Source organism: Ursus americanus, chromosome 9, assembly GCF_024610735.1.
Source record: "Ursus americanus isolate L20-20 chromosome 9, mUrsAme1.1.p, whole genome shotgun sequence".
Taxonomy (NCBI): domain Eukaryota; kingdom Metazoa; phylum Chordata; class Mammalia; order Carnivora; family Ursidae; genus Ursus; species Ursus americanus.
Genome location: NC_142135.1, coordinates 75,414,338 through 75,536,233, shown reverse-complemented (window position 1 = coordinate 75,536,233; position 121,896 = coordinate 75,414,338). Strand labels below are relative to the sequence as shown.

The 121,896-nt window shown below is 37.0% G+C and overlaps 1 protein-coding gene and 1 long non-coding RNA gene across 7 annotated transcripts; one reads left to right on the top strand and one right to left on the bottom strand.

Moving 5' to 3' along the window:
* Positions 1-1,726: 1,726 nt before the first annotated feature.
* PCMTD1 (protein-L-isoaspartate (D-aspartate) O-methyltransferase domain containing 1) lies at positions 1,727-62,797 on the bottom strand. Of its 6 annotated transcripts, none has more exons than XM_045789100.2 (6): positions 62,588-62,726; positions 22,898-23,000; positions 16,843-17,034; positions 11,212-11,383; positions 9,277-9,400; positions 1,727-2,783 (listed from the first exon to the last, which is right to left on the bottom strand). In XM_045789100.2, exons 4-6 carry the CDS (start codon positions 11,263-11,265, stop codon positions 2,419-2,421), a joined length of 543 nt encoding a protein of 180 aa, XP_045645056.1. In that variant the 5' UTR covers positions 11,266-11,383; positions 16,843-17,034; positions 22,898-23,000; positions 62,588-62,726; the 3' UTR covers positions 1,727-2,418. The 6 variants fall into 6 exon arrangements, with proteins under 6 accessions (XP_045645056.1, XP_045645052.1, XP_087721007.1 ...); XM_045789096.2 differs by lacking the exon at positions 16,843-17,034 and adding an exon at positions 35,351-35,781 and having other exon boundaries at positions 62,588-62,724; XM_087864881.1 differs by lacking the exons at positions 16,843-17,034; positions 62,588-62,726 and adding exons at positions 35,351-35,781; positions 61,697-61,849.
* An 83-nt stretch (positions 62,798-62,880) lies between these two features.
* Positions 62,881-97,977, top strand: LOC148109499 (uncharacterized). The gene is made up of 2 exons (XR_015725846.1): positions 62,881-63,169; positions 97,730-97,977. It is a non-coding gene; the product is annotated as an uncharacterized LOC148109499 (long non-coding RNA).
* Positions 97,978-121,896: the final 23,919 nt, after the last annotated feature.

Genomic DNA, 121,896 nt, shown 5'->3' with positions numbered 1-121,896 from the left:
CATGAATATATTCCCCATCATTTTCAATTAATTTTACTTAAACTTTATTTGCTACTTCTTCGCCTATAAAGCATAATTAACCATACTCAAGTAACCGTGAATTCATTAAAAAATAAAAACAAACCCAAAATATTCTTAATTATTCTAATATATTCCCATTAATAGATAAAAGGGTTTTTCACTTAAATTTTCATTTTTTATTTCTACGTCTTTATTTAAAGTCAGTAATAAAGTCACAACTGTAAAATAAATGAATGCATTTAAAAACACAAAAGATACAAAATATGTAATGATCATGAAAATCTACTGTACACTTTGCTAGGGTCAACAGAATAAGAGACCGTATGAAAAAGCCAATCTTCAAATATATCCTTAAAAAAACCCTCTTTCAAATAGTAAGATCATCATTTAAGAATATGTATGTTTACATAACTGGACACTAGCTCCAAAACCAACAAAGTGTGTAGAGGGCAGCCAAGGGAAGGGTGCTAGCTAAAAATATGTGGGCACTGGGCACTCGATATTAAACCTCTAAAACTAACACTTAATTTAAAATAAAATGAACATTCCTAACAGATGACAATTGTATAAAACTATTTTTTTTTCCTTGACAGAAATGAGATGGGACATTTCTTAACAGTATCAGCTTAGTAATCATGTAAAAAAAAAAAATTGTGGAGATACAAGCAACTCCAAACCCAAACCTCTAACCCCGGTCATTGGTATAAAACAAATACCTTCCGTGAAATTATCTTTCCCATTACTAAAATAACCTCATTTACTTAGGAGAATTCATACTTAGAATATTTCAAATACTTGTTTTTAAATATGTAGAATTACCAGAGCTGAGATTTTTGAAATCATCTATGTATTACTAATAGTTGAATCTTTCAAGAGATAATAATCCTTTTACTATATACATCAATTGGGTTTCCTTAAACATATTTGATCAACTACTTGGAACAGTGATGCTGGTGGCAGTGATACTCTCAAATTTTTCCTTTTAAAAAATACGTAATCCACGTGACACTAAGTAGTAAATATGTTACATTGTGTACTTTCTTAACAAGGAATGACTGTTTTCAGGTCCTAGTAGGAAGAAAAGAAACCAACAATGGCATCTACTACCTGTTTTAACACTGATAAGCTATAACTAATAGTCAAATGATGGATAAAGTATGTGATATTAAGAAAAAAGTGAAAATCATTATAATTTTACCAAAAAAAACCCAAAAAAACAAAAAAAAAACCCTACACACACCAAGAAGTTAAAAGAGCACAACATAGGTCCCGAAGATTATACTACGATTCTGAAAACAATTTTCAAAGCAAAAAGGCATCTAAATATAATTCCTGTGAATATCTCATAGACTACACAAAGATGAATTTCAAAGCAAATGTAGGCTAGCTCAGTCCCACCTTGTCAAAGACAAATATTTAAATGAACTAGGAGTTCCATTTGTTAAAGTGCACCTGCTGACCAAATCTGCTCTGGTCCTGCCTCCGAGTGCAACTCAAGAAAGAGGCTGTTACCCATGTTTACTCCCTACCTATCTGTGCTGTCAACAGTCATTCTGAACAATGGATTTTCTTTTTTAAACCAAATACTTTATACAGTGGATAATAGAAAAACCAATCCTAAATATACTATCTTCTAAAATTCCAGCAAGTAGATAACCTCATTATCTTTAAATACTGAAAATGTAAAGGGTCCACACAAATTAAGAACTGTATTAGGTATATACTTTTTATTTAATACTCACTTGATGTGCTCTTAAAATCTCTATGAGAGAAGCAGATAGTTTCCCGTGTCTTTTGGCAATAGATTCAAAAGCAAAAGTAGCAGTGCTGTTGAATTCCACGAAACTTTTTTTTAAAGCTAAATTATTCAATATCTGTATTGTTATTGCACTCATATACTGCCCGGAATACTACAGCAACTCAGCAATAGTGATTGCAACAAAGTAAGGTAAGTGGGTCTACACAGCATTTGATTTTCTAATTAGGTAAGAAAGTTTTCATAGAGGAAATGCAAACAACTACAATTCAAAAATCAGTATATGCTTAACAATTATTTAACCTTATACAAAATTAAATGTAAGCCTCACCACTACAAATCTGTAAGGAATCAGAAAAGGATTTACAGTACACAAATCTTGAGTATTGTTGCATTCCACTCTTGAAGTCACTCTGAGTTAAAACAGCATTTTTTCCAAGATTTAAAGAAAAATATATTTTATAAAAGGGATTCTTTTTAATTACTGAATACATCATTTTTTTATTACTAAGACAGAAACAAGTTATACTTCTTCCACTATAATTCACTCTGATGAAAGAATTCTCTTTTAACTCCTAACAAATGCTACATTTTCAAGACTAAAGGAATAATCAGTAGGCATTCTTTCTTCTTGATCTAAGTTATTTCTCTCTAAAATATGTCAAGTAAGCCTTTAAAGATTCAGGGAGGGGTAGTTTCATGATTTTTTCTCTCAGTAAATTCTGAGGTGGCTCCTCGGGCTTCATGGCTTCGTGATCTTTCTCTTCCTCTTCTTTGTTATCTTCTTCCATTTTTTCATCTTCCTCACTGTCTAGAGGCTGAGGAATAAGCTGATTACCCACAAATACATAGGTATTAATTCTCTGTTTAACCCTCTTTCTTTTCCTTTTTGGTGGAGCCCTCTGAGGAATCCCCTTGGCCTGCATCTCATCATTTATGAAATTTCTAAGTGTACGTCGAATATAAATACGAGCCAAGTCCTGGAGATTCCTGACAGCACAGGGGGCTAAAAAAAATAAAAACAAAAACAAAACACATACACATAAAACATAAAAAAGTAAAACATTATATATTGTTCATTTCTTCACAGAACAAGTATTTCTTAGCAAACGTTAGAAAACACAGAAAGTATAAAAACTCTGATTCTCATCTAACAAAGATTTCAGATGCTTACAATTTGCCAAGCCACCATTCTAAATTCTGTGGAAAGTGGAAAGGTTTCTATGTACAGATATGTGTGTCCCCATATATATATATGCATAAAAATTCTTTGAAAGAACAAGTAAGAGTTTAGAAACAGGCTACATGAGAATGAAGTAGTTAGGGAACAAGAATAAAAGAGAAATTTTACACTACATATTTCTCATACTTTTTGATTTTGAAAACCATATGAGAACGATCTATTTCCAAAAACGCAAATAAAGGCACTTTGAACAGCTGCCTCAGTCTGAGCTTTAAAGCTATTACTCGTGCACGTACACACACACATACACACACACACACACAGTTTTTCCTCTGTAAATCAGTAAGTAGAACTGGTTCATAGGCAAAGGGCCACCATAAACCATGTTGTCAATAATCTAGTAACTCTAACACACACCACAGATTTCCTTAAGTTACTGATGTTTACTTCTATCAAACACATCACAGTTGGACCCTACCCTGTCTGTCGTTTCACTCCCATCTCCCACAGACTTATAAATGCATAAGCCCTAGAACACACACTCTTCTTTGTAGCCTGTTCCAAGACTTTATACATAGAGAAATTAATCCTCTAGTCCCACTAAGTTTCCATCCCTGTGGAAATAAAACTATCATCAAGGATCCCTCTCAAATGGCTTTTCTTCAAACTTTTTTCAACTCCCTACTGAAGACAGAAATAGAAAAGAATTCCAAAGAGCCAGGCTGGGTATGTTTAGTTAGAAACTATTTGTTCTACTGCCTGGGCCTGCCCCCAAGTATATGAGATGGAAACTGAAACAACATGCAACAATTTGAGTTCAAGTCCTGCTTCTGCCAATGATGGAGTTTTGTGAACATTGGTAATTAAAAACATGTGAAATCTCATCCCTTATGTGTTAAAATGTGTAAAATACCACCTGCTCTGCCTACCTCCCAAAACTGTTTTAAGCTGTTTAACAGTCACTCAACACCTATGTGTTAAACTATATGCTACCTACTATTAAAGAACTCACTTACATATAGTGGATGCTTCACACTAAGTCCTTCCTTTTATGGAGATTATATATTGGGGGGAGGGGTAGATAAAAAATAATTACAAAAAAAAGGATATGAGAAAAAACACCAAAGACACAGAAAGTAACACGGGGGCACAGCTACTTCTGATTGGGTTGTCCAAACCGTCTCCCTGAGAAAGTCATGCCTGGCTAAGATCTAAATGATGAGGAAACAGACATGTAAATATCTTAGGGCAGAGGGAAAAGCAAAGCCCTAAGAAGTAAATGAGCTTAGCATGTTCAAGGAGCTGAAAGAAGGCTAGTGTAGATGAAATTCAGAGCAGGAAGATAATGGTAACAGGTATGATTACGGGTGATCTTGCAGGCCTTGGTAAAAAAATGTGCCTTGTGTTGGCCATGTCGCTACTCAAGGGTTTCTAGAGAGCAGGGTCATAATGCAATGAAAATAGCACTCAGGCTCCTTTGTGGAGTATGGATCCTAAAGAGAGGGAGCAGGAGATCAGCTGGAATACTCCAGTAACCCACCTGAGATCTGACCACACTCTCATGCAGATGGGAGTAAGGGAGGGTGGCAGTAAAGTTGTAGAGAAGTGGACAAATTTGCAGCACATTTTGAAGACAGAATGGACGGGGATTGGATGTAGAATTTTTGGCCCAAGCAATTAGGTAGGTGTTAATAGTCAATTATTGACATGACAAAGAGGAAGAGTAGTTTGGGGAGAAGAAAATCACAATTTTGTTCTGTGTGAAACCTGAAATGTCTGTTACATTTCCTGAATGGAGATTTCAGGAAGAAAAACAACAGTGACATACTGATCACCATTTCAGCACGTTATAGGCAATAACACACTTCACACTAAGTGAGGAAAAGGAAGTAGACAGAGGTGAAATACCTTGCTCCCGGTCACAGAGGTCATAATAAGTGACATGAGTTGGGACCTGAACATGGGCGTTTAACGGCACAGTCTATATTCCTGCCTAACCACAAGCAGCTGAATCATGTCTCTGGGACTCAGGGGCAAGGTCAGGGCTGCAGACAGAAACTGGGAGCCATTAGCCTCTCCCTAAGCACCTGAGAGGGAGTGTAGACACAGAAGAAAGGCCTATGCCTGAGTAAGCTCTGAAAAGGCCAGGGCGGGGAAAGCTGGTGGAGAATAAATCTATAAAAGAGTTTTGGGAATTATAAAAGAGCTAAGAAATAGAGCTATAATTAGTCTTTTCGGCTGGTCTTTATTCTTGAACCTCTCTTACATTTTTGGTACTCTCTTTTCACACCTTAATTATGTTCCTCCTCTCCCAACACTGCTCTTCCAAGGACATATTGGAATGATGAACCTTTCAATCCAAAACTGTCAGAATACCTGAACTTCATAAAGAACCAACCAGATCCACAATGGAAAAGATTCAGACTTTCCGTAAGTCCTAAAATAGTATTCACATGAGCTGCATTAAGTTTTTCTGAACGATACAAAAACTTTTAGATAATTCTCAGCCCTAGCTATTCAAAAGTCCCCCATATTTTCTATTCTTTAACACCCCCTTGTTTCTAATGTTTCCAGTTATGAGATAAGAATTTAATGGACCAGACAATGCTAATCCTGACTGCTATTAAAATTTTATTTTGAATTAAAGCTTTCATTCCAAAATTATAATTAAGGTTATCTCTAACACACACACACACATAAGCTCTATTTGTTTTCCAAAAGGTAGTCTCTATAAAGATTTCATAGGAACCTAGCAGTCAGCACTTTCATTTTTATTTATTAACAAAGATTGAAAAGGGCATTATATTTAGGGCAAACTCACAAAAGTGATGATTTGGGGCCATTTTTTAGCCTACAAAAACAGCAACTTCATATAGCTCAGGGTGGTTTAGTGTCACAATTTCTGAAGTTTCTTTTGTCCCTTGTGATTTGTAACAATATACATTTGGTTTCCCATTCCTGACACAGAACTCTGAAAATGCTCGAATTATATAAGTGATAAGAGCATAACAAGGTTCCTTCCAACCACACCTGAGTTTATGTTAATGAGGTGACTTTTGGTAAGCCCCTGAGGATGCTGGGCTGGTTGCCAGGGAACCAACCATGAGCTTGGAGGACTGGGATTTTCATTAGCACCCTGGGGGGGGGGGGGCGGGGAGGAGCTGGAGGCTGAGTTAATCATGAATGGCCGATGATTTCACCTATCAAACCTCCATAAAAAGCCTTAACTGAAAGGGTTCAGAGAGCTTCTGGGCTGATGAACATAAACCCTCCACGCATCAATTCCATCTGGTTGTTTCTGTGTTGGATCCTTTGATAATAAACCTGGTATCTAGTAAGTAAACTGTTTTCCTGGGTTCTGTGAGCCGCTCCAACAAATTATCAAACTCTAGAAAGAGGTCATGGGAGTTTCTGATTTATAGCCAGGCGATCAGAAACACAGATGAAAACCTGTACTTGTGATTGATGTCTCCAGCTGGAGGAGGAGGGGGCAGCCTTGTGGGGCAGAGTCCTTTAACCTTTAGAGTCTATGCCAACACCAGTTAGTGTCAGAATGGAGTTAGAGCATAGGACACCTAGTTGGTGTCCACAAAGAATTGGAGAATTGCTTGGTGTGGAAAAACCCACACACCTAGAATACAGAAAGAAGTATTTGATGGGTGGTGTATAGAGCTTTTTCCTTTTTCCTGTCACCCCTTTCTAAATGGCCTGCCCTGAACTTAAAGCAGTCTGTATATCCCCCAAAAAAGAAAGAGGACTTTAAGCTGAATCCAAAGTAGAGATAAGTAAACCTGAGGAAAAATGATAATTACATTTACTAACTGTTTATATGGGCAATTTCATAGCTACAAAATACAGTTGGCAAAAGATCTGCATGTGTTATTTTTTTTTATTTTTTTGCTAACATGCTTTCTTATTTTAACCGCCTATAATTAATGAAATAATGTTCTCTAAACAGAAAGCAATTTTAACAGAAGAGGAAACTTGTTCTTATTCTCCAAACATCCTATTAAATTTTGACAAATAATATTTTCAGACCATTTTTCATTCTGCAAACATTATTCAGAGTGAAGCTTTTATTTTTTTACAAAATCACAATTCCTGACTCATTTTTATAAATTGCTATTGGGAGCTGATAATTTTTTTCTTTTCTTTTTTTTAAAGATTTTATTTATTTATTCGACAGAGATAGAGACAGCCAGCGAGAGAGGGAACACAAGCAGGGGGAGTGGGAGAGGAAGAAGCAGACTCATAGCAGAGGAGCCTGATGTGGGGCTCGATCCCATAATGCCGGGATCACGCTCTGAGCCGAAGGCAGACGCTTAACCTCTGTGCCACCCAGGCACCCCAGTTTTTTTCTTTTTATTATAGTAACTTTCAAGTATACACAAGGGAGTTAATAGTGTAAGGAACCCCATGTGCCAGACACTCAGCTTCAACAACAATCCCTTCTAGCTAATCTTCATTCATCAACACTGCCATTTCCTATTTTCATCCCCATCACATTATTCTGATGAAAATTTTTAGAGATCATTTCACCTGTAAATACTTTAGAGGCATGATATTTTTTTTAATTTAGGCTTGTCTTCTATTTTATCCTTTTAAACCAAATTTATCCCTACTTTACATTCACAGTCATGTCGATCAACCCAATCAAGGACAGTCTTATCAACCACCTAGAACTATCTGTACTGACATCCTTAAACTGAGAGAGAATGAAAATTGCCCATTTATAACATACCATCATCCATGCCATTCATAACTGTGTCACTGTAAAACCACATTTACAACCTACACTCTTCTAAAGGACACTAAAGTAGGAAAGATGTCAGATAAAGAGGAATGCTCAGGCTACAACAGTGTCCATTAGAAAGAAAAACACCTAAATGGCTGACGCACAGAAATCTACAGGGGCCTCTGTAAAGACACTCTGTACCCTTACAGGTACACATCATGCTAATGGTTAAGTTAGGCCATTGTCAAGACCAAACAGTGTCACAGAACTGTTTTCATCACTTCTCTTTATGACTCTCTAACCAGTTATGACAGGTTAAAGAAAATTGTCATAAATAACCTGTAATTCTAACATTTGGAAAACAGGAGAAAATAGTTGAACATGCAGACCTAAGCCATTTTCCCCTACCAACTTTGGTAAGTGATAAAACTGGCATTTCAATTCCTAGCTATCTCCCTGCCAAATCCATCTCTCCATTGGTTAAGAACCTGAACAGGGAAAAAGAGGTCACAAAAATCACAAAGCTCAAAAGAGGGTAAAATGAAATGAAAATAAAATTAACTATAAAGCCAGGTTCTTTTGAAATAAATTCATTTAAAAAGCAAATTAAAGGAAGAAGTCTACCATGGTAAAGTTCATTTTTGGTACAGAACTTTATTTACTGATTTCCAAAATCATGATACATCACAAACCAATTAATACTACCCTTACCTCTTTTTCATCTTTTAGCTGCAGTAAGTGAATCACTGTCTTCTCCTTGAAATACTGCTTTTTTCTTGGTTTCCAACACAAACACCTCATCTCTCTCCTCACTATCCCCCAAGTGCGCTCATGTATTCTTATACCTTAAAATGACATTTTTACATTGAGGATTCTTAATTTATACCTCCCTCACTCAGTAGATTTATACCTACTCGGCTACATGACCTGCGCATGCCAACAGAGAACTCAAACATGGCCAGAATAAAATATCTACTGTTCCTACACCTATTTCCAAACTATTTCACTGCCAGTCTTGCCAACAACAATAAATGGTACCATCACTCAGCTAGCTATTCAAGGCAAAACTTTACATACCCTTTCTTCCTCTACCACCATCTTCCATGTAGTCTATTTTTCTACCTTCAAACAACTCTGTCCACACCAACACGGACTTTTCCCTTTGAGTGTAAGAAAAGTCTTGTATAATCTATCTTCTACACTCTAGCCAACTACCCTGAAACTTATTACTGGTCTTGGAACAACCAAGCTCTTTTCAGCCCAAATAAAGGCTTTTGTGTTTGCTGTCCTTCTGTATAGAAATGCCAACAAATTTAATATAATTAATAAGCTCACAACTATAATTAATAAATTCATGTTTTCTTTGACCTGCCCCTCCTTTTCCTATGTCCATGAAGGTAGCTAACAGCGTCTGGTACAAGGTAGGGGCTTTAACCCACCTCCATAAAAAAGTTGAATAAATCTACTCAATACATTACTGCCTATTTATTTAATTCTTAATAATTATGTAGTCCATTAAATCCCAAGCATAAGAGTTAATCTAAGTCACATTTCAATCAGAAAGGACCAACAGTTACTTACGGAGTCCTACAGAATCTGGTTTGCCATTATCATTCTTACTTGGTTGTACAAGTGGAGCAAATGAAACAGCAAGGATGTTTTTACTTTCCCAAGTGTTTTGTCCAGTTCGCATAATTTGTGTTAACTATTTAGAAGGAAAAACAGAAACAAAATCTTAATCCTGGAAATATGATCGCCTGACAGTCACAATTTTATTTTAGCGGAATAAATGCCAGCGGTTGCTATAATCACTTGTATTTGAATGCAACCACATTACTTTCGTTTAAATACTTACCATAAAATAATACAGAAAGAATGACAAATATTTGCAGCTCAAGAAAGATTATTCCGTGTAAATAAAATATCCAAATATGGCCAAGTGACTCATCATGTTATATTTGGGCTGATAGCTTCTTGGGTCTTATTTCAATTCACACCTGCCAGTGGCTCCCAAAATATATGTCTCACATAGGTTCAGTTGCTTGGTTAAAGCACTAAATTAGTAAAACCATGTTCTGATTTCTGTACCAAAGAGTCAACTTCATGGTCTTCTATGATGGTAATAAAATGCAGATTCTAATTCTAATCCCAAATTAGTATTTCACAAATAAATGTAATTAATCACAAGTGGATTAGAAATTTTACCTACCCGGCAAAAACCCATCCCCAGTCCTTGGGAAAAAAATATTAGCTCAGTACATGGCTTGATCAAGTTAAATTCATATCTTCAATTTCTATTATAAAAATCAGCACATTATATTTGACATTAGCATAATAGTATATAATTAATATTTAATAAAATACCAATGGGCAGCCATATCTTAAATGTTTGAAAATGTATCTAAACAGAAGATTGCTCATCTGGGAGTCTCAACTGTGGAAGCATTCAAGTAACAGCATTTTTCTAGGAATGTTTTTTAATGACTGTTTTTATATTATGTCTTTTTAATAACTGACAAACAATTTGCCACAGAGCACAGTGCATGGTAATGGTGAAATCTACTGAGCTGCAAATAACATGCTGTGATGTTAAGGGACCCCCTAGGATTACAAACTCCAAAATGATCAGGCAAGGTCCCAGTTGTCTTATACAATTTATCTTCTACTGTATAAAACACAAGGCATCTTAAACATCTCAAACTTAGGCTAATATGAATATTAAAGATTTTTTTTGAAATGCATTTTTATACATTTTTAAAGTAATTTCCTTTTGAAAGATCCACCCATTTTCTGAATACATCAGTATTTCATGTATTTATTATACCTAATAATTCTAAACGAGGGCAGGCAAATTGCTGGAAAACATTTTCAAATGAGTCTATGTAGAACTAAATGAAGATTTAAAAATTTACTTGTTTCTTTAATGGATTTAAACAGAAATCCCAAATTTTCTTTTTTATATGTTCAAAGAACTAAAGAATGTTGGAAATCGAGCAGCTAGAAGATCATCACATTCAATTAAAAAGCTCCAGGTAGGGGCGCCTGGGTGGCACAGCGGTTAAGCATCTGCCTTTGGCTCAGTGCGTGATCCCGGAGTTCTGGGATCGAGCCCCACATCAGGCTCCTCCACTATGAGCCTGCTTCTTCCTCTCCCACTCCCCCTGCTTGTGTTCCCTCTCTCACTGGCTGTCTCTATCTCTGTCAAATAAATAAATAAAATCTTTAAAAAAAAAAAAAAAAGCTCCAGGTAAAGAAACTGTAGTAAGGAAACAACTTGGCAAACACCACACAGGTAGTAGCTAAGCTCTGGTGAAAGACCAAATCTCTTCAAATCTTAAAAAGGATTTCTTCTATATTTCCTTCTGTTTGATAATTAAGAATCCATTTCAAGTTTTGTTTTTTTTTAATATAGATAGATCCATAAAGCGTACTTCTCTAAAAATTACAACCTACTTCTCACCGATTATATTTCCCACCCTAAATTACTGTGTTTAAGCAAAGGACAGGAGAAGTTACCTGATCTTCTATAGGCATGACTAGGATGCCTCCAACTTTCAGTAATATTTTCATGTAGTTTTCATGGTCTTTCTGGACACCAGCTCCACAATAAATTCGATCATACTGATGACTGTCAGATGCTATCTGGAGGCAATTACCAACCACAAATGCAGGTTCACAGAACTCAAATCTGCATGAAAAATAAATATATTTTAATTCATTTAAACAAAAGATTAGATCTAAAAATTTACATAATTCAGTTCTTTGAAATAGTGAAGTTACCAAAATTAATTTTAGGATAAAATATCATGATATTTGATTTAAATATCATATTTATGAAGTTTAACTGATCAAATATATTGTTTTATCATCAATGATATAGCTTACATGTTTTCAAAACTTTAACCTATTTTTTGCCATACTGAAACCTCACTTAGGGCTTTAAAAATGAACATAATGAAAAGCCCCTCATGATACCAATCTTGTGATGCCCCACAAATGATACACAGTAAGGATAAGAATCACAAGGGTCAAGCAAACAAGAAAAGGTTCACCTTCCACTGCCCTTTCCAAAAGGAGCTGATGGGCCAGTGACAATGGGAAGGGCTCATGCAGTATTCGTCTCTGTTTGATATTTTTGCTATGGCTAACAGTGGAAAGCTTTGTCAGGAAAAAACACCAGTGTCCTGATCACATACCTTAGCAACCACTAAGATTAGGGAGACTTTCCTAGTAGATTTTAGCAGGGCTGTGTTACAGGACTGTTACAGGATGTTACTGCTGCTTTGGCCCCTGTGATCTCCCTATGCAACAAAAGGAGATATGGTTTCAAAGCAAAGGTATCTATCTTATCCAGGCCGCTTGTTCCTGGTTACAGTGTTGGTTCATGGTATATAGTTATGTTTTTACAAACTACCCTATTTAGACTTCTACTTTATTCCTTAAGCTTTAACAAATCGGAAAACAGTTTCTAACATATAACATTAATTAAAACCCCAATGTACTAATAAAACATGTAATCTTTTAAAAAACTAATTCATGGAATATCCTTTTACTTTTAAGTTGATTGAAGTTAATATGACCACACAGCAAAATCACGCTATTATTTGAGGATGAAATAATTTATCTTGAAAGTTTCAGCATGCAGTGAAAAATGACACTGATTGAATGAATTACAACCATTTCTACTTTGTAAAACATATCCTGTCCTTAGTAATTAAGAGACTTATTACATAACAAGTTTCCATTAAAATTCATTGAAACACAAGACACATTATCTTCATTAATATTTAAAGAAGAGTTTACCAGAATTATTCCCTGTCTTCAGTATCCTGTCTTCTTAGTGGAGGGGCCAGGGGTAGGGTGGGAAGGGTTAAGGGGTTGGGGTGGGGTGAGTCATCAGCTTATACTCTCTTTTCCGCACCCCCACACTAAGGTAGTCCATGTCCCATTATTTCTTTCACTGTAACTGCCTCCTTGCTGCTCACACTTTGCAGGACTCTCTTCCATCATTTTGTTCCCTACTGCACAGGATAGGGTGAAGTTCCCCTAGAGTAGTACCACATGGGGCTCTTTATGACCCTACCATCAAGTTGTTCTGCCAGATTCATTTCCTGGCTCTTCCTCTCCCGCATCCCCCATACTATGCTGTAGCCAGATTGAATTACAGTTGACCCTTGAACAAGGCAGAGGTTAAGGGTGCTGACCTCCTCCCTCGAACATCTGAGTATAACCTATGACTCCCCAAAAACTTAACTAATAACCTACTGTTGACCTTACTGATAACTAAACAGTTCACTAACACATACTTTGTATATTACATGTATCATATACATACTGTAATCTTACAATAAAGTAAGCTAAAGAAAATATTTTTAAAAATAAGAGAAAACATATTTATAGTACTGTACCATAAAAAAAATCTGCATTTAAGCTGTCCTGCACAAGTTTAAACCCATGCTGTTCAAGGGTCAACTGTGTGTGCTTCTAGTTGCTTAGTGGAACTATTACAAAATGTTTTGGAACTCTGTATCTGTGTATATGTTGTTCCTTTGACTGAAATACCCTTCCCTCTCTTCTTCCCTTGATAAATGCCTACTATCACTTCAAGATACAGTTCAAATATCAGCTTTGGTAAGGAAAACCTACCCAACTCTATTTTAACAGTATCTCATTCTACTTGGATAGTACACAGGAAGTGTAAACTTACCTAGGTTGGGGACCATGCTTAAATTCCTTTTAAACTCAAGACTATGGTACAACCTATGATTGTCTAAAATATGGCTAAAATATAACTTCTTGAGGTTTTAACTAATAAGATAATATGGATCATGTTGTTTAATCATTCCACCAAATTCACAGTAAGCATTCTCTGAAATGAAAAAGTTAGACTATTTTCAATGAAGTCTATCTAAAAATATTTATTCTTATAAAAATTTATCTTAAATAATTTAATTTTATAATAATTTAAGTCAGTCTTATTTTCAGGATGAATATGAGCAAGTAATTTATATTTTAAAAATTAAATTATTAAAACCTCTTTTATCAAGCCTGTTAAATCAACTCAAAAATTCGCTTATGGTTTTAAAAGCTTTCTTCTTGTTAAAAATAAATGACAGCCTACAGAACTATTACCTAGGACAACACCACTGCAAGTAAACAACTTACAATTAAAACCACTTCACAGATTAGTGATATTTTATACATCCTCGTCCCCGCAAAATTAATTAGAAAGAATTTACTGCCTGATTTTAAAATTAAATGTGTGATTCTGGTCAAATTTCTTTCTACTACTACTAAGCACAATTCACTCAGTGAAATATTATTTACTGAACACCAACTGTGTATTAAGATTGAAAATACAATGGGAAACACTCACGCCTGCATCTAGCAGAAGCGAGGCGCATCGAAGAACCGCAGCAGTAAGGATTTGTAACTACGATAAATGCTCTAGAGGAAAGGAACAGGACTCCGTAAGACCGAGGGTGAAAGGAAATGGACAGATCTAGGAAATCAGAGAAAGGCTCCCTGAGAAAAGTCAAGCTGTGATCTGAAAGATGAGACAGAACAATGTAGAGCCACATGGTAGCCAAGATGGTAGTCACTAGCCACGTGTGGATTCTGAGCCTTTAAAACGCAGCCAGTCCAAATCGAAATGTACTGTAAGGATAAAATTCACATGGGACTTCAAAGATTTAGTCCAAAATAAAAGATAGCCCCATATTTCTTTTATATTTATGTGTGCAGGGGTGGGTGAGTGTGTGTGTGTGTGTGTGTGTGTCTGTGTGTGTGTGTGTGTGTGTGTGTTTCAAAAGCCACATAAACTGAAGATACTAAACAAATACCTTTCTACTTATCACCTGTAACTAAGTGCTGCAAATACTTTCTCCTTAACACAATATCCCCTTTGAGACATTCTCCTGGTTTTCCTGCTATTTCTGTGAATATTTCTTCTGAATTTTAAATGTATCTCCATCACCTATTATAGTCCTCAAAATACATTTACTGCCTGAACCATACAAAAAACAAATGTTCTGTCAACTTTGAACATGAACCCAAAAAAATCTCAGGACTAGAAAAGAAATTTGCCCAGAACGTTAACAGAAAAAGTATGTGTCTATGACACTTTCTACATCAATATGATGGTTCTTGTTTTACTAAATTAATCACTATAAAAAGCCATAACTTCATCCTTTTAGAGAATACAGTTTTTCTCAAAATGCAGCCAAAAAAAAAAAAAAAAGCAAAACTCAAATAATTTAAAAAAATCTTTGTCTTTAGTGAATAAATCAACTGTCTTATAACTGAAAGGCACTTTTTTGGGCCTTCCCAAAGATCTTAAATAAGCCACCATAATTTTAGGAAACAACTTAATACTTTCTTTCCCCTGTAATGCAGATCAAAACAAGTATATTTTCTTCCACTCAGGGAGTAATACAAAGGATCATTATACTGAAAATCAGATCTCTAAATCTATCAATTTCTACTAACGCAAATGGAATATATATTTCTAACAAATACGTATGGGATCTTTACACTTTCATTTAACATAGTCAAATTAATTTCCTTTAACAGAACACTCAAACCTGAAAAGTTTATTGCACTTGAGATGTTCCAAAGGACTGGACTATTTCTACATACAAAATAGTAAAACTTCAAGGATGTAAGTAATATTGGGGACAACAATGTATATTTTTAAATGTCGGCACTAAAACATCTAGAACATAGTAGAAAATTCATATGCCAAACACATCCCAAAACACTGTAACACTACCAATTTAGTGGTTATTAAGTAAAACATCTACCAGAAATAGTATCCTATCTGGGGATTCCTCATTGTAACTATGGCTTGATCTTTTCTACCAGTAATACATGAATCCTTCACATTAGTAAGGAACACAGAACAATTCTCAAATTGCATATTATTTTATATATATGTTTTATACACACACACACACACACACACACACACACACACACATAAATAAATGGGTAATGGATTATCTTTCCTAATAAAGGACTTAGAGATGAGCTTTAGGATTTCTAACTAGGTACACTGTTGAGGATCTTACTTAGACATTTTGTTTTCTAATATTAAAACTATGGCTTATTTTTATAATAACATTTCACATACCAATTCCAGGGCTAACAATATTTTTTGAGAAAGTCTATGATTAAAAATGTTTAGGCCAATGTTTATGGACATGCTCTCCTACCTGTGTCAGATCACGCTCATGCCAATATTTACAATGAACTAAACAACTGACTGGAGACATGGATGATGGCTGCCGTGTTATCAGAGTAAATTACAATTCCTACTCAGTCTTCCAATTAGACAGGTAAATAAAGAAAACATTTTGTTCCATAGGCTTTCACTATCTTCTGAAAGCTGCATCTCACCTAGGTTTCCACAAACCTCTACAGAGGCAAAGGACATATTTTAAACCACAAATACAACTTGTATATAATCTGGAAGACTTTGGCAATAAACTACCCAGAAGTTTTCAGTTTATTACAAAATAGTACTACACTATTTATATATCTGTACATAATATCTAGGTTAAAAATAGTGAAAAAGAAAATCCAAATTCCATTTTTTCACATCAACCACATACTATACAAAACCTGAGGGGGAGGGGAAGGCAAGAGGTATACCAAAATGGCATTTCCTATGTGGTTATCATTTTATTCATAGAAGTATGATTCACGTGTGCTTGTCCTAATTTTTATTCTTAATTTTAGGAAAGTTCATTAAAATTTTATGTCTGTTAGCAAAATGAAAACTAGCAATCATTTTTATTCTTTGAAGGAAATTTCCAAAACACAATTTCCCAGATGGAGATAACTCACACTCCTAAATTACACTGAATTATACCTAACAATATAAGTTATTTGTATATAAAACAAACAGTTCTGAAATGTGTGTAATAACTACAAATTGATTCACGTTAGACTTATATAATCGTTTGTTGATTTAAATCTGAAAATCTAGTAACTGTTTTTAGACTCTCATGCAGAGGGAAAAATACTTGGCACACTCTTACTAAAATGTATACTGGAAATCACTTGTGGAAAAATATAGAGCACATATTATCTTGGTTTACAACATGAACACTTGCCCAAAATAACACTGGGATTCTCATCACTTACCTTAGCAGTGGTTTTCTTTATAGGTGCATGTTGGAATATCTTCGTCTGGAGACGGACAGATGATTTCCTTCACAGCAGGGACCTTGCCAACTTGCCCATATAATTCTTTTGATAAGCTGCTAGGAGATCAGGGTGACCTAGCCTTGCCCTGCAGCTTCCCTCTTAGACGGATAGTCTAGGTCTAGGAGCTGACTGAGAGTAGAAAAAACAACATTCCCCTTCAATAGACTGTTGAAGTGGGGGCTGACAATTTGCACACCTAGTTTATCATGTGCCACAGGATGCTGTCATTGAAAATTTAGACAATTATTCCAATGGAATAAAGGATTTCAAGGTCATAGGAGAGAATCCTACCTTGTTCTCATATCTCATCCAAAACAATCTGCCAAATGAATCACAGAAACCTCTTTTTCTTAAAACACTTTGTCAAAATACACATTTTGGGTTTTAAGAGCTATGACTACTTAGTTAAAACAAGACAAAACTTCAAAACTTTTCACTGGGAAGAAAATCCAGGGAAACATTATCTCTTGATCTCCAAATGCAGTTATACCATTCAAAAACTCTTACAATCAATAATTAAGCTATTGAATAAAGTAAAATTCAAAAAATCGAAGACTTTACCTTTTCAAGTGTTTTCCCTTCCACTGCACCAAACTCATCTCAGAATAATTCAAGCATTATTTAAAGCAAAGTGTTAAGAGTAAGTACATAGTGTTCTTCCATTGAATGAAGCTTTAGGAAAATCCACAGGATCAGAAACAATCTCTAAATACTTTATAGGAAATGTGCAGGTACATCACATAGAAGTGAGCCTTCAGTACTTCAACAATAATTTCTTCTCCTAACAATACGTTTGAAGCCATCCAACTTTGCCCCATGCTATTTCTCACTGATGTTAAAATATGTAACTGATAGATAGCCATGATAGCTATTCTCAAGCATTTCTGTTATCACCATTTGCATGTTTGTCATGATTAAAAACTGTTCCTAACCTGTAGCAACTGTTATAAAACTGCCATCTGAACATTACTGGCGTATCAAAACAGTCAAATATCTGAGAAATATTTTGAAATAATGTTGAATATGTATTTGTAGATAGCAATTCAAGTATGCCATAATTCTCTTAAAGATGAAGCAAGATTACTCTAGTGAAAAGCTGACAGGATATAGAAGCATTTAATTTTTCCAGTGCAAATCAAATCACATGAAAAATGAACCTATAATTAAAGATAAACTTAGGCCACTAGATACTGCCATAACCCATTAAATAAATTTTCTAAAATACAAAAGACTGTATTAACTCTGCACTTAAAATTTATACCTTAACTAAAACTGAGGACTGCATTGCCTCTCCCAGTCATCTCTGCCCTCAAAGTAACTCATACCATAGGTGAGTCTCATTAATGAACACGGTAGGTATGCTTTGTAATAAAAATGCTATGGTGCATTTAACCATGTTAACGGCATTCCTTAATTCTAACCTGAAGGCAGTAAATGATGAAAAAGTAAGTGCTGCTTCAACTTTTTTAATCTGGGGCTAAGTTGTTTGACAGTAATTCATGGGTAGCAGCTTACTGCTGAGAAGAAATATTAGAATAGATCAGTGTTTACATCATTATAGCTAAATCAGAACTAAATAAAAAGGCTGGCTTAATGAGGTCACAGCCTGTCTATTCCTCAGTTTTCCCACCTGGGCAATGTGGACACAAATACGGCCTCTAGAGCTATGGACTAAGCACTTAGAAGGACGGTACATGGTACTTAATGAATAGACAATACATATTAGGTGCTATTATTTTTTATTATCTCATTACTGTTTTCAGTACTCCTATCATGACTCATTTATATGACAAACTAAATAGAAACAATAGTCCTCCCCATTCAAAAAGAATGAAAATCTTCAAGTAAATTAGACCACACTGCACTCATCTGGCTACTGATGCTAGAATATTTCCAAAGTCAGCTATGGTATCCTTGAAACGGAGGGGAAATAGGATGGACTGATCTGTTGTAAGGAAATGGCACATTCCAAAGCATGCATTCCAGAGGGCTAAGTTGACCTCATGCACATGTACACACAGAAGTACATAAATACTGCTATAAACAAACGCTATCCCAATTACCAACTCATTTGCAAAGTACTTACAGGGTAAAGGTTTACAATTCAGGCTACTTTAACTGACTTATTGTTCCAAGTTACTATAACTGGAGAGATTATTATGCTTACTGTTCAAGCACAGATGCTCATTATAATTTGACTTTCTCCAAACTTCTTCCCTCATAAAGCCAGACACCTAAGGGCCTTTAAAACCTAGGCCCAAAAACTTATCTAGATCAGAGTGGCTAAAACTAAAGTGTTGTAAAGAGTTTGTGTGAAGGGGCACCTGGGTGGCACAGCGGTTGGGCGTCTGCCTTCGGCTCAGGGCGTGATCTCGGCGTTATGGGATCGAGCCCCACATCAGGCTCTTCCACTATGAGCCTGTTTCTTCCTCTCCCACTCCCCCTGCTTGTGTTCCCTCTCTCTCTGGCTGTCTCTATCTCTGTCAAATAAATAAATAAAATCTTTAAAAAAAAAAAAAGAGTTTGTGTGAAGAGCAGAACTGGGCAGCAAACAGGCCAAATCCAGCCTGCTGTATGTTTCTGTAAATAAAGTGCTACTAGAACACCCCCTGCCCATTTCCTTTCATGGTGTCTAAGGCTGCTTCTGCAGTACAATGGCAGAGTTGAGCAGCTGCTACATAGATCATTTAGCCCAGGAAGCCCAAAACAGTTACTACTAGGTCCTTTACTGGAAAAGTTTTGCCCATGTTTAGGAGGACCTTTGAAATTAAATGTCAGTTTTATAAGGGAATTTCAGAGAATCTGGAAATACCACAGGTACAGCAGAGGGATAAACCACACAAGAGAGCATACAGTAAACAGGGAGTAGCCTCTCCAAATTATTTCCTTTGCTGATACAGGAGTAAGGCATGGAAAGAAAAGTAAAGTACATACATTATAATAAAGATTCTTCCTTCTAAAAGAAGAAATACTACTTTCAAGACTCAGGAACCAAGCTTGCTTTATAAAGCACACACAAAAACACACATCTGTATTTTTTTAAAGGTCACCTTACCTTATGTATTTTAAGGTTGAGTAGTTTATAGATTCTTTCCCACCTACTATATTTAGAGTTCATTATGATCTCCAATAGATATGTAAGATGCAATTTAAATCATAAGCAACATAACAACACTTTTGAAAAAAGAACTGACTAAAAAGATACAAACAAACAGGATAAGTAAGATTGGAAAAGTATTAGGTTTTAGCTATCCATCCTCCGTGTTACACATAATCAAGGATAACCTGGTACTATGAAATACAAAAATAGCAATCAATTTAACACAGTTACTTTATATTTTGTTAATTTAATTATGTATTTTGATAACCTGTATACAATTAAATATAATGAAACTGCTTGGAAATGGGATTTTAAAATCACTTTGTTCTGCAAGTTTTTCAAATTCAAAAAATTCACTATAAATAGAAATATCATCCACAAACATCAAGAAAAACTGCAAAGAAATCGTCAAAACACAAGATAGAAAGAAAACTATTATACCTTTAGAATTTCTATCACCAAAACCAAATAATATAAAGACCAAAAAAGGAGCCCAATGAGTTGCACATCGACTTTACTAAGCTTCCAGCTATTCACTACTTTTAATGCAAAATGAAACATTTTCCCAGGATTACTACTTTTTGTATGCAAGATACTTTTATAATCTGAAAAATTTAACTAATACTTCAGAACACTACTGAAAACCAGAACAGATAATATTTCCCAAACTAATTTTTTTCAGACTAGTTTACTAATGTCTGAATCTGTTTTAAAAATAAACACTTCAGAAACAACTATATTATAAAGACTATTTAAACTAAAATAACAAGACTGCTGAAAATTATAAAGAAACGTTTAGATCAGTCATGTCACCATACTTTATGATTCACCATTTTATGAATAATAAATCTGTATAATAGAGTAACAACAAAACTCAAGAAACACGAGGAAATCTAACCATTTTACAATTCCATGGAAACAAGTTTAGAAAATTTTTTTAAATTGAGACACAAATATGTACAGGCTTCAAACTTACTGGTTATGGATTATTTAGTATTTAAATTACATCAACATAGAAAAGGTTTGAATAATGACCTATTTTACTGTTTCCCAGGACCATGCCCACTTGTCAGCCATAAACTTGAGCTCCACAGATACTTGTATAGAGGTGCCTCAGTGATTCAAGGCTCACCCTTGAGTGTGTTCTGAATGAAATGTATTACTATCTAATATATAACAGACCTTATGATAGACCTTAAACACTGGCTTTCGCTAATAGTACTTCTATATTTTCTGTGTTCAAATGTATTCATAAAGTCTTTATGTGTACACTGTTTCAACATCAAACACATACAATAGGAATTCAATAAATTAATAAAAGTCTATAGCTCTAATAAACAATATAAAAAATATTCATTCCGTATCTTAAGCATTTAACATGCTACAAATCATCAGACAGACAGAAACACCAGACACAAAACGATGGTAAAATTGAATCCCAACTTCTTATAACGTAACTTAGGCTAGAAACTATTTTATTTCTGTCAAACAATATGTTATTCTTGGAAAGAGAATATGAACCAACACGGTAAGCACTTAAAAAATGATTCAAAATGTGAATTAAATTTTAATTATTTATAAAGACAAGCATAAATAAGATAAAGGATGGTGTTCAGCAAGTTGATGCAGAAAATTCACATAGCTTGCTCAAATACACTGAATTAATTATAGAACAAAATAAACCTGAACATTTTCCAATTCTCTCAAGCCTGCCTTACTGAGGTCTTTAATAACCAATTACAATCACACCTATACACAAGACCTCCCCCTTCCCTCTATAGCACTGAGGATTTTGCAGCAGTTTTCTGTTCTTCAACCAATCAAGTACCACTTGCCAGAGGAGAGACACACACTAGCAAAGGCAAGGGGAGTAAAAGCAAAGGCAAGGGGAGGGAGAGAAAGGGCAGAGAAGGGGAGCAAAAGGAAAATATACTCCAGCAGACGTTCACAGGGCCTTCTCTGCTTCCTTCATGGCACTGTCGCAAGCCTAAGACTCTCTGGGAAAAAGCCCTCAGCTCTGATTCAGACCCCCAAGTTTCTCACCTATATGGTCATGGCCAGGGTCTAGAGATGAGTGAGGAAGACCCACTCCCAACAAGCCAAGCTGGAACTCTGGTTTTGTACTAAAACTTCGCTATATAAGGTGACTGAGTTCTAAGCTAGTGTTCTAAGATTTTAAAACTTTCTTTAAAATATGACTAGTTCGGAGACATAAATGCCCTCAAATTTTACATAATCTCACAGAGTTCCTGAATTTTAGCATAAGACACCCCTGCCTCATAGTTCTGTCATTGCTGAATTTTAGGAACATTACATACCAAGACGACTCCCCTGCCAGGCTAAGGACCAAAGTCTGCGCAGTATTTTTTCTAAGGCAAAGTAAGAATTGTAAACAATGGTTTTCTACAGAAATTGTGCAAACACAATCCTATCACAAGGTAATTGAATGTTTTTAAGAAAGTCCTCTGTATGCTAACAGGTATCACCCTTATTTTATAAATAAAGAGGGCAGATCTATTAAATTACCACTCCAAAGGCATAAAACCAGTTCCAGAACAGAATTCTCTAATGCCAAGCATCTTTACATTCTTATTTTCAGAAAAGGTACTTGTATGATATTTAATGAAATATTACCCTAATATCACTAATAGAGTGATAGTAATACAGAATTATGTTATTTGTAATTTACTACAGACGTCCATAAAACAAAAATTATAGCACCAAATAATTTCTCTAAATTAATTTCTTCAGTCATTTTATACCACACTGATTTTTGCTGCGTTCAACTGAGCAATTCAGGATCAATAAACTAATAGCACTGAGGAACAGACATGTCATATGTATCTACTCATCAACTGCTTCCAAACCAAAACTATAGATATGAATACTTACTTATCAAAGCTATCACTATTTTTGATGAAGCTCTCCAGTTTTTCCTTGGCATATTCCACCACATCTGAATGAAGCTCAATCCCATGATTTATTCCAAAAGGACCTGCAATTGTAGCAGCAGCATTTTTATAAAATATATATATTAATAATATGTCTTCACAGAGCTCTTTTAATTTTTGCTCACTTATCTATCACAGGAGCATTTAAAGGCTTAAATATGTGCACATCTGCTAGCCGGATTTAAAAAGCTAAATGGAAATCTCACTATTTACATGGCTTTAATTAAAAAAAGAAGAAAAGAAAAACAGAAAGGCTGGAGTAGCTTATCTGTCAGTACAGTACTGACAAAGAAATAATCATAGTCCTACATAAAGTTTAAGATCTTTACCATTACATTTTCATTTATCATTTCAAAAAATGTTATAATTCTAAAATACCTGAAACCATGGGCTAATAACACAGATACTATATAAATACCACACACCACCCTACTATATGCTAAATTCCTGGAGGGCCAAGACCACATTCTATGCCTTTTGGAGCTCCCAATGTCTAGCAGAATGTGGCCATCAAGACATTTCATTGCACAGCTGATCTAACTCTGCTGTTCCAGCATACTTCATCCTTCACTTAGTATTTCTTTTTACCCGTAGCCATGGATAAGTGACATCATAGGAATGAGGAAAAGGAGAGACAGCCCAGGAGATGGTGGTCAGATCGTACCCTGGTATACTCGCTGAGAATATAACCAACAGGATTCACATTTCCTAAAGCTACTGTGCATTACTGCCTGGCCCGTGATCCACATGAAAGTAACACACCATCTCATCTAGTTACGCTAGCTGCTTTTGAACTTCCAAAACCGAGCCAAACAGCATTTTCCACACTACGTTTTTGTTATATTTTTATTTTGAAATTGGCCTCCTAGGAAAAAGTATGTGTATGTATTTATTTTCTCTATCTTACACATATTTATTTTCTCTATCTTGTATCTTAGGAAATAATTAACTCGATATGCCCCCTACTGAATGTCATTAAAAATACAATATATGGTGGAGTTCTACTGACCTCTAAGATTTTTTAAATGACAAAAAAGTCATCAATTACCATGTTTGAATGTTCAGAGGGCACATGAAAGAAAAAGTGATCTAGAACTACTTTAACTATAAAAATTAAACCAAAACGTTCAGAGACTATTTGCAAGACAAAAATCAGGTAATGCTTTAACGTACTACATTTCTATCATACTGCATTTGATTAGTATTAAAAAAAATGGTTCTACTTGAAAAATGTATTCAGATAAGAAGGTTAAATAAAAAGGTATCTGGTCCATCAAAATACAACAGAATTAACTCCCTTTGCAATGTTTTTATACTTTTAAAGTAAATTATTCTGACTGATTCAATCTTAAATGTTTTGATTTGTTTTTTGTCTCCTTACGATCAAACTGCTGGTCTTCATCTGAAAACTGGAACATCTGATAGCATTTAAGACATCTCGTAATTCCTTATTTTAACCATAAACTGAGTCAAACAAAAATTTACTATTTCCAAAAATAAAGTGGCTAAAAAATATACTTCCAGAAGAACACATGGTAACGTCTCTTTAATTTATACGCTGAGTATTTTGATAACTTGAATTTCCATAACAAAACAATGTTAGGAAACAATGAATAATGTTTTCCTCATTTAAAAAACTCAAATTAAACCACAATTATTTAACATTATGTACAAAATAAGGAAAATATTGTTCTATGAAATGAATTCCTTTTAAAGGATATCCATGTAAAGTAAAACAGAGACTTCCATATTTTCATCAACCATTGAGAATCTAGCTATACTAATCAACTATTTTTATGAAAACAAAACAAAATTAGGACTACAGGGGTAAGAGATCAATGAAAAACATCAATATTGCTGTAATTTGAAGTTTCCTGTTAAGACCAAATGCATAAGCACTGTAATAAAGGTGTCAAGTAAAGAATCTGGAAATCATGGCTTCTATTCACTCTTTCAAACTGCTTTCTTAACAGAGGGAGTTTGACCTTCATAGTTCTAGATCAAAGGGACTACATAGGTGCTCATCACTTAAAGACACCACTGGTCTCTTTTTCCTTTCCTTGCTTTATGCTTACGGTCTAAAACCAAAGTGGCAACTTCTGGAAATAAGGTTAAAGTTCATTAAGAAAACTTAACGTTTTTCATATAACTTGTTTTTCACATTATCTTGACATAAAATGAAAATAATTTCATTAACATACAAAGGATCTGACAGTATCATAGACATACAGAACAGACTATTATTAACTTCTAGTACAAAAACACCATATATGATTTGTCAGTGAATGAAATTAATTTAAATAACATGGAGAAATACCTTTATCACTAATGAACTGAATAATAATTAACATATTGAAAATAAATCTAAAGGAATGCATTACTAAAAGGCAGAACTTAAATAGCAATGTCACCAATATCTCATTTATTTAGAATGGGATATGCAACTAGAACACATCAACTGCATGATAAAAATGTAGCATGATACTTTTTATTACAACTCATATTTGACATAGAAAACTAAAAAAGCATACATAGTTGCTTTTAAGGAAAAGGGGTAAGAGATGTAGGGTGAGAAGGACACATTTCCATCATTACACCCTTTTGTCTAAAGTGTCTTGACTATACCTGTAACTTTTTCAATCAAAAAATAATGGGCTAGTCAAAGAGATGGAAAAAAACATGAATATAAGATTTTCAAATTAATAAAATAAATAACAGAAAATAATTCTGACAGAAAGGTACAATGGAAAGGTCAATGGGAAAAAATGAAACAGTATCCAAAAGACAAACTCTGTCAACACTTTCTAACACCGTCTAACAGATAAAGCATAAATGTAATTTTGTATTCAATAGTTTCCCAAACTATTTTGTATTTGCCAATGTGAATGAAATGATAAAGGCATCATTTTTGTAACACATATTAAAAAAATAAAGTACCAACAGTTGATCATTATCTTTAACAAGTAAACATTAAAGAAAAAACAGAAATATACACAGTATACAGAAGTCAAAGTTTATTAAGACAAATAGTTACTAGAAAAACCCAGGTATCCTATGCAATATTAGATGTGATTTTTAAGGCTGGCAAAGGCCTATTTATTAAAAGCAATAACAAATGTAACAGAATACCAATATAATAAAATCTATAGATTATTTTTCCTTTGTAGTAGTTGGATCTAATCTAGCTCATTTATCATCTATCAGTCAATAATCAAAGCATACGCTATATAAAGATCAGTAATTATTAGGTTTAGTTGTCTATACAATATCTAGATCTCTTTTTTACATCAATGTTGACTCTATATGACACCCAGTATTCCAGTTTGATTCTCTGAGACACCCTGAAAGGCTGTTTAGAATGTGGTATTGCAGGGTAGAGCTGGCCTGAGGCAATCCAGGGAAATCAGGGGAGCTTCACACAACATTTGAATGAAGTTTTCAGTGACTTCAGTATTTTGTGTAAAGCTAATTTACAGAACACAGCCACAGGCAAAAAAAAAAAAAAAAAATTCATGATACATAACTAGAAGAGCTCTCAAGATAAACTAATTTAAGATCCATCATTTCAACTGAGGACTCAGTTCTACATTTTATGTGGCAGTAGGAAAGAGAGTGGATTTAGGGTTAGATGTCCTGGTTTCCAACCCTGGTTCCTGCTCCTAACAGCTGCATAATCTGAGACCTTTCATTTATCTTTTGAAGTCTTTCCTATTGCATAAAATGCGTTTCTGGGAAAATCAAGCAAATTATGTACAAGTGCTTCACACACTATAAAGTACAAAATAGGTACAAATTATTAGAAATCATAACGTGCCCTCTCTTTGTATACAGAACTGATTAGCTGTAGAACCAAAACCATAACCTCTAAGTAGTTCTCAACCTCGACTGCATTCCTAGGAATTTTTAAATTATATTTAAAAGTAGATTAAATTAATTTGATTCAAAGCTGTAAATGCTTGGTTCCCAGCCCAGGCAGGCAGAGGAACTCTCCTAGGATATGGCCCAGGCCCTGCAGATAACCTTAAATGCAGCCCAGGTTGAGCACACTAGCCACAGCACCCTAATTTTTAAAATCTCTTTCGACTATCCAAATCTTTATTCTCACTGGTAAAGTGGTATCAAGAGTTGTAACTACAAATAAAAGCATTATGGATAAAACTAAGTATTTACCACAAGAGGGAGCAGGTGAATCAGTTATCTGGTTTCTATGAAACTAGTGTAGTTTCTCAATAAGAATTGAAATATATAATGTAAAAACATCTTTTAATAAGTTCCAATGATATTTTATTACTAATTTCAGTTGTATAAAATAAGGCATCTTTGGGAAGACTTATAAGTAAGTTTATAAGAATTCAGAGACAGTAACAGGTAAGCAGACAGGATCAGGTTTCACTCTTTCTGTGAACACCTTGGAGTATAACAAAGAGAAGTGCAAAAGTAGATAAAGGAAAGGGGAGTAAAAGGAATTAGCAAAAGATTAGGTAATCATTAACTAGATAAAAAGAAACAGATCTCATGTACTGACACTTAAGATACAATTAATTTCCTACGGTTTCTCCATCCCGTTATATTACACAAAAAGAGCACATTAAAGAAAAACAAACTCAAATGTTTATTGAGTCTGGCCATGTTAGTATAACCATTCTGAAGCTAGCTGGATATATCTAGAGTAGACTAGAGACTTGGTTCTCTGCTCTCTAGCTTTAGGAAAGGCCTCATGAAGCAAATCCTGAAAAAATTTCCAGAAAGTTCCTGTTCCGGCCCCTCAAGCTCCTCTCTACTGATGGATTTCTAACTGCTGTTTTACTTTATTACACTTGAATCTCAGACATATATTTACACAAAATCTGAACATACTGGTTTAAATAGTTACAGAACAGGGATCCAAGCCCCTACGTAAACTACATGTCCAAAATATAAAAAACAGACATCACAATCAGCTCATTTACATATTTCCACCCAGTAGGCTAATACTCAAGTCTAATATGTTCACAACTTATGACTATCTCACACATCTACAGTGGAACATTAAAATAGATTGTTTCTACAAAAATAAATTCAGTAAACAGAGAAAAAGTTGTGCTCATCTACAAAACAGAAAATAGTTTTAAAAGCTAATTTAAAAAACTTTAGTTCTTGATCTAAATTCTTTTTAATGCAATCATTTCCCCTGGAAGCCATTTTCAGCAGCTCTTTCATTCCACAGGATATTTATTTGTGAAATATCTGAAGATATGCTGGGGCCAGTGTAGTGACCAATTCACATAATAAATATTTAGTGAACTAAATGAAGAGAACAGCCAATGAAACTGACATAATGCTTCTACTGCTAGTTCAGAGATGATACACAAAGTTTCAAGGTTACAGGATGTGTCTTGTGCACTGCTGTGTCCTCAGCAGCCAGCGCAATGTTGGATATAATAAATATTTTTTGAAAGAATGGTGAAGTACAAAAATGTAGCTATGGTCCCAAACTTAAAAGGTTCACAACCAATACTGAGGCAAATGATATATACAAAGCCTAAAATGTGTATTTTTCATGCCTTAATTTAAATATAAAGTATACTAGCAAAAGTCATTAAGTATATGTCAGATCTATTTTGTTATTGTCACAGAATGAGGCATTCCAAAGAAGACAGAGATAAATACATTCCATTCAAAAGAAATTTCTTACTAATTTTAGCTGCTGATAGGAATCTTCTAAAATGCAATACGTGTTTTCCTTTACGTACCTACGAAAAATATGACTCCAAGTCAACTATTATCCCTATGATGTGAGTATTATGCAAAAGTAGAGGTACCCCAGGCTTTATGAAGCTATACCCGAAATGGGGAGACAACCAAATAAAATGGAAAAAAGGAAAACCTTTTAAAGTATGCCTTTCAGGGGCGCCTGGGTAGCGCAGTCGTTAAGCGTCTGCCTTCGGCTCAGGGCGTGATCCCGGCGTTCGGGGATCGAGTCCCACATCGGGCTCCTCCACTGCTTCTTCCTCTCCCACTCCCCTGCTGTGTTCCCTCTCTCGCTGGCTGTCTCTCTGTCACATAAATAAATTAAAAAAAGTATGCTTTTCAGGGCACCTGGGTGGCTCAGGTGGTTGAGCGTCTGATCTCAGGGTCATGAGATCAAGCCCTGTGATGGGCTCCACTCTGGGCATGGAGCCTGCTTGGGATTCTCTCTCTCCCCCTCTCCCGCCACCAACCCACAGGTGTTCTCTCTCTCTCAAAAAATAAAAATAAAAAATAAAGTATGTCTTTTGATTCTTTCGGATTTTTTTAACCTTACCAATTATTCCACAAAATACAGAGAGAATAATCTGATGTTCAGGTTTCCACCTGAGTAATTTTTGGTAGTAAAAAAGTACCTTTCACCAGAATGAGAAACACAACAGAAAGAAAATTTAGAGAAGGAGACAGAAGGGGACAGTGAAGCACAACCTGCTCCTTCTGGTTCTGGGGCCCATTTCTGGCCCCTCCTGGGCCATTCTCAGGCAAATCTCTTAATACTTTGGAAGCTCATTTTCTCTTTTGTAATATAAAGCAAATAAAACAACCAGGTTGACAGTTTTTGGATTTAAAATTACTAACAATTTGAGGTGTTTGTACATATTTCCCCAAGTAGCAATGGTTCATTGGTAATTTGGTGTTTGTGGACATACACACAAATGACCTCAAAAGCCACCATCTAAGGGTACAAACAAATTTTAAGAAGTAGTGAATTTGCAAACAATAGAGATCAACTGTATTTGGTACAAGGATAATCTTGAGTTGGGTAGAGCTAATCCTGAAGGTAAATAAAAACTCAAGATGCTCAGAGAACCACCTAAGATTTTTCACACCACTGAGGGGATTGCTTTATAACTTTGAAAAACAGTATGAGGAAATAGAACCACAAATTACTATGAAAACTTTAAAATTTCTAAAACCCATACTATTTCCTAATATTTGATATTTTTATTACTATGTGTTGCCCAATAATAATTAGCAGTAATATCACATAACCACAAAATCATGTCTTTTTAGAGATAGCAGCATTGAAAGAGATGTTTGAGAGTAATGACTTCTACTCCACAACCAGAAGTGAGGGGGTAAAAAACCCTAAGATATAGAAAAGTAATGGCAACTCAATACAGGGTATGTGGCCAGAAGAAAAGATGCAGAGAAGCCTAACTAGGACTAAGAAGGAACAGTTTAAAGAGTGACAAGCTTTACTGATTTCAGAAAATATGACTAGCCTAAATGAAATGGTTCTTTTCAAAACAGATTTGCTCAGAGCCCAAAATAAAGCACATACCAAGAGCCTTTGTAATTCCTAAAAAGAAAAACAAAATATCCTCTAAAAAAAAAAAAAAAGATAGAGGAAAAATTGAAGTTTGGTTTAATGCAGAAAATGTGCTCTGCTTTAAAGAGAATCCTGAGAACCTGCAGAATGTGTTTTGTCTTAGCAAAAAGAATGGGGGAGGGGAGCTGAAGACCACTCCCGATCTCCCTGTTTCTCTGGCTCACAGTGAGCCAAGATAGATTTCTAAAAGAGGTGCTTAAAGGAGCATGAAAAAAATATTTGAAAACTTTATTTCTGATAAAGGGCTTGTATCCAAAATATGTAAAGAACACTTACAACTCAATAAGAACATCCAACATCTTAATTAAAAAATGGGGGAAAAATCTGAAAAGACATTTAACTAAAGATACAGGAATGACAAGAAAACACAGGAATAGATGCTCCTCCAAATCATTACAGTGCAAGTTAAAAGCACAGCAAGAGAGTATTTTATACCTACTATAATAGCTGTTAAAAAAACTAACAAAAAACTACACAAGCATCGGTGAAGACGTGGAGAAACTAGAATCTCATTCATTGTGGGAATATAAAATATGCAGCCACTTTAGAAAATACTTTGACATTTCTTAAAAAGTTAAAGATAGGGCCGCCTGGGTGGCTCGGTCAGTTAAATGGCCAACTCTTGGTTTTGGCTCAGGTCAGGATCTCATGGGTTGTGAGACTGAGCCGCGCTCAACAGGGAGTCTGCTTGAAATATTCTCTCCCTCTGCTCCTCCCTCCACTCACACTCTCGTGCATGTTCTCTTGCTCTCAAAAGAAGCAAATCTTTAAAAAAAAAAAAAAAAGTTAAACATAAGCTTAACATAGAGCCCAGCAATTCCACTTCTAGGAATCTACCCAAGAGTTATGAAAATGGATGTCCACAGAAACATTTGTACATTTCGAATGTTCACTACAGTGTCATTCATAATTGCTGAAAAGTGGTAACCCAAATGTCCATTAAGTGGTGAATGGACAAATAAAATGTGGTATGCCCATACAAAGAAATATTATTCAACCATAAAAAGGAAAGAAATACTAATACATGCTACAGCCTTGAAAACATATTGCTAAGTGAAAGAAACCATACATAAAAGACCATGTGTTATATAATTCTATTTATATGAAATGTACAGAAAAGACAAATCTATAGAAACGGAATGTAAATAAGTGGTTGCCACAGGCTAGGGTGGAGACAGAGAGTGGATTCAGCCAGGCATGGGGGAGTATTCTTGGGGTGATGGAAATATTCTCAAACTGAACAATGGTAATGTTTGCATAACTCTGCAAATTTACTAAAACTCACTGAATTGTACACTTAAAATGGGCAAACTTTATGGTAAGTTGTATCTCATTAAAGGGAGAAGGGGGCTAAAATATGAGTATCTCAAGTCAAAGGCAATATAAGAGCAGCTGAATGAGGACCATTTAATGTCCTCTGATAAAGAGATAAAGACTACAGAGACCAAATATGATGGCAACATGTAGCTTAACTAATCAGCCTTTTGGACAACACAGCAGCACTGGACAATATAATGCTGACAGTCAGTTGCCTGTTAAGCACATAAGCCTGCTAACTGTTTTAACTTTAGAAACTAATGTTGTAGTGGTGAGGTAGTGGCAAACATAGTATTGGAATGATTCTGGCAGTTTCTCCAGTCATTTCTATTAACTCAAGAACTAAGGAAGAGACTAAGGAAGTCATTAAGTTGGATGAACCCTCATATTATAGGTTTAGAAAATGGGAGTGACCCCTAAGCAAAAAGGATCAGAATGGAAAACCATCCCTACCCAAATCAGAAAGATGATCAGACTAATTTGCCTTCATAGACCTGATATTCATAACTCAAGTCTGGGAAGCAGAGGACTTGGGAGCTCTCTTCTCTTGGACTCTATTTTTCAATGGGACTCCCTAGGTGTGGAAAGACAGTACTGAGAGGAGAATTAAATAAGTGCTTGATTCTTTGTGAAAGTCTTTCGTTCTAGGAAGAGTCTTAAGAAGAAGCAAGTGGAACAAGAACTTATCTTCAATGAGAAACTCAACAAGTTGTCTAAATGAGGCACACTGGGAGTCGGAGTTATCCATTCTCCAGATCTGGAGCAAAAATAAATTCCACTTATGAATAACTGCTTCAAGTATACTTTAATCACAAGAAATTTACTGAGGTTAAGATAAACCTAACTTTCTCTCACTGAACAAAAGCTCTCACAAGACTGCAACCCATCCTCTACAGGTGTGTTTCTGGAGAGGCGGTGGAAATTCCCCAATGAGCATCTTTCTTATCTGCATTACCAAACCACAGACACCCTGCTCTCCTTGCCTTAGCCATAACTCCTCCAGATCATGCTCAGCATGTCCTCAAATGAGAATCCCTGCCTATGGTGAGCGCCTGTCATCCCCATCTTGTGACTAGGAGAGAAACATGGCTTAGAGCCATGATGTTACAGTTACTTAACAAGGACAGAACTTCTGTCAGTAAGGTCACTGTGAAGCAATGAAGCCATATCTGATTCACCATACTCAGATAATTGTAGGGAACATGTAAGCACCTTTCTCTGGGTCTACCTCCTTGCAAACACTCACAAAGCAAACCAAAAAAAGAAGGGCAGGGGTAAAAAAATTAAGCTTCCTCAGAAGCTGAACAGATCCAAGATTTATTAGCTGTAATCACTGTTTTGCAGACTATTCTGCCTTTCCTTCTTCTTTAAAAGTTTATCTTTCTCACCAAATGACCATTTCCCATCAAAAAGAAAGGAACTTTATCTTTGGTCTTGACTGCAGGGTCACACCCAGATAAATCCTGAATAATGTCCAGTAACTATAGTCATACATGTAACTAGAGACCATGACTCCCTGGAGCCTTGTAATAGGAGGAAAATATCAACTGCATTGTGGATCACTTACACAGGGGTCTGTTTCTCCAGGCTGCCCTCTGGTATGGATTTAAACACATTCAAGATACAATAAAGTATGAGGTCAGCCTACAAATGCATATGGCATATTACAGGAATGTAATCTCTTGGAGACTGAGACTGAGTAGTAGAATTTAAGGAGGCAATCTCACTGATAGCAAGGTTGCTAATTATGACCCCCCTCTTCCCTGCAGGCCTTTCGCTAAGACTGACCTCCCTCAGCATGAGCCAGGTGACAGGGCTAGAGAGGTGGAAGACAGGGTTAACAGGTGCTCTGAGGCTAGCCAGACGTACTAGGAAGCCTGGACTCCAGCCTAAAGTTGCCAGAGCTGGTCAAGAAATGCAGTCAAGAAGGCAACTCCCATTTTTTAAAAGCAGTCCCTACTCCCTCAACTAAGTTCCTTTGATTTGGACACAGACTCAAACCCTGAGATTCCTTTTTCAAAAATTAATAGATACGTGGGTGTGGGGTTCCCAACCTACAGAGAAACTCCTGTCTCAGGAAGGGCAGGAATACCAAATTTATTTTTTTATTTTTTATTTTTTAAAGATTTTATTTATTTATTTGACAGAGATAGAGACAGCCAGAGAGAGAGGAAACACAAGCAGGGGGAGTGGGAGAGGAAGAAGCAGGCTCACAGCAGAGGAGCCCGATGTGGGGCTCGATCCCGTAACGCCGGGATCACGCCCTGAGCCGAAGGCAGACGCTTAACCGCTGTGCCACCCAGGCGCCCCAGGAATACCAAATTTAAATGTAAGCTGCTTAATTTCTTTCTTGGTAAAAATTAATACTTTGCTACTTTTTGAGCATATCATTATGAATCAGAAACTTAGTAGTGGGATGAAACAGACTGTTTTGTGTATTAGGTTGTATTAGGTATCAGGAACTGACTCAGTTGTCTTTATGAAATAGATTGCAGATCCCGTAACTAGGAAAGAAAATAAGGAGCTAGTCAGTGTGCAAGAAAGGGGAATTTCAGGTCTGAAAATGCCTTATAAGTCATTTAATGTGACTATATAATTTACTGTCAAAATTGGGACACTTTGGGAAAGAAAAGGACATTATAAATACTAATGCTAGGACAAGAGGGATAAACTGGGAGTGACCCAGCACCCTGGGAACACAGAATCATCTTACTAGAGTATACTCGTTTCTCTATTTGAAACCCTTCAATGACTCTCCATCACTGCAGACTGAATTTTAAACCACAGCCTCATCCCTAGAACTCAGGCATATGCCTCAATTTAAGGCTTGTCACAAAGTAGCACTCGGTAAATACCAAGTTGGCCTAGTAAAAATAATGGTTATTCAACTTCCACCAATATCCTAAGGTCTTAGCATATTATTCTCCTCCAACCATGCCTTTTCAACCCACATTCTGTATTTTGCAGGTTCACTTCCTAGCTTTGTGACTTGAGGCAAGTTAGTTAACCTCTCTGTGCTCAGTTTACTCACCTTTGTACACAGGAATCCTAATAGTATGTACATTACAGGATTATTAGAACATTAAACGAGTTAATCTATGTAAAGTGCTTTAAACAATGTCTCGCCCTCATAGTAAGCATTCAGTAAGCTTCTCAAAGGCAGTGACAGTTGTCCCTTTTGATCAGGGTGTATACCTACACTAGGAATAATGCCTGACAGAACAGAGAGTAAGTATGTTGAAAGCTTACTCACATATACTTCTCTTCTGTTTTTCTCCCAATCCCTTGCTTTGCCTCACCAGTGCCATATACTCTACATCACACAAACTCCTGTGTCTCCATCAAAAACCTGGCACCATTCCCTTTAAAATGGGACATCAATGACTACTGAACTCTCTATGCCAGTAGTCAGTCACAACCCTTTACCTGAAATAGATTACATGATACCCCTGAGTTTCCTGCCTACCAGCTGTTCAATTTTAAGTACAGACAATGACTGGAAAAACAGTTCCGAGGGTTTCTTAAATCTAGGATTAAATGCACAAACTAACTTTCAGGGTTAGGGCAGAGAGTAAGAAAAGATTACTACCGCCTTGTGTTTCTACATTTAAATAAGGAAGAGAACTACTTTGAGTACATACATTCAAAGATATAAAAATTTACAAACCCTGTAAATCATGAACAATAACACAAACTCCGCTTACTTTTTAAAATAAAATTTTACAAAAATAAAATTACCTAAAATTAAGCCCACCATTGTACTTAAATATCCGGTTCCACTTCCCAGGTTAAGAAAAGACAATCCTGGTTGAAGTTTCAATGCTTCCATAACTTCAGAATAAATGCAAGGTGCTGACAAGTGTATGTTCCCATGCTTCCAGGCTAAGTCTTTGTAAGCATTGTCTCGGTAGCCTTCCAAATAGTAATCTCCGCGATCAATCGCTCTGAAGGCTTGCTCCACTCTTTCAGTGCGGATATACTGAGCTTCTTTTAAGTTATCAATTAAGTCATCATTATCTTCCCCAGCACTCACAGCTCCTCCCATGATAGTATTCAAATCAAATCATAAATTTTAAAATGTAATAAAATTAGCAGAAATGGCTTCCAATAATGTAGTGTGGTTTGTTTTCCCTTTAATATTGCACTTGATTTCCAAAAATAAATTAATCCTGAAAGGGAAGAATAAAAATAAACAGGTTTAAATTAATGCTCACAGGAAAGTAATTCCAGTTTTTTAAATATATAATAGTCATTATAACTACCATTTTTCAAGGACATATTGTGTTCCAGGCATAGTTTTAAGTTCTTTAAACATATTACTTTATTTATTCTTCTAACAACAACAAAAGGTAGCTTTAGTTTGATCTCATCTGTACAGATGGGAAATTTGGGACACAGAATAGTTAAGTCACCTCATACTGTGAGGCCTAATATGATAGCCATCAGTCACACATAGCTACCAAGACCAAAATTAAAATTAAATACAATTTAAAATTCAGTCAGGCACACCAGCCACACTTCAAGTGCTTAATAGCTACATGTGGCCAGTAATGGCCACACTGAACAGAGCTGCTCTAGAAAGTGACACTGCTGGGACACAGTTCCAGGTCTTTCAGACTCCAGAAACCATGATCTTAAGCATTACGTCAGGCGGCCTTTCAAGTAGGGTGAGTCTAGTTTAATACACATGAATTACTTGATTGATTTAAAATTCCTAAACTTAAAAATCCACTAACACCTAAATGCTAAACATCTTAAATGCACCACATAAATTCAAAATGTTACTGCAAGGTAACATATTATCCAAACACTGAATACAAAATACAAAAACAAAACAAACAAAACAGATCCACATGTTTAAAATATACACACCCACACACAAGTACATATATATTAAGATTGTTTTATTTGGTAAACCCTGTGGTGATAAATAAGGAGACCACAAATTTTATTAACAACTTTAATAGTATAAGCACTAGAATATATGTCACGTGCATAAGTACAATAAACTTCTTTAAGGTCAAATTCAGCATGTTTAAATGAAAACATAAGTGCAATCTGATAAACTAAATATAAATTTCAGTACATCATAATGAACACAATTTAATCTTTATCCAACTACAGTTGGTAAATGAATTCATATAACACTTAATTTCTGAATTAATAAATCAGGAGAAGAAAAGTGAAAAATGAAATGCCTGTGGCCAAAAATAAGAGTTCTGACAGCCAATTCTGGCAAGGCTGTACCCTCACCCTTGACTTTAGAGAAGAAAAGCAACTTCAGAGAAGAAAACGCCTCAAGTATCATCAGGGTCCTCACACCTCTGGCACCAAGCTGCCCCAGCGCTACTGGGGCAGCTGCTTCACCAGGTCCTGTCCCTGTCCCCCAATGCCTGCCTATGTCCTCTTCTGTATTTTCCTATGATCTCCTTAAACTTTCTGAGTAGAGGAAATACTGTGAACTCATGTCACACTTCTATTTAACTTATTCAAACTCACTTATACAAACCTGGCTGGCTCCAGTGCCCCCCCACACCCAAAAAAAAGGATTAACTGAAAAAAATACATGGGCTCGCAGCACCATTCTCCTCAATGAGTGTATTTCACAGCACACAGTGCAATCGGAGACATTGATCCACTCTTCCTTCAACAGGTCTTAGTTTGGACATTCTTTTATAGCCCACGCATCTCAACTTGCTGAGCACAGTTCTAGCATTTAAAGTTTTGTTTGTTTTTTACTGACATGGCCTCTAAGCATAGGTTAACTTTCTACCTGGCACTCCAACGAATGCCTTCCCAAGATGAAAGAAAAAGTGGCTAAGTTAGACTAGTAGGCAGCTTCAGTCCAGTGTGGCACCTACCTTAGGACTTTATAAGCCTAATTATGACTATGCAGACATTTAATGGCTCTCCAGGAAATGCTGTATTTTACTAGTCTGAAAATTATTCCGCAATCTAATCCTTTTCAGGTCCTTCTGAACTCTAACCTGTCCAAAATTATCACAGCAAAACAAACAAATGACTTCACTACACAAAAATGCACTCTTGGTGAGAAAGGCAAAGAGGAAGAATCAAACCAACAAGAACTACTACCATTTCCTGATGGACACTGCACTATTTTCTGTATATTATCTCATTAAAAGCTACAATAAGCCTATGAGGAAGGCATTCCCATGCCTACTTTCAAGTAGAAACAATGTGTATAGGACTAGGGTAAATACAATGCATGTGACCGTTGCTAAAGGAGCCCAGAGGAAAGTGGATCCAGGGATCCAGGAAAGCTTTCTTAAAAAGGCATGGATTGTGTAATGCAATTAAAGGACTAAGGGAATTAAAGGTTGAGGATATGGCTGGTATTAAAGCGAGAGAGTAGATGACTTAAGAAACTACATGTAGTTCGATACCTTCCAGCACCATAAGACCTTTATCCTGTAGGCCAGTGATTTTTTTTTTTTTTAAAGCCTGGACCCTTCTGAGAATCTGATATTTCTGGCCCCTCTCTCTAATTAAAAAACGGATGAATGAGAAGTTTTACATCCTTCGGAAGGATCCTGAGTTCCTACAGACCCATGAGTTGAATCTAATTTAAGAAATCTATTACATGCAACAGAGACAGCCACAGACGGAGGGAGAATTACATGTCCATTTTAGAAAGTGCAGTGCAATCTGTGTTGCTGATCTACTTCAACAGACCAGAGACCAAGTACTCGGAAAGCTGGGAAACACATCACCTTGTTAACAAGGAGCAGCGCAAAAATTTGAAGCCAGATTTCCCGGACTCCTTTCTATTTTGAAAGGAAAGACAAATACATCTGAACACAAAGCCGTAAGGTATCCAGGAAGGAGATGGTCAGGAAAGGTTTTCTGGAATAGGATGTGCGATCTGCTACAATGCATCATGTTTCTTTAAAACAAATTATTAGCTCATACATTTAGTATATAAGGTAATGATGTGCAGATAATGAAGATGTGGTGGTGGTTTCCATGTTCATGTTTTGAAGTGACAGGAAGGTACAAGCTTACACATAGTAAAAAGATACCTTAGCAACTTATGAAAATTTTCAGCAAAAAGCTGAAAACAGAGAGTGCCTATCTCTAAGGCAATTCAAGTGGTCTGAGGAAGCTGTGAATGCAGATAAAAAAAAATGTTAAAACACTGTCTCTGGATTAAAGCAACAGATGAATTGACGCTATACTCAGATTCAGATTTTTAAATTTTGATAAAAATATGCATATGCAAATAAAACGACATCCATAAGCAAATTATCTTCTAGAGCCTAAATTTCAGAGGAAGATGAACCTTAGGGTTTAAGGCTATTAAGGACTGACTGACTGTGATGCTACGTGCAAATCCCAGATTTAGCTATGCTAAAAATTTTTATTAGGATTGCTATTGCTTTTGTTGGTAAACTGGTTATACGGTTGCATAGGTTTTCAGTGGTATGTTTCAAGGCTATTTTTTCCACAAGTCCTATTGTTTTGCAAAACATTAGTAGGTGTTTTCAGATGTTATAGAAAACCCAGGACTGGACTTGTTAGGGCCTTGAAGGAATCTTAAGAAACCTAAAGGACCTCAGACCACCTCTGGAGAAGAGCTGGCATGAAAACTACAAAATGGGATGAGCAGAGCAGTGGTAGAGTTATACAGGGACACAGTTATGGAACACCAGCCGAGACATGGGGGTGGAGACAAAAGATGGGAAAATTTTCCTAAATATGAAGATGTGGTAAGCACAGTGGCAGAAGGAAGGAGAGGTGTTCAAAACAAGCAGAAAAGACAAGGAGACAAGAGGCAATGCACCCACCCACTTAAGGCACTACAAATAGTACCAAGAGCTGAAGCGCAGGAATAGAAGGCAGTGCTTGGTGAGGCTAGAACAATAAAGAGGAATGAAAAATGAAGCTTGAAGGCCACACACACACGAAGCTTGGACTTCCTCCCACAGAAATGAAGCCAGCAAAGGCTTTTTAGAGAATGAGAAACATACTGGATGACTAATTTTAAAATAAGATGTAAAGGAAAAACCAAAACTGTAAAAGGAAGAGAATATAATTATACATTATTTGGTCTGGGGAAGACAATGTTTACATAGTCAGAATAGTGAAAACACAATTGCTGATTCAAGTCATTTAACCACAACAGGATGAAAGGGAAGAGGTAGAGGGGTATGGAAGTTGATACCTCATGTGTGATTATAGAAAGTAAATGCTATCTAAAATTAATGAATTTAAAAAGAGTATCGTAGTTAGCAACGTGGAGGTAACTTCCCTACTATGAAATAGCTGAATGCATTAAGTTCGCTCTGGAGTGTGAGCCTCCAGGTGGAAACAGGTAAAGCCAGGAACTGCTATACTTTGTCTTCAGGGTATCACTTGACTTTCCAAATGGTGTACATGCATTATTTGAACAAAAGTGACAAGGAAAGCTGAAAATAAAGGAGATATGTAAATGTGTGTGTGTGTGTGTGTGTGTGTGTGTGTGTGTGTGTGTGTGTTAGACCAGAATAAAAGACACACAGAATACAATTTTCTATTTTAAGGAATAAAAATACATTTAACAGGCTACAGTAGAAAAATCAAAGAATAAAAAAAGAGACAATAATATAATAACAATTTATCATATACATAGTTTCTGATAGTGGGTGGAAAACAAATTATTATAAATTAAATTACATTTTTATAACGTTGACCAATTCAATAATAGTATGTGCATTTGTAGAAAATTTGAAAACCAATAAATAAAAATTATTCATAACCCTAATATTCAAAGAGCCACTGCTAATACTTACTTTCTAAGCATCTATATGCTTTCTTTTTAATACAATATTAGTATTATACTATATATATTATTTCAAACTTTTGCTTAATATGTCTTAAGCATTTTCATGCCATCAAAAATTCTTCCAAAATCCAAAAGTGTGATATTCCACCACATGGAAGCACCAAAATGTAATCAATCCCCTGACTGCTGGACCATGAATTTTGGATTATAATTAGTGTACCTGTGAGGAATTTGCACGTTAAAATCTGTAATAAATATTGTGATAATTCAACAATAATCCCCTAACTTGAAATATACTTCATTTTTTACAAGTAAAGCAAACACTATTAAAAAGCCATCATAGCATTAAGTCATGGAAGCATTTGCCATTTGTTAATTCTGAGATAATTCCATCTCAATCATGGAAAAGTGCCAAATACAAGTCAAGAGACCAAGGTGTAGTCTTGGTCCCAATGATAACTTTTTTGTATGGCTCTGGGCAGCTCTCCAGAACATCATTGCCTCACCTGTGAAATGAAGAGGCTAAATTCTGTGATTCCTAAGGTTCTCCCAGAGCTCTAATGTCCCTGTTATTTGGCATCAAACCCATATTTGAGTACAGCTCAGGTTTAGTTATCCAGGAATGTCTGTCCATGCTTCAGAATCTCTGTTACTTCAGTCTCATTTTTTGGTGCCCCCCTCCTGCCATTTTCTCTAACACGGAAAAGACAAAAAAATTAGGAGTGTTCAAGTCCAGCATTAAAACAATAAAAGCAAAATAAGGAATCTAAGGAAAAGAAAAGGTAAAGGCAAAAAAGAGAAGCATCAGAAAATAAAAGAACAGCTTACACAGTTATGTCTGTTTGAGAAGGAAGTTGTCATATTTACTCAAACACAATTTCACTCCTTGGCATTTTCTTTCTAGTACGTGTGTTTGGGGTACATACATTCCCATAAGCTCACCTAAAATGATCTGCAAGGTGTTCCAAAAAAAGATGATTCTAGTCTTTCCAAGTAAGATATGTAGCTTTAATGTATTTGGTTTATGGGAAGATCTACTGAAGGCCCAGTTCAATATTATGGTGTCTTTCAGGCAGCTTAGGGATATTTTATGGAAGGTTAAAGACAAGTCAAAGGAGGCAGGAAGCAAACAGATGGCAGACAGATGTCACAGAGTTGGAGGACAGAATGAATGCTGACTCACTTTCTTTCCCTCCTAGCAACCAGTGGCAAGCAGCCAACTGCTGCTTGCTGCTCCTTTCTCTGCAAAGGTGAGGACAAAGCTCAACCAGCTTTGGAGTAAAGGAAACTGTGATCCACCAGTTGAGGATGGAGAACACACCATTTGAGGGCATGAACAAAGGATCTTTCTTCCTCATGCCCTCAAAGATCTTATCATGGGAGTCATGCATGAAGGCTGCTTTGAGTGTGGAGACAACTACACAGGAGAAAAAATCTTCTCAATGATGGCAAATAGATATGATGAGACATAAATACAGAATAAGAAAGAAGAAAGAAAGAAAGAAAGAGCAAGAAAAAGCTAAGGAAGGGGCAGAACAAGTCTCCCCAAAATGTGCTACTTTGACATGCGGACCATTTTGAGCTGAAGGCAATCAAGACCCAGCATACGGAAGAAAAACTTTTACCTCCCTTTAAACTACCTAAAAGAATTTAGTTAAGGAGCTTGTCCCAAAAAGAGAGCTATTACCAAGATACAACTTTTTTTTTTTTTTAATCTGAATGACCTATCCGTATAGCAGGGCAAACATCTAATTACCAAACATCTGCTGTTCTTATCGTCCTATGAATCGCCTCCTCCCCTGTGACATCCCAGGCCCCTAGCCTACTTCTTAGCGCTTGATGGCATGCATGTAAGCCTCAACTGCCCGCCCAGCTTATCCCTGTGTCTCACTGTCTTTGTGGGGCTCCCATACATATACAATTAAATTTTTCTCCTGTTAATCTGTCTTATATTAATTTGATTATCAGACCAGCCAAAGAACCTATAAGAGTAGAAGGAAAATTCTGACAGAAAATTCACTACTCATTGTGTCAATCTTTTTTTTTATTTATTTATTTACTTATTATTACTAGTGATAACATATATATGCAATTTCCTAAGTCTCTACTACATACGGGCACTGGGCTCTATTTCTTTACCAAAATTCTATGAAGAAGCACTAACTTCATTTTACTAATGAGGAGACCAAAGTTCGGAGAGACAGCGAGACAAGCTCAGAGCTCGTGAGTATCTGAGCCACAACTCAAATTCAATTTGGCAAGCCATAAAATCCTCCTGAAACAGAATAATTTGCAAAGAGGCACCTGGCCCATAATTCAAAAGTAGATTTTTCATCCCCTTGCCTGAAAAGATTCAGATCTCCCTCTCTCTCAAGCTCTCGTTTCCTCTTTTTTTCTCCCTTTTAGTAATCTGGGTTCAAAAAGAATGGAGTAGTGGAAATAAAGCATCTAATGTCAGGTACTGACTGCAGCCTCAGGCAAATTATTTAACCTGTGATCTTCAGGTTCCTTGTCTATAAAATGGGAAAAAATAATAACCATATCGTAAATTTGTAAACAGTGAACAGTGCACAGCACATAAAGCTTCTAATGTACACATGTCCAATAAGTAATTCACTTTCTTTCACATGTGGGACAAAAAAAGACACATTCAAAACGTTCATTTTTAAACCCAAAAGACCAGGAAGGGAAAACAAAAAAGGATCAGTTCTGAAATCTAGTGATCACCTAGTGACTTCCTTAAGACAGAACTGCAGAATGAAAACGTAAATCCTAAAGTTAGAGGTGTCAGGAAAAAAAAGCCAAGGAACAGTGAATACAGAAGCAAAAGGAAAATTATACCCATTCACATTAAGTTGATTGAGAGAGGTTAATATAAAAACAAAATAAAAAAGCAAAACAAAACAAAAAAACAATCCAGTGCCTCTGTCATGCTCTGGGCCACAAACTCAGCCAAGAGGCCTAAATTAGGACCAGCTGCCCTCTGCATTCACTTACACAGGCTCAGGCAGCAGTCAGGTACTGAACCTCTCTTTGGTAGCTTACTAGCTAACTTCCAGCTGTGCTAATTTTCTCTAATGGAACATTTGTTACATAAATAAGCAAAAATTAGCTGTCTTCTATAGTTTTCTTTGGTTTGACACATGTTTTCTGTAATAATAAAGATAAAATAAAATGAAGATAAAATAAAATATTTAAAATATGCATCACACTTGTAAAGGTGTTAGCAAGCATTTAATAAATGATGATTAAACATAAAACACTGTAAGAGTAACTTCTAGCATTCTACTTCAGGACATCCTTTCAAATTCTAACATACCTAACAGCTACAAAAAGTGAAAGTATATTTTTCCTTTATAGTCCCTTGTACCCTGGAATCTTCACCTGATCAGACAGTTGATAAACCACTGTCTCAAGATAATTAAAGAGTATCTGCTCCCCAACCCTTCAATTCACTACTACAAATTGTTTCCAGTAACAAAAGAAAGTTCTGTTGGAAACAAGTAGGCCCTATATTTTAATATTTGGCAAGTTTAAAGATGCCTCTATTCATAGATGTTGACTTTTCAGTCATATTCTCAATTCTATTCCAGTCTTGCATCCTATGCCTTTTCCTTCTCTCCACCTTCCTCCTCATTCTTTTAATTTTCCTATTATCCTTGCCTGGGGCAGTGAAGATCAGCATAAACTCAAACAAGATGGAGAAACAGTAGGAGATAGCTCTATAGGAGTTCAAGGAATAGGCTATAAAGGGATGGAAGAATATAAAATATTTTTGAAAGACAAGATGAGACATCTTAAGCTGAAATTTTATCATTTTGAAAGTTACAGGATTTCATATACCTCCAATGTCTCCTCCACTCCTTTTACTTAAAGATCTGAATAATGACCTCTTCAAAACTGTATTACTACACAATCAAGCATGTGTCATTATCCTAAACAGTCACACCCATATATTACAAATGCCCTCAATATGCAAAGTTCCATGTATCTTTGAGCTAACAAAACCATCAGAGATTAACTGCCTCAGATTTTAGGATTATTGCTTAACATCTTCAATTTTTCAAGAAATATAAGACGTGGGGCGCCTGGGTGGCACAGCGGTTAAGCGTCTGCCTTCGGCTCAGGGCGTGATCCCGGCGTTCTGGGATCGAGCCCCACATCAGGCTCCTCTGCTATGAGCCTGCTTCTTCCTCTCCCACTCCCCTGCTTGTGTTCCCTCTCTCGCTGGCTGTCTCTGTCTCTGTCAAATAAATAAATAAAATCTTTAAAAAAAAAAAAAAAGAAATATAAGACGTGCTCTAGTAACCATCCTTAACACTTAAAAAAAATTCCTTAAGGAAGCTACAGCCAAGAAAAACCTTTCAAACAGAGGAGTTGTTTACCTCCTGTAACTCAGGAAAAGTCTGAAGCAGAACACTGAAATGACAATTGAGCTTTCTGGTTTTAGTCCGTTAAGTGACAATGTTCTTAGGAAGTAATGAAATCAATAAGAAAGCACAACAGACAAACATACACATTTTTGGCTCCTCTTGGGTCACGCTTTTAAAGCTGGCCCTATTTTATTTGAAAAGTTTTGAGTTCACAAAGAACAATATTCAAATAAAAAATAAAACAATATTTCAAAGCAAAATTCCATACTTTGGGAATATGGATGGTCTGTATCTGTTCCCTTCCACTAGTATATCACAAACCAAAACATGAGCTCACACGAAAGATACTCTTTCTGCATATTATTGTACTGTGGAATGCAAAGACTGGCCTTGTCACACTATATGATTTTAAGCAAACTGTTATCTTTCCTGGCTTTGGTTTTTTTCACCTGGGAGATACTGTCACTAAATCAAATTTTCTTAATGGCACCTGTAAAAACTTTAAAAACATCTAAGTGTATTTGCTATACAAAGAATGTAAACAGGTTAACTAAAAGTTTTTTGGCCTTATAAAATGGCATCTTTCCAAAGTTCATGATGATCATTTTATCTATGGACAGACAGAGCAAACTATATAGAATAAAATATCTAGTTGTACATCATTCTTAATTTTTCAGTGCTTCAACAGCAACTCATATAATTTCATTAACTACCCCGAGGCATTTACACAGGACAGGTGGTATTATCTGCACCATGCAAATGGAAGAATACCAATTGAGAAAGAACAAACTATTTGTTCTAGATTTCCCACATAATACAAAGATATTTTGGTCTTATTCATAGATCTAATGGCATTCACTACCACTAATATTCACATTACCAGAAACAAGAAAACACAGCAACTAGAAATGTAAGTCTAAGACCTTTTGAAAAATACACACACACCACATTTGATATTAATACCTTCATCCCATTTATTGGGACAAATAACTCTATCCCTATTTTTACTCATGACCCAGAGAAAGTTTAAGAAGTTCTTTAAAATAAACTGTAATCAGGGATGCCTGGGTGTCTCAGACAGTTAAGTGTCTCCCTTCAGCTCAGGTCATGATCCCAGGGTCCTGGGATTGAGTCCCGTGTCATGTCGGGCTCCCTGCTCAGTGGGGAGTCTGCTTCTCCCTCTGCCCCTACCCACTGCTTATGCTCTCTCTCACTCTCTCAACTAAATAAAATCTTTAAATTAAATAAAACTGTAATCATAAGATCATCACCATAATTCCATAGGCTTTAAAATAATTGCCATGAAGCACATCTTAACTTTTAAATGATTATCTGTCATCAATAGTTCTTTGTATCAATAAAACTCATTTGGAGAACTCCATGCAAACTAAACCACCAAAATGCTGTAAAAGCTTATTAAACTATAGCCAGTACCTCCCTCCAGGCTTCATTTAACAAGTTCTTCCAGCAAGCTGAATAAGACCCAGGGACACTGAGGATAGAAGGTCAAAAAATGGCTTCAGTTCAGTTCAGTGCAATAGACAGTCTTTGTTCATGGAAATTAGTCTCTTAAACAGTCTTTGTTCATGGAAATTAGTCTCTTAAACGGTTCGTGTATTAAAAAAATATATATACTTAAAAATTACTTTCAATTTGACTACAATAAATTCATAGAACTGAAGGTTTTTAATAATGTAAGGAATTATTTCATATTAATTAGACTGATGGTCAAACTGTGTCCTGAGTATAATTATGGTTATTAACAGTACACATTAAAACACTAAACACCCTCTGGACAAAGTTACTCAAAGCAATTAGACTGCCTTACATTTGGATATTTTTAAGTTTTGCACAAAAAGACTTCCATTTGATTTCCTTATTCAATTAACAAAAACTGATCACCTATTTTTGCCTCAGGAACTATGATAAGCATGAAGGATTCAGAGACCATACTCCAGAGGCTAAACTCAAAGAGTTTTCTTGGGAGGTAAGAAAAGCAGAAGAGCTCACTTCATTTTTACAGATAAAGAATTGAGCCCCAGCAGCTGCTTTGTCCAAGATCACACAAGTTAGAAAGAAAGCCAAGTTTTATATGTCATTTTATAATAATCTAGATAAGACAAAATCTGTTCAAAACATTAGAACGTTTAAGGCCAAAAAGACCTAATTTACTCCTTTTCGATTTCTTAAAATTGAGCAGAATGCTTCTTTTAAAAAGAATTTTTTATTAATTTCAATATTTAATTACTGGTAGTAAGCAATATTACTAAAACCTGACTCTATGACAGCTCATTGGGAGACTGTAAGGGAAAAAAATGCCCAATTTAAACTATTACAGAAAACATAATAATTAAAAGTTAGATAGCTAAATCATTTTCTCTTACTTGAAGCTATTCATTGTCTTCACAGGAAAGTTTATGAATTATTATCAATCTCTAAACAATAATTATATAACAATGTATTAAATATATCTAGACTGAATCCACACAGGTTATAGTGGTGAGTTACAACATCAACCAATGTAAAATTCTGGTCTGAATTCAACAGGATTTATATCAACAGGAATATAACAATTTTACTTCACTCATTTGCTAACCTTAGATTATTTATAGATTAAATACTAGTATATCAAATTATAATGATTTCATATCAAGTTATAGATTCATTATTGAGTTACATTCTAATGGAATGTTTTCCAACATAAGCAAAAATTATACATAAAAGATCAGATAATATAGTGTTGATTCTAGATTGGAACCCTAATTCTATAAATTCTAGCTATGTTAATATTAATAATAATAATTACCTCACAGGATTCACGTGAGAAGTATCCGAGATGATGTATGTAAACTGCCTGTAGTCCCTGGTCATGTACCAAGTACTCAATAGGTGTTACCTGTTTCTATTAACACAGGCCTACTTCATCCTCTCACAAAAGAACATGTTCCCATCTCAAGAAACATTTGTTCAATGTATAAAAATCTGTATCTAGTAATAATATATAATATATATGAAATACTTCAGATTTTAGTTGCCAATTTTCATTAAGATCTCAACAGTTCTATGGTGTTTCTGAGGGAAACCAAAGCATGGAAAGATGGGGAAAGACCATGGGGACATATCTTGAGATGCTGGATGGAATTAGAGGAATCAGTATGAACTCATTATTTGACTTGGAGAGCTGTGTGTGCGTGTATATATATATATATATATATATACACGCACACACACAAATGCACGTACACAGAGAAAAATACAAAGCCATAGAAAACACATATACATACATACTTTTCCTTGTTTATGAATGCCTAAAAGATAGACAATGATTCAAAAAAAAAAAAAAAAACCCAAGCTCTTCTTGAAAAGGTGAGTAGGAAAACATGTTTTGCATTTTTATTTGCTGCATTTTCCTATCTATTAATAGTAATCTCCCCATTCCCCATTCTGCAGACACTAGGGTGTCCACCCTTTCATCAGCAGCAGGGACGCTGGCATCTCTGCTGCAGTCTTCTCTGCTCCCAGCTCTCACAAGCATCCTGGGCATCTTCGACAACTATTCAAGCCCCAAAAATACAACCATCGCAATGCCTTAAACTCCAAGGACCTATTCACTCACTGTCCAATCTCTGTATCCTTATTTAATTCCACAATCACATCTTACATCTAATTTGCCCATTCTTTTTCTACCACTACATTTAATCTTCAGTGTCACTAGTGCTACAGCAAAGGTTTTCCATAAAAGACCAAACAGTAAATACATTAGAATTTGCAGGCTTTAGTTTCTGTTAACAACTACTGAATTCTGTGCCCTATAAGAGCAAAAGCAGCCACAAACAACATGTAAATGAACGTATGGCTATGTTCCAAATTTTTTATTTATTCATGAACACTGAAACTTCAATTATATATAATTTTCACATATTACTCTTTAAATTTTTTTTCCAAACATTTAAAAATGTAAACACCATTCTTAGTTTGCAGACTATTCAAAAACAGGCAGTGGGCCAGGCTAGGCTCATGGGCCATAATTTGCTGACACCTATCAGGATCACTTTTGCAAATACTGTTAAGTATAAAGAATTACACAAAGGTTAGTAAAATGCCCAAGAGATCTTAAAAATGTGTTCAGAAAGCCAACCTAAAAGCAACCTAGGCATGTATACTACATTTTCTAAATCATTCCTGTGAGGTACAGACCTAACTAGCATAGGTTACAAGAGCTTTTTTGACCCTTCTTTTTTTTTAACGATTTATTTATTTGAGAGAGAGAGACTGAGAGTGGGAGAGAGCATGGGGGAGAAGGGTCACAGGGACAAGAAGACTCCCTGCTGACCAGGGAGCCCGTTGTGGGACTGGATCCTGGAACTCCAGGACCATGACTGGAGCTTAAGGCAGTCGCTTACCAACTGAGCCACCCAGGTGCCCCAGCATATTAATTCTTTATAGTTGAAGTACTGCGGCAGTTGCAATAAAATGAATAGAATAAAATGAGTCAAAAGCAAACTATAGCTTTCCCGGGCTATCCAAAAGTAGAGTGTTCCTATGAAAACTTTCCTAAGCCAAACTGGCATAAAGCAAAAGGTATCCCCTTGCTTTCCGATGCCACTTTGGTTTAAGAAAGACCTACATTAGTATGGTAATGGCACTTTTCCTAAAAGTAAAAATCCTCTATAGATTTCTTTCAGTTAATGAAAACAGGTACTAACACAGGTCTTTTGTAAAAGCTAAATGGCACAATGCAACCTTTCAGATAGTGGAAGATACCTATATATTGATAACATGTGAAAATGTGAAATCTCATTCTAGAACTTTAAAGTTTGTAATCCATGAGACCAAAGGCATAATCCATATAGTTTTCTGTGCATATAAAACCCAAACAAAATACACCACTTTGATATTTGTGAAAAAGTCAAGAAAAATAATAAACTGTAAAGAAGAAAACCTCTAAAATTATCCAGTTCACCCTGTCATGCATGGGGCAAACTAGTTGTTCAAGGTCATACTAACAGAATTCAAGGGTCCAGAGTCTTGGTTGGGTTTCTTTCCAATACATTGTAAAATAAAAAAAGTGACACTTTTCTGAGATAACATGTGCTTGTCTACTGTTTCTAAAACAACAAAACCCTCATATTGTTAAAATAACACAGGGAAGAAGTGTAGAGTCCTTACTAAAAGTGTAGACAGAGCTGCTAATTTTCAAGCCAGTGTAGTAAAAAGAAAGAAGCGTGTTCAAATATTTGGTCCAGGGACTAGAACTCCATTTTGATATTTAAATGTGAGAGAATACAGGAGGCCAACAAGAAATAGTCAAGATCAGTGACTGGAACAAAATATAGAAATAGCAATTGGCCTTTAACTCAAAAGGAGTCTACCATCATTTTAACTGGGAGAAAGGTTTAGAATGGCAAAGGGAGCAAAGCAATGAAGATAGGTTTTAAAAGCAGCAGCAATTCACTGCCCTGATTCTGCCAGAGACAAATTAAGTACAAATCAAAAATATTCTACTTGCAGAGAGTAAATGATGGTTAGCAGGGGATGGGGAGTGGGGGATAAGACTGATGGTGTTTAAGAGTACAAGCTTACAACGAGCAGTAAGTCATAGAGATCTAATGCACAATACAATAAAGACAATATTGTACTATAATTACATAGTATGACAAATATTGCTACAATACAATAAAGACAATATTGTACTATTACATAGTATGACAAATATTGCTACAAAGACAATAACATATGAATGTATCAAAGTAACACATCTTACACATTAAATTTATACTGTGTCATATGTCAAATATATTCCATAAAAAATAGAAAAAAAATTCTACTTCCTGTATCAATTCTTACTGGGTAACGATCAGCCACAGCATGAGCAGATGGTGCCAGAGACACTGCAGGAGAAAAGGGCTTTGCTTCTGGGTCTGGTGCACTGCTTGGCAGGCTCCTGCAGTTCTTAAGGGTTCTCCACCAACACACTCCTACAGGGCACAACAGCCAGCAGCTTCCCCCAGCGCCCTCCCTTGGATGGTTTGCAGAAGACAGCCTTCGGTAAAACACCTCTCTATGAACATCTTTCCCCTGGTACCCAAAAGCAGATTTCTGGCAATTCCATTAAGGAGTCACCACAGCAACTTCCTTGCTATCCAGTGAGCCACACATCTTCTCAACAAGGTCCAGATTTCAATACTGGGTGGGGCTCTTCCTTAGGTACTTAATCTTGGCCTTTAGGGGTAGAGGCTAATCCTTGTATCTTTTTCCATATTCTTTATTTTTTTTTAAAGATTTTATTTTGAGGGGTGCCTGGGTGGCTCAGTTGGTTAAGCATCTGCCTTCAGCTCAGGTCATGATCCTAGGGTCCTGGGATGGAGCCCCATGTCAGGCTCTCTGCTCGTCGGGTAGCCTGCTTCTCCGCCTCTCTGTCTCTCATGAATAAATAAAATCTTTAAAAAAATAAAATAAAGATTTTATTTTGAAAGAGGGCAGGCAGGAGGAAGGGGGAGGGAGGTGGAGGGAGAGAGAGAATCTCAAGGAGACTCCATGCTGAGTGCAGAGCCCAACTCAGAAGCTTGATCTCACAATCCTGAGATCATGACCTGAGCGGAAATCAAGACTAGGATGCTTACCGGACTGAGCCACCCAGGCGCCCTATTTTCATATCCTTCAGAACTCTCGTTACTTACTAGCCAATCCTATTAACACTTCTTTACATCAAACTTTCCCTGTTCATATTACCCTGTGTGGTTTCTCCTTCCTGTTTGAACTAGACTGATACAGTGCTGAAAACCATTAAGATGACACTCAGGTCAGTGAGGGAATGAAGAGCAAGCAGACAGGCAATAAAATGAACTGTGAATACAATAGATACTGATATGCTGCCAGCCAAAACATCCACAATCCCTTGGATTTGACTTAAACTGCCATGTCCTGAAAACACTCTTGGTTTTGGTGTTTTGTTTGGTTTTGTTTTTAACTTCTAAGTATTTGAGTGTGTTTTATCTTAGTTTCATGGCAAAATGTTGTCACCAGCTTTTCTGTGCTATGAGAGCTGTCCATCCTGATCACAGAGGAATGTTAGATAGCCAAGTGACTAAAAGTACTGAGGGCAGCAGCTGCCCATTCTGCCATCTTAAATTCCCGCTCAGGATATCCATCACTGTCAAACTTTTAGAAAGCAAGATGGCTTAGTGGCCTCATCTACTGGGATCAGCTTAAACATGAGCTTGTTAAGTGAAGTACATGATCCTTCTGATGCCCATTTCCCCTCTATAGACTTTAATGATTATTAGCACACCTGGAAAAGGACAAAATAAAACCACTGAAAAACTCATTAAATTTCGTGCATGCATGGTAGGCAAACTAAAAATAAAAACCCACAAAGTAATAAAGGAGCAGATTAACAGTAAAGCCAAATTCTTGAAACAAATGCCGGGGATAAGTAATGGTAAAGGTTACCTTTTCTTGTTAGTGCCATTTCAAAGTAAAAGAAGAGAGCAACAAAAAATATTTCTTGGAAAAAAGCAGTCCCAGAGTTGGAGAAACATAGAAGGAAAACTAAAGATATAAGCAGGCAACTAAAGAATTCAACAAATTTACTGTATCACTCATTTAGCAAAAAACAATTTTGGAAGAAATCAATAATAAATGACACTAAGCAAGCCACGCCTACTTTGCTACTGTACTACAAATGCAATACACTGGACACCAAAGAGAGATAATTGCCAGAAAGACAGCCTTATATATCTTTTTTTTTTTAAGATTATATTTATTTGACAGAGAGCATGAGAGCGTGCGCACAACCGGGGGGAGCAGGAGAGGGAGAAGCAGGCTCCCAGCTAAGCATGGAGCAAGCCCAATGCGGGGCTCGATCACAGCACCCTGGGATCATGACCCAAGCTGAAGGCAGATGCTTAATCGACTGAGCCACCCAGGTGCCCCAATAGCCTTATGTTTCTATACGGTATTTGTTTTATTTTAAAGTGTGATGGGTTGGAAGGTATATGTGTTTTGGAGGAACAAAAATACTTTCAAGAATAGTAACGTGTAGCAACTTCTCTTATCCCACTACCTTACTGTAATTTCTCCAAACGTGTTTTACAGCTGGTGAGCCTAGGGTAGAAATTCATTTATGTGTATTTACAGGGAATGCACAGTGAATGCACTTTCCTACTAAAAACAAAGCATACGTACAACTTCTTCAAGTACAAGATTCTTGCCTCCCAACTGGAAAGACTCCACGTGGCAAACTGACAAGGATCCCAGCTTCTTCTCTGCCAGAAAAGCAATGTCATGGCTGTTAATATTGTCCCTGCCTTTCTCCAACATAATTGCTTCCAGGATTTTAGGACAGGTCTGTATTTCTCCTTTCCCCTACTCTGCTGATTCAAAGTCATCCTCCTCTTTAGCACAGATTTCCCAGTGCATTTAATAAGTTTCTAGATTATTTTCACAGGGAAAGGGTTCCTGCCATCACTTCGAATTATATTCAAACCCAAGAACCTTCTTGAGACCCCACCTCTCAAACTAGCTACTGTATTCAATTACTCATATTCCCTCTTTAGTGAAAATCCTATTCTGTCACTATCCTTATCAACGTCAATTAGATTACTGTAACTAACTTCACTTTGGTCTTCATACCTGCAGTTTTCCCAAATTCAGTAGCATCCTATATATCACTCTGATTCACATACCCAATATAACACTTTTATCATTAAAGAAAAGAAGCAGCTCCAAAAATTCAGAGGTGCCTCCAGGCAGCTGCAAAACTGAGACGAAATCCCACCTGGCAGGAGTTCAAGGCCATTATCATTTAAACCCAGTAGTACTAGTTTTATCAGTTTTATAAATGTCATCTTAGTATTTTGTGGGGGAAAGGGATTGCTTAGCAATCATTTCCCTAAGGGATCAAATGGTCTCAATATACTTACCTATATTAGTTTTCTGTCATTGCCATAACAAATCACCACAAACACTAACAGCTTAAATCCATACAAGTTTACTATATTACAGTTCTAGGGGTCAGAAGTCTGACAAAGGTCTCACTGGGCTGAGATAAAGGTGTCTGCAGGGCTGCATTCCTTCCTGAAGGCTTTCACGGGATTTGTTCTCTTGCATTTTCAACTGTCCATCTACTTCTTTGGCTCATGATCCTTTCATCCATCTTGAAAAGCCAGCAACGTCAGGCTGAGTCCTCCTTACTCTGTCTCCTTCTTCTACTTTTAAGAAACTCTGTGATTACCGTAGGCCTATCCGGAAAATCCAGACTAGTCTTCCTAACTTAAAAGTCAGGGGATCAGCAACCTTAATTCCCCTTTGCCCTACCAGGTAACATATTCAACAGATTCCAGGGATTAAAACATGAACATCTTTGCAGGGGAAGGGGCATTACTTGTCTACTACACTACCCAAATTTTATTTGCCCTCTATCTCCAGCAGAGTAGGGAATCAAACAAACCCAACTTAAACGTGTAATGTGCAACCCAAGTCTATCCTCACCCATCCTACTTTTCCCCCCAGATACAGGAAAGGAAATAAGAGATCACAAAGATAATCAGTGCAGAGAGGTATGCTCTCATCCCTTGATAGAACTTGGAACATTTTCTCTTATATATAATTTGTGGTCACATTCTTAAGACAGCACAAAGTCCTCTAACTGAATCGATAATAACTATACCATACACTAAGTGTAAAAGAACCTTACAAAGACCCTGAAATTCAATTTGAAATACCAACTGCAAACACTGTAACATATAAAACCATCAACCTTTTGGTCTGGTTATTATCAAGCCATGTAATCATTTTCTTTCTTACAAAATATATGCCCAGTCTTAATTACACCACTGGGAAAATTATGCCTAAATTAAACTTGAAGCTTAAAAACTGATAAGGGCTTAGTACTGCTTAAGTCTTGACCTTACTTTTAGAAATGTGGAAAGTAATTATGTGGATGTATTCTGTGTGCTTACAAAAATTCAGTTCAGCATGAGTAAGACGCTGTACATGATAGTCCACACCTTTTCTTAGCTGTTGGTACCTGCCAAGATTTATAGCAGATTCAAAACTGTCAAACTTTAATGTAGTATTATTCCAGATTGGCCTCAAGAGGGAGCAGCATCCTTTTAAAAACAGACTGCCCCGCAGGTAAATGTTTTCAGTGCATCACTAAAAATGAATGGAAAGACACACTAGCCAAAAAATAGGAAGATATTTAGGAACAGGACTTGATTTTAATAAAGCTCTACATAACAGAGGGCACTAATGGATACAGAGGGAAGCAAGACACAGAAGTCTCTCAGAATTAACTACAGGATATACCACCCTTGGGTGGTAACATTCTTGATAATCCTTTGTTTCTCTATCCGTATTTTCTAGTTTTTCTATAGTGAATTCTTACTGTTATTGTATGAAGGAAAAAAAGCAAAAACAAATAACCTTTTACTTATTATTTCTTTTTTTTTTTTTTTAAAGATTTATTTATTTATTTATTTGACAGAGAGACAGACAGCCAGCGAGAGAGGGAACACAAGCAGGGGGAGTGGGAGAGGAAGAAGCAGGCTCATAGCGGAGGAGCCTGATGTGGGGCTCGATCCCAGAACGCCAGGATCACGCCCTGAGCCGAAGGCAGGCGCCTAACCGCTGTGCCACCCAGGCGCCCCTTACTTATTATTTCTATAGCAACTAGTAACATGCATGTTAAGTGACCAAAAGAGAATCATAGGTGTACAGAATCATAGGTGCAAATGATTCTAAACTACATAAATCTAAACTATATAAAGTACCATCTAAAGTATATACAGTACCACCATAAAAGGAAATGACATATCTATCAAACATATAAAAACTAATTTTTTAATGCAAATCAGAAAAATACTCAAATCGCATATTTAGGACAGAATGACTGAAAAATGACAAAGAAAACATTTGACTATTCAGTAAGCCATATGGTACCACTTAAGGGAAAAAAAAAAAAAGCACAAGTTGCACAACCTTAAATGACTTGTCAGGAGTAACCTGATAGACTGGCTACAGAACCTCAGTAGCTGCTACGCTTTACACAACAATACTCTGTATTTATAGCACCCTTGGTCTGAGAGAATCAAAAGGCATTCACTATTTACCCTGTATCCCGTCATCACCTTATTCACTTATTATTCCATTCAATTCTGACTTCCATAATTCTTACCACTTGTTACTCAAAAGGATTCCCAATGACATTCTTAAAAGGCATGAATATGTTATTTCTGTTTATATGTAAAAGTCTGAAAGGATTCACACTACACTATTAAAAAACCATTACCCAAACCACCCATGAGGAACAGATGTAGAGGGGGAGACTTGCTGAAGAAGGAAATTTTAATTTCATGCATTTTAGTAATTCAGATCTTATCTTTGAACATACAACAATAATACAATAAAAAAATTAATGACCACATAAAATATATTGCATTGTAGTCCATGATATTTCCTTCTGGATGACACAGGGAATTTAGTTCATCCTCTGAACAGCTGTATTAAATATATTGTTAGAGGCCACAGTCCCGGAGACCAGTTTCCAGATATCAAGGATTATTTCTCAGCACCAAACTTCTAAATACATCCACACACCTTTGTCCAGAGCAGACAACTGGTCATGGGAGCTACCTATCAGCACTGCCATCCCTGGTCTTCCAATTCAACAGCCAACTATGAATTTTAGCAAGCATTTTTGCGTGATTCTCCATTTCTGCCTTCTCTCCATTCACTTAGCTGTTAATCATTACAAGCCAAAAAAGATATCCATTTTATTCCCCACCATGAAACATCCATTTTAGCTTTCAAGCTTTATTTTCCCCTATAAGGAAAGAGCTGCTACTTTTTATTTCTCTTCCTTCAAAGTGTTGCTTCAATGGATATAATGGTAAAAAACTGAAACCATCTAAATGCCCACCAATAGAAAATACGGTTAAATTCCTATATATACAATCTATATATGTAAGCTATATATAGCAAATACATTGAGGCTGCAAAAATATTTTTTTAAAGAATGAAGTTTTTCACCTACTAACATGGACTATTAGTGATAAATCAAGTGAAAAATGCAAGTGAAAAACTGCAGTGTACCTCATCTTTACGTAAGCAGAAAGAGTACTTATTCATATTTATTTGCATATAATAAAAAAATAGTATCTTCTATATCACTCCAGAGATGAATGGCTATCTCCCAGTGGGGAAAGTAGGAGGCTGAGGAGGAGACATTTCCAGTTTATAAAACATTTTGTATGTTTAAAATTTGAACCATGTGACTATATTACCTAATTTTAAATCAATGAATTATTTTGAACTTCCTTAAAACTTTTATCTTCAGATTATTTGTGCCTGCTGTTAATACTTAAAAGTTGAGAGCGGGTAGACTGACAAATTAATTACCTTGAGAATCAACCTCACTCCGTTATAATCATGCATTTTAGCATTCCAAAAGAAACCCCAAATGTCTGCCCCAACATCACCAAGATATCCTACCTTGGTGTAGGATATTTCTAACAGCAAGCATTACTGTATTTAATAAAGCAATAACTACTTATTCAGTTGCTAAAATGTAACACAATATAGGATGCAAAGACAGACATAAGAGAAATATAAAATTGTAAACTCTGCAATGGTAACCACTAACACTGATGGATTCAAATATGTCTGAAATTTCACATGAACTCTTCAGGACACAAAGAGTTATGTGTAATTTGTGTGAGGGCATTTCAGCTAATCATATAGTTGGAGATTCTTGATATCACCAAAAGGCAGAAAATGACACTGCAGTATAAGGAAAGTTTCATTCTACCTTTCATATCCATATGAGCATAGAAGAAACTGAGGCCAAAGAATTATGGTACATTGCAATTCATTTGAAAATGTGTCTTATTCAACAACATGGACAAGAATTCAAATATCAAACCATTAGTTTTAAGAATTAGTAACATAGATCGGTGCATATAGAAAAGCAAAACAGCATTTTTTTAAATAAACAACTTACCATAATTACCTAGTAATCAATCTGAAAATAACTCATTTGATAGCCTACAACAAGACAATCTGGTTTTGTTACATACACACACAATTAAAAACTTCAGTGAAATACTGTGTCATCTAGCAACTAAAATCAAATACTACTTAAATGCCATTAAAGGAGTAGTTGACTACTGATCATTTTCATATTCATTCACGTTTATTTCCTGAGCATCCACTGGAAGATACAACAATAAGATATGGTTTCTGCTTTCAGGCATTTTATAATTCAATTATGGTTAGAGTAGTCAAAAAGAAATTCAGAATAGAAAGTTATCATCAAGAGGTTAGCAACTGCACAAATAAGAGCAGACCCTACCACCATGAAAACAAAAAAGAAGGGGCTCTAGGGAAATATTGTGAATGAGCTAGTCTTTTATTTGAAGGACTTCAGGAAGCAGAGATAGGAGAGGGAGAAAATTCCAAGTGGAGATGCATAAGACACCAAGAGTTTACATTCCTTCTGTTCCAGAAAGAATGTAAACACAAGTCTGAATAAAACAAGAATTAAATTTGAGAAAGAGCACTGAGGACAAATAATGGAGTTTTGAAAGGCAACACTGAGGATCAAGGACTTCGTTCTAGAGTTATCAGGAGCCACTCAGTGGAGGCATGGTGTCAAGAACACAGACTTGGAAGACATGTTTGGGATTCAAATTCCAGCTCTTCTACCCACTAGCAACCCTCCAGGCTCATGAAGTCTCAATTTCTTCATCTGTAGAGTGGGAAACTATTTTGAGGACCAAATGAGAACAAAGCATTCAGCATAAAGGCTGACATAAGAAACTATTAGTAAGTGTTTTTTGTTCCATTTGCTCTTGTCAGGCAGAGAAAATATGATCAGGACTGACTTTAGGACAATTAATTTGATAGCAGTATGCATGATGAATGGCAAAACCCAGAGATTAGGGATGTCTTATTAATGGCAGTTGAGGCAACGGGATTAAAAGTATTTTGTTTCGGGGAAAATGGAAAAGCAGCAGGAGAACCTGATTCCTGAACCATAATGCAATAAAATGACAAAGAATTTCTGAGAAAGGGGGAGAGCAACAAATCAAAGTTGACCTTTGATTTTCAGCCCAGAAGACTAAGAAAATGTTAAGATCATTAATATAAACCAAGAAAATGAGGGAAGAATTAAATTGCAGAGGAAACAGTTTAGTTCTGAATCTACGGATTCAAGATTCCAAAATGACAGTTACTTACAGAGTTTATCAAGGAGAACAACAAAAGGCAAGTCTGAAGCTTAGGAAAGACAATGAGGCTGGTGATGAAGAACTGAAGCTTCGGCAGGGGAGAGAATGAACAGTGGAAACCATGGGTGTGCGTAGGACTAGAAAGGAGAAAATACAACTCTAAAAAGAAGTGCAAACTCAATCTAAAGTGACACTTGTATATAAGTGAGATGAGAAAATGAACAAAGCCACAACAAGGTACAAGTCTGAGGTGCTGGCTTGTGGAAGTTACAAAGAAGACAAGGTCTTGCCAGCACTTGGTGCTCATAGTAACTCAGATTATAAGCAAACATGATGATGTGACTACTGTAGGTTTTTAAGAGCCTGCAAGTTACTAAAAAGTGTTAATTATTTCGACTCAACCCCGAGCAGGACACAGCTAACACAGAATAATTATAATTAGATATTTTTCAGTATCTCAAAGCTCAAAATTTAAACTACTAAGTCATCTTGCTTGACATCCATCCACACATTTGACTCTATTAGATTATCTACTATTTGAGGAGACCCCCCCCCCCTTCTACTTAAGCCAGCCAATTCTCAGGTTTTCTCCATTCTACTTTGGCTTCCCTTTCATCTCAACTAGCTTACATATATATGAATATATGTCGCCAAAAAAGACTTTCAGGCTAAACTGCAAAATAAACTTTCTATTTCTATCCATCAGATTAAAGATCTCTTACTAATTTTTGAAAATACACACACTCACTGTTGGATTCCCCACCCTTCAACAGCCGAAAACTCAATAGATCTTAAAATACTCCAAAGACTTCTTTCTGGTGCCGAAACATTTTTGTACCCAAAACTGTAAAACCCACCCACATTCAATGTTAAATCCAAGAGATAATCAAGAGTAGATATGCCACTTAGATATGAATCCAAATACCATCCTTAACAATTACCAAGAATAAAAACTCAAATATTTTCCTATATGTAGGTTTCTTCTCAAATATACATTACAACTGATACTTTATTAACTTCAGCATTTGCCCTATTTCTTTAAAATACACAGCCATCACATATGCTGGCAAACCAAAACAGATTAATATACCATAATATTAGGAATTATACTTTATTAAATTGTTATGGTGTATTTTTTTAAGAGACTACAAAATACTAAAAATGAAATAAACACACTTTAATCTCTTTAGGGCCCTCTTTGTATTCTTTTATTACATTAGTTTACTAAAGCGCAACTGGGTTCATAAAAATGTTAAATGAGATTATCCATCCAAGTTTGTAAAGAATAAAAGTGCCTGTAAGAGCTCCAATTCACTATAATATCCAAATTTACCATGGCATCAAATAGAGTGACTAACACAATCCCTCTTCTTCTTGGTTAATGGCACCAGCTCAAGAAATATTTTAATAATACAGCACAGAAACCTCATCTAAAACAATACCACAGTTTCATACTATTTATCCTTTAGGCTATTTTTCAATGCATGATTATATTCAGGTCTCTATTTTGTAAGGAATACCTCCAAGCCAAAAGAGGGAAAAACTCCAAGATCAACAATTTTATAAGACAGTTTTCATTAATGAAAGGCAGCATGGCAGAGCAGAAAACACAGGTTCTTGGCTTAAGCCTGAGTCTAATGCAGTCACCACCACTAAAAAGGTGATGAGATCTTGAGCACTTGAATTAATCTCTCAGAGTCTCTGTTTATTAATCCTTAGATTGGGGAGAATGCTACCTATGTTGTTAGAGATAAACAAGAAAAAGAATATTACTACCGACAACTACAACTAAAATGCCATAGATATCGTGGTTCCTTTTAAACATTGCTCCCCAAATAATTATACAATTGGACCTAAGATTTCAGGCTATATATATATACATATATATGCTTAGAACCAGACTTCTTTATGATTATCTCACTCGGTTCTATATTTTCTCTGGAAGCTAGCAAGAAGATGAACACACAGTACATTTTTAATAAATACATGCCAGTGATTATATCAACAAAGCCTCCAGCTCTTCTGCCCACAAAATACAAAATATAATAGGGATTTCCTAGCTTTCTGTCTTAGTTAATAGTAAGCAGTGCAATATCACCCTTTCACTTACAGCTTACTCCCTATGGTCTACTATCAAAATATTTAGCTCCTGGCTGTTTTGAAGTTTTGTTTTTTAGCCTGTCTAAAATACGAACTTCTAGGCCACTGGCTTTCTACCTTTTACCTTAGCTTCAGACATGAGCAGGTTCATGTTTAAGGAATTGAATTTGTTTTCAACCGACCATACAGAATTTAAATTTACCTTGAAAAATGCACTTACCAAAAAAACAAAAAGAAACTACTTTAGTAACTTGCTTCATGAAGTCATCCAAGCCTCCTGTAAACTACCATAAGCTCTGTGTAAACATATTACTTAACTTGCCTAATATTTAAGTATCCCAATCTGGCTTTAGACAATCTGAAAGTTTTGCCACATTATGTTTCAAAATAATAGCTTGTAGCCCTTTTTAAAAGCTATTTAATAAAAGATTATAGAAAAACTGGAGACAATGTTCAGCAATAAAAAAACACACATGGTTTATGTAGCTTTTAAAAAGAATTAAGTATTAATAAAATGGAAGAATATCTGTGAGTATCCCTGGCCAATGAAAAGTATATACTATATATGATCCCAATTTTGTTTTTAAAACATACTTACACGCATAGAAAACTCCTGAATGGCTAAATACCACACTTGTAGACAGTTACCCTGGGTACTAAGAGTGGAAAAATGGGGGGCGGAGGTAAGGATCAGACGTCTTCATTGTTTAGCTGCTTAATTTTTTTCTTAAAGAGCACGTAGTACTTTTGTAATTAAAAAAATAACTAGGAGAAAATAACATTGGTAAAAGCATACTTTCTCCTCCGTACCCAAATTCTTCTACTGTGTAACTTTAAAAACATAGTTACGATTTCTCAGTTTTAAAAAAGAAGACATACAAAAACACAGTACTGTAAGTTAAAAAAGAAAAATCTTGGATTTGCAAAATTACTCCCGCTGGTTCTACTCTTGGGTCCTCTCTATGCCAGTGTTTGAAATACCCTAAGGACGGGTACCATACTTAAACAGTAGTAAACGCTCAAACAAAAAAACAGAAAGTAAGAAAATGTTAGCTCCTGCTCTAGCCTCGTAAATCCCTTCCCAGCCTCAACCCTCAAGGCTTCCCCGAGCCTACGTAGGCTGGATTCTCTTCCTTCAAAATCAAAACAACAACAGAAAGTCACGGGGTGGAACTGAAAAGGCCCGAAGGGGCCCGTGGGTGTCTTCGGACCGCAGCGTCGGGGAGTCCTGGTCCCCGAACCCAGGTCAGAGACCAAGGACCGTCCGCCCCAACCTCCCATACGCTTCGACCCCTCCAGACTTCCTCAACCGCCCTGGACTCCCGGCCCCTTCGACCCTTCCGACCCCGGCCCCGAACCTCCTTCAAAACCCCCAGCCTCTCTCGACTCCCCAGCTACCAACCCTCTCGAACCCCCGCCTGACCCCGGCACGCTCCCCAACCCCCCCGCCCGACCCGCAAGACCCCGAGTCCACAGGCAGCGGCGTTACCTGCGGCGAGGCTGTCCGTCTGGCCCGCCGCAGCGACGCGCAGGGTCAGGCACTAGGACTCGGCGGGCTCCGCGGCAGCCCGCCGCCCCCACCGCCACAACAACACTGCCGCCAGCACCGCCGCCGCCGCAGCCTGGAGGAGGGGCGGGGCCCGGACCGGCTGCTGGGGAAGCCCGACACTCGCGGCCTCCGGAGTCGGCGGGAACCTGGGCATGCGCAGACAGCAGCGGGCGCAAAGACCGCTCTGGGAGGACGCCGGAGTCAACAAAGCTTGGGGGACGCCCCCATCGGCTCCGCCCCCACAGGAATCGCTCCGCCCCGACGCCCAAGCAACGCGAGGTCTTGAAGAGACCTGGGGACGGACCTTGTTGGGAGAGATCCCGCGAGAACAGGGCCTCAATCTCCCAGCCCCCTTCCCGGCGTTAGGACACTCAGGGACTGAATAGCTGCTGAGAGGCGGTCGCCGGTATCAGAGCTGGGATTGGGGGTGGAGGCTTCACCCGAGGAAGCTGTTCTATTCCGCGGTGTTTCGGAACAGGGCATCTAGGTGTCGGAGCATCTTCGAGGGTGCTTCCCCGCGGGGTAACTATACAGAAAATTTTGTGGAAAGTGCTCCCCGATTTAACTGAAGAGCCAACGATTTTTCGCCAGATCGTGCCACTGTAAAGTGTCCGCTCAGCATCAGGAAGTTTCCCCAGCTCCCGGTGTTAACGCGTCCGCCGTTTGGGCCCTCGCGTTTCCCTGCGTTCTCGGCCTGGCTCGGGAGTTGATCCTGTTCCCATAACTAACATGCGTGCAATACTCAACAAATTGAGTACCTAGAACCGGTGAAGATGTGTGCCAAGCAAGTTTCTCGTGGCTTGCCTACCCATCCCATAGCCCATTACCAGAAAGGGTTTTGAGGGAGAGGGATTAGCAGCTTGAGAACGGGAAAGGAGACCAGGGTCTGGAGAGCTGAGAAAATGTTGTCCCACGAACCCAGGCAGTAAACACGCTAGCCACAGTTTTCAGTGGGATTTAGTATGCCTAAATGCAGTATGTCTTCTCGTAAGTACAGTAATTTTTGTGCCAGTGTTCTACTTTCTTACTCAAATCTTTCAGTGTATGTGCCACTCCCGCCCACTAGCAGGTTTGCATTGTTTGAATTTTAGTCGGTTTTGATTTTCAGAAGTGTTAGTGGTTGTAGGCTACCTACCTTTAAAGGTACCTGTGGTAAATTAGAATTAAAACATCTTTGATGCCCAGATTACTGTTTCCCACCATAGCTGATTGTGTGCAAGAGTGGTTAAATAATATATTCTTAAAAGAACAGTCAAGGTCAAAGCTGACATTGCGAAGTAAGAGTTTTGCAAATGAGGAAAGTTGCTGCTAAGGGTGGTCTGCCAGCAATCCAACAACTTTGTGTTATTTTAATGAACTTTGTTTTATTTAATATGAATGCAAATACAGTGGACATTTTGCTCCTAACTGCAAAATCTCTATTCACTTGCCTTCTGGGTTAGAGCCCTTGGTCACAGATTGTTTGGCCCTTGGCCTGGTGCCAGGGCACTTCTCTAACTGTGGTGGGATCATATAACAGTCTTACAGGATTAGCTTTCTGCTATTCCAAGCAGAAATTTTAGCACATGAAAATACCTGACTGTAAGCAAATTAAGTAGGAATGATTAAGTTAGGAAAATAGTTAAAATCTTTAAACAACGGCTATGAATTTTGCCCAGTTTTTTCTCCACATTAGTATTTATTTTCTCCATTCTGCTGTAGGAATTTTTCAGTTAGACCTTTTTTCTCTTCTTCCTCTACTACATTAAAGTTGAACACAGCTTGTTTTTAATAAGACTACTAGTAAGTACTTTGTTAGTAAACAGGACTAGCTGCTATTCTTGTGGGTGAGTAGTTGAACAGCAAATAAGCCAGTAACGTATCTTTCTGTGGTACACACGTCTCATGGTGATGCCCCATCTCCATGATTCAGACCATTTCTGATTATCCCTCGTTTAGTACATTTCATATGTAATTTACTTCTGGTGAGTATGTGTCTTCCTACTAATTTATAATCCAAAGTCTGGACACATGCCCACTGTGTTCACTATTACTTTCCAGTGCCTAGTACAAAATCTGCTTCAATGTTGGTACTTTGCATTTGTTGAATGGGTAAATTTTGGTTTACTGTTGCAGCAAGTCTGGTCCTTGCAACAGAAAAGTAACACTTGGCTATAATAACTTAATTCTCCATACCAGGTTGTTTAAATTTTAATGTGAAGTGGAAAATAATGAAAGTGAATACTTGTGAATACAGAGTACTGGGTAGGCAGGAGCCTTGTATTGTCAGAAATGCTCTGTTACTTGAATGCATAAGACATTCAACAAGTGCTTATTAAATTAAATCAAACTCAGCGTACAAACTACTGTCACCATCCTGGGAGTTCACATTTCCCACAGGCATGGCAGAGTTGCAGTGTGTTTCATAAGCCTCAAAATTTGAGGTCTTCCTGTGTTGCCCAGATTAACAAATCATCTAGTTATTTGCAAACACCTGTGTTGCATAATAGGCCATCGTTTTGGTTTATAGTGCCAAGTGTGGCCTGTGAGGCCTGAAAACATTTCCTTATATCTTTCATTTGACCTGCAGTGTCTGGGGAAAACCCAGGACTAAATCCTGCTAAATATGGAACTGTTTTGTTTTACAATTTTATTTCCTTGTACTATTTTCAGTACAGTTACAAGTCCATCATCTCCTGCCCCCCCCAAACAATAAAAACAAATATTTGCTCTCTAAAGAAGTTTAGTTTCACAGTGCTTCTTTTTCTCTGTTTGAAAAACAAAACGTATCGACATTTCCTTACTGATTTTAAGAAACATAAATGTAGTTTGTTGGGAAAAGGATAATGTTTTCTAAAGTAGAACTAGAATTTGAAAATGAAGGAGGAATCTTAAGATCCTACATTCCAGAGAAGTAATATCTATGTAGTTTACAAATTGAGGAAATAGCAGTCTTTGAGCTGACAGATGAAAAGAAATTTCTAACTTCCAACCTTTGTCTATAGCCATTAGCACTTTTTTCTAATTACAAGATCTCTCCCTGGTATTGTATTCTGTTTTTGTGGAATTCCACTTACGATTACTTCACATATTGAGCAACATTATAGTCAAAATTAAGGATCAAGAGCTCTATGACAGCATTAAATTAGCTATTCTCTAGAGAAAAATGAAAAAGACTTTGTTTAAACCAGTGGTTCTCAAAATGTGGTCTGGGATCAGAGGTATAAAATCATAAGAGAACTTACTAGAGGTGCAAATTCATGGCCCTACCTCAATTTAACAAATCCTCTGGATGATTTTGATAAACGCTAAAATTTGAGAACCATTGGTTCAAACCACAAAATGTACATTCTTAGTACATTACTTTTTCTAAAATATGTATAATTCTTATATTACGAAATTAGGTAAAAAAAATAGGCTTCTTTGGTGAAAGTACTCCATTTCTGGTATTTCCAATGTCTGTATTATCCCCTTCTAAGGATTTTACTCAATGCTCATGGACCCACCCCAATATTTTTTCCTTTATGAGCCTTTCTCAATCCTTCGAGCCACAATAGGATGTTTTGTTGCTATCATTGTTCACATGTAAAGATGGTATTTATGATTGCAAATGTGACTGAAAAGACAACCCAAGCAATCCTTTCCATACTGGAAAGTTGCCCAGAATTGTGCACCCCTGCTGCCTTAGTGGGCCTTAATATTAATAACTGTTTATTTTCTTTACTTTCCCCTCAGGAACTACCTAGCCAGAATGCCAAGTTGAATAGTAGACTCCAATATTTTCCCAGCCTTTCCAAGCTATTCTATATTTTCTGAAATTTCTAAATGTGTTTTAAAAAGCTGCAATAAAGCTTATATAAAGTTACAATGAGACTCTTAAAAAAAAAAGTGGACTATCAAAGAATATAACTCTTAGGAGACCAAAACAAAAAATGTAAATACACATGCCTTGTCATGTCCTACCACCTCCCTCCACCAAAAATATTCAAAGCAAAATACTGAAAAGCAGAAAAGTTGCTTTTAGCATCTCAGATTCACTAAACATTAAAATACTAAAAATAAAACTGTACTTTCCCAGTCATTTGATCCTATTCTTCAAGTGGATACTTGAGGAATTCCTGCCCTATTTAATATTAAAAATGAAACCTGTTTGTTCAGACTACATCCAATTAGAAATGAGTTTTAATTACTCTCTAGTACTTACAAACCATAATATAGGTGCATGTTACATTATTTTTATGTAGAGATCTTTTATCTAATAATACATAAAAATATCAAAGACATTTAAGTAATTGACTGGTTTAGGCCTCATTTCAGGATTTACTAAATTGACTTATGATGGACAATGGATTCCTGCATCAACTCTTTTTTTCTGTTGGCTGGGGAGAAGTCATTATACTTCAAGAGCTGTACAGATAGCTCTTTTGATCACCTACGCCGAGATATCTTAAGGTTACTTATATTGCATTTGCCAAACTCTATATATTAATGTAATATTAAATTGGCCAAATGGTATCTAAAGTGATGTATAATATCCGTTCTATTACTAAGTAATTTGATACTCAGTGAATAAAAGAAAGAAAGGCAAGTACCAGTCTTATTAAAGAAAAAATTTCTCATATATAAAATGATTTGAGAGACTGAGTTATCTAACATGCTGTATTTATGTTTCGATGTCATAAGTCTAAGTTGAATTAGATAATTTATTGCTATATACATTTAAACATATGAAGTAACTATATGAAATAACTATTTGGAAGTAATAACATAAGTACCTTTTTTTTTCAATTTATTTAAACTAAAAAACAATTCACCCATTTCTTTCACCCCCCACGCACCACCTCTGGCTATCACCAATATACTCTCTATATCTATAAACTTGTTTTCTTTTAATTTATTTATCTTTTTTTAGATTCCACATATAAGAGGTCACACAGTATTTGTCTTTCTCTGTCTTATTTCACATAGTGTAATACCCGTGAGTTCCATCCATGTTGTCACAAATGGGAAGATTTCCATCTTTTTAAAGGCTGAATACTATTCCATTGTATACATATAACACTGTTACTTCATTCATCCATCAGTGGACACTTAGGTAGTTTCCATATCTTGGCTATTTTAAGTAATGCTGCAATGAACATGGGAGTGCATATATCCAGTTAGTGTTCTCACTTTCTTTGACTAAATACCCAGAAGTGGAATTGCTAAATCATATGGTACTTCTATTTTTAATTTTCTTAGGAACTTCCATATTGTTTTCCACAGTGGTGGCTTCACCAATTACATTCCCATCAACACTGCAGAGTGTTCCCTTTCCCTTTTCTTCACATCCTCGCCAACACTTACTATTTCTAGTCTTTTTTATAACAGCCATTCTAACAGGTGTGAGGTGATATCGGATTGTGATTTTGATTTGCATTTCCCTGATGATTAGTGATGTGGAGTATCTTTTCATGCATCTTTTGGCTATCTTTATGTCTTTGGGAAAATGTCTATTCAAATCTTCTGTCCATTGTTTAATTGAATTGTTTGGGTTTTTTTTTCACTATTGAGTCATATGAATTTTTAAAATATATTTTGGATATTATATTAGCCCCTTATCAGATATATGATTTGCAGATACTGTCTTTCATTCAGTAAGTTGCCTTTTCATTTTGCTGATGGTTTCCTTTGCTTTACAGAAGCTTTCTAATTTGATATAGTCCCACTAGTTTATTTTTCCTTTTGATCTCAGATTCAAATATCACTGCTAAGACCTCTGTCAAGAAGGTTACCACCTATTTTTCTTTCTAGAGTTTTTATGGTTTCAGGTCTTATGTACAAGTCTTAAAATCATTTAAGTTCAATTTGTGTATGATGGAAGATAATAGTCCAGTTTTATCTTTTCTATGTGGCTGTCCAATTTTGCCAACGCCATTTATTGAAGATACTGTCCTTTCCCCAACGTATATTCTTTCTTTTTTTGTCATAAATTCACTGACCATGTATGGGTAAGTTTATTTCAGGGCTTGCTATTCTGTTCTATTCATCTGTGTATCAGTTTTTATGCTAATACCATACTGTTTTAATTATTATAGCTTTTTAATATAGTTTAAAGTCTGAGAGTGTGATGCCTCCAGTTTTGTTCTTTATCAAATTTGCTTTGGCTATTTGGGATCTTTTCTGGTTCTACACAAATTTTCAGATTGTTTGTTCTATTTCTATGAAAAATGCTATTGGAATTTTGATAGAAGTTGCATTGAATTCATATATTGCTTTGGGTAACATGGGCATTTTAACAATATTCTTTGAATCCACAAGCATGGAATATCTTTCCATTTATTTGTATCTTTTTCAATTTATTTCATTAATGTCATATAGTTTTCAATATACAGATCTTTTGCCTCCTTGGTTAAATTTTTTCCTAGGTATTTTATTCTTCTTGATGCAATTATAAATGGATTTTTTTCTTAATTTCCCTTTTTGATAGTTCATTATCTGAATAGTTCATTAACAGAGTTTGGTGTTATACACTTTGTATCTTGCAACTGGACTGAATTAATTTATCCTAATATTTTTTGATGGAGTCCTTAGCATTTTCTGTAAATAATATGTCATTTGCAAATAGTGACAGCTTTTTTTCTTCCTTTCCATTTTGAGCACCTTTTATTTCTTTTTCTTGACTAATTGCTCTGACTAGGACTTCCAATACTGTGCTGAATAAAGCAGCAATAGTAAACATCCCTGTTTTGTTCCTGAACTTAGAGGAAAAGCTCTCAACTTTTCATTATTGAGTATGGTATTACTTGTGGGCTTGTCATAAATGGTGTTTATTATGTTCAGGTACATTCCCTTATACCTGCTTTGTTGAGAGTTTTTATCATAAATGGGCATTGACTTTGTCAAATGCTTTTTCTGCATCTATTCAGATGATCATGTGATTTTTTTTTATCCTTCATTTTGTTAATGTGGTATATCACATTGACTGATTTGTAGATGTTTAACCATCCTTGCATCCCTGGAATATATCCACTTGATCATGGTGTATGATTCTTTTAACATATTGTTGGATTCAATTTGCTAATATTTTGTAGATTTTGTATCTGTGTTCATTAGGAATATTGGCCTGTAATTTTCTTTTGTTAAGGTATCCTTGTCTGATTTTGTATCAGAGTAATGCTGGCCTTGTAAAAAGTGTTTGGAAGAGTTCCCTCCTCAACCATTTTCCGGAAGAGTTTGAGAAGGATGGGTATTCTTTTTGAAGGTTTGGTAGAATTCACCAATAAAGCTTTTGTTTGTTGGGAGGAACGGATACAATCTCCTTACTAGCAATTGATCTGTTCAAATTTTCTATTTCATCATGATTCAGTCTTGCTAGGTATATGTTTCCAGAAATGTATCCATTTCTTCTAGGTTGTTCAGTTTGTGAGCATGTAATTATTTATTATAGTCTCTTATACTTTGCGTATCTGTGATATCAGTTGTAATATCTTCTCTTTTATTTCTGATTTTATTTTATTTGAGTCTTTTCTCTTTTTTCCTTGGTGAGCTTAGCCAAATGTTTGTCAATTTTGTTTACTTTTACAAAGAACCAGCTCTTAGTTTCATTGATCTTTTCTATTATTTGTTTAGTCTTTATTCATTTATTTTTGCTCTTTGTTATTTCCTTACTTCTTACTAATTTGGGGCTTTTGTTCTTTTTGTTGTTGATAATTAGGACACGTAGGTTGTTTATTTGAGGTTTTTCTTGTTTTTTGAGGTAAGCATTTATTGCTATGAACTCCCTTCTAGAACTGCTTTTGCTATATTCTATAAATTTTGGTATGTTACATTTCCATTGTCATTTGTCTCCAGGTATTTTTTTATTTATGCTTTGACACATTGGTTGTTTGGTAGCATGTTGTTTTAATCTGCACATATTTGTGAATTTTCCTGTTTTCTTTAGGTAATTAATTTTTAGTCTCATATCATTGTGGTTAGAAAAGGTATTTGATATTATTTGAATCCTCTTAAACTTATTAAGACCTGTTTTTTGGCCTAACATATGATCTATCTTGGAAAATGTTCCATGTGCGCTTGAGAAGAATGTGTATTTTGTTGCTTTTGGATGGGACAAAAGAACTTTTATTGCTTCATCTTAAACAATTGAAATAATTGTATATTGAGTATATAGTTATCTTGCGTATTTTTTCTCTAGCCCTGGAATTTGTCTTCCCTGAACATATCAGATTTTGCCTCTCTCTGTAATAGCTTTAAAGTACAAGTTAAAACATTTCTTTATGATGAAATTTACATTGCTTCTTGAAAACAGGATGTTTTCTGGAACTCGAATATGAATATGTGGTTTTCTTTTTCATTAGAATGACAATTTAAGGAGGGGATTGCCCTAATTCGCTAACTATATAAGTATATATGTTAGGTTACTAAAATAGTAGATATAATAAGGATGTTATTTTATTGACAGACAGCATTTAAGATACTCTATATCCATGAAAACTTTTAACCTCTTCTTCTTTTTCCAAGTTTTTATTATCTCTTTTCTCAGGGGTATCCAGCACTAGTGAACAAAAAAAGTAGATTATTCAATTTTCAGAGATCATTAATATTTAAGAAAAGAGAAATGTAATTCTCATCTTGGATCTGGATTCAGATCCATTTTTAGGTTGTTGTTTGTTTGTTTTTTAATACCAAGGCTTATTCCAGAGAGCTGCGTATAAACAAACCTCTAGTAGAAACTTGAAGAGTAATGGCATATAACTTTCAAATTTGGTAAGGTCAGTTTTTTACTGAGGAATTGAAGAGAAATACTGGAAGTATATTCATTTCTATATTTCCTATTCCTTGGTACCATGAGAATTATAATCTATAAACAAAGTACTACATTTCTCCTAAGAAGGAGGATGACAGGGAAAGGAGGAGGGAAAAGAAGAGAAGAAGGAAGCAAAGAGAGGAGAGAAAGAAAATTAAAAACTGTTACTACCTCCCATTTTCTGTTTTTTTTTTAAATTGTTTTATTTATTTGAGACAGTGAGCAAGCAAGAGACAGAGCATAAGAGAGGCAGAGGGAGATGGAGAAGCAGACTCCCTGCTGAGCAGGGAGCCGGCTGCGGGACTCAATCCGAGGACCCTGGGATCATGACCTGAGCGGAAGGACCCTGGGATCATGACCTGAGCGGAAGGCAGACGCTTAACCAACTGAGCCACCCAGGTGCCCCCTTCCATTCTTTATTTAATAAAGTTCATAATAGGTCAAATTAGTTGATCTTTCTTATCCTTTTGTGTTGCCTTTTCCATATTATCTTGTTTTTAACTTCTTTTACAGTTGTGTTCATATTTAATTTATTGACAGACCTTTCCAAATAGATTGTGAGAAGGTTAATAGAGGCCCAGGGCCTAGCACAATGTCCTGTTCATGATCAGTGCTTCACAAAAAAATGTATTGAGTAGAATTTCCATAATATATAAATTTCTGGGGGAGGGAAGACAAACTCATTCATTCCACAAGTATTTATTAGAATATAAGATATGCTGGGCATGGGAGATATAGCAGGTAGTATATCAGCAAAGTTCCTTGCCTTCTTGAGCATGTATTTTAATACAGCTATATGTAAAACAAGATGAAATTATGGAATACTATTATAAAAATTTTTAGAACTGAACATTACCTTAGAAGCCATTTGGTGAACTCCTCATGTTTTGCAGATGTATTGAATATTACCTTGGCAATTATACTAGACGTACATGAATAGGATATTGGAAATTTTTCCAATAAGAGGAAATATAAAAATTATCAACAAAAGAAATTTTCTTTTAGGAAAATAAACATTTCTAATTTATTGTGTCTAGTAAATAGTGACTTTAACTTTAAAACTATTACAGTTTTTAAACTACATAGATGCTTTCCCTTCATTAAAAATTCTGATAATAAACTAAATGCATCAAAACTACAGATACAAATATTTTTAAATTTATATTTAACTAAATTTTCAATTTTTGAAGAATGTGTTAAAAAATCAACAAACTTTCTGGGAAACTATGAAGGTGCTGAAGATATACAGCAATATGTGACATAATTTCTTTCTTAATAAACTTGTACTAAAATAGTACAAGGAAGAAAATGACCCATTACATAATAAAAAGAGTACAAATAAGATGCTCTTGCATCATAGAAGTGTTCCATGGCAGAAGTCAAATTTGAATCAAGATCTAAAATTTAGATAGAATTTTTGCATTACAAAGATGATGAGAGCAGTCATTTTTAGGACAGGGAATAACATAAAGAGTAATGTTGAGGAGTGCCTGGGTGGCTAAGTCAAGCATCTGCCTTTGTCTCAGGTCATGATCCCAGAGTCCTGGGATTGAGCCCCTGCAACAGTCTCCTTGCTCTCGGGAAGTCTGCTTCTCCCTCTCCCTCAGCCCCTCCCCCTGCTTGTTCTTGCTCCCTCTCAAAAATTAATAAAATCTTAAAAAAAAAAAAAAGAGTGTAACATTGAAATAGAAAATTCATGGTGCATTTTCAAAGAGTGGAGATAAAACTCACTTAGCTAGAATATAAAGTGCAAAAGGGATAATAGGAGCCAAGTGTAGGAAAGTAGATTAAGACTTTGGTAGATTTTGGTAGTCATTAGATTTTATGCAGCAGGCAATGGGGAGCCATATTCATTTTTATTTATGTGCAATTGATTCTAGTGCCATATATCAGAGCTAAAAATCATACTATACATAGCTGTTGCTATTAGGTCAAACCATTTGAGAGTTTGCCTTTGTGATTCATAGTACATATGAAATTACTGTGTGTGTGTCTCTGTGTGTGTGTGTGTGTGTGTGTGTGTGTGTGTGTGTGTGTGTGTGTGTGTGTGTGGTGTGTGTAAGCTATGGCATTAGAATTCTGAAATGAAGATTAAGATAAATTACTTGGCCAGAAGCCTGACTTACTTGATCAGATACTGAACCACAGTAATGAGTCCAGGCACTAAAGTGATAACTAGTATTTATAGATTCTTTCTGCTCTAAATAGGTTGATAATGTTGAACACAGTAATTATGAGGAATTGGCTAGAACCAATTGGTCTTCAAATAGAGTATTTTTAAAAATCCCACTAAATGGAATAGTTTGCTAAAAATAATATTAAAAATAGGGGTTGTGACAACAAATCCATTATTAGGACAGAACAAAATCTTTTCAATGGAAAATCCTAAAGCCATCCCTTATTCTAAATAATCAACACCATTCCTTTTAGATGCTGAATAAATGCTGGATAAATCAGAATGTGCTTTAAATTCAGTGTCCTTTCAGGGAGACATTTAAAGAGTCTGATCAACACCAAACATTCTGGAAAAGTGTTCAGTGTTGCCCAATTGGAAGGTCATGGCTAAATGATAAAGGCAGTCCAAAAAGCACAAATGGTTGGATCCCACTGCTTCCACTGCTTCTGCTGCCAGGACTGGCTATAAATCAGTGTGTAACATGAGCAGAGTGTGTCACAGTTTCAGGAAACAGTGCCCTCATGCCGCCTGAGGCTGTGTGGGTATCCCTTTTTAGTCTCATCCATACTTTGCCCATCTGTATTGTCCTATGACCCAACCTTTTCTCTACTTCTCTACAGTATGTCCTATTTGACTCAGCTAGAACCATGTTGGAAAGACCATATGATAAAGGAATTCATACCAAGATGCTTCATATATAAAATCAGCTTGATTTCTCTCCAGGAATGTTTTTATTTAAACTCTTAAAATCTAAATTATTACAAAGAAATTAAATAATAATATTCTAACAATGATAGAGAATTTTTGGCCTTGGTAGTAAGCTACTGCTAGATTGTTATAGTTAAGAGGACTTTTTGTTTTCTTAGCTTCCTTCAATTTCTAATTAAAAGACTGAAAGATGAAATATGTATCTCTGAACTAATTGTTTATATTTTTGTTCTATAATTTTTCCCTTTTCTTAATCTGTTTTAGCAGGTAGCCAAGTTGTATGGTTCTATGCCTTGTTGAAGAGGTAAATTTATTGACAGGGCAGAAACCAGACTTGCTTACACAAAAATAACCCTCCAAGCCCTCCGCAGAAGGGGAATGAAAGTGATGACCCTGGATCTAAGGAACAGCAAAACAAAACAAAACAAAACAAAACAAAAACCTGTTTACCAAGCGATTCCCCAAGCAGGAGGCAAAACCTCAGAGAAAGTAGATGCACAGTATATACAGAGAGGCTAGATTTTTAGACTTGGAGTTTCCAGTTTTACCACATTTATCTCATGCTCCAAAGGTAGGATTCAATCAGTAGAACCTCCAGAACTGAAGGGTCCACACCAGCTGGGACAGTGGGCACTTTGGCAGTAACCACTATAAACTGATGGCTCATGGCCAGCAAATACTCCTCAATGATTTGACCATCTATAAGAACCCAGAGTCCTGGAGGTAAGAGACCTCAAACCATAATTCAAATTAAAAATTTCTCATCAGTTTCATAGATTATCAAAATTAATTTGAGTAGAAAAAAGTTTGACTATATTGTTTTATGATCTAAAACTTGTACAATCTCCTATGATTTTAACTATGTTCCAGTATGCCACTAGAGAATATTCTTGGAGATCTCTGGCAGTCCGTTGTTCTCAGTACCTTTGCTTTTACTTACTACATATTTAAGGTGACCATACATCCTGTTTGCTCAGGGCAGTCCCGGTCTATGACTGTTGTCCTGTTGTAATTATTAATAATGTATCCTTTTACTCTCAAAGGTGTCCAGGTTTGAATGAGGATGGCTTCCTGATATATAACTGATTCAACTGTATCAGTCTCAATAGGCCGGATTATGCATTTCTAACAAACAACACAAAATTGCAGTGGCATAGCACAACAAAAGTTTATCAGGTGACATTTCGGCAGCTGTTCTCCATGGAGAGGGTCAGTATTCCAGACACCACCATATTAACAAGTGCTGTCCACACTTGTTATAATATGAACAGAGAGCTCTTGGATTGTCTTATGCCAGCAAATAAGTAATCTACCCTGGAAGTAACACACATTTCTGCCCAGAGCTCACGGGCCAGAACTTTTCATAGGGCTCAGTCTATCTGTAAGGGGGTGGGTAATTTTCCCATTTCCACAAAGAAAAGACCAAAATATGAGTATGAAAAGTCTCACTGTTAGATATTCAAACAAAAAGACAAGTGCCAAGGGACCTGTTTATTATTGGTATTATGAAGTTGAAAAATATACTGCCACTACCTTCATGCTTAGTCATAATCTTAATAACAGTGACTCTCCGAGGGCCCTAGTCCCAGTTCTTAAAGATAAGAGAGTTTAAGATTTTGTTTGTCACTAAACAAGAGAATCAACAGTAGACAAGAAAACAATATCCCAAATATGAACAGATCCTTTTAGTCTGATAGCAGTAACAATAAAAAATAAGTCATAAAACAGAAATACACACTCTATGAATATATTTGTATTGCATAGCTCCCTAATTTAAATAGTAGTCTGGGATAAAAACCATAAGCTAATTCATATATATGCATTAATGGTCTACTAGCATATTTGTTGTGAAAATTAACCATTTGTTGTGACTGTTGAGAGAAATTTTATGTTTCAGTAGAAAAGTGTATCACACCATTTTGGATTACTGGATTCTAGTCCTGTTCATTATCTTTGAGATTATTTTGAAATAATTATAGATTCACAGGAAATTATAAATTATAAAATGCTTCCTATACTTTTCTGTGCTGCTGTTCTTGGTTTTTGTGTTCCAGTGGGTTGCTGTGGTTTCTTAAGTGTACTCTGGAACTTTCCCAAAGCTATTTTCTTCCATGGGTAGTGGTTGTTCAGCCATTGTTTTGTTGGGGAGGCAATGGGGATGGGACCTCATAATCTACCATCTTGCTGACAAAGCTTCTGTATATATAACTCTACATAATTTTATTACGTGTGTAGATTCCTGTAACCACCAGTGCAATCAAGACATAAAACTGTTCTATGATCACAAAGATCTCCCATCTTCTACCGCCTTTGTAATCACACCCACCCTCTGCCATCAGCCCTAACTTCTAACAACCACTAATCTGTTTTTCATGTCTGGTTTTGTCATATAAAGAAAATTAACAGAAATGGAATCACACAATATATAACATTTGTGATTGGCATTATTCAGTCAAGATAATATCTTTGATATTTACCCAAATTGTTGCATGTATCAATAGTTTGTCCCTTCTTATTTCTGAGTAGTATTCCGTGGTATAAATGTACCACAATTAATTGAACCATTCACCAATTGAGGGACACTTTAGTTGTTTCTTGGAGCTATTAAAAATAAAACTGCTTTGAACAATTGTGTACAGGTTTTTCTGCAAACATAAGCTTTCATTTCTTTGGGATAAATAACCAGAAGTGCAAAATTACTAGGTCATATGGTTAAAGTATATGTTTAGTTTTTTTAAGAGTCTGCCGAACTATTTTCCACAGTGGTTGTACCATTTTACATTCTCACAAGCCATATGCCAGAGAACTAGATTCTCCACATCCTCACCAGTCTTCCATATTGTTGCTATTTTTTTTATTTTAGCTGTTCTAATAATAGTGACCTTGAACATCTTTTCATGTGCTAGCTTGCCATTAGTATGCTCTCTTTACTGAAATGTCTCTTTATATCTTTTTCTCATTTCTAATGGAATTTTTTGAATTCTAATTTCTAAAATTGAATTTTAATGTCATGTTTGGGAGTTCTTAACATATTCTAAGTATGAGTCCTTTGTCAAAATTATGGTTTGCAAATATTTTTCCCAGTCTGTCACTTGTCTTTTCATCTTTTAACAGGGTGCTTTGCAGAGCAAAAGTTTTTAATTTTGACACAGTCCACTATATCAGTTTTGTCTATGATAAATTGGTATTTTAGGATCATGCCTAAGAACTACTCACCAAACTCTGGATATCAGAGTTTTTCTCTTACGTTGTCTTCTAAAAGTTTTATAGTTTTGTATTTCAAATCTATCATTCATTTCAAGTTAATGTTTTATATTAGGTATGAATTTTAGGCTGAGTTTTATTCTTTTCCTATAATATTCAATTTTTCCAGCACCATTTATTAAAAAGATTATCCTTTCTCCATTAAATTGCTTTTGCACCTTTGTCAAAAAACAGTTGGTAGTATATATATATATGGGTTTTCTATCCTTTTCATTGATTTATGAGTTCATCCCTCTGCCAAAGCCACATAGTCTTTTATGATTCTAGCTATATACTAAGTTTTGAAAACAGAGTGATTATACCCACTTTGTTCTTCAGAATTCTTTTAGCTGTTATCCTCTTGCCTTTCCATATAAATATTAAAATAATCATGTCCACCTCTACAAAAACATATTTCTGGGATTTGGGTAGGAATTATGTTAAATCTGTATCTCAGAATTTGGAGAGAATTGACATACTGTGTTGAGTTTTTCCATTCATAGATATAGACTATCTCTCAGTAGTGTTTTTTGGTTTTCAGCATACAAATCCTGTACATATTTTGTTAAATATACAACTAAGTATTTATTTCACTTTTTTGAGCAATTGTAAATGGTATTGAATTTTACATTTTGGTCTCTAAATACTCATTGCTAGTATATAAAATACAATTGATGTCTGTATGTTGTCATTTTATCTTGTGACCTTGCTGAACTCACTGATTAGTTATAGAACTTTTGTGTATGTGTGAGTAGATTTCTTGGGATTCTTATGTAGACTATCATCCATCCACAAACAGGGTCAGTGTATTTCTTCCCTTCCAAGTTGTATGCCTTTATTTCCTTTCTTGTCTTCTTGTGCTTCCTAAACTTCCAGTAGTACTAAGTTGATTGTCAGTGGTTAGAGTACATATACTTCCTTTTTTCTGATCTTAGGGGAAAAGAATTTAGGTTTTCATCATTAAGCAAAATGTTATTTGTACATATTTTGTAGATGTTTATCAAATTGAAGATGTTCCTCCTCTATTCTACTTTACTGAGAGTTTTTGCCATGAATGGATGTTGAATTTTGTCAAAGGCTTTTTCTGATTCTGTTGATACAATCATGTGGTTTTTCTTCTTTAGCCTTATAACAGGGTGGATTACATTGATCAAGTTTCAAATATTGAATCAGCATTGCATCTTGGGAAAACACCATTTAGTTGTGGTGTATAATTCTTTTTATATATTGCTGAATTCTGTTTGTTAATATTTTGTTAGGCATTTTTGCATCTATATCCATGGGAGATATTAATCTGTAGTTTTCCTTTTTTGCTGTTTTGTGTTGTTTTGATATCAGCATAATGAGTTAGAATGTACTTCTCCTTCTGATTTCTGGAAGAGATGGAATTTTCATTAAACCAAAGTTTGGTAGAATTCTTTGGTCAAACCGTCTGAGCCTAGGGATTTCTTTCTCAGGGTTTTTATAGTTAAAAATTCACTTTATCTAGTAATTACAGGCTATTCACATTGCCTATTTTATATTGGGTGAGTTGTGGTAATTTCAATTAAGTTGTCAAACTTATGTGTGCAGAGTTTTCTTTGTATGCCTTTATTACCATTCTGACGAATGCAGGATATGTTGTGATATCCTGTGTTTCGTTCCTGATACTAGTAATTTGTACTTTCTCTCTTTTGTTTCTTTTTTGGTCTTTCTAGAGGTCTGTCAGTATTAAAATCTTTACCCAAAAAATCTTTGGTTTTACTGATTTTCTCTATTGTTTTTTGCCTTCAATTTGATGCATTTCTGTTCTTATCTATAGTACTGCCTTCTGCTTACTTCAATATCAGTTCATTCTTCCTCTAGTAGTTAGAGATGAGAGCTTAGAGTATTTGGGACTTTCCTCTGATATATGCATTTTAGTGCTATAAATTTTGTTCTTAGTGCTGTTTTAGCTGTGTCCCGCAAATTTTGGTATGTTTTTATTTTCATTCAGTTTAATGTGTTTTTTTTAAATTGTCCTTCAGATTTTCTTCTTAATCTATAGGCTATGTAGAAGTATATTGTTTGATTTCTAAATTTCGAAATTTTTCTGTTATCTTTTTCTAATCCATTTCTGGTTTGATTCCATTATATTCAAAGAACATGCTCTGTATGACTTCTTTTAAACTTGCGTAATCTATCCTGGAGTGAGATTCCTGTCAATCTGTGGGCTTATGAAACTAGAAAGCAAGAAATATAATGGTGGGACAGGTATAGAATACCAGTTACTGACATTCCCATTCCAAATAAGAGGAAATGGAAGATGGAAAGTACTCACTGGCTGGGAGCAATTTAGTAATCCAACTGGGCAAATTCCATTAGGTTTTAGGGCCTGGAAATAATCACCTGTGCTCACTGATTCACCTTGATTTGTCAGCTTTGCCTTCTGGGCTTCTGGCTCCACCCCTGGAGTTATCTTCCTTTTTTCATAAAAGGAAGCAGTTATCTGCAACTGAGTAGTTCCATCAACCTCTCTCCTGTCTGAAGGATTGTGGGAGTCTGACAGCCTGGGCAGCCTTTCTTCATTTTGTTCTGTCTTTGTCCATTTCAGTTCAGCCTTTCTGCCAAGATCCTTGTGGGTCTCTCATGTATGTCTCAGCTTCACTGCATTAAGCAAGAGGCTCCTCCACAAATCATTCCTAGGTAATCCCATATCTATTCCTGGTTTTTGCTTAGATGGAGATCCATGAATCAAATTCCTGCTCTTCAGAGAGCACCCTGTGTCACTGAATACTCCAACCTTTCTATCCTGAGGCACTATGGAAAGGTTATTCATACTCTTGGCTTTCTCTCAAGAGTATGCTTTCCTGACAGTGACTCTCTTAATTTTAGCATCTTTGGCCGTCTAGATAGGATGAAAATTTCTTTTTTTTTTTTAATTTTTTTTTATTATATTATATTAGTCACCATACAGTACATCCCTGGTTTCCGATGTAAAGCTCGATGCTTCATTAGTTGCGTATAACACCCAGTGCACCATGCAATACGTGCCCTCCTTACTACCCATCACCAGTCTATCCCATTCCCCCATCCCCCTCCCCTCTGAAGCCCTCAGTTTGTTTCTCAGAGTCCATAGTCGTTCACGCTTCATTCCCCCTTCTGATTACCCCCCCTTTCTTTATCCCTTTCTTCCCCTACCGATCTTCCTAGTTCTTATGTTCCATAGATGAGAGAAATCATATGATAATTGTCTTTTTGTTCCAGTTCTTTGAAAAATGTCCTCGGTATTTTGATCGGGATAGCATTGAAAGTGTAGATTGCTCTGGGTAGCATGGACATTTTAACTATGTTAATTCTTCCGATCCATAAGCGTGGAATATTTTTCCATCTTTTTGTGTTTTCCTCAATGTCTTTCAAGAGTGATTTGTAGTTGCTGGAATATAGATCCTTTACGTCTCCGGTTAAGTTAATTCCAAGGTAACGTATGGTTTTTGGTGCTATTGTAAATGGGATGGATTCCCTAATTTCTCTTTCTTCAGTCTCATTATTCGTGTATAGAAATGCAATGATTTCTGAGCATTGATTCCTGAATCGCCAAGGAACTGTTGAAAAGGAAAAACAAAGCTGGGGGCATCACAATGCCAGATTTCGAGCTGTACTACAAAGCTGTGATCACAAAGACAGCATGGTACTGGCACACAAACAGACACATAGATCAATGGAACAGAATAGAGAACCCAGAAATGGACCCTCAGCTCTTTGGGCAACTAATCTTTGATAAAGCAGGGAAAAACATCCAGAGGATGAAAATTTCTTAAATCATCAAGCCCTAATTCCTTTTTGCTTAACACTTCTTACTTCAATTTATCTCTTTCCTCTCACATTTTATTTGCAAGCAGCAAGAAAGAACCAGGCTTCACCTTCAATACTCTGCTTGAAAATCTCAGCTAAATATTGACAAATTCTCTCTCCTTTGACCAAACTTTAGTCAGGTTCCTCTGAGTCCTCTTTTGACTAGACCTTGCCCTTGAGCTCTGTCCTTGGCCTATTTAGTTTTAGCAAGAATCCTGCTGGGTCAGTTTAGTGAAAATCCCCACCCTTGATAATCTAATCGAATTCATTATCCACAACCTTTGTTAACCTGTCTTTAGTAAAAATCCTGTCATGTTGGTTTAACCAGAATCCCCCTACCCTGATGTTTCCTCTTAGTAATGTTCCATCCGCTGACCCCAACCCTGTTCCTCAGCCATAAATCTCCACATGTCCTTGTAACAGCTCAATCTCTTGTTTAGCTCAATCTCTGACCACCCCTTCCCCATCTTTAGTGACAGCCTTACTCTCTTTAGCAAGTATCATGAAACATACTTTTCTTTAACATTGTTTAAGCCTATCATTTATAAGTTTGCTTTCCATATAAAAATAGGAAACAATTCACCTAAGCCACTATGTAATTTATGCCAGCTATGCTACTATATAACAAGGATCCCTTTTCCTCCAATTCCCAGTAGCATTTTTCTCATTTCCTTCCAACCCTCCATGTCTTTGTTTCTATTAACAGTTTGCCGATGATAATTTTTCTCTGAACCCTGCCCTTCACTTCATTCTGAGTCCTTACTAGCAGAGCCATTAACATCTGTATTTCAACTAATTTATTATTTCAACAACTGTTCAAGATAATCTAAGCTTTTTCTATCATTCTCCTTAAAATTCTTCTAGCCTTGGGACACCTGGGTGGCTCAGTCAGTTGGGCATCAGACTCCTGATCTCAGGGTCGTGAGTTTAAGCCCCACATTGGGCTCCACGCTGGGTGTGGAGCCTACTTTAAAAAAAAAAAAATCCGGGGCGCCTGGGTGGCACAGCAGTTAAGCGTCTGCCTTCGGCTCAGGGCATGATCCCGGCGTTGTGGGATCGAGCCCCACATCAGGCTCCTCCACTATGAGCCTGCTTCTTCCTCTCCCATTCCCCCTGCTTGTGTTCCCTCTCTCGCTGGCTATCTCTATCTCTGTTGAGTAAATAAATAAAAAATCTTTTTAAAAAAGTTTTTAAAAAAATAAATAAATAAATAAAATCCTTCCAACCTCTATACTTTACCCAGTTCTAAAGCAACTTCCACATTTTTAGGTATCGTTTTACAGCAGCACCCCACTCTCTGTACCAAAATCTGTATTAGTTTCCTGTTGATGCTGTAAAAAATTACCACAATCTCAGTGGCTTAAAACAACACAAATTTGTTATCTTCTAGTTCTGGAAGTCAGAATTCTGAAAATGAGGCTCATTGGACTAAAATCAAGGTGTCTGCAGGATATTCACTCTGGAGGCTCTATGGGAGAGTCCCTTCCTTGCCTTTTCTAGCTTCCAGAGGCTGCCTGAATTCCTTGGCAGGAAAGCAGTTGTTTTCTAAAAGTTCTCTGCATTGCTAGGCTGTCTCTTTCCTCATCTTTTGACTAGAGCAGGCTTAGCCTGGGATTTTTTTTTTTTTTGTCGGCACTCATTTATGATTCTAGGTTGCCAGTTTCTCCAGCACCCAGTCTTGGAGGATGAGGTAAAAACAAAACCCGGGAACTCACTGCTGGGTCGTTCCTTAGGTCCAAGGCCCCTATCCTGTTTGGCTTCTTCTATCCAACTTTGAATCTTCTTATGTTTTCTTATGTTATGCCCATGGATTTTTAGTTGTACTTAGCCCAAGTATGGGGGGAAAAAACCCTTCTCTCATCTTTTGAGACCATACTGTATCTTTTTAGGCTCTTCAAAGGCCCACCACATATGGCCAATGTGTCAAGTACTTGAGAATCCTTTTTTCTCTGGTCTCTTTTCTGTGATGCCCTTTGGAGGCAGCCTCCTATAATTGGGGCTATACTTCCTAGAATTATGTGCACCTCAGAGTCAATCTTCCTCCTTTCTTCCCTCTCTGCCAATTCTTGTTCTGTTGGTTTCTGGGATTCAGAGCCAGTAGTTGTAGAAACTACTGTAGGACTACTAAGACTGAAGACTAGATGTTTCCTCAAAGTAGAGGGCTCAGTATGAAGTAAGGGACTTAGAAACCCTCAGCTTCAGAGTCACAAGGTAAGCACTGGGGGAAGGAATAAGTTTCACTTTGCTTTGGTGACAAAACATTTATTGCTTATGATGGTACTTCCATCTATGCTTCAGCTGTTGTTTTGGGAAATTCCTTCCAAGTTATTGTGAAGTATGCTGCCAATCTTATTTTTGGTGTTGACTTGTTGTCTTTTTGTGAATCTCCTAAGTATTGGAGAGATTATGTTGTGGAAAGCCAATCAGCACATTATAAATAGGACTTCCAGATGAGTAGTTCTAACTGCCCCTTGCCTGGTTCTACCCACATGTCTTATGAACCTTGAGCTCAGTACATCCTAAATTAAAGCAAACCTGGGATCCAGCATTTCTTCTTACCTCCATCTCCTTGAGCTTTCTTTCAGTTAATGAAAACACTAATTACTCAGTTACCCAAGTCAGAAAACTAAAGGTCAAAACTCTATCCTTGTGCTCCACCTCCACATGTGTTTTATTTCTTGGATCCTCTCAATCTTCACTGGCTTTGCCTGCGTTAGGCCTGTCAGTCTCAGTCCCCTCAAACTCACTGATTCCAGTCTAAGCCATGAACATTGGATGTCTTTCCATTTATTTAGGTTTTCTTCAATTTCATTTTCATTTCAGTTATTGTATATTTCAGCTCCAGAATTTCTATTTGGTTATTTATACATCATTTTCCTGGCTACACTGGATTTTTGAGCATAATTAAGACAGTTGTTTTGAAGTCATTATTTAGTAAGTCCAAATCTATATTCCTCAGGCACAGTTTCTGTTACTTTCTTCTGTGAAGGGCCACGCTTTCCTGTTTCTTTGCATGCTTCATTCTTTGCATGTTGAAAACTAGACATTTTAAACAATGTGATGTAGTAAATCTGGAAATCAAAATTTTCCCTTAGCATTTGTTTTTGTTGTGTGCCTTGGGATGTTTTTTGTTTAGAGACCCTTTTTTTTTTTTAAGATTTTATTTATTTATTTGAGAGAGAGAGAGAGAGATCACGAGCAGGGGGGGAGGATAGAGAGAGAAGCAGACTCCCTGCTGAGCAGAGAATCCGATGCACCACTCAATCCCAGGACCCTGGGATCATGACCTGAGCCAAAGGCAGACATTTAACTGATTGATCCACCCAGTGCCCTTTAGTGACCCTTCTAAACTATTTTTGTGAAGTGTGTATTCTTTGTCATGTGTGGTCTCTGAAGCCTCTGTTCCTTTAGTTTGTATTCAGATAGTGTTTTGAGAGTAATTTCCTTGAACACTAGCAACCAGGGGGGAAAAAAAGACAAAGAAGAACAAGAAGGAGGAAGAGAAGAAATAAAAAAGCCAAATGTGGCACGCGCGCGCGCGCGCACAATCTCTCCCAGTCTTTGCAGTGTACTATCACTACTTAGCCATGTCACTGTGCTCGTTCTGCTTGCACTGGTCCCAGAAATCAGCCAAAAGCAAAAGCTTAAGACCTTCTTGATTCTTCTGTGAATATGTATCCTGTCTTGGGCATGTGCATGGCCTTCTCATTTCCATAGTGTAGATAGGTGCTTTTGTATACCCTCATTTCCTAAAGAAGCTCTCTCCCCCGCTTTCTTTCTAAGATTTTGTCACTCTGTCATATACCTCAACTATAAGCTTTTGTCCCAGGAGACTACAGGTTGCTAGTTCATCTTAGAATGATTTAAGGTATGCCTGCTGCTTTTCCAACCTGAGCTCTAAGGTGAAACAAAAACAAGTGCTTCCTGTTTGTCCTTCAGTTAGCCCCAGACAAGTTAAAACACTCAGACACAATTTCTTGCAAGTAAGTTCTGCTCTGCTCCTTCCGGAGTCGGAGACCAGAGTCCCACCTTGGGAATGTGGGTGGCCATCTTCACGACCACCGCTGAGCTGGGGAAGGGATGTGGCAATGGCTAGTAAAAATGCCACGAAACTTTTCTACTATTTTTCAGTTGTCCTTCATTCAGCATTTAGTTGTGGCTGTGTTCCAGAGCTCTGGCAAAGGTGGTTCTGTGATAGTTTCCCTTTGAATTTTTTTTATTTTTTAATGCTTCTGTGGAGGGATGAGTGCTTATAGTTGCCTACTTCCTCATTTTCACTGACCACTTACTATTTTTTAAAGTATTTTTTATTATTTTTGAAAAGGTGATTCTCATGAGCAGCCCAGATAAGAACCGTTATAGCCACAGTCTTCCTCTCCACAGTCATCTGTCACCACAGTCTCTCCAGTTCTTTCAGACTGTTTGTAGCTGCAGCCTGCTAGTGGATTCATTACATCTTTGAGCTTGCCACTCAAAGTGCACTACCATTTCTGACTTTTCTGGGGAGAGACACACCAGCTCTCCATCACTTTCATGATTGTCTACTTGTTTTCTTTCCTAAGTGAATTGAATCTTAGATGGCAAGCATTTCCTCTTCTTCATCTTTTATACTTCAATGTCAGGCACATCGTAGAGGGTCAAGAAATGTTATGTGAACCACAAACTGGGCTTACTGAGTCTTGCTAAAAATGTGTATATTGATTAAAAATATTTTCTGTATCTTGATCTAAAGAAAAACACTGGCAATTTTCTCCTTCTCCCTTTCCATCTCCTTCTCCTTCCTTTGTCATTTTCTTTCTCAGTCAACACCAGCCCCAGCAAGGGATAATCAAAGACTATAAGTGAAAAATAACTGTGGTAGGTCAAATAGTCCTTAGTCCCTGGATCTCAGCAGTTCAATAACTGGAGATCCTAGCTCATTTCAAATACACGCCTTCGCTTGGCAATGCCCCAGGATGGATGCCTGTGATGCCCACCTACTGCAGCCCTAGTGCTGCTCTGTTCTGGCATCTCTTCACCTTAACTGCTGTTCCTCTTGCTCTTACAGAGTAGAGATGTGCCACTTCTCCCGGTAACTGTGAGCATGGTGCAAAGTGCTGTGTTTCTCACTTCACTACTGATCCAGGGGTTCTGGTAGCTATCAATTCAGGTATGTAGTAGCGATGGATCCAAGCATTAACTCTAGCTCCTACACCTACATTTAAAAAAATTTGTTGATTTAAGACGTCCCATTATATCTCAAACAGAGGGGCCTTGTCACCCCAGATTGTATAGAATTTAGTGTTTAAAATACTCTAAAAGACTAAGTCTTTTGACATTTATATTCACAAAAGCCTCTTGTGTTAAAAATGCTGATTGTCACCATCCTCCCCTCTCTTAGATTCAGAGTCAGTGGTTCTGGGTGGAGCTCAAGGATTTTAATGTGTGACACAAGCCCCAGGTGATTCTGATGCAGGCTATCCTTGTGCAGCATACTGATGATCTGTGCCACAAGGGGTATTCTAAACATTAGAACAGTGTGCGCTTAGAATTCACTGCCAGGTCCGCTAATCCAAATACTTATTTATAATGATCCCTAGAAACGTTTTTTAAAAAATCTCCATGTTCAAACTGTATCAAAGTGACATGTCATGGTTAATGAAAACCAAATCTTCCTGTGGAACTTAAGAGAAAGCCAATAGTCCCTTTACCCATCCTTCCTTACCCCTGACCCACTCTCCCCATGGGACACCACCCCTAATCATTCCCTTTTAAGTTCTTCTAGTGCTCATTTCATTATTCTAAAATTACACATGAACTGCTGTTTATTGATTATCATCTAATTTAGGCTTTATCATCCTCTTCCAATAATGGATGTGGAAATTGTTCCCTTACTTCACTATTGCTGCTCTCTTAATCCTATGAAATTATTACTTCTATGGTATCTTCTCATCTTTGGAAACATGTATGTAAGCCTGTGTTTCCTGCTCTATCAATCATAAACAGTCTCTTGATTCTCCACTTTGTAAGAGAATGGCATTCACTTCCCAACTTTCTCTTCTTCCTTCCCAACTTCCGATCTCTGTGAGCTATCAAGGTCATATCATTTTTACTATTTGTAATAAAAGTATAGTTATAATTAAATTAGAAGGGTTGTTCAACCTGGGACTTGATAAATATGGACTATAAAAACGATGTAATGGAATGACTACTACAAAATGAGAATTGTGTAATTTACAGTTCAAGTATGCATAATTTTATGCAACAAATTAGGCAGAACATATATTAGTGTTCTTAAATTGGTATTCTCTTTTTTTTTTTTTTATAAATAATGATTTTTTATTATATTATGTTAGTCACCATACAGTACATCCCCGGTTTTCGATGTAAGGCTCGATGATTCATTAGTTGTGTATAACACCCAGTGCACCATGCAATATGTGCCCTCCTTACTACCCATCACCGGTCTATCCCATTCCCCCACCCCCCTCCCCTCTGTAGCCCTCAGTTTGTTTCTCATAGTCCATAGTCTCTCATGTTTCATTCCCCCTTCTGATTACCCCCCCTTTCTTTATCCCTTTCTTCCCCTACTGATCATTCTAGTTCTTATGTTCCATAGATGAGAGAAATCATATGATAGTTGTCTTTCTCTGCTTGACTTATTTCACTAAGCATTATCTCCTCCAGTGCCGTCCATGTTGTAGCAAATGTTGAGAACTCATTCTTTCTGATTGCTGAGTAATATTCCATTGTATATATGGACCACAACTTCTTAATCCAGTCATCTGTTGCAGGGCATCTCGGCTCCTTCCACGATTTAGCTATTGTGGACATTGCTGCTATGAACATTGGGGTGCATATGGCCCTTCTCTTCACTACGTCTGTATCTTTGGGGTAAACACCCAGTAGTGCAATGGCTGGATCATAGGGTAGCTCAATTTTTAACTTTTTAAGGGACCTCCACACGGTTTTCCAGAGTGGCTGTACCAACTTGCATTCCCACCAACAATGTAGGAGGGATCCCCTTTCTCCACATCCTCTCCAACAATTGTTGTTTCTTGCCTTGTCTATTTTTGCCATTCTAACTGGCATAAGGTGGTATCTCAGTGTGGTTTTGATTTGAATTTCCTTGATGGCTAATGATTTTGAACATTTTTTCATGTGTCTGTTAGCCATTTGTATGTCTTCATTGGAAAAGTGTCTGTTCATATCTTCTGCCCATTTTTTGATTTGTTTATTTGTTTCTCGTGTATTGCGTTTGAGAAGTTCTTTGTAGATCTTGGATACCAGTCCTTTATCTGTAGTGTCATTTGCAAATATATTCTCCCATTCCGTGGGCTGCCTCTTAGTTTTTCTGCCTGTTTCCTTGGATGTGCAGAAACTTTTAATCTTGATGAAGTCCCATAAATTCATTTTATCTTTTGTTTCTCTTGCCTTTGGGGATGTGTCATGAAAAAGGCTGCTTTGGCTGATGTCGTAGAGGTTGCTGCCTATGTTCTCCTCTAGAATTTTGATGGATTCCTGTCTCACATCGAGGTCTTTCATCCATTTGGAGTTTATTTTTGTGTATGGTGTGAGATAGTGGTCAAGTTTCATTCTTTTGCATGTAGCTGTCCAATTTTCCCAGCACCATTTATTGAAGAGACTGTCTTTTTCCCACTGGATGTTTTTTCCTGCTTTATCAAATATTAGTTGCCCAAAGAGCTGAGGGTCCATTTCTGGGCTCTCTATTCTGTTCCATTGGTCTATGTGTCTGTTTTTGTGCCAGTACCATGCTGTCTTTGTGATCACAGCTTTGTAGTACAGCTCGAAATCCGGCATTGTGATGCCCCCAGCTTTGTTTTTCCTTTTCAACAGTTCCTTGGAGATTCGGGGTCTTTTCTGGTTCCATACAAATTTAAGGACTATTTGTTCCAGTTCTTTGAAAAACGTTCTCGGTATTTTGATCGGGATAGCATTGAAAGTGTAGATTGCTCTGGGTAGCATGGACATTTTAACTATGTTAATTCTTCCGATCCATGAGCATGGAATATCTTTCCATCTTTTTATGTCTTCCTCAATGTCTTTTAAGAGTGATTTATAGTTTCTAGAATAAAGGTCCTTTACGTCTCTGGTTAAGTTAATTCCAAGGTAACGTATGGTTTTTGGTGCTATTGTAAATGGGATGGATTCCCTGATTTCTCTTTCTTCGTTCTCGTTATTCGTGTACAGAAATGCAACTGATTTCTGAGCATTGATTTTGTATCCCGCCACGTTACTGAATTGCTCTATAACTTCTAATAGTTTGGGAGTGGCTTCTTTTGGGTTTTCCATATAGAGTATCATGTCGTCTGCGAAGAGAGACATTTTGACTTCTTCTTTGCCGATTTGAATACCTTTGATCCCTTTTTGTTGTCTGATTGCTGTTGCAAGGACTTCTAGTACTATGTTGAATAATAGTGGCGAGAGTGGGCATCCTTGTCGTGTTCCTGATCTTAAGGGAAAGGCTTCCAGCTTTTCCCCATTGAGAATAATATTTGCAGTAGGCTTTTCATAGATGGCTTTTATGAGATTGAGAAATGTACCTTCTATTCCTACACTCTGAAGGGTTTTAATCAGGAAAGGATGCTGTATTTTGTCAAATGCTTTTTCGGCATCGATTGAGAGGATCATATGGTTCTTGAGTCTTTTCTTGTTGATATGATGTATCACGCTGATTGATTTGCGAATATTGAACCACGCTTGCATCCCAGGTATGAATCCCACTTGATCGTGGTGGATAATCCTTTTAATGAACTGTTGGATTCTATTAGCAAGTATCTTGTTGAGGATTTTGGCGTCCATATTCATTAGGGAAATCGGTCTGTAATTCTCCTTTTTGAGGGGGTCTTTGCCTGGTTTGGGGATCAAGGTAATATTGGCCTCATAGAATGAGTTTGGTAGCTTTCCTTCTGTTTCTATTTTTTGAAATAGCTTTAGGAGAATAGGTATTATTTCTTCTTTGAATGTTTGGTAGAATTCCCCAGGAAAACCGTCCGGGCCTGGAGTTTTGTTATTTGGAAGGTTGTTTATCACTGACTCAATTTCTTCATAATTAATTGGCCTGTTTAAGGAATCAATTTCTTCCTTTTTCAATCTTGGTAGTTTATAGGTTTCCAGGAAGGATTCCATCTCTTCCAGATTGCTTAGTTTATTGGCATATAGCTGTTGATAAAAATTTCTAATAATCCTTCCAATTTCAATGGTGTTCGTCGTGACCTCTCCTTTTTCATTCATAATTTTAATAATCTGGGTCCTTTCTCTTTTCTTTTGGATAAGTCTTGCCAGTGGTCTGTCAATTTTATTGATTCTCTCCAAGAACCAGCTTCTAGTCCTGTTGATCTGCTCTACTGTACTTCTGGTTTCTGCTTGATTGATTTCAGCTTTAATTTTGGTCAACTGCTTCCTTGTGCGTGGATTAGGCCTGTCCCTCTGTTGCTGTTCCAGCTTCTTGAGGTGAGAATATAAAAACTGCATTTTAGATTTTTCTATTCTTTTGAGTGAGGCTTGGATGGCTATGTATTTCCCCCTTAGGACTGCCTTTGCAGTATCCCATAGGTTTTGGACTGTTGTATTTTCTATTCTCATTGGTCTCCATAAATTGTTTAATTTGATTTTTGATTTCCTGGTTTATCGAGTCATTCCTGAGCAGGATGGTTCTTAGTCTCCAAGTGTTTGAGTTTCTTCCAAATTTTTCCTTGTGGTTGAGTTCCAATTTCAGAGCGTTGTGGTCTGAGAATATGCAGGGGATAATTTCAATCTTTTGGTATCGGTTGAGACCTGTTTTGTGTCCCAGAACATGGTCTATTCTTGAGAATGTTCCATGGGCATTAGAATAGAATGAGTATTCTTTGGTTCTGGGGTGTAGTGTTCTATATATATCTAAGAGGTCCAACTCGTCGAGTATGGCATTCAAAGCCTTTGATTCTTTGCTTAGTTTTTGCCAGGGTGTTCTGTCTATTTCTGAGAGTGGAGTGTTGAGGTCCCCTACTATTAATGTATTTTTATCTATATGTCTCTTTATTCTGGTTAAGAGTTGGCTTGTGTATCTTGCTGCTCCCCTGTTGGGGGCATATATATTTATAATTGTCATATCCACTTGTTGAATACTTCCTTTAAGAATAATATAGTGCCCTTCTGCATCTCTAACTATAGTCTGTAGTTTAAAATCCAATTTATCTGATATGAGAATTGCTACCCCAGCTTTCTTTTGAGGTCCATTTGCATGAAAGATGGTACTCCATCCCCTTACTCTCAGTCTGAATGCATCTTTGGGTTCGAAATGAGTCTCTTGTAGACAGCAAATGGATGGGTCATTTCTTTTTATCCAATCTGCAACCCTGTGGCATTTGAAACCAGAATTTAAACCATTAATGTTCAGGCTGAGTACTGAGAGATATGCTTTTAATTCTGCCATGTTGTCAGTAAAGTCTTTGTTTGTATTGGCTGTGACTTTCTGTTTTGTATCACTCTTGGGGCCTTTTTACTTTTATAGAACCCCCCGTAATACCTCCTGTAGGGCTGGTTTCGTGGTTACGAAATTGGCTAGTGACTGTCGATTCTGAAATGTCTTTATTTCTCCATCAATTCTGAATGACAGCCTTGCTGGATAAAGGATCCTTGGCTGCATGTTTTTCTCTGAAAGAGCTTTAAAAATGCTCCCCCAACCCTTTCTCTCATTCCAGGTCTGTGTAGACAGGTCTGATGTAATTCTGATGCCTTTGCCTTGGTACGTGAGAAATTTCTTTGCCCTGGCCGCTTTCAATACTGTTTCCTTGGATCTCATATTTGCGAAATGCACTATGACGTGACGTGGTGTAGGTCTGTCATGGTTGAGCTTGGGAGGGGTCCTCTCTGCCTCTTGGACACGAATTTTTGTTTCCCTTGCTAGATTAGGGAAGTTTTCAGCTACAATTTGTTCAAATATCTCTTCTAGACCTCTGTTTTTCTCCACCCCCTCGGGGATGCTGATGATTCTAACATTGGATCGTTTCGTTGAGTCAGTAATCTCCCGTAGCCAACATTCGTGGGCGTGGATTTTTTTAAGACCATCTTCTATTTTTATTTTTTCCTCTATTAACCCATCCTCCAATTCACTAACCCTTTCCTCCGCTTCCGTGACCCTGGCCGTCAGAGCCTCTAGTTTTGCCTGCATTTGGCTCATAGAATTTTTAATTTCTGTCAAATTCGCTCTCATTTCCGCCCTTAGGGATTGTATATTCTCAGTAATATTTTCCTGAATACTTTTTTCAAGTCTACTCATTATCTTGACCATTGTTACTCTGAATTCCATTTCTGATAATTTGGTTACATCCATATCCGTTACTTCTGTGGCAGAGGCCACTGACTCACTGTCTTTTCTTTGCTGGGGGGGGCTTCTCCTTCTTGTCATTCTGATGAAGAGAGGTTGCGGGGTTTCCAGAGCCCAAAATTATTGACTGGGTCCCAGGCCGTGGCCCTTGTTTTATAGGGATCTTAGAGATGTGGGCTTCTTCTTTAAAGATTTTATTTATTTACTTATCTGAGAGAGGGAGACAGACAGTCAGCAAGAACGAAACAGAAGCAGGGGAGTGAGAGAGGAAGAAGCAGGCTCCCAGCGGAGGAGCCCGATGAGGGACTCCTTTCCGGAACGCCGGGATCACGCCCTAAGCTGAAGACAGGCGCTCAATGACGGCGCCACCCAGGCGCCTCCGGTTGTGGGCTTCTTGATTTTTCAGCCTGCCTTCTGTGTTCTGGGGGAGGGGCCTGCCGCGCCGATACTCAGGCAACCCTGTTTGGTTAGAGTCTCCGTGTCCCCTGCGAGGGAGGATGGGGATGGGCACTCTCTGAGCCGGTATTTCCAGGCTTTTGTTCTCTGGCGGCTTTCCCTGGCGGCCGGCTATGCCTCTTCTGAGGGTCAGAGCAGCAGAGGCTGCATTGTCGCAGAACAGAGGGATTGCGGCCCGTTCTCCACTGATGTTCTGGCCACTTTAACTCTGTTACTGTTGGTGCTGCTCAACCCTGCAGCGTCCGGGGATGTGCGCACCAACTAGGCGACCCTGCCCTCACTTCCAGGGCCGGCGCGTCTCTGTCCTTTGTGTTTCTAATGCCGCCAGCCACCAGCCGCCCCTCGCGCTCCCGGGTCTCCCGGTCTCAGTCTGGATCCCGTGAGCACACCAGGATTCCGGAGTTCCGTGAGAAGCCTGGTGGCGCGCGCACCCGGTTCAGGGTCTCAGTCTGCTGTTTCGCGGGTGCCGACCGCGAGTCCGCCCGCTCCCCCGTGCAGGTGGCCCGCCAGCCGCCAGCCGCCCCGTGCGCGCTCCGGGAGTTCCCGGTCTCAGTCTGGATCCCATGAGCACACCGGGATTCCGGTGTTCCGGGAGATGCCTGGTGGCGCGTGCGTTCACGGCTCACCGGTCTCAGTCCGCTCTCTCGCGGGTGCCCTCTGTGAATCTGCCCGCTCCCCCATGCAGGTGGCTGCCGCTTCCCGGAGCCCAAACGCGGCGGCTCCCTCCCCCTTCCTTTTATCTTCCGATATCCGTGCACGGTTTACAGCTCCCCTCTTGGTACCTCAATACTCAGCGCTGGAGATGTTCATTTGTAGAGATCCAGATGCATCATCCTGCGTCTCAGGCTGATTCCGTGGTTATTTAGGCTGGTCTGGTACCTATCCAGCTCGACTCAGGGGATCGGCTGAAAAAGGGGTCCCCTACTCCTCCGCCATCTTAACTCCTCCCCCTTAAATTGGTATTTTCAAATTAGCTTTCAGTATTTCTTCACTTAGAACTAGTACAAAATTTAGCCAGCTGGGTTTATCTATTGCAGATTTTTCTTCTCTTGTTGTGTGGGCCCAGTTTTTGCATCATGCTCTTCTGCACCAAATCCCTGCCACTTCCTTGTACCTGAACCTCAAGTGGTCACTTAAGTCATTCTTGGTTTCTGCACCTCTTATTGCTTCAGATTTAAATTTCTCTTAATGAATTCCATTTGATCTCTAAGAATATCTAATGCTTTCCCAGTAGGGTGGGTAAAATACATGATTCTGGTTTTATATCATCCAGAAAGCCTTCTTTTTCTAATTATGTGTATATGCTCTCCTGAATCTTACTAATCACAGTTCTTATAGATATATAACAGAACTCATGCTATGCAGTTTACGTTTTACTGTCTCTCATTCAGTGTCTCTTATTTCTCATCTGAAAAGTCAATTCCTCAGAGAGGTTTTCCCTCTTGTCCCAGCCCCAGTTCCTGTGTTCTGTAGCCCAGGCCCCTGTTCTATTTTATTTGTAGCATTCATCCCCATGAGAAGTTGTGCCATTTATGCATTTGTGAGTCTTGCCCTACTAGAATGGGAACCCCCCCCCAGATGGATCCTGAGAGCCACAGCAGTGCCCAGTGCAGACGGCTTCCTGAAGATTGCTACAAATCTTCAATGCAACAACATCTATTCTTTGAGAACCACTGCTTTACACTATGCTCTCTCTCAAAAGTACTGTAACATCTCTGTGTTCTGCTTGGATTGTATTGATAAGATGAACTTATACCAGGCTTTCTATGGATGGGAAAGGGGGCAGGTGTCACCTCCAGATTGAGTCTGAGGTATAACAAAAAATATTCACTGAGGCAGTAGCTCTCAAACTACTGTGCTTAAGAATCACATGGAGAGGGATGCCTGGGTGGCTCAGTCAGTTAAGTGGCTGAGTCTCGGGTCCAGCTCCTTGATCAGCATGGAGCCTGCTTCTCCCTCTGCCTGTTTCTGCCTGCCACTCCCCCTGCTTGTGCTCTCTTTCTGACAAATAAATAAAAAAATCTTAACAACAACAACAAAAAAAGAATCACATGGAGAACTTCTTAAAACTCCAATTGGTGGGTTCTCTTCCCAGAGATTCTGACTTAGTAGATATGAATGGGGCACATGAATTTACATTTCTAACGAGCTCTCAGGATCATAGTGTGAAAACAGTGTTCTAAGACAGATCCATATGTCCTTCCTGATTAGTGCCAATACATCTCTGGCTGCAAGAACTGGGAGGTTTTGGGGTTTTTTTTTTATACTATTTAACACTTTGACATAATTTCCTCCAAAGGGAGCATGGCACATTGTATTCTCTTCTCTCAACTTATATGAAACAAGTGTACCCAGGTCAAGAGATATTTGAGTAACAAGGTCCACCTTGTCCATACCAAATCCACCTTCCCCTTTGTCTCAGAATGGAGCCTGGACGTGTCATCTTTCTCCTATCTGAGGACAAGCACTTGCCCACCTGGGGCACATGGCAAACTATTTGAGGTGGTCTCCGTATCATCTTGTAAGAGTCGTAACCCAGTTCTAAGCATGCTTGGTGAGTTAACCTCTGAGATCAAAGCCGTTTTCAGTACGAATCCTGTAAGGATCTCATTCTGTACGGATTCCTGGTTGCTCACTTTGTCCTGTGAAGACGCCAGGATAAATGCAGATTAGGAGTTGACTTTGGGACCCTAATTAAACTGGTAAGGCATGAGTAGAGAAGAAGTATTTCCCTTTTTGTACTTAAGTGAATAGGGTGAAAGAGTTTCTTTTTTTCATACAACTATAAATTTAGAATTGAGCTACAGCCTTATAAACCTTGTTAACATAGGACGATAGATATAACCTGTACTATTATCTACTTTTTGCAGAGAACTCAGAGTAAGAAGTGTAAAATATGCATCAAGTATTGTCATATTCTAAAAGTAACACTAGAACACTTCTGCAAGGAAGTTATAAGGTTGTGAAATAAGTTCTCCTGACCTTAACCCATTGCCCATCTCAGGTAGTGTGAAGGATGGTGAAGAATTCTGAGTGGGATTGCAGGGCCAATACACTTTTAGGTGAAGAGCTGGGGAGCTGTGGTCTCCCAAAACTTGGAGAAATAACAAAACTGCTGCTAGACTAATTTGTCAACATATGGATGAGGAGTCAGTGACAGAGTTTGAGTGTCAGCTCAGCTTCATACAGCCATGTGAGCTGTATCTCCGTGACTCTCTTTCCTTATCTGTAAAATGGAAATAATAGAGTACCCACTTCTCAAGATAGTTACAAGGGTTTAATGATAATAATTGTCAGGAACAATGTCTGACACATGGTAGTGATATATGTTAGAATATAACTAATTCTTAAGTGCCAGGGTTTGGTGGTTTGTTTGTTTGTTTTTAAGATTTTATTTGAAAGAGAGAGAGAGCATGAGAGGGGGAAGGGTCAGAGGGAGAAGCAGAGTTTCTGCTGAGCCAGGAGCCTGATGCAGGACTCGATCCTGGGGTTTGATCCTGGGATCCCAGGATCATGACCTGAGCTGAAGGCAGTCACTTAACCAACTGAGCCAGGTGCCCCAGGAATTGTTTTCATCTCTGGGGATGTAGCAGTGAATTATGGCCCACAGATGTTTATGATTCTGACAGTTATCAACCATGATTTAGAGGCCATCATTTAAACATCTCTGATTGTAAGATGTTTCATCTTTAAAAACATTTCCAATTCCAAAATTGTATTAAAAAGGGAACTATTACTTAAATCAACAAAGTACCTGTCAATACAATGTTGATCATTTTCCTACTGTGATAGTTAATTTTATGTGTCAACTTGGCCAGGTAGGCCATTGTACCTAGATATTTGGTCAAACACCAGTCTTGATGTTGCTGTGAAGGTATATTTTATATGGGATTAATATTTAAATCAGCAGATTTTTAGTAAAGCAGATTATCTTCCATAATGTGGGTAGGCCTTATCCAATTAGTTGAAGGTCTTAGGAGAAAAAAAAAAAAAAGATTGAGGCCCTCTGAGAAAGCGGGAACTGTGCTCCAGACTGCCTTTGGATTTGTACTGCAACATGAGTTCTGTCCGTGTCTCCAGTCTGACAGCCCACCCTGTAGAGTTTGGGCTAACTAGCCACCACAATCACTTGAGCCAATTCCTTAAAATAAATTTCTCTGTCTCTCTCTCTCTTCCAATAGATAGATAGATGATAGATAATGTTTATAGATAGGTTATATAAAGTTATATATATATATATGTGTATATATATATATATATATATATATATATATATATATATATATATATATGTTTTTACTTGTTCTGTAGTTTCTGGAGAATCCTGACTAATATACTATGTTTTATCATTTGGGGATCATAAACAAGATATTATTTAAATGTAATCTATATTAGCTGATATGAGAAGCTGTAGTGACTCATCCTTTTTAATTGCTCAAGTCATTAATGAGGGAGGTGAGTGTATAATATAATCAACTTTTAGTAGATGTTGATTCCTTTGTACACGTCAGGATCCTCTGCTTTCCTACTAAATTTGAATATTGCAAAGAGTTAAAAGAAAAAGTCCCACACAAGTTTAATTTTCAGATAAATTCTTCTATATCCATGCAGAATGGAAAAACATCACAAGTTTAGCTGCTTGAAGCTGCAACCTTCTCAGAGGGACTTTCACGTGAGCTGTGTCCTGTCCTCCCTTTGCCGGCTTGAAGTCCAGTTCTCACTCCTGCAGAATGATTTAAAGAAATATTTAAGACCATGGTTATATTTTACTATTATACAGATGAACTGTAGCTTCTGTAGGTGACCACATTGCAACATATTTCCTCTTTTATTAAAAATTAACTTCTTTCCTTTCCTGATGTTTGCCTGTCATTGGGGTTGCAGAGGGGACTAACAGCCTCCTTGAATGCAGCTTGTTCAGACTGTGTGGAGAAGGTGACAGTGCACCTATGTATTCTGTGCTCCCACCCCCAGAGATTCAGAGTGGCAAGGTCTCAAGCAGCACCCAGAGTTTTAGGGGCTTATCTAAATGTAAAGAGAGATCTCTTTTCCTCTCTTATGTCCCAAATTTATATCAGAGCTTCAAGGGATTTTTTCAGAATTTTTCGGTAGTCTTCATTTTCCACACCAAATAACACTTTGAGTAGAGAATTTTTCAAGTAGTCTTTTTTTTTTTTTTCAGTAATCTTTTTATTTCCCACACCAAATAACACTTTGAGATAATAAATTTTTGGCACCAATTTCTCCATCTTCTACTTATGCAGAACTGTTTGTTCTGTTTCGGGTTTTGGTGATGTATTTCAGAGTTCTAAGAGCTTGAGACACAATGCTGCCAGAAGAGGTGACCAGAAAAATGTTCATTCATAATATGTCATGGGGATAACAATAATATCTACCCGATGGGCTTATCTAGAGGTTTGTGTAAGTCAGTACTACTGTAAAGTATTCAGGACGTTGCCTAGCACATCATGAGTGCCATGTATCAGTTTGTTAAGAAAATCCATGGTCAAACTGTGAAGGCTATATGGTGCAGTCCTCTCTTACACCATTAATAGCATTAAATTGCAACTCTAACTTTCTTAGTTGAGGGCACTGAGGGAAGAAGTGTATCTGCTTTGTAACAAAAATATAACAAAGTTTCAAGCACACAGAAGCTCTAGAGCAAGATGTAAAGATCAAAGAACATCTCATGTTTTTGTTCTCTTTCTGTTTTGAAATGTATCTCATGAGACCAAAATAGCAGGAGCACATGTTCTTTAAGGCAGTTTATCAAGGCCAGATATGCAGAGGTAACCGAAAGGTGGTCACACGGCAGAGGAGCCCAAGCTCTGGGGTTCAGGAGTGTTCAAGTGTTTCCTGGAACATTTGGGAAATGGATTTTTTTTAAGATATTTATTTATTCATTTATTTATTTATTTGAGAGGGAGAGCACGAGCGGGGCAGGGGAGGGCAGAGGGAGAAGCAGACTCCCCGCTGAGCAGGGAACTGGACCCGGGGCTCCATCCCAAGGTCATGACCTGAACCAAGATCATGACCTGAGCTGAAGGCAGACGCATAACCAACTAAGCTACCCTGGTGCCCCTGGAAATGGTGTTTTTGGTACACATCTCAGTTAATTCTGATGCAGGTGGTTTGAGGATCACCCTTGGAGAAACACAGGTCAAGTCCTTTATTAAATTTCAGTCAAATTCATAACTTAAAATATATTGTAATTGAGTTGAATAAGCTACCTGAGGTTTCTCATTCTTTATCATTTTAAATGGAATAAAAATAAAAGACCTAGTAACAATTATTCTGGATTCTTACATGCAAAATGTATGTTCTTTGAATAGGAACAGGTTCCTTTATTTAACATTTCTGACTTAACCCTTAATCTCACATTAGAGTCCTCAATTCTTTTTCTATTTTATAAACTACTAAGAAGCAATTGAGTGGTTCAAGCAATCCAAGTGCATGTATTCTAAAAGATAATGTTATTTGTCTGGGTGTGAGCATGGGTGTCTATGCAACGACTAAAGTTTTGTACGTTGGGATTTTGTTCAGTGCTCTTGCAGTGTACCACAAAACAAAGTCCAACAATATTTTAACCAGTTATATCAAAAATTTTTAAAAATTGATGAAAGATCATGCTATTAAAATAACTATTCTTATAGCCATAGGGTTTATTAAAGTACATGAAAGTGTTTTATTTCTTTGAGTTAATAAATGTGGAAGTGTTTGTGGATGAATTTCATCTGTGGCTCAATATATATAACTCTATTCTTATGTATTAGAAAATGGCTCATGTTAATTTAAAAAAAAAGCCATAAATAAATGTCACATCTCATAGAAATCATGGTTTTCCCAAAGATGAAAATTACAGGAAATAGGACCATTGAATTCTAGAAAGTTAGTGTCTCTACCAAGGACAATGGTCTTTCAAATTTCGACATTCCTTTGAAGTCATGCCTTTTCAGATAAGCATGTGGGACAGTAGGTAGTTATATACAATGATTTTTGGTTATGTCGATGGTATTATGAAAGCTCTGGCCTTTTCAGAATGCTCAAATTTACCATGTTCGACCCCAGAACCCTACATTGGTCTTAGTTGAAAATAAGGAATTAATGAAAAAACAACGTTTGTTTTCCTGAAGTGTTCTTTTTTTCTTAAAAAAAAAAAAAAGAATGCCATTTAGTTTTTTTTTTTATTATTTATTTATTTATTTATTTATTTGAGACAGAGAGAGAGTGAGCACAGCAGGGGGGTGGTGCTGAGGCAGAGAGAGAAACAGACCCCCCAATGAGCAGCAGGCCTGACATGGGGCTTGATCCTAGGACCCTGGGATCATGACCTGAGCCAAAGGGATCATGACCTGAGCCGAAGGCAGACACTTAACTGACTCAGCTACCCAGACATCCCACCATTTAGGTGTGTTTTTTTTTAAATCATCTTTCTGTCTTCCAGTATAATATAACAGAGACTTTAAATTTTCATTTAAACTAAAGGTGAAACCACCATTTGCTAGTTAGAATCATTAATTCATGAAAGTAACAGATGGTTAGGAGTGTATATGAAATACAGGGCTCTAGAAGAACCACAGTGTCACATTGGTGGGAGAGAAAGGAGAAGTTACTACTTCTATTTAAAATAAACTCAAGGAGAAAGGGAAAAATCCCTCAGAAAATGCACAGAGGAAGTGATTAGCAGCAGTTGAACAAAGTGCGGATGTTAAATGAAACAGCGTAAGGACTAAATATATGTGAACTCAAGCCCGGAGTGATTTATTAAGGATGATATTCATGGCCTAAGTGTAAAACCAGACATTTTCAAGAACAGCCCAAAGCATTCTCAGTGGCTTTGTCATAGGTGGGGACATTGTCTTTCTTGCCTAACCTATTTTCACAACATCTTAAGTGGCCATTCTGCCCACCTTCCACATGCCCACCAGGACAAACCTTCTATGTAAATTCCTCCATAGTTTGACCATTGCTTGGAGAAAAAAAAAAAAATCCACACTTCTTAGTAATTTTAAGTTGCAAGTTAAAGTTACAAAGTTTCAACTCTTTGGAACCAAAGGATCTTGGTAAAATTGGACAAACCTTGGCAGTTTTATAGACTGTGGAAAACGAATAGCCCTAAAAGACTCATGGGATTCCAGGGCCTGTTCTGCCTCTCCACTTCTGTTTCTGCACAGGGTGCCGGGATGACAAAAAGTTGTTCCATGTGTGAAACCTAGTTCCTTTATGAGATCTCATACACACACACACACAATAATAATAATAATAATAACAATAATAATAATAATAAAGATAATCTACTCAAAAAATAAACATGGATCTGCTCAGGAATGTGCAGATTGCTGAAGGTCTGTGATCCTTGAGGAGAAACTACATACACTGTTTACAGTAGACGCAAGGGTTCTCTCCCTTGCCCTTCTCTGCTCTCTCCTCACATTCTCCCCACTGCCTTTGAGGTAAAACAAACTTCTCTCATTGCCGCCTGTGCAGGCATTAATGATGAACATTTTTAGTTGCCTGGGCATAACTTTGGGGTCTCACCATCCTTCTAAAGGTGCTCTATGAAGAATTTTTCCCACTAAATAGAGTTCTCCTGTGCTGGGTATCTTCTCATGGTCCCTGAGAATTTTCCGTCCTGCTCTGTGGCCCAGGAAGCCTGTGGACCACATCAACAATGGTCTCCCCTCTTAGGCTTCCAGGTAGATGCAGCTAGTGGGAGGCACTGAAGATGATGGGAGGCTGGGAAAAGGAGAGGTCTAGGCACACCTTTCCCCAGAGGCATCTGAGCAGATCCCAGGGTGGGCTGTGTCTCTTCTGAATGCCTTCTCTGGGTCTGGCCATTCTTCTGTTTCCACTTCAGGCCTAGGGCTGGCAAAAGGTTCCCAGGGATCAGTGTTACTAACCCTTTTTGGTCTCTTCGAACCCTGATCCGCCTTTGTAAATAGTCTGTTAACTCTCCTCAAATTATCCAGCTTGAGTGTGCCAGGAGCTTGACTTCCTATGATGAATTAAGTGCCTGCGGTTATGATGTTGTAATTTCTCCACTTGATACCACATAGTGTATGAAACACTTTATGTTCCACCTTTCCTTAAACCTAAGAGTGTTGTAACTCTGGGCCTTCCTGTTTCCCCTCCTGCAATATAATGCTCTTTTCCCCTCCTTTTCTGCCTAGCACCTATCTCTCTATCTTCAAGATCCCTCTCAAATGTCACTTGTCTTGGGAGTCTTTTCTCTGCCCCGCCGCCCCCTCCCCACCACCCCGTCCAGAAAGACTTGGACTGTGTGCTCCAATTATTTTGATGTATTTGTCTTCCCCACAGGTATTATGTCTTCATTCATTCACTCATTCCCCCAAACAATGACTGACTTATTTCTACATTTCAGACATAATACGGCATTGAACAAAACAAGTCCCTGCCCTTATGGAGCTTATATTCTCATGGGAGGGAAAACAATAAATCAGTGAACAAATAGATTTATGGTACATGAGGTAGGGATAAATACTATGGAGATAAAACAGGCTGAGGGGGTGACCTGTGTAGGAACAAGAAGTCTCCAAATGCAGATAGTTGTTGCCTGGAAGGCCTGAGAGCAGAGGAGGTATTTGAGCAGAGCCCTGAGTGAAATGAAGATAATACCTGCTGCTAGGTCTTTTAGCCAAAGAAACAGTGCAAATGTCCTGAGGGAGAGTTATGCTTAGCACCTGTGAGGAAGAACATGGGGCCCAGTGAGGGAGGTGCGTGGGCACTAGCATATGAGATAAGGAATAACAGGGGAAGGTGAGCTCAGGGCAAGCCTTACAGCTCAGGATCACAGATTTGGAAGCTCCTAGGGAGTTGTGAGTAACAGGTGCCCTGACTTGACTATGTATTTTATTACCCGCAGTGCCTTGTCCAGTGTCTGGATGAATGGAAGATTAAATTGTAGGTCTCAGTTAATTCTGTGATCCAACCCCCTGCTCTTTAGCCAATGTAACTTTCCTAGGAGTGTTAAAAAATAACAGTCTTTTCTTGGAGATATAGCACCATGCAGTAGAGCTGACATCCAAGGTGACAAGACTGGGAAGTGGCCAGCCCTATCCCCAACTAGTCTCTTCCTGTGTGTCTGTCTCTACCTAACATACATTTAAAGCCAGTAGACAAAGATGCTGTTCCACCTCTGTCAGAACTATTGAGCTTATTTTTCACAGATTTTGGCTAGTTATTTCTAATTATTTAGGTCTTTTCTTAATTTCTTAATTACTTTTATTGAAGTAAAGAAATGAAAGTCAAAATAATGATTTTCACTAAGAAAAACAGATGATGATAACCCACATATTAACAGAATTATCTCCTTGCTAAAAGATAGATTTGTGAATAGTTTTATATTCTCTTTCATGAATCAAAATATGACGTTACCCAAACAAGATTACTGATTTCATTATGCTTTTTCTTTTTGTAAATTTTAGTATAATGTAATTACTTGAGGGAATGAGGAATTAGGTAAGAAAAGGCTCTACCTCTAGTTCTGCATTGAATATTTACTTTAGTTTCCAGAAAATGCAAATATTTGATCAGATACTGATTTGCTTCTATTAGATATACTTTGCAATTGAGCATTCCAAAAAGAAAACTTATAAAAATATGTATATTTAAATTTCACTACTATTCTTTTTTTTTTTTTTAAGATTTTATTTATTTATTTATTTATTCGACAGAGATAGAGACAGCCAACGAGAGAGGAAACACAAGCAGGGGGAGTGGGAGAGGAAGAAGCAGGCTCACAGGAGGAGCCTGATGTGGGGCTCAATCCCAGAACGCCGGGATCACGCCCTGAGCCGAAAGCAGACGCTTAACCACTGTGCCACCCAGGCGCCCCAACAACTTTACTATTCTTAAAATCTTTTATTCCTAAAGTAAATAACAGCAAGAAAACAAGTTATAGTTAAATATAAAACAGATTGGTCACAGAAAACTAAGCCTGTGCCTTAATTAAATGCCACCAAGAAACACAGCTCTCTACCAAGATAGGAGTATGGATTGGGAGCAGATGGTCCTTGTCGTTTTGGTAATATCATAAGGATTCACCCAAACCACTGTGACTGCAATGCAGCCAAAGCTTGGTGATAGAAAAGCTTCAATCTCAGGAATTTGCTTTGGTTCTATTCCAGTCATTGTTTCTTTCCCTGTGAAGAAAATGGAAGTTTGTTCAAATCTAAGATGAAAATCGCTCCCTTAAAGATGGTTTAATTACCACATTTTTTTAAATTTTGGAAATTGAATCTTCTTTAGTAAATCAAATACAACAAATCCATTAGACATTGAAGAAGACACAAGATTAAATTGCAATGTGAGACATTTGGTTTAAGTAGAACACCCTTTGTAACAGAAAAAGTATATAGACATTGCAAACAGGTCACTGAATGGTCCTAAGAAATATTTCTCCCTTAATAAATTTTGAAATGGCTAAAGTATTAGAAGATTAAAAAATGAATTTTTTAAGGAAATGAACAGTCTTTTATTCAAGTAATTGTCATTGCCAAAAATTTTTAGAACTCCTCCTTATCCATCATCATTAATACATTGATATTACATAAGAGCTCATTTAAGATCTTATTTATTAATTTGACAGAGAGAGCACAAACAGGGGGAACTGCAGGCAGAGGGAGAGGGAGAGGTAGACTCCCCGCTGAGCAAGGAGTCTGATATGGGGTTTGATCCCAGGGTCCTGGGATCATGACCTGAGCCAAAGGCAGAAGCTTAAATGACTGAACCACCCAGGTACCCCTAAGAGCTCATTTTCATTCTTCATCAATCGCTGTTATTTTAATATTCAAGAGAATTTTTCTGCATATTTGTCTTTTTAACTTTTATGATTTTTTAGTTATGGTAAAATATACATAACAAATTTACTATTTTAACCATTTTTAAGTGTACAGTTCTGTGGAATTGAGTACTTTCATAGTGTTGTGCAACCATTACCACTATCCATCTCCAGAAATTTTGCAGCATCTCAAACTGGAGTTTATGGACCTTAAACAATAACTCCTCATTCCCACTTCCCCTAAAGCGTGGGAACCAACATTCTACTTTTTTTTCTCTATGAATTTGACTACTCTAGGTACTTCATGTAAATGGAATCATATAATATTTGTCCTTTTGGCTTATTTCACTTAGAATAACGTTTCCAAGGTTCATTCAGGTTTAGCATGTGCCAGAGATGCCTTCCTTTTTAAGGCTGAATAATACCCTATTGTATGTATATACCACATTTTGTTTATCCGTTTATCCATTGATGGACATTTGGGTTGTTTCTATGTTTTGGCTACTGTGATAAATGCTACTATGAACATGGGTGTACAAATATCTGAGTCCCTGCTTCCAGTTCCTTGGGTATTTTCTCAGAAGTGGAATTATTGGCTCATAATAGTAATTCTGTGTTTAGTTTTTTTTTTTTTCCTGAGGAACTGCTATGGTTTTCTACAGCATCTGCACCATTTTTTATCCCCATCAGCAATGCACAACAGTTCTAATTTCTCCACATCCTTGCCAACATTTGTGACTTTCTGTTTTTATTTTCTTAAGCTAGCCATCCTAATGAGTGTGAATTGGTATTTCATTGTGGTTTTGATTTCCATTTCCCTAATGATTAGTGATGCTGAGCATCTTTTTATATACTTATTGGCCATCTGTATATCTTCTTTGGAGAAATGTCTATTCAAGTCTTTAGCCCATTTTTAATCAGGTTGTTTATTTTTTGTTGCTGTTAAGTTTTAGTTCTTTATGTATTATAGATATCAATCCTTTGTCAGATATATGATCTGCAAATATTTTTGCCTATTCTGTGGGTTGTCTTTCACTTTGTTGATAGTGCCTTTAGATGCACAGAAGTTTTCAATTTTGATGAAGTCCAATTTATCCTCTTTTTCTTTTATTGCCTGTGATTTTGGCATCATTCTATATTTTTTAAAAGTTTACTCTTAAGGATAATATTATATCCTTTAAAATACTAAAGGAGTAAGTCATCTTCTGGGAAGAGATTTTGTTTTAGTTCACAACTAATGTGGCTATTAAACTTACTGATGAAAAGTCTTAAAAGAATGCAAAGATGAAAAGGAAATATTGACTACTAATAAAAATATACAATAATAATAGCCTCTCATTCAGTGAGTCAGTTGGTCAGTCAGCTAATCACTGGATATTTGGTCCCTGCTTCCGTTATAATCACTATGCTGTTTTTGACGAAGAGGAAAATCCTAACATAAAATGTCTTCTTAAAAGATCATTTAGGCCAGTTGGGGGGGGGGAGATGGTCCCTATAAGATGGTCCCTAAAACAAAGGAAATCTGTAATAGTAACTCATCTTTATTGATAGCTTACCATGTTTCTAACTTCGTATTATTCACTTTTCATGCATTACCTCTTTTCATGATCAAAACTGCATGTCTCCATGTAACTAATATTAATTTCATTAGACATGTAGGAAAGCTGAAGCCCAGTGAAATATAGTCTTGCACTAGTATGCAACAAAGTGTTACTCAGTATAGATCTCTTTGATGCCTGTGGTAGAATATAAGCTCTGTGTGGTCAGAGCATAGGCTGTCTCATTCACCTCTGTATCTTTGCAACATAGGGTTTCTCAGTTACTGTTTATGCCTGGTCTTGGAAGGAAAAACTTTAATACTTGGTTCTTAACCATTCTGCTATATCATAAGAAAGAAGAAGAAAATGTTTCCCTTCTCCCTAAGTATAAACACAAAGAGAACCCAGTTTACATTGCTGCTAATTTCTTCCCTTGGGTCTTGGGACATCTCATGTCTTTATTCATACTCAACTTTGATGAAGGTTGATGAAGACAAAACTCCTGCAAGAAAATCTCATTTGTTTGAACAGATGGTGCTATGGTTTACTCATAATAATCGTTTAGAAAGTTCTCCAACTCACATTGTAAATGTTAGTGTATAATTGCTGTGAGTTTCTTTAATTGCTTAGTAAAACTTTAGCCAAAGTGGGTGGAGATATGGCAGCATGTATGCTGCTGAACATCCACAGAACAAAACAGGTAACATTTTGTACTGTTAAGATCAAGTATCTTTCCTTAAAGAAAACATGTTAACAGAGGTTTTGTATGAAATATCCCACTTAGTTGTATAGCCTAGGGTAATTCACCTGACTTCCCTGGGCCATACTTTCACTCCATATTAAAAAACAACCCTAAGAATAACCTTGACATCCCTTGAATCTTGTACCGTTATTTAGGTAAATTTAGGGGTGAATTTTAAATTGAACATAATATTCTTCTGGAAAATTAAGTGTTTTATCAACCTTTGGAGGAAGAACTCAATAATGAGGTCTTCTTAAATTAAAATTGATGTTACAAAACAACCCTAAAACAGTTAACAAAATGGTACATATCTATGAATCATTACTTTAAATGTAAATGGACTAAATATTACAATCAAAGACACAGAGTGGCCAAATGCATAGAAAAACGAGTCTGCTGCCTATAAGAGACTCACTTCAGATGTAAGGACATGCCCAGACCAAAAGTGCAAGGATGGAAAAAGATATTACATGCAAATGGTAATAAAGGGAAAGTTGGAATAGCTCGTATCAGACAAAATGGACTTTGAAACAAAAAGAAAGTCAGTATGTAATGATAAAGGGGTCAGTCAAAAAGAAAATAACATTTGTAAATGTTTTTTCACCTAACATAGGAGTACCTAAATATATAAAGCAAATATAACACATGAAGGGAGAAATTGACAGCAATGTAATAATAGTAGGTGGTTTCAGTAGCTTATTCAATTACATCAATGGATAGGTCATCTAGACAGAAAATCAATAAGGAAATATTGGCCTTAAACAACACATTAGGCCAGATGGACTTAATTGATACATATAAAACATCCCATCTAAAACCAGCAGAATACACATTATTGTGAAGTGCACATGGAACAGTCTCCAGGATAGATCACATGTCAGGCTACAAAAGAAGGTCTCAAATACAAGAAGACTGAAATCATTTCAGGCATCTTTTCTGACCACAGTGGGATGAAACTGGAAATCAGTTACATGAAGAAAACTGGAAAAGACACAAACACATGGACACTAAATAACACGGCACTAAACAACTAATGGGTCAATGAAGAAAACAAAGAAGAAATAAAAAGATACCTCGCGACAAATGAAAAGGAACATAGCTTTTCAAAATTTATGGGACACAGCAAAAGCAGTTCTAAGAAGGTAGTTCGTTCTGATACAGACTTACCTTAAGAAATAAGAAAAATCCCAAATAAATAATCTAACTTGACACCTAAAGAAACTAGGAAAAGAAAAACAGGAAAACCCAAGGTTAGAAGGAAGGAAATAGTAAAGATCAGAGCAGAAATAGAGACTAAAGGTACGGTAGAAAAAAATCAATGAAACTAAAAGCTGGTTCTTTGAAAAGATAAACAAAGTTGATAAGCCTCTAGCCAAACTCATCAAGGAAAAAAGAAAGAGGACCCAAATAAATAAAATCAGAAATGAAAGAAAAGCTACAGTTGATACCAAAAAAAAATACAAAGGAATATAAGAGACTACTGTAAACAATTATAAGCCAACAAATTGGAAAACCTACAAGAAATGGATTAATTCCTAGAAACACACAACCTTTCAAGATTGAATCATGGAGAAATAGAAAATCTGAATAGACTGATTACAAGTAATGAAACTGTAACAGTAATTTATAAACTTCCAAAAAAACAAAAGTCCAGGGCCAGATAATTTCATAGGTGAATTCTACCAAACATTTAAAGAAGAGTTAGTACCTCTCCTCCCAAATTATTCCAAAAAGTCATAGAGGAAGAAATGCTCCCAAACTCCTATACAAAGCCACCACCACCCTGATGCCAAACCAGACAAAAACACCTCACACACCCAAAATTTACAGGCCAATATTCCTGATGTATATAGATGCAAAAGTCCTCAACAAAATATTAGAAAACTGAATTCAACAATACATGGAAAAGATCGTACACCACAATCAAGTGGGATTTATTCCAGGGTCGCAAGGATGGTTCAACAAATCAACCAATGTGACACACCCCATTAACAAAACAAAGGATAAAAATCATATGCTTACCTCAATATACACAGCAAACGCATTTGACTAAATTCAGTATCCTTTCATGACAAAAACTCTCAACAAAATGGGTATGGAAGGAATGTACCTTAATAATAATAACCATATATGACAAACCCATAGCTAACATCATAATCAGTAAAAGGATGAAAGCTATTTCTCTAAGATCGGGAACAAGGCAAGGATGCCCACACTCACCACTTTTATTCAACATAGATTGGAAGGCATAGCCACAGCAATTAGGCAAGAAAAATAGAAGGTATCGAAAGAAGAAAGAAAACTATCACTGCTTGCGGATGACATGATCCTATATATAGAAAACCCTAAAGCGCCACCAAAAAATTATTAGAACTAATAAAAGAATCTAATGAAGTCTCAGGATACAAAAATTAACATACATAAATCAGTTGTGTTTTTATAGACCAATTATTGGGCTACCAGAAAGAGAAATTAAGAAAAAAAAAATCCCATTTACTGTTGCACCAAAAAATAAAATATCTAGGAGTAAATTTAACCAAGGAGATGAAAGACCAATACTCTGAAAAGTATAAGATATTGATGAAAGAAATTGGAAATGACAAAAATAAATGAAAAGATGTTCTGTGTTCATGGGTTGAAAGAACTAATATTGTTAAGATGTCCATACTACTCAAACTTAAAGTTTCAATGCAATCTCCATCAAAATACTAATGGCATTTTTCACAGAACTAGAACAAAGAATCCTAAAATTTGCATGGAAACACAAAAGATCCAGAATAGCCAAAGTAATCTGGGGGAAAGAACAAAACTGGAGGTATCATGTGCCCTGATTTCAAAGTATATTACAGAGCTACAATAATCAAAAGAGTATGGGACTGGCATGAAAATAGACACATAGATGAATGAAATGTAATAGAGAGCCCAGAAATAAACCCATGCAGATATGGTCAATTTATGACAAAGCAGGCAAGAACATAAAATGGGAAAAAGATAGTTTCTTCAATGAATGATGTTGAGAAAACTGGAAAGCTACATATAAAAGAATGAAACTGGGCCACTATCTTATACCATCTACAAAAATAAATTCAAAATATATTACATTTGAATGTAAGACCTGAAACTATAAAACTAGAAGAAAAACACAGGCAGTAAGCTCTTTGAGATCAGTCATAGCTATATATAGCATATATATATATACATATATATATACACATATCTTTGTGGGGTGTGGGGAGGGACCGGTCTCCACAGACAAGGCCAACAAAAGCTAAAATAAACTAATAGGATTACATCACACAAAAAGTTTTTGCAGAGCAAAGGAAACCATCAAAAAAATGATAAGGCAACCTACTGAATGGGAAGAGATATTTGCACATTACATATTTGATAATGGGTTAATAGCCAAAATACATGAAAAGCTCAATATCAAAAAACAACCTGATAAAAAAAAATGTGCAGAGGAGTTTAATGGGCATTTTTCTAAAGAAGACATACAAATGGACAACAGACACACAAAAAGATGCTCAACATCACTAATCATCAGAGAAATGGAAGTCAAAACCACAATGATATATCACCTCATAACGTGTCAGACTAGCTATTATCAAAAAGACAAAAAATAACAAGTGTTGGTGAGGATGTAGAGAAAAGAGAATCCTTGTACCCTGTTGGTGGGGATGTAAATTGGTGCAGCCACTGTGGAGCAGTATGGAGGTTCCTCCAAAAATTAAAAATTGAACTACCATACGGTCCAGCAATTTTGGGTATTTGTACAAAGAAAAACAAAAATACCAATTTGAGGAGGTATATGCACCCCTATGCTTATTGCAGGATTATTTACAATAGCCAACATATGGAAGCAAGCCACTGATGAAGGAATAATGAAAGTATGGTGTATATATAACAAACAGAATATTAGCCACAAAAAAAAGAATGAAATCTTGCTATTTGTGACAACATAGATGGACCTAGAAGGTATTCTGCTAAGTAAAATGAGTCAGACAAAGACAAACACTGTATGATTTCACTTATATGTGAAATCTAAAAACAAACAAGTCGACAAAAGGAAACAGAAACTAACTCATAGATACAGGAAATGGATTGGTGGTTGCCAGAAGGGAGGGGTCAAGGGAATGCATGAAGTAGGTGATGGGGATGAAGAGGTGCAAACTTCCAGTTATAAAATAAATAAGCCATGGGGATATAATGTACAGCATAGGGAATATAGTCAACAACATAATAAGTTTGTATGGTGACAGATGGGAACTAGACTTACCATGGGGATCATTTGTAAAATACAAAAATACTGGATCACCTTGAGCTACGCATGAAGCTAATAGAATATTATATGTCATTATACTTCAATAAAAAATGATGTGAAATACACTCTGCCACCTGGAATTTGGGTGTCTCCATCAGGTTATTTGAATCACTTTTTAAGACATTACAGTTACTATGGCAGATATTGAATAGCAGCCATAGAAATGAATCTCCGAACTTCCTATGCATGTAATGGTTGAATCAGGATCTAAAGTGTCCGCACTTCAACTAAACAAATAAGTACATATAACAATATAGTTAATTTAGTTAGTATATATTATATCTAGACAATATAGCATATATATATACAACACAGTATAAATCATTAATATATACTTTTATATATTAACAAAATATAATTAATAATATATATTGTTAATATTGCCAACTTTCAAAAATCCTTTTGGTATTTCTGCATGAATTCCTTCATTTTGCTCTTTACTTCAGTTAATGTGTCCACTTTAAAAGGATCCAGACTTTTCTAAATGTTAGTTGTGTGTGTGTATACTATAGAATTTTTTAAAAGATTTCATTTATTTATTTGAGAGTGAGAGAGAGAGCAAGAGAGTGGGGTGAGGGGCAAAGGGAGAAACAGACTCCCCGCTGAGCAGGGAGCCCAATGTGGGGCTTGATCCAGGACCCTAGGATCATGACCTGAGCTGAAAGCAGATGCTTAGCCATCTGAGCCACCAGGCACTCCTACCACAAACAAATTTAGGAAGAAATAGCACCAGTTTGCTCAGAGAACACATAGCAAAACCACATTTAGGAAAGTACCAAAACTCTGGTAGAACTATTACCAGGAAAGGTATGAGGGAAAGAGCTATTTATATAAGGAAAATTGGGTGCATTGGGTAGTAAATTCCCATCAATTTAGAAGTTTTTCAAGCCTATGAAGGCAACGAGAAGGAAACTTAAGCATTAAGTATTTGAAACAGAAGGATCTTTCTAATCCTAAAATTATTTGATAATAATTTAAAATTTGGGGGATATCATATTTGGGATTTGTGACACTTTGTTTATTGGTGTGTGTGGGGGAGGGGGTTATTTTCCCCACACCACCAAGCAATTCTCTGATACCAGTTTGGTGTCCTACAATTCAAGTTACCTCTGGCACTGTCCACCTGGAGACAATGTCAGATCCCACAGATTAAAGACTCAGTCCCACAAGACTACCTTTCCACACACTTTGGATGCCAATTGCAAGTCCAGATTGTTACCTATGCTTCTGACCAGCTGGGCTATAGATCAGAGTTCCAGTGACCTCCTCAGGTTTGAGTAATTTGCTAGAGTGATTCACAAAACTCAGAGAAACATTTTTCTTACTAGAACACCGGTTTATTATAAAGGATATAACTCAGGAATAGCCAGATGGAAGAGGGCAAGGCCTGGGGAAGAAGCACAGAGCTTCCATGTCTTCTCTGAGCTTGCCACTCTCCATGAATCTCCACATGTTCATAAGCCCAAAATCTCCTCAAACCCCAAACTTTCAGGTTTATGTGGAGGCTTTATTACATAAGCATGAGTATTAAGTTATTGGCCATCGGTGATTGATTCAACCTCCAGGCGCTCTTCCCTCCCTGGAGACCAGAGAGTGGACTATGCTATTGTGATTTATAATAAATACATATTTGGTCTTTGTCCCCATTTCTGGCACAGAGCTCCAAAACCCTTGAAATTTCCTAAGCAAAACAATGGGAGCATCTTTAGCTATAATTGGTCTCTTGTCTTAAATTTCTGAAATCACTTTCGAGCTTTTGCTTGTCTCATTATTTATAACAAGTACCTTTCAACCACAACTGAGTTTATGTTCATGAGGTGATTTTTGGAAATCCCCTAAATATGGGGGAGTTGGTTGCTAAGGGAACCAACATGATTAGAGAGTTGAAACTTTCAGTTTCACCCCTTAAACTCTGGGTCAGGGAGAAAGACCGGAGGTTGTGATTGGCAACGGAAGTTGGAGGGAGGGCCAGTCTTGTGGGATGGAGCCCTTAACCTGTGGGATCTGACAGTTTCCAAGTAAATAGTATCAGAAATGACTTGAATTGTAGGGCACCCAGCTGGAATCAGAGAATTGCTTGGTGGTGTGGGAAAAACACCCACACATTGGAATTGGTGCAGATTCTTAAACTTTCTAATCCTGAAATTGCTTGATAATAGTTTTAAATATTTATAAATAATTCTGATCTTATGTCATATTTAGGATTTGTGATGCCTTTTTGGTTTGTGTTTTTTCATGTCAGTTGAAAACATCTGCTTCGAAATGTTTAAAAAATTAGCATGTCATGGCTAAACATGCATTAAAATAAATTAATCTTCCAACTCATTTGGCAGCATCAGCCATTCACCCAACAATGGGAATAGGGAAGAACAGGGGGAACACAGAAAGAGGGAAACACGGAAAAGACCTCTTATCAGCCACTGAAGGGGCAGCAGTAGGCATCTCATTGCTGCATCAAGCAGCACTCTCTGGGATATCGCTTGCTCCATAGAGCCCATGCATTTCTATTTGTTTAGAAATTCTACTTAAGTCTCAAATATAATTTTAAAATTTTGTGTTATTCAGTATTTGGAAGTTGAATGTTGATTTTATATATCCAGAGAAACTTTGTGCCGGTTGACAATTTTAAAGATGAGTGTGAGCACATGCTGTACTGTGTAGTTACTTTAAAAACTTCTATCCCGAGGTGCCTGGGTGGCTCAGATGGTTAGGTGTCTGCCTTCCTCTCTGGTCATGATCTCCAAGGTCCTGGGATGGAGCCCTGCGTCAGGTTCCCAGCTCAGCGGGGAGTCTGCTTTTGCCTCTCTCCGTGCTTGTGCTCTTTCTGTCTCTCTCTTTCTCAAATGAATAAATAAAATCTTTAAAAATAAATAAACATCTATCCCTAGCTTTTCGCAAGTGATATATGGTTGAAGTAAAAAAAATTTCAAAAGTTAAAATATTGTAATGTGATTCATATCACAAACACTGGGATGCACTATGGGCTAACTAATTTCCCAGAAAGATACTAACCGTAAAAATCTGAAATAAAACATTTAGTATATAACTAAGGTATCAGTACTCTTTCCAGATATTATCATACTTTCAAAATAAAAATTTAGAATTTTTAAAGGGAAGATTATTTTATTCTTTTAAGATATGGTGGTAAATAAACTTATTAATGAATCTTTAATACATTCACACTGACCACATGTAACTTGAAATGGATAGATAATTGTTTTCATTTGTTCCCTGATATCTACTACCAAACAAAATCTAACAATAAATGTGATATCTTAACTGAGAACTTTCAAATCTAGATCACACTGATAACAGTGCTTTTTAAATATAAGAGAGTATACCGTCCCCCAATTTATTCTTTCTATTTAAGACTAAAAAACAATGGAATTAAAAAGAAAAAAAAACTTCATGAACAAAGGTAAAAAAATCTCCTGACTTGGTTTGTATGAATATTGCAAGTTCTCATCAAAACAATTCTGCAACTTGTCAGAGGAGCTGGGCCAAATAAGTCACATGGGTAAATTTAAAAAGTTGATTATCATCCTGAGAGTGAGGGTTTCACCTAACTGTTTGTCAAGCAGGCACTTATTCTCCAAACGGAGAGGAGGTGGAATGATTTAATTTATTGCAGACAGTCTGGCACCACTGAAGGTTTACTAGCACCTGTCTGAGGATTTGTTTTCAAGACCCTGCTCAGCATAATTCCCTGTTTGACCTCCACTAAGTTATTCACACTCTTGGGGGCCTTATTTTTTTCATCTCAAAGCTCACATTTAATTTTTATGTGCTCTTTGGCTAGGTTACACAAATAGGACTCATGGTTTTTGTTCTTAATATTAAATAGGCTATTTCTAGAATTCGCTTCATGAAGAGAATCCAACATAATCTGAAGAAGATACTATCATGACTTGCAGTAGTTAAAGGAACCATGCTTTTAGAATGATTTAAACTCAATCATTTATCACTTTCTCTAACCCTTTTTTTCTCTTCAACCTCATACTTTTTCTTAAAATCATAAAATATTATGCACTACCATAAATATATTTTGCAACTAAATTTTTTACATTTTTTTATGTAAGGTCACTCAGTATACTACATTAGCAAGTTAATTTATTCAATATTAATATTTTACAAGTTATTAAAATTTTATTGCCAATAATTTCCAAAGACAGTTTTAATTAATAAGCTTTGAATATTCAACATTATGATACCCATATTTAAATTGTAATTTCTCCTTGCTCAAATTACTTTTCAGTGCCCATCAATACTGTCTTAAAGCACTACAAGTTTCATGTTATGGTACATAAATGATGGTAGATTTAAGACAGGGCATGTTCAGATTTGAGTTTGTAGAGGTCAGTGCACTTGGAAGGTATTGATCATTCTTGGAGCTATTACTATTAATGGATTACTACTATCATTCCTATTTTGCTGACTGGCAGCACACTCAGATCTTGGGATTTATGCACCATTCTAAACAGTGCTCCAGCCTTCTGTGTTGCTGGTATTCTCCCATTTGCAGTCCCTGACGAGTCTCCAAGTAGTTACTGCTATTTAGAATTAATGGATGTTGGAAAACTCCATCGATTCTTTTTTTTTTTTTATTAATAATGATTTTTTATTATATTATGTTAGTCACCATACAGTACATCCCCGGTTTTCGATGTAACTCCATCGATTCTTAACTGACTTCTTTAAAAGGTGAGATGAGCTTCTGCCCAGGGAACTAGTCCAGCCAAAGTGCTAAATTGTTCAGGGAGGTACTGAGAACATTCAAAGTCTCTGCAGCTGTTAGCACCTGCATGTGAGCCATCTTGATCTTTGACCCCTCCTCTGGTAAATATTTTGATGGTGGGAACAGCCATATTCCATATGACCCCTGATCCCGTGCAGTTTCTCTGCCCGCTGAGAGCTGCCAAGACAACTCAAGTAACAGCTTAGCATTTCATTTTCATATTCTACTTGGGTGGGCTGTGTCATATACAACTTTGCAGCTTTTCACTGGACTCCATGTTCAAGTTTATTTGCTTATTTATTTATTTTTTAATGTTTATTTATTTACTTAATGTGCAGTGATCACAGGATGCATCAGTCAAGTGTAAGACTTTTAGGTGTTCCCATAGGGTCATAATATTTTTGTACATCATTAGTTTAAATTATATTCCTCTGTTTTCCGCTTTTCCATTTCAATTAGCTTGTTTAAAGTGTCAAATCCTCTAAAGCTTTTGCACAGTGAAGGAAACCATCAACAAAACAAAAAGGCAACCTACTGAATGGGAGAAGATATTTGCAAATGATATATCTGATAAGAGGTTAATATTTAAAACATAAAAAGAACTTATACAACTCAACATCAAAAAAAATTCAATTAAAAAATTGGCAGAGGACCTGAATAGAATTTTTTCCAAAGAAGACATACACATGGCCAACAGACACATGAAAAGATGCTCAGCATCACTAATCATCACAGAAATGCAAATCAAAACCACAATGAGCTATCACCTTACACCTGCCAGAATGGCTAATATCAAGAAGATGAAAAATAACAAATGTTGGTGAGGATGTGAACAAAAAGGAACACTCATGCACTCTTAGTGGGAATGTAAATTAGTGTAGCCACTGAAAACAGTATGGAGGTTCCTCCAAAAATCAAAAATAGAAATACCATAAAAAAAAAAAATAGAAATACCATATGATCCAACAATTCCACTACCGGGTATTTACCCAAAGAAACAAAAACACTAATTCAAAAAGATATATGTACCCTCACATATATTACAGCATTATTTAAATAAGCCAAGATACAGAAGCAACCTAAGTGTCCATTGGTAGATGAATGCATAATGAAGATGTGGTATATATATATGCAATGGTATATTATGCAGGCATGAAAAAGAATGAGATTTGAGGCAACATGTATGGACCTCAAAGGTATTATGCTAAGTGAAGTAAGTCAGACTGAGAAAGACAAATAACACATGATTTCACTCATATGGGGAATCTAAAAAATGAACAAATGAAAAGCAGAATCAGACCCATGAATACAGATAACAAACTGATAGTTGTCAGAGGGAAGGGGGCTGAAGGATAAATAAAAGGAGTGAAGGAGAGTGAGAGATACGGGCTTCCAATTATGGAATGAATATGTCATGGCAATAAAAGGTACAGCATAGGGAATATAGTCAATGATATTTTAATGGTGTTGTATGGTGACCGGTGGTAGCTATATGTGTGGTGAGCATAGCATAAGGTATAGAGAAGTTGAATCACTATGTTGTACTCCTGTAACTAATGTCACATTGTATGTCACTTATACTCAAATAAAAAAGGTTAAAAAATGAAATGTCAAATTTTCTTTGAAGAACTCAAAAGCGAAATATTTACTAGTAACAGCAGGCATTAGGACACTTGAGGCTTGGATCTGCTTGCCTTAAACTGTAGTTTCAGGATGTGATGGAAGAGGCAAGTGACCAAGTTTTGCCTCTTGGTAGGTTCAGAGTGTGTCGCCCCTGTGTTTCTGTGCAGACGTCATGTGCCGGACACAACTGAGTTAAGAAACCAGAAGGTATTACATTTTTTTCTTTAAGAAAGTGCTTTTCAACCTATTAGAATTTTTTTTTAAAGATTTTTTTAAAGTAATCTTTATACCCAGTGTGGCTCGAACTCACCACCCCAAGATCAAGAATTTTATGCTCCACTGACTGAGCCAGCCAGGCGCCCCTATTTTAAAATTCTTAAACACATTCCAGCATTGTCTATTGACTGTGCATATTACTCTGTGAAGAAAACAGGGGAAGAGAGAGATAGGCAATGTTCTCCATGTTGTGAAGAGAATGCTATCTCTAAAGAATGGAATAAAAATCTGCAACCAAAGTAGTTCTGCTACTGCAGATGAACTCAGGTTAGGACCTGGGGATGGTGCTTAAGTGACTCCTAAGTTCTCTTCTAAGTGCAGAGGAAGGCCAGGGTTGAAGGGTCTAGGATAGGAGGATTGGAGGCTCTCCTTGGTGCAGGACACTCAAGTGCCATGTTTATTCTCAGGGCTCCATGATGCCGGCCGCACACCCCTCAGTTAGATCGCTGCCTGGGTGGATACTTCCTTCTTCACTCCCCCAGCTCTGCTGCTGCTCCTGGAGCTGCACTCTACCCTCTGAACCTCCCACACCCATTCATAAGCTATGGCTTTTTGGGGTTCTGGGTAACAGGAGAAGACAACAAACATGACTGCCCAGACCTCCCCCATTGTGTCTCATTACCCCCCTGCCACACGGGCTTACTTTTCCTGCTGTTTGAAAACCCCAGGCACATTTCTGCCTTCAGGCCTCTGCATCTGGGTCTTCTTTCTTCCATTCAGGGTCTGTTCAAATGTCACCTCATCAGAGGACCTTCCCTGGTCGCCCCATATGAAGTAACCCCTACATCACTCTCTATCATGACACCCTCTAAAATATTTCATAGTACTCATTATTGTTGATATTATTATTTTTCATTTGATTACTTGCCAGTTGACTGTCTCCCCTCACAAGGATATTAAGTGCACAGCAGCAGGCACCTGGTTGGTCTCATTCATTGGTGTAGACTCACCATCTAGAACATCGCATGCAGTAGTAGGTGCTCAGTAAACGGTTGTTAATGAATAAATAAAATGTTGACTTCATGTAACACCAACATCATGGGATTAGGCAATACTTCTCAATCCTCCTTCAAAGTAGGTTTCAGCCAAGGCTAATATATGTCAATAAAGATCTTTCTCCTAACCTGTCAGTTACATAAAGCCTATCTACTCATTAGGGGAAAGTAAAAGCTAGACCAGGTTTTCTGAGGTGACTGCTTAATAAAAAAGGAAGTTGACAGAGACAATAGATAGTGCCTAAAACTGAAGGTTAAGTAGGGGAAATGTGATTTAAAGCAGGTCTGGGTTTCAGACTCCTTTCCTTAGTTGCAATGCATGCTATGATATCAGAATTCTAATTAGCATGTCCTTTTAAAACACTTTCTCCTTTCCTCCCTTTTTCTCTCCCTCTCTCTGATACAAGGGTCTCAGAATCAAGCATTTCCATGTCATAGAATAATCAGATCACTCTCAAAAATACCACAAAGTGTATACATCAAGAAGTTACACTTTCTCTTCATTTTGCCGACCACTTCCCTATTTTCAACCCAGACAAAAACCTCCTGGTGGAGTTCGTTTCTGTTACTCCCCAGACTGTTTGACTGCCGTCCTCCCCAGACAGCTTGTATATACAGTGTCCCTTCCTCCTGAGGGAGGAAAACATGTGCCGAGGGATAGTGTTATCCATGGTGTGGCCAGGAATGCCCCTGAGCTGGCCCAGCCCCCACTGTTCTGTTCTCTGCCATTCCTCACATCTACCATCTTGTGTGCAGGTTTCCCCTTTCCAGGTCCTAATTCTCTGTGGTGCTCAGCAGCCCGGGGAAGTACCACAGCGACAGTGCCACCTGCTGTGAGCCCCACGGCCACCTTGGACTGCTTTTGCTAGTCACAGATGAGAATTTGGGTAAGGGAAAATGTGCTGACCCCAGACTGGGTTGGAAGAAGAGCTTATCTGTGCGTACGTGGTCCAGTTGGAAGACACCACACCCTGGGCCCTTCACATCTTCAGAGGGCAGGGACTCTAGGGCCAGGACCGAGCCTGCTCCTGAGAGAATGAGGAGTTGAATGAGGGCTGGGGAGAGCTTCGGTTTTGCATTGAGTCAAATTAACCCCTCACTAGCCCGTTTTTTGGTCTAAAAATGAGACTGCGATTGTTATTCTCATTAATAAACATATCCTCGAGGAGTGAAACTGAGCCACAAGCAGTAAGTAAAGGAAAGGGGACATGAAGGCTATGGTTAGAACTTCCTGCATTTGGGGCCACAGGCCAGGCGTGGGAAGCAGGAGTCCTTTTGCTGGTTATAAATAGACTCTTACCCAAGCTTCACAGGGCTCTAGAGTATGCTAGATGCCTCAAGGATGTGAATCAGGAGATGGGCCTGGCAAGCCTGGCTGGGACTGACCTTGCAGGAATTAAAGTCTCCAGTCCTCTGCTTAAGACTCCCGCACACAATTTCAGAAGGACTGTGGGAAGTAGTGGGACCAAATAAAACATAAACAGTGACTCACCTCTGCCTGGTCAGTTTGAGACTTGTGTGTTTGCCTTGCCATTTTTTTTTTTTTTAAGTAGGCTCCATGCCCAGCCTGGAGCCCAATACATGGCTTGAACTCACGACCCTGAGATCAAGACCTGAGCTAAGATCAAGAGTTGGATGCTCAGCTGACTGAGCCACCCAGGCGTCTCTGCTTTGCCATTTTGATAGGGATTGCATGGAATCTGTAGAATGCTTTGGGTAACGTGGACCTTTTAACATTATTAATTCTTCCAATTCATGAGCATGGACTATCTTTCCATTTTTCTGTGTCCCACAGTAATACATCCACTTGTGTTTATTTGGGCAACAATGGAATGTTAGACTTCTTATGCAGAACTGCTTAGCAGGCATAAAATACATATTAATTTGTTTGTTTGCTTATTTATTTAACTTATTTACTATATTATTTTTTAAGAAGGCTCCAAGACGAGGCTTGAACTCATGACCCTGAGATCAAGACCTGAGCTGAGGGGCACCTGGGGGTTCAGTCTATTAACCGTCTGCTTTTGGCTCAGGCCATGGTCCCAGGGTCCAAGGATCGAGCCCAGGAAGGGTGGGCTCCCTGCTGACCAAGGAGCCTGCTTCTCCCTCTTCCCCTCCCCCTGCTCATGCTCTCTCTCACACTCTCACTCTCTCTCTCAAATAAATAAATAAATAAATAAATAAATAAATAAATAAATAAATAAAATCTTCGAGGAAAAAAGACCTGAGCTGAGATCACGAGTTGGAGGCTTAACCAATTGAGTCACCCAGGCACCCCAAAATATATATTTAATTTTAGAAATAAAGTTTAACCTGACCTATGCCCTTAAATTTCATATATATATACACACACATACATATATAAACACAGAGATATACATATATTACATATATATTTTTTCAACTTACTGAGGTATACTTGACAAATGAAATTGTAAGATATTTAAAAGTATGCATTGTGATGATTAGATAAACACATACATTGTAAAAGGAATCTGCCCATCTAGTTATTCATAGCATCCATCGTGTCACATATTTATCTTTTTTTCTTTTTGATGAGAACATTTAAGTCTATTCACTTAACAAATTTTATTTATACAATACAATGATGTCAACTATAGTCACCATGTTTTACATTAGATCCCCAGAATTTATTCATCTTATAGCTGGAAGTTTGTACCCTTTTACCAACCTCTCCCTGTTTCCCTCGTTTCCCAGCCCCTAGCCCTGGGGCCACTTTTCTGCTAT

Bases quoted from the DNA above. Each gene is read 5' to 3' on its own strand.
- PCMTD1 (XM_045789096.2), bottom strand. From the start codon at position 35,657: ATGGGAGGAGCTGTGAGTGCTGGGGAAGATAATGATGACTTAATTGAT. The intron at 23,001-35,350 runs GTAATTTTATTT...CTACAATTGCAG, and splicing joins AATGGTGGGCTTAATTTTAG to GTCCTTTTGGAATAAATCAT. The intron at 11,384-22,897 runs GTAAGTATTCAT...TTTTTCATGCAG, and splicing joins AATAGTGATAGCTTTGATAA to ATTTGAGTTCTGTGAACCTG.